This window comes from Helicoverpa zea, chromosome 9, assembly GCF_022581195.2.
Source record: "Helicoverpa zea isolate HzStark_Cry1AcR chromosome 9, ilHelZeax1.1, whole genome shotgun sequence".
NCBI lineage: Eukaryota > Metazoa > Arthropoda > Insecta > Lepidoptera > Noctuidae > Helicoverpa > Helicoverpa zea.
In genome coordinates, this window is record NC_061460.1 from 922,116 (window position 1) to 1,041,492 (window position 119,377).

The 119,377-nt window shown below is 37.3% G+C and overlaps 5 protein-coding genes and 1 non-coding gene across 10 annotated transcripts; 4 read left to right on the forward strand and 2 right to left on the reverse strand.

Moving 5' to 3' along the window:
* Nucleotides 1-5,513: 5,513 nt before the first annotated feature.
* Nucleotides 5,514-10,005, forward strand: LOC124633189. The gene is made up of 6 exons (XM_047168341.1): nt 5,514-5,671; nt 5,940-6,079; nt 6,309-6,400; nt 6,682-7,055; nt 7,359-7,411; nt 7,533-10,005. The coding sequence occupies exons 2-6, from the start codon at nt 5,956-5,958 to the stop codon at nt 7,625-7,627; spliced, it is 738 nt and encodes a 245-aa protein (XP_047024297.1). The 5' UTR covers nt 5,514-5,671; nt 5,940-5,955; the 3' UTR covers nt 7,628-10,005.
* Nucleotides 10,006-10,463: 458 nt separating this feature from the next.
* On the forward strand, nt 10,464-43,889 carry LOC124633188 (solute carrier family 23 member 2). Of its 4 annotated transcripts, XM_047168337.1 has the most exons (14): nt 10,464-10,884; nt 11,542-11,608; nt 14,458-14,562; nt 14,972-15,092; nt 19,668-19,901; nt 25,112-25,247; nt 38,671-38,791; nt 39,501-39,642; nt 39,974-40,087; nt 40,672-40,811; nt 41,840-41,987; nt 42,278-42,499; nt 42,868-42,985; nt 43,452-43,889. In XM_047168337.1, the coding sequence occupies exons 2-14, from the start codon at nt 11,549-11,551 to the stop codon at nt 43,534-43,536; spliced, it is 1,746 nt and encodes a 581-aa protein (XP_047024293.1). In that variant the 5' UTR covers nt 10,464-10,884; nt 11,542-11,548; the 3' UTR covers nt 43,537-43,889. The 4 variants fall into 4 exon arrangements, with proteins under 4 accessions (XP_047024293.1, XP_047024295.1, XP_047024294.1 ...); XM_047168339.1 differs by lacking the exons at nt 10,464-10,884; nt 11,542-11,608 and adding an exon at nt 12,932-13,034; XM_047168338.1 differs by lacking the exons at nt 10,464-10,884; nt 11,542-11,608 and adding an exon at nt 13,233-13,298.
* Trnaa-cgc lies at nt 18,865-18,936 on the reverse strand. Its single transcript has one exon. It is a non-coding gene; the product is annotated as a tRNA-Ala (tRNA).
* A 4,932-nt stretch (nt 43,890-48,821) lies between the features above and the next one.
* Nucleotides 48,822-102,995, forward strand: LOC124632993. Its single transcript, XM_047168058.1, has 2 exons — nt 48,822-48,980; nt 102,140-102,995. The coding sequence occupies exon 2, from the start codon at nt 102,141-102,143 to the stop codon at nt 102,954-102,956; it is 816 nt and encodes a 271-aa protein (XP_047024014.1). The 5' UTR covers nt 48,822-48,980; nt 102,140; the 3' UTR covers nt 102,957-102,995.
* LOC124632994 lies at nt 78,421-119,122 on the forward strand. 2 transcript variants are annotated; one of them, XM_047168060.1, is made up of 5 exons: nt 78,421-78,587; nt 112,526-112,567; nt 113,277-113,480; nt 114,349-114,524; nt 117,780-119,122. In XM_047168060.1, the coding sequence occupies exons 3-5, from the start codon at nt 113,298-113,300 to the stop codon at nt 118,126-118,128; spliced, it is 708 nt and encodes a 235-aa protein (XP_047024016.1). In that variant the 5' UTR covers nt 78,421-78,587; nt 112,526-112,567; nt 113,277-113,297; the 3' UTR covers nt 118,129-119,122. The 2 variants fall into 2 exon arrangements, with proteins under 2 accessions (XP_047024016.1, XP_047024015.1); XM_047168059.1 differs by having other exon boundaries at nt 113,293-113,480.
* LOC124632992 lies at nt 116,074-117,461 on the reverse strand. Its single transcript, XM_047168057.1, has one exon. It carries the CDS (start codon nt 117,348-117,350, stop codon nt 116,196-116,198), a length of 1,155 nt encoding a protein of 384 aa, XP_047024013.1. The 5' UTR covers nt 117,351-117,461; the 3' UTR covers nt 116,074-116,195.
* Nucleotides 119,123-119,377: the final 255 nt, after the last annotated feature.

A 119,377-nucleotide genomic window follows, 5' to 3' on the forward strand; every position in this document is an offset into this window, starting at 1 on the left:
TTACGCTCGAAAGTGTTCCCGAACACTAATTCTTATCTCTTTCTATAAGGTACAAGCATACGTTATTGCGAGTTCAACTTTACGCGAATTGCTTTAAGTCGTTATTACAACGCACTGCAGCATATAAAGAATAAACCAATACAATTTTACGACCGAAGTGGTCGGCTATGACCATAGACATAATATAGTAAACAGGACTGCGCACTTATACCCAAAAAACGAGCCGAGTGAAACAGTTAGTATGGAGGCCGTCTGTCCCTTTCTAATAGGGTAACTATGAGATTAAGCTATGTGAGACAACAGACAACACAGATTGGTATTGAAGTTTTAACTTACGCAGTATGTTACCTTAAGATACTCGGTTTCGTTGTACTTAATTAAGTGATTGTAAGTAAAGGTCGCCGGAAGACGCTGGATGCAGGTCGCATCCAACAGGTATCTGTGGAGATCTAAGGCCTATGTTCAGCTGTGGACGTCCTATGGCTGACATGATGATGATGAAGTAAATACTGCAACGTTCGCAGTTTTGCTTTGGCATATAGGTGTTCTTTGTTTATTTTATTAAACAAATATGGACCCAAAATGCGAAAAATCGGTTTGTAAACACAAACTTTGAAGCAGAGTGAGAAGTACAGACAATATCTTTCCTTCTCTTAGTGTTAGTAAGGTTTGCGTCATATGTAAGCGCTGTTTTAAAACAGTGAATAACATAATAAATAAAAAAGTCGTGTGAAAGTGATGGATAATTTCAGACTTTTTTATTTAATAAAAATATCCAATAATACTTAAACTACTACTAAAAACATTAAGACAATTTTGGATTTTGAATAAAACCTCTTTTTTAAATAAGGATGATTTTATTTCCACGTCTGTTATATTGTGTGTTATCCATGGAAGTAATAAGTACTACGTACAACAGGAATGAGCTGTTGTCGGAAAATTGAAGCCGAAAGAGAACGCAGTAACTGTACCTCCTATCCCTTTCTGTCACTGGTGACAATATTTTATTATGATTTAAGGACAATAATTATAAAAAATGATTTGTGACCTGACGTCAGCAGATCATTGCTTCGATTAAAATCCATCTGAAGCAATGATCTGCTGACGTCAGGTTAGCATTTTCGATAAAAAATCAGTTAAAAAAACATAACTTGCCCTTAGCGGCATTATACATTTCCTGTTTTTGCTTGCTTTTCACACTCGCGTCATATAGGTAGCTACACTTACCAGTCCACCGCAACTTCGTAGTAATTTTTGTGTTTTAAAAACGTATGGTGTGTGGCATCGTTTTAATGGAGATCTTTAAAAACTGTATGCGATGTGGGATATCATATCAGTACGTTTTTGTTCCAAGGAGTCCCGTTTCATAGAAGTAGTGTTTACTTTCTCTTTGGTACTTACCTAATGGGTCTTGTAGGACACGACATGTAGCTGGACTGAGATAAAATTACGATAAGCTACCTATTGCGGTATATTTAAGGGTATTAGGTAAGAAAAAAACAGTTAAGTTTACATTTAAGTTTAATTCTAAATCAAACATTGCTAAATAAAACAGTTTTGTGAAGTTTCTGCCGCAACCCCAGCTTATTACTTATATGTTTTATTGATTCAAATTTTGCATTATGAGTTAAACGTAAATTGAGATATGAATTCGCTAACGCCTTCACCAATTGAATATCATGTGGATCTTCAAATATAGATTGAGGAGGATGTGGTGGATCTAACAATGTATGTAGTTTGCTATAAAATTCTTGGACAACATACATGATAATTTTATTTTTGTGTACGTCTTTTAATGATTGATTTGATAATGTAATGAACAGTTTTTCAGTATACTTCAGAATTTCAAATACAAATCTGGAAACATGCTTAAGTTTTCCCCTATCAATGAAAGCAGTAAATGCAGAAAATTGTGATATGTCAACACAGTAGTTATGATCTATGGTCTTGTTATTCAATAACAGCACACGACAATTTGAACAAGAAATTTTATCAATCATCCCATTCACGATATATCCAGCAATATAATAAATAATGTTCAGTTTAAAATCTGAAACACAAGCGTTATCTACGAGATCCAACAAATCATCTATTGATGTCGACTGCTCTCTATTACATTCCTCCACAACAGCCCTCTTTGTGTTTCTAAATTCTAGTACAGGAGTCAATTCATAATCATCAGTGATGCAATTAGCATTTATGCTGGGCTTAATACTATTTTTGAACAATAACTTTCGCAAAATATATCTAAATTGCATTGCACTGGGGTTATCATTTGCTCCACCGCGAGCTCTCACGCAAGAAAAGAACATCTCTAGATGGTCCTGGGAACATGTATAGGTTAAGAAATATTTGAACTCATCAGACTGTAATAAATCCATAGCCAAATTTTCGAAACTAGTAATATTCACAATAAATCCCAGTACTGGCGTCTTACGTCGATGCTCCAAAATATTTTTACCATTTACTTTTAATGATAGCAAATACGCTTTTGTTTCTTTTAAAACATTTATCCAAACATCTTTGTTTTCAATTCGTAGAGGCGATTTAAACCCTTTTCCAAATGGATTTTTACAGTTCATGAGGTCAAATATTCTATCCAATATCCTAATGTACTCGACTGTGGCTTCACTACCAGCAAATATGGAATTGCCACTTTTTCTCATAAAATCTATGGCATCCGCCACTGAATTACTGAGCATCTGAGCGGCTAACTTGACGCTCATTTTTTTATTAAAAAAATTTACGTGTGCACCACACAGTTTATTCGCCAGACGTAATCCCTCTTCTTCTTGAATTTTGTGCAATTCTTTTACGTATTCGAATTTTACTGGACCATTATCAGAAGCTAGTTCTGTTTCAGCAAATACATTCCTTGATAATTTTAACATGTGTGGAGGATCGAAAAGACAATAAATTTTAATATCCCGTAAGGGGTGTTTAAAAAAGGTGCACATTTCAGGCAATTTAAAGTTACAGCCCAAACATTCATATGTTGAGATATTTGTTGCTGTCCCATCACATGTGAGTGATCTGACTATAACATTTACATCACTTAATAAGCGCACGGCCGTCAAAATCAATTGCGCTTGCACATTCGCACTGATTTTATTAATAAAGAAATACCCTATAGGGCTTTTAAATCGTCCTGACAAAGAAACTATTTGGAAAACCAAGACTTCGGTAGCTAGTACTTCTGCGTCAGCGGATGCAATGCCTCCTAAGTCTACATAACCCCAGTGCTTGTCACTGTTCTTGTCATATGTAATTTGTGAGCGAATTGCCATCGCATCAAATATTAGCGCTACATTCCGAAGCGATCCATCATTATTAACAGCACATTTTATGAATTCAAATACTTCACTCACGAAACCAACATTGCATTCGTTGGTGGCCAACATTTTTCGGAGAGTTGCTGGATGAGGTAAGGCAATATGATTCCTTAAAAATATATAAGCTTTTGCAGAGTAGTAGTACAAAGAGAGAGCGAATTGTTTCATTTCATCACTATATCTTATGCCTTTATTATTCTTGTCCGTGTTAATATGTTTATTTATATCTATAAAATTATTTTTTAACACAGATTGTACTTCATCGAAATTATTACATTTTCTTTTTATAACATCCAGTATATTTTGGATTTTAAAATCACGTCTACGTAATTTTTGCCTCAAAATTCTCATTTTTTGCTTTAGCAGTTCGCTCTGCAGACCTTTTTTTTCAGTTTGGACACTGACATCTTTCAATAACAAGTTGCCCATAGGTTGAACTTGATCAGATTTCTCAGGCCGATGCGCTGTCGTTACGTCTATAAATTCCTGCATACGAGGTATCTTGGACGGAGCTTCTAGAACAAGCTCGTCAGATTTGCTACTACAGGGTATCTGAATATCACTTAATACTCCTATCTTCTTTGTTGCTGGCTGTAAAAGAAATCATCAGGTCAGATAACTTATACTCATTTCTATGATCACGATGAATACTGAGGTAGGTAACGTTGTACACTAAACAATTGGCTCATCTTTTGAATGTAATGCATGAAATCAGAAGTGATGACGTTGCCATTTGGAATAATAATTAAAAAAAAAATAGCTATATATTTAAAATAGGCTACACTTCATAAATATTTATTGATTAAACTTGTAAGTAACATAAAAATCTTAAGGCCAAATTCAAAAGACTCCCCAAATAATTTGAAAAGAGCAACTGACTGAGTAATTCGGACTAAAAAGGAACGACTAAATTAAGTCTCAAAATGAAGAAATGATTAGAGAACCAAGTATCAAGCTACTGGGCCCTAGTCCCAGTTCGAATGGGGCCCAATAGCCCCCTTACCTATTTTAAAGGCCTAAATGACATGTTATTATAATAACATAAAGGCACACGGACGAACGAACACCGAATTCTCACATTAGGGCACCTATTTACCTACAATCAGATTATAAAATCCTACAAAATTACTTACCAGCAAAAAAACGGAGGGCACTGCATCACATTTTAATACTGGTCGCGATAAACAAGCAACAAAATCTTGAGCTTTAAAATGTTTGCTACATACAACAGATGCATCAGTCAGTTTTCGGGTAGAACTCATGGGTATAATATTCATCCATTTTCCCCTAACGTTAGGATCTTTAGGAAATCTGAAATTGAAACAAAGTTATTTTAATAGAGAAAGGAATAAAAAATGCATAGGTTAGATATTTCTTCTTGAACTAGGATTGGATAGTCATGCATGGTCACCCTAATTCTTCACTAATAAATTATGCTTAAAACTTTTACCTGTGAAAAGATAAACCACAATCAGGATAATACTCGCTTCCGCAAGCCTCCACGATACAAATTCTTCCCATTTTAACCAAAATTCGTCGAAAATATCACGAAATCAAAAAACACTCCACCATTAACGTCCGAGCCAGCGATTTCATGTGGGGTTGTCAGGTCAGGTGTCCTTATTTCATACAAATAAAAGAATACCTACACGCCAATTGCAAAACTTTAGCGTTAATAAGGCTTTACACATTGCAACAAATAATACTGATTTGCGCAAGACGGCTGGCAGGAGCTGGATGCGAGAAGCCGAAAATCGATCTCAGTGGCGTGCACTTGGAGAGGCCTATGTCCAGCAGTGGACTGCGATAGGCTGATGATGATGATGATGATGATGAATACTGATTTAATATGTCGGTAATAAGTTATTATTTATATTTAGAAACATTTTGAAAAAAATTGTTTTAATTACTTTTAAAGTAATTTGTCTACCAACAAGGAAAAAATTTAACTCTGGCAACTCTAAGTCACTGTTAGAACGGGACACAGCGTTCAGTGGTTGCCCTCTCACTCGGCTTCATTTTTATTTTGCGCGCAACATGACTCTTGCGACCTTAGCATAAGGTTTTATTTTCTTTATTTTGGCTGCAAGATGCACAGAGAGAGCTCATTCCTGTTGTACGTAGTACTTATTACTTCCATGGTGTTATCACATCACTATGCACATCACTGACTGAGTGACAGATGACAGCTTTGCAAATGATGACAAATTGCAACAAAAACTTGTTATTGTGTGTGATAAAAAAGTAAAGTAGGTTTACTATATAGCATAAACCACATATTATACCTAACAAGTAAATATTATTCGGTTTATCAGATTAATAAAATTATCTTTCGAAATGTAAGTATTTACTTGAGGTTTTACTTTTATCTGTAGGTTTTGTTATCCTAGAAAAATAAAATATAAAAGCGGGTAAGTAAGGCCACTGCAAATTATCAGTTTACTAACTACCTGGTCTAGGAAGGAACCAATTTATTCAGGTTGCCTTATATCGGCTTATGCTCTTACGCCCCTTACGATATTATATTAAAGTCATTTACTTAATTTTTTTTTAATTCGACAGCTCTAACTTAAATTTGAGATCAACTTGTTGAAATTAATGTTCCAGCCAATAGCACCTGACAATGAGTGACTGGACGAATCTAGAGGATATAATGCAAGACTTGTCAGTGGCACAGGGGTGTGTGGTGCCAGCATCATTGGAGACATTTGGTGCTGAATGCCCTCCGGCTTACTATGTTCAGGAAGGTAGGTGTATGACAAAATGATCTGCCCCATGTACCTACATAAAATAATTCTGTAGTTGGACTGACTTCCATTGTGGTAATCTTAGAAAAGTGACCACATGTTTCAGGCTGGTTTTTGTATTTTCTTAAGTTGTGCTAGTTAAGTAAGCTAAATGTCTTACAGGGGAAACTGCAAATTTGTAACAGTGATTATCATCATGATTGAATGAGAAAACCTTGTGATTCCACAGAAGGTGATCAACATTCACATTATGACTCGGCTGACACAATTGGAGGCTCCACTGCTCCGGATTATTCTTTAATTCAATTAATGCTGAACATGGTAAGTGAACTCCCTAACTACTTACTCAAAATCATTTATATCCAAACTTTACTACAAAACAGAATTTTTTGAACAGCAACATTTACAAAGACTGCCCCCAATACACCACTTCCATAGTAGGTATGTGTAGGTGGTCCAACAAACACTCCATTTTATTTTAAAATAAATATGGGTTTATTTACTGTCCAGAACAATTGTTTTGTACATATAATCTACCAGTATTGTTCTCCATACTTTTTGAAAACTGTTTTTTCTTTAACTTCTTTAAACAACAATTACAGGTAAACAAACCATCAGAAAGCCATGAAAGTGACGCAGTAGAACCAGAACAGCTTGTTAAAAAAAAAATTAACCGGAATGTAGCTCTCACATCTATCTTGGCGGCTAAGGAAGCTGAACAACTTGATAAGCAGCCGTTTTCTACTGGGGTAATACCCACAATGTTTATAAGAAAGGCTGCAAGCCGGGCTGAAGTGAAAACTGATATAAAGTCACCACCTCCGATAGTCAGTACAGAGAAACGATATTCCCCAAGTCCATATGCAAGAGAGTGCCAAAGAAAATATGAGGAGAAAAAAGAAATTGTTGAAGACAAAGGAATTGTTGATATTTGGTCAAAAGCGGAAAGACAGATGAAAGAAATTGAGGAGAGGAAGTAAGTTCATGATATTTCTATAGGTACTTATATTGTAAAGAGGAAAACTTTGTTTGTTTCTTTGTAATGGAACTCAAAAACTACTGACGGATTTTCAAACTTCTTTCACTATTAGAAAACTACATTATCTGCTAGTAACATAGGCTACATTTTATTCCGGTACGGGCAGCAGTTCCCACGGGACACGGGCGAAACCGCGGGAAAACGACTAGTATTCTATAAACAAGTTGCAGAATTATATTTATTGATTTTTATCCCTGTGCAGAGTATGAATATGTGTTATTTGAATGTTTTTGATTTCAGAAAACGTTCAATGCAGTTAGTTTCTCCGGCAGATTGTAATGCAGATGTAGATGGTAATTTTCTCAAAAATAAGCATTTTTGAATTTTTTCGAATATTAATTTGCTCTTTTCTAACTAAATACTTTCCATGCCATATATCTGCAAATAATTACAAAAAAACATATTTATTTTCAGCTCTAGATGCAGTGAAATTGTATCGACATCGACATGAAATCTGTGACGACTGCATTGTGTGCACGGTTGCACACAAGCATGGCTACCATTTCTGATTAAATAGAACAGGGCTGTCCAAACCATGGCCCGGCTTGAATTGTTGCGGCCCGCAGAATCTTTTATATCTTCTTAGTTTAAGTATATTAATGAGCTAATTATATTTCATCCCACCATCTCGGAAAGAATAGTTTTGCACTTCAATATCTCAGTGCAAAAGCAGTTTTTATCCTCTGGAGCGGCAAAGTGATTTGAAATTATTTTCTTTCTCTTTCTTTTCTTCTTTCTCTTTCTCCATTTGTGACAATCTTGATAAGAATGATTCAACTAATTAAGTACTTTTTTTAGTAGTTTTTAGATCGATTTTTAACCTCGTTTTATTTTTAAACTGAGTTTTTAAATGAACAAACTTTAATGGTGCTTCTTTTTAATTTGATACTCATATGCGCGCTATTTTCTTTTTTTAACCGACTTCCCAAAAAGGAGGAGGTTCTCAATTCGTCGGGATCTTCTTTTTATGTGTGTTCAACGATTACTCGAAGACGCCTGGACTGATTTGCAAAATTATTTTTTTGCTTGATATGGTATACCTCCCAGGTGGGATCTGCTGATGGAAACCCTGAGAAATCGAGGGCAACTTTCGAAAATCGTAGGCATGCATAGTTTAAAAACTTGACAATGCGGTTTACTAATGACACCATGCAACAGTGAAGGTTTGGAGCTGACCTGATAATGGAGGCGAGAGAAGGTCGAAGGAACTCGCCATCTGAATATGTAAACTACCTCTAGTTTGGCCTTATATTATTTGCATTGAAGAGATCTTTGCAACAGTGAATGTTTGGAGCTGACCTGATGATGGAGACGAGAGAAGGTCGAGGGAACTCGACAACTGAATATGTAAACTACCTCGTGTTTCGGCTTATATTATTCGTATTGATGAGACCTTTCCACTAATGAGGATAGTGATAACTATGCTTGTCACTGAAAAGCAAAAAAAAAAAACTAGACACTAGATTTGATCAACTAGAATTCACATCACTGATTAGGTGAACCTAAACCTGTATCTAAGAACTGTACAACCTTAACATGCAAATAAATATTTCGAGCTTTGAGTTTTGAGGTACCTATTCGACAACTCGGGAAAAAGTTGCTAATGAAATATTGATATAGGATTTTATTTTTATAAATATTTGCGGGCCCCCAACAGGAATTTTTGATTGGCTCTGAGTCCCATCTAGTTGGACAGCCCTGAACTAGAGGAAAACCAACGTTAAAGGTCCTTAGTAGGTACATGCCAAAGTTGTTAACTGATTTTAGATTATATTTTAATGAAGACATTGGCGATAATAGATCGACTATATTTATTACTGAATATTTGTAAAACACTCCAGTAACGTAGTTTATTAAGTCGTATTTATCTGTACGGTACTGGTTTGATATAAGACCGCATATCCATTACCAGAGTGCCTAGCGTGAGTTATGCCAGTTAAGTTTCTCATTCAGCTTCTCTTTCTTTCGGTTTCTCATCGCGTTTATATTACGTCCAAAATGCCGATGACAGTTTTATTTAATAAACAGAAAGTTAGATAGAGAGTTAACTTGAAAAACTGGGTTATCCGTCATCTCGACACACAAAACTCACCACGAATGTGTCCAGTTGGTGAAATTCAAGATTTGTACATTTATCATGTCGTCAACTCGCCACGTCAAGTTTTAATTCGTGTCCAGTTAGTGAAACTTAGATTTTATCATTGCATTTCCGTTTTGCAAACATTTGAAATGCGAAAAAATTATTCCAAACTCCTCCATAGCATTTTTATTTAGAACTAGCTGATTCGTATCGTTTAAACCTTCCCTGGACCTCTCCTTCTCTGTCCAGCCATTCTCGAGTTTTAGTCAGACTAACAAACAGCAATTCATTTTTATATATAAGAGAAGGTATATTAATTTCTAAATATTAGTTAGTAAGAAAGGTACCTACTTTGAATTTCATTCTACAAGTATCTACTAAGAAATCATAAGTTCACTGAGTTTCACCAACTAGACACATTCGTGGTGAGTTTAGTGTTTCGAGATGACGAATAACTCTAAAAACTCACACTAGTTAAATTCGTACATTATCGACGAAGTATGTATTGTATGTATTGACTAGCAAGCGCAGCGTAGGACGTCCACCAACAAGGCGGACAGACGACCTTATAAAGGTCGTCGGAAGACGCTGGATGCAGGTCGCCTCCAACAGGTATCTGTGGAGATCTAAGGGGGAGGCCTATGTTCAGCAGTGGACGTCCTATGGCTGAGATGATGATGTATTGTATGCTGCTGCAAGTTATTATAGCCTATCGTTATGTTTAGTAAGATTTTAAGAAAGTTACTGTAAAATTATATGCATTAAGAGAATTCTATGTATGTATACTAATAGATATTATAAAATGGATTTTTTTTTATTTGTTATACAAGCTGCAAAGTTGCTTTTTAACCGCGGGCTCAATTTTGATGACCGAGCAAGCGAAGGATTCCCACGGGCCGGGGTTGAAACCGCGTGAAAACTGCTAGCAATAGGTATATAGGGTACCTAGGTGATAAGTCAAAGGCTGATAAAAAAGGGTCTTAAGTAAGTTAAGACAGTATATTGGACGTTTGTTCTCATAGTTTATGAACTTAGTATTACTTTGGTTACCTACTGGATTTATTTTGTCCAATATTTTAGTCATCCAAGCTGTGATGAATTTAAATAAAACTACTTTTACGGATTTTATCTGTTTGTTTTGTTTAACAGTCTAATATTCGCGTAGGTAAGTGTCAGAAATCAATATGATAATTTAATGTGATATTTTGTTTTATCACGAATTAATTAAAAAAGAGCCAAATTTAAATATGGTGTTTTATTTAAGGATTAGGTATGTTGAGTTTGTGAGATCTAAACACCCTTAAATTAAAAATAAAACTCGCCGCTAAGATACTGAACTCCCACCTACAAATGACTTGTATATTGATAGTTGACAAACAAATATCAGTCAGTATCAGCATAATATCACAGACACGATATTCGCGGACCATTGCTAATGACTCTTGATCAATATACTCCTTTTTGTAAGACTGTGTGTATGAATATGTACTCATTTAATTGTCACTTAAGAACCATAAAATCAGTTTGCTTCTTAAACGGTCGATTGACGCTCGTTTCTGCGTTATCTAAATTATACTGTGATGACAAAAATTAAATCGACACAAAGAATAGGCTGTGTGTGGAGTTTCCTAGTGAAGTTTAAGATTTTGTGAAAAAAATTAATAAATAGCATAAGTAATTAAATAGGTAATGGAAGTTTCAAAACTAAAATTTTGTTTATGCTTCTTAATTTTTAGGGTCCCGTACCCAAAGGGTAAAACGGCACCCTATTGTTTTCGCTCCTCTGTCCGTCCGTCTGTCACCAGGCTGTATCTCATGAACCGTGATAGTTAGGGGGTTGAAATTTTCACAGATGATGTATTTTTGTTGCCGCTATAACAAAAAAAAAATACTGAAAACTAGAATATAATAAATATTTTGGGGGACTCCCATACAACAAACGTGATTTTTTATGTCCGTTTTATAAATAATGCTACATAACCCTTAGTGCGCGAGTTTTTTCTATTTAATTTCAATTAAGCTATAATAATTGACATCAGTAGGTAAAGTTACTATTTTCGTTTCCAAAACATCTAATATTTATTAAATTAAATACCTACCACACCAAGGGTACCTAACAAAATTTAAAATATCTAATGGGGGACATGCATTTAATTTTAAATGATTTTTTGAGGAAGTAGTTAGGTAGGTGGGTACCTAGGTATATTTAATTTTTTGTCACGAATGGCACATTGTTTATTCTAGACTAGTTACCGTCCTGTGAGTTATGTACAACATAGATATACAAAATAAATAATATAATTGTAGTATTTTCAGCTTTTTGTTTCATTTTGTTATTTTTAGCTTCAAAATGGTGCACTCAATTGATATAACAAACATCCCCATCGGACTGGAAGGAGTTATTCATATGGTGAGTTATTTATCTAAATAGATATATTAATTCTCCATTAAGCTGCTTTGCCATCTACTGGTAATATATTATTCAATCACGATTTTGTTAGATCTTATTGTGTTCATAAATTTTAATAGGTATTCTAGTAGTTGGTACCTACTAGTTTTAATAATAATTGTTACAACGCTCATAATTTATTTACTGTTTTTGTTACCTTTAGAAAATATCGGTACCTAATTTTTAATGAGGTACACCTTCTTAGTACATACGTATATAGAGGTACTACATACTCTAGGACTTTTCCGTAAGTCATAACAATGTATAGAATTTTGGAAATCGAACCCAAAACTTCATGCTCAGCACTCGTAGGTACTTGCAGCCTCTTTTAACGAATCAGGAAGAATATAATGCGCTATCTTATCTGAACTATGATTAGGATTGCCTAGTGTGCATATAAGAGCTAGCATTAAGAAGATTAGCGATAATAATTCATAAGGCACGTGAATTTCTTAAGAAGCCTACAATTACCTAATCTAAAGTAGACAGAAAGCAGAGGCTAATGGTAGACAGTAGGTACATATTAGAAGGTACTCGAGTACCTAGATATAATCCTTTTTCCATAGTTAGCTAGATATAACATGAGCACCTCTTCAAAATATTCCGTTGTGCATCGCGAATACTTTTGTTTCTATGGCAACGACATTGTTTTTCGCTTCGTCTACCTAGTGCTTTCCCAACTGTGTTGGTGCTCGTGGCTAAGTCAAAGCCGCGCGGAACGATGGATCGCAAAGTTAAGCAACGTTGGATGCGGTCGGTCCGTGGATGAGCGACAACGTTTAGACGACATAACGTCATTTTTTCTTAAAAAAACTGCAACTGTTTACTATAAAATTTCACGTTTAGATATCAAAGTAAGCAGTTGTTTTAAGAACAATGGATTTTTATGTTTTAGGACTTAGGTGAACTTAGGCCTTAACCCGGACGGTTATCCTGTCTGAGCTCAACCCGGTTACCCGGAAAACCCGATGAGTCTTGGTTGTTAGACTTCCTGACTAGCCTTATGAGCTCCTATGCTGAGATGATCTTAAAACATTAGTTGGTATTGTTTTGTTGCTATAGACCGAAGCTAATAATATGCATTCTATTAATACATGGGTAGCGACGATAATGGTGCCAATTTATTGAAGAAGTTGTATAACATTTGTTTACAAACCATGATAGTTGCTTGCATTGGTGTATTTGAAAGAGGTGATTGAAGATATTTTCAAGTGTATTTTTCTTGTTATTAAAGTTTCTGATTCCTGTATCAATTAACTTTTCCAAGATAAATGAACGGAAAGTTAATTATAGTATCTATATAATACCAACGAAAAACATATGCTAGTTTCGAATATCAGTGAAGTTAAAATTTATCTCGCCTTATTAATATTCAATGAAAGTTCAGGTAAGAAACTGCATTCGAAAGAATACAAATACCTAAGTATATAATAGTTGTTTGAGTAGTTAGGTACCTATTCATAAACATGCGTTGTTTGCAATTCTGACTGGTCAGTTCTCATACGTCATATTTCATTGCATAAAAATGCACTCTGTGTATTTTACCCGCGAGAACAATCGCATACAGCGATTATTTCATAGTTCACCTTTCAGTCTTATAACCTAAAATATGAGTAAATGTCAGTGTGAATATAGCATAGTTAGCACGAAGGTAGGCCTCACATTTTATAGGTACACAAAAAACAACTGTAAGTAACTTATATACCTACAACCGAATATGTAGTTAAATGGTGGCTATTGTAAAGCTGTGTATGTCCGTCTGTGAATACATAGGTAGGTGTAACATTAATTTGCAAGGGCATCTAACCTTACCTATGTCGATTGATAAGTTACGAGTTTACCTACAACAAGCTGGCCGATTGTTTTCTATGTATATAATATACCTACATAATATGTAATATAATAGGTATATTGGTCAACCTACGGTTGTTACTGTCTTATTGTAGGTTTTAATCATGGCGATAATGAACTGCAAACACTGTGTTTATAGGTTAAGAAATCATGCATTGGTAGGTAATTAGGTATTACCTTTTTGTTTGTCTGAATAAACGCTTTATCTATCTATCTATCTATCTATCTATCTACCCTTAGCTAATCATATTTTAAATCTGGTTGGAGTTGCACTTAGGCACTTATCCTGTTGTCTTTTGTTATGACGTGTCTAAAATTAGGAAACTATTAGGTAGGTACATTTTCCCTTCACCTAAGAGGTGACCTGTCTACTGTACACTGTTAGGCAACGTATCTATCTCCTCTGATACCAGTGAAATAAGTTTTAAATTCGGATTAAGTATATAATATTTGTCCTGAAGATAATCTGCAACAAAACTTGTAAAGCAATAAATTCAGATGAAAACTGATAAGAAATCACGACATTCATTACGACGGAAACTTCCAGTATTTTGCGGTTCTGTTTTATGATGTTTAACCACAAAAATGTATTCATAAAACATAGTTCGTAAACTAAGTTTAACTTTGTATTTTTAGCTGTGTATGTGACAGCTCGTTTGAGGAAATAGTCATGACCTTCAGTCTATGTGCCTTAAGTATATTAGGTATGATAAATTCCATACACCTCCGCACTTACTTGCTAATTGATTTGTAAACCGTTAGGAATATTCCTAACCTAGCTGTGTTATACCCTTTCTTTGATAGTTAGATTACGTTTATTAGGTCATTAACTTTACGAAATAAAACGCCGTGCACTTTTCTGAATACTTTTAGCAAAAATACAAGCTTCGACGAAGAAAAGTCATTATTTACTAAAAGTTACCTAAATAAACAGATAGTAATTTAAAACGTAATACCAGGTGCCGGATGCAAATGGCGACCAGGACAACGAGAGGAAAGGGAATGTCACATACGGCATCGACGACATACCTCCCTGGTACTTGTGCATCTTCATGGCATTACAGGTGAGCACCGCACATTACAAGTTCCTATCTACTTAACTTCAACGTCTTTAATTTACGTAAGTGGGCAATCATCAAATGATCTGCCACCGCTCTGACACTGGCACTCTGGCTTAACTTAAACTCTGGCAAGTCTTTTGTCAATAATTTTAGGTGAACTCCCATCTTATCCGAATGGGTATTTCATATGACTGTCTATCCGACTTCCACGTCAGTGAAAATTGGTTATAGATATGTATACACCTAACCGTTTGGATTGGACTTCTTTTTTGGACATTCTAGTCAATGCTTTGGCTTCTTTGCTATAAGTAGGTCTACCGGTCACTGGGTTGACCTATTGCTCTGTCATAAATTCGGAGAGACCAATTGTTTTTTTAACTACAGCTATATAACTGCACATTATGTCTTCCAGCATTACTTGACAATGATCGGAGCCATAGTGGCGATCCCGTTCATCCTGTGCCCAGCGCTGTGTATGGCTGAGACAGACCCTGATCGCTCCAACATCATATCTACCATGATATTTGTTACTGGTAAGATAAAAACATTCACTTTTTCTTTGGTGAAAGTCATAAAGATATTGTCTACGTGGCAGTTTTTAAGAAAGCATTTAGGTTTCTTCGTATTGATGATTTAGGTACCTACCAGAGATGATCAGATGAGAGTGAATCTACGGGGTCCTATTCTATAGGACTATAATCTATTGGACTGTCGGCACAGAGTATTCCTACTTGGCCTTTCGCCTCGTTGGTCTAGCTGTCGCAAGTGCGGCTGCTGAGCACGAGGTCTCGGGTTCGATTCCCGAGTCGGGCCGAAATCGCTTTGTGGATTTTAGAAGACTTTCACAAAGCAGCCCGGAGCCTGGAAGTTGGTGATTGATACACCCGTGCATCGGAGAGCACGTAAATGTCGGTCCTGCGCCTGATCTCTCTCCGGTCGTGTCGGATTACCGTCCCATCGGGCTATGAGAGTTAAGGAATAGTGAGTGCACCTGTGTCTGCGCAAATGCTCGTGCACTATAATATGTCCTGCGTAGTTGGCTAATCTCCTTACGTGAGAACAGCCGTCGTAGCCGATAATCGGCTAGGAGGACATCATCATTCCTACTTGGGCAGGCTCTGAGAAAGATTTTGCATCTTTGATCTTCGTTAACAGTAAACAGAACCCACAAATAAAGAATGAAGATTTCCATGGGATCTGTTTGACTTTCATTGATTTTTTCACTTACGAATCAATATCCTGATTACCGATTAAGAGCGACGACAATCTTGCCAACAGATTTACTTTTAAACGTTCTTTATTCTTAAATTTTACTGCAACGCGTAAAGCAAAGTTGATCTTGCTCTTAAGAATAAACGTTATTCCTACCAACTGATAAAACATGATAACAAAGACACAAGGTGCACTTAATATGGGCCATAAACCGTTTATTGGCGCACGTCAGCTGTAGCTATGTGGAACAAATGAGGATGTTTGTCTGTCATTGTTTGTTTATGCACTTAGGTCCTTGTCTATGGTACGTTTCCATTAGGATCTCTTATAATATATCTAGGTACATACCTATGCGCGGCAAATCGAAAGAAAGTGGAAAGTTATTGTACTTACTTTAAAGCAACCACAACGGAGAAACATATATTTATTCGTTTTCTGTCCTATGAGATCGGTTAAGACCTAAGTTTAGCGACAACTTCAGCACAAACAGTTGTTTAAAAAAAATTGAGCCTGACAGTACTAATTCAGACAAAATATATTTTCACTCTGTTAAGATTAAGATTTAACCCTATTTAAAAACCATCATTCACAAATGTAGTAGGTACCAGTTATCGAACTACATCATCGCGCAACATCACAATTGCGTCCCGTGAATTTCAATGCAGCTTTCATTGACCAGGAATTCCATGTGTTCTATAGACAGGAACATATCATACGTGTTCCGTATTAATCTTCGAATACCCACAGAATGCTTCAGAGGGTTTATTTAACTCTGATTGCTACCTCTTGTTTCGCCCCACGCCATGGGATGACTACGGAATATTAAACGCATTGACAAAGGGTGTAAATATAGAATTGTAGGTATAGGTATGTCTGTCTGTACTGTGTGTGTATCCAAATATTCCCTGAATGTGGGATGCATGACGTAATTCAGTGTTACTTTAACTTTCAATCATCATTATGAGGCTATTGTTAGTGTCCCACAGATGCATCCATCTGATATAAACATTTTGTTGTTGTTGCTATTGATCACCACACTTATCAAATAGTGCCTCAGTATATTATGATAGAATCCTTAATTATGAATCAGTGATGTGTCCAGGATACATTTAGGGTAAAGGCGGGATAGATGCCGCAGTGGGATAGATGCCCCATTTTTAAAAAACCTAACTTCCCATGCTCGCGATTAAGAAACAACCGTTTAACTAGAAGCCACAAGCACCCCGCACCTAAATTAGCCACGCGCCATCGAGGGATGAGGTCGCGTTTCGCTCGTGTGTGAATTCATCTCCGCGGCGAACTTACAGCGAGCGTAAAATTTTTAAAGGTGAGTATTTGCTGTTGTATAACTTTATAAGTAGATATTAATTCCATCAATTTTTTTATTACGTATGTATATTGTTTCATGAAGTATACATTTTGATGTAAATAGTTGCTCTATTGTATTTATTTATTTAAAAAAATACTAGGGTATCTAACCCTGTCAAAAAGGATAGTTGCCCTGATTTTTTACGGTATAGGTGCCCCTAGGGGCATCTATCCCTCCATACACCACGTGTACCCTGAATGTATTATAAGTGCTTTGAATATATATTTTTCATGTGTTTATGTATAGGTATTTACACTTTTTATTGATTACGAATGATTTACAGTTCAAACAGTGAAGATGAAGACAATTCACTTAAGAACAAAGTTAAGGAATAGAAAACTAAAGGTTTGCCGGTGAAGAAGACTAAAAGAGATGGGCAGGATGAGCCTAAAGATACAAATAAAAATAACTGCATATAATGCTTTGAAAACTATGAATAAACAAAGTCTAAATCCGACTGGATTCAATGTGTAATGTGTCAGTGCTCGTTACATGAAACCTCTATACTTTTCAGAAATTTTTGCTCGAGATGTAGAAAACTTAAAGCACTGTCCGGTTAAATATTATGATGCTAAGTATATTGTGTTATTTTAGTTTTTAAGAAAGAATGATTTTTATGATTTTGCATGTTGAAACTAAATAATTAATATTTTATAATAAGTGTTTCAAATATAAAATACATTATTTTTGTTGAAAAAATACTTTTAGAATATTATTGTGTTAATTTTAATTAATCTGATAATGAATATAAAAAGATTTTAAAAACTGCAAAATACTTTTCATTTCAAATAAATTAAAGTCAAAAAATATATAAATATTATTAATTTAATATACTTAAACAGTATGAAGGGCATCTATCCCGCACCGTAGGCATCTATCCTCGCTAGTATTTTCAAGGTGGGGCAACTATCCATAGGGGTAGGCATCTATCCCCAAAAATTGAGGTCTACAAAAAGCTAAAATCTGCAAAACGTGTAGTATGTAGGTCCAAAAAGACAAATCACAAATAAACATAAAGGATTAAACTAGTTACATTCATAGGTGTTATTAATGTAGAACCAATATTTATTAAATTATAAGCATATTTCAAAAAGTGGGGCATCTATCCCGCCTTTACCCTAATGTAAAGCAAATCAAACTTGGATAGTATTAGATAGATATTAACTTGAAAAAAAAATGTAGATGCAGCTTCTGATTCATGTGTTAGTATAACTTCTGCTATATAGTACCTATAATATGTGATTACTCACAAAAGTGAGAACCGTATGAGCGCCTGCAGCGTACATTATAGCAACATGCAGTTTGAACTAACTTGCTCTTCGTCAAAGTTACGATACAAGTCATTACCAGACGAAATTACATTGCTCAACCACACCACTTGTAATTAATTTTTACTATTCCAAGAAAGCTGGGTTATTGCTATGGTTTGTCTGGAATTCTTAAAAAACTTGTAAATTGGACAAACATTTTTGTTGGAATTATAAAAAGGTGCCATCAAATGCGGCAGCGTTTTGTTTTACGGTATTTACTTAGATTACCTTATAAGTAGGTATGTACTAGGGGTATGGTCCTGTTTAGTTAAATATATTAAGACTTTCCTTTCATGACTTAGGTATCTTTTATAGACACACAATTCCCTGAAATAAGATTTAAGTACCATATGACCAAAAGTAAGGACCTATTTTTGCCCTAACGTTAAGGGCAATAAAAAGTTGATTCACATTTGGAGGTGCTGGGATTTGAACCCAGGACTTTCAGCATGCGAAGCAGACACTCTACCACTGAGTTACACCCCCGACTGGTAAACTGGAGCTAAATAATGTTCAATACATTGCAGTAAACTGCTCAGTATTCAGTACGCGACGTATTTAGTGCAATACTTTCACTGCCGCGGGGCAAGGTCTTGCCGGCTACTTTGAGACATATTATTTGTAGGTACATACATTCACTTACTAAGTAAGTTATCAAAACAAGGATTACCTAAGACAACCTTGTTTATTAGTGAATGTATAGAAAAGCAAGAAAAAGTTTTTCCATAGGTAGGAATATCAATTTAGTCAAAGCGCCAATTAACTTAAAAGGTGGCCACCCCTTAAGTATTTTCTTAATTAATATTTTGTGAGACTCGCTATGAATGCAGGTAGGTACTTAACTACCCTTTTAAGCGGGGACATTATTTTTTATCTGACAAGTAATTAGTATCTTGGACGGCGCGGCGGCGGGCTCTTGGGCGTTATACATAAAATATTAGAGTTACCACGAGAAGATGAGGCAGGTCGGTACTTTAATATGCAAGAAATAAATAGTGCAGGAACGAAACGGAGATGTATCCAGAAAGCATACAGACTCTTAAAAATATGCAAATATTGACCATAAATAACAGAATTAACAATGAAGACACTACACTTGATAGGTTCAATATCCGAGTGATTGTTTTTTTTCGCATTTCCCTTTGGTGACTGGGTTTTTACTGGATCTCAATATCATCTATTTACAGCTCTAATCTAACTAAATTCCTACTCTCTAGGTCTAATAACATGGCTGCAAGCAACCTTCGGCTGCCGTCTCCCCATAGTCCAAGGCGGCACCATCTCATTCCTGGTGCCGACCCTGGCTATCCTTAATCTGCCGATGTGGCAGTGCCCAGCGCCATCAGTTCTGGCTGCCATGACGGATGAAGAGCAGAAGCAAGTGTGGATGAGTAGGATGTGTGAGCTGTCTGGGGCTATCGCTGTGTCTGCGCTGTTCCAGGTGTTTTTGGGTAAGAGTTTGGTAGTGAAGTTGGTACATGATAATTGGAAAATTAATTGTTTCTGTAGTGGCATCCTTGTTTAGAATCCGTAGATAACGTATTATTGCAAGGATTGCAATACTTATTCCTCGATACTATATTTATAATTTACACGCTAAGGTAAACGCGGGTGAAGTCGTCATGCCCCAATAGTCGTCAATTAATCTAAAAACATTTATTTTTTTTTTCTACTGAACTTAAAATGGGCCGGTTTATATGTAAACATATTGTTGATATTATATTGCACAATTGAAATAACAATACGGGGTTTTAACAGTCACGGCTTCTAAGATATGTTATTTTAAACGTGTGTGCCTTAACAAAATCGTTTTTTCGTGAAGTTCAGCTGTCAAAAGTGAAACTCAGCACGTGGTTTTGTGTTTTGATTTACATAAATCCAGTGGGTTCTGTGGTATGTTTCTTTGTTTAATTAGGTAGTTAAGTTTATTTGCTAACGATGTAATATGCAATTTGGAATACTTTTAACATAGAAGATATATTTTTTTAATGTGACATCTATTGGTACTTTAAAACTCCGATTTGACCCAAAACCCGTCAATTTTACAATTATTATGACGACTACTGGGACATGCTCAAAAGTTGCACCTAAACTCGTCATAATGAGGATATTTTGTGTTTCACAGTACAAAATGCAAATAAACAGCGAATATCGGGACTTTTACAAAATTGTTAACTGTCTAGAACAAACATATTTAAGATTTAGACTAAATTTGTTCATAAAACTGAGTTTCTTTTAAGCTTTTTCTTAGGGGTAAATTTTACTCTGCTGGTTCTAGATACACGTACAACGTACACAGTCATGTTATTCAATTCAATTCATATGTTTCTCAAGTATGAGGGCGCGGGTTCGATCCCAGGTCAGGCAAGTACCAATGCAACTTTTCTAAGTATGTATGTACTTTCTAAGTATATCTTAGACACCATTGGCTGTGTTTCGGATGGCACGTTAAACTGTAGGTCCCGGCTGTCATTGAACATCCTTGGCAGTCGTTACGGGTAGTCAGAAGCCAGTAAGTCTGACACCAGTCTAACCAAGGGGTATCGGGTTGCCCGGGTAACTGGGTTGAGGAGGTCAGATAGGCAGTCGCTTCTTGTAAAGCACTGGTACTTAGCTGCATCCGGTTAGACTGGAAGCCGACCCCAACATGATTGGGAAAAAGGCTCGGAGGATGATGATGTTTCTTAATGGTTAAATCCCCTGTTTTCTATAAGTATGCACTTTCTACGAGTGTTTTTTAGGTATATATTGGCCGCTGTAGGCTTCCGCCATTCGATTAAGATCTAATGCTTTGGGTACAAGTAACTCTAGCACTAGCCTTTGTTTCTACTACGCTTGGATTACAATTTGTGGCAAGCAAAAATTGACTGTTCTTATAGTTATCGGCACGAATCTTGAGCTCTGACCTTCGCCTGTGAAGAAGTAATTTATTGGGTCCCTTTTGTGGTATGAAGTGAGGCGCGGGGGCGGGTTAAAGCGGTGATTGGCCCGCAGTGCATCGCGTCATAGCCGTCACTCGGGATTGGTTCTTTGCTAATAAATCACTTCTGCGCAGATGTAGGTCAGAGCTCAAGATTCGTGCCGATAACTATACACTATGCTTTTTGTTCGAAATAACTGCATGTCGTCACGCGTATTGTACCGCGTCTCCCTAACGTCCCTAACTAGTTTTGACGCAAAAAATATTAAAATCAGTTTTAAAACTAAGATGACATAGCTTCCATCGCTGTCACTTCTTTGCCTGTCGTATTCGATATTGATGGGTAAAGAGTAATCTTAAGTAAGATTTTTTTATTTAAAATTGTATGTATTTAGTGATTGCATGATCGTAATTTTAATAGCAGATCATGACTGAAAGAAACTACAAGCAAGAGGGCCTTTGAAAATTCATAAAAGCTGTAAATCAAGGGGCCACACACAACATCAGATGCAGCAAGAAAATTTAAAACGCCCTTTTGAGACAACTTTAATGAAAAGGTGACACAAAACCGACGATTATCCCTGTATAAAATATACTATAGAAATGAACCCAAGGGCAATCCCCGGTTCTGCGCTAAACTATTTAATTGCTAGGTAACTGTGGAGGAAAACTACTTGGGCTATTGCGTTTTGATGTTAGTGGATTAGGATATAGGAAACTATAGGAACTATGGCACCTGGAAAAATATTCGTGGTGGCCTGGTGGGCAAAGAATCAACCTCTCAAGTATGAGGGCGCGGGTTCGATTCCAGGTCAGGCAAGTACCAATGCAACTTTTCTAAGTTTGTATGTACCTATGACACCAATGACTGTGTTTCGGATGGCACGTTAAACTGTAGTTCCCGGCTGTCATTGAACATTCTTGGCAGTCGTTACGGGTAGTCAGAAGCCAGTAAGTCTGACACCAGTCTAACCATGGAGTATCGGGTTGCCCGGGTAACTGGGTTGAGGAGCTCAGATAGGCAGTCGCTTCTTGTAAGGCACTGGTACTCAGCTGAATTCGGTTAGACTGGAAGTCAACCCCAACATAGTTGGGAAAAAAGGCTCGAAGGATAATGGTGATGAAGAACTTTTGCACTTGCCGGTGACAATGGCTGGGCCCCCGGGAATCAGTCACTGAATAGCAACCTGAGGGCAATAGGGACATGGGCGGCTGAAGGGTGAGGATACCTCGGCGGACTTTAAACGCAGAGCACGCGCTCCCTGTGGGTCCAGCATCACCGGCCTACTCGCCACTTACCACGAGGCACCTACTCTCCGAGCAGGGCTGCTAACCTTGCTCTAGCGACTCCACTCTGGTCGGCCAATGAGGCAAGCCAAGAGGCGGGAGACCTATCCCTCGTCATGCTTCACTCCGGCAGGCCGGAGATGGGGGACAGTATACTCTCCCTGGAGCACTCGGTATACATAGCCTCGCGGGGTCGCTACTCCCCGTCATCCACCTCAGATGCCCTGCGGGGCTTATTAGATATTATTATTATTGGGTTTGAACGCTTAGTTGTACCTAATCATAAAATTTTTTTGATTGATACCTTTAAGACAGTTTGAACTATCTATAGAGATTTTTGCAAATCGTACTAAGCATGTGCTAAGCAGTTCAGAAGTTTTGATGAATGACAACCTTACCTGCATATTTATGAATGTTAGTAATTATTTCGCGGAAAGCTATATAAATGAATGTGGCTTTTATTTTTTGTGAAAACTAATTATTTTATTTTACAATTTAAATATTTTAATAGTAATTTATTTTACTCGTGCTACAATGCACATGACTGCATGGTTATTATGATTAAGAAATACAACATATATTTTATAGACTGATTTTGTGACTGCGTTTGATGGATAGGAATATAAATTAAAATGCAACTATGTATCTGTTTTATTGAATACCTGCTCTTCTAACAGATTATGACCTGCTATTCTAAATAGGGATTTGGTCTTTTATCTATCTACTAACTAATGTTTCAAAGGTACAAGTATGCTTAACAAATTCAAGCACAAAAAAATGTACTTAACTTGAACTTTATGTTCAAGAGCAGAGAGTTCACATTAGCATTAAAAGTTGACGAGTACTGGGAATATTTGACGAGTATCCGTACAAATCAGACGACTATTGGTACAAATCGCCCTTTTTTTACTTTTGCCTTAATAAGTATATAAACCCATTAAAATTATTAAAAAACCATTAGTTACTTAGAATAACGAATAAATACTCTATCACGTCATGCAAAAATTTTCATTTTCTATTGAATATTTAACACACAGTAGCGATTCAAAGTCAGTGATTTCCGAAATCCGACGAGTATTGGTACGTTTACCTTACTTACTTTACATGCTATGAGTTATTTTTATACCTAAATAAATAAAAACTCGGTTCTACCATTTAATAAACAGACTTCTAGCTCTTAAAAGTTACGTCATGATGGCCAATATTTGCAGGAATTAAGTATGAGAGCTACGAAACTCTCCAAAAATGCTTAATTACAACCACGACCTACATACAACACAAAAAATAGAACTTTAGAAACTTGTGTGACATGTAGTTGGTCCTCACAGCACGGGTTTAATTAACGGAGGGAGTATTTTTTGCTAACGAAGTAATAAACTAATAGGCTTTCCGGGAACTGGGAGGTTTTCCCCTCCCCGTAACTATATTACCTCCCGCGCAAGCGTAGAGCACAAAAATTGAAATAAAACTTCAACCTCTGAAAGGTTACTCTCATTTCCCTTTAAAAGTTTTTAATATCAAAAAATTGTTGCTGAATATTTGCATGTTAATATTGTAGTATGAAATTCTGCGAAAACTGCTCCATCATATCAGGATTTATTTCATATCCGTCCATTTAATTCAATTTGGATTTATCAATTTATTGTTTTCGGGGAAATATATTTTTTGTAGCTTTCAGAAAATGATTATAACATTTATTTACATAATTAGTGTATGATATTTATTTTACGAATAATAAAATATGAAATAATTTATGTGAGAAGTAAGCAGCACAATTAAAATCACTTTTTACTAAGTTTTATAAAGCATAAAAAAGTCCGAACACATATTCCGATACAAAAACTGTAAATAATTATCAAGGACTAAAATCATCTCTCGATTCATAAGCTGGACTTACATTAGATCAATCAGGTGACCCAGATCGGCAAGACGCCCTATATTCTACATGTGGTAGTTTCCTACATGTAACAGTTTCATATTTCAGTATTCTGGCGGCATGCAATCTCCATGACATCGGTCTGGGACTGTGGCAAAGTCTGATTAGCTGCTTGAAACTCCTGATGTTGAATTAAACTTGCGAGTTATGGAGTTGATTTTGAGTTCTAGTTACATATTCCATCTACATAAGTTATTCCCAGATATTATTCATTCATTGGCATGTAATGTTTAAGAACGCACCAATTTTAACAGTAAGAAAATGCATTTTTTAGCAGTTAAAGTAGTCATGACTGACTTGCAAAATTACAAGAACTTGAGGACACTTCATATTAATTGGTTAAAGTTAGCGAAAATTATGTCCCTGAACAATTTGGTCGAAATCTCACCATATGAACTGTTGGTTTTCTAAGATTTGCACCCCTACTGTCAGTTTCATCCCTATCTTCTTAAATTCTAACTTCTAATTTTAACATCATCTACTTACGTAGAATTTTCTCATACCCACTTTTCCACCAGGTTACTTCGGCGTCATCGGTTCCCTTCTCCGCTTCGTGACACCTCTAACGATAGCACCCACCGTGGCGCTGGTGGGGTTGACGCTCTTCGATCATGCAGCTGAAGCAGCTTCGCAGCAATGGGGCATTGCTGCTGGGTGAGTCAAGCTTACCTTTATATCAGTAACGGCTGGATAGGAATATGCTAGTCAATTTTAAGGACTGGTCAAACGTGAGCTCTCCTCAGCTGTCACATTAAACTTTTCTGGTTCTTACAAGAATTACAATTAAAATGTATTAAAAAACATAATCACAATTTATGAGAACAAGTGGAGAAGAATTTGAAGTTTAAGTATTTCACCATACAGGCTGTTTTCTGCGGTTAAACACAAATCATTAAATACTGAACTACAACTAAATATTTGCACTCGGATAAGATGTTCATGCATATGAATTATGAGCTCTCCTCTCTCACCTCTATTTACGCGCGTAAACTAACATTTCTGTCTCAAAAAAGCAACAATGAAATAAAACCTACCTATATACCCATATTTTTAAACTTTGAAAATTACCTCCCCAGTCACGTGTCTGCGTGTTTCAAAGAACAGTAGCAAGAACAAGAACGATTGCTTTTCTTGCACTAATTTCTCCACGGGGGATCGACACAATCTTTGAAGCACGCAACACCATTTTCTATCTGTTACTTCAAGCAAGCTTATTTTATTTCAAACTAGTTGTATCCCGTGATTTTACCCGCGTCGAACCCGGATAAAATATGCTACCGTGGGTAGTGTAGCCTCCTTAAGTGAAAGAAGTTTTCAAATTGGTTCAGTCAGTAGTTTCGGACTCTTTAGGGTACCTACGAACAAACTCTTTATAATATTAGTAGATAATTCCAGATCGGTTGTCAAACTCTCAAGTTTCCCCTCGTTGGTTGCGGGTACATAAGAAATGAATAAACGTAATACATAATTCAAACTGCTTCAAAAACTTTTGACTTCGTAACCTCTTTTCAAAGTGAGGTCGTAAAGTTGTGACGTTGATGTTAAATTGATGTTTTCGTGAACCCAAATTGGTGTTCTCTGAACCTAGAATATCCGCTGTAATTTGGTAAGATTATACGTATTATGCAGAATTGCAGGGCAACATTTCCTTTTGTAAAGTTCTGACGTATCTGAAAGTGTGTCGTGAGACACCCACGTGCTTATTTGCTGTTTACGGTGTCTTGTACTTAAGTAAATTGAAGTTGTTCCTTAAATAAATTAAAGAGTTTCCAAAAGGTTCTTGTACACCGTAGACAATACAGAAACAAATATATTCTTACATTTGAGTTTTTTTATGTGTTATGTTTATATCTAAGAATGCGCCTATCATACTGACACATTGATTAATTGTTATAAAATCGAGAGTTTGTAAATGTGTTCGTTTGTGATTTCTTTGATGATGATCCAGATTTTGATGAAAATCGACAGTAATTTAGGGTCCACATCAGAATGATATACAGGCTATATAAGATCCGGGTACGGGAAGTTGCCGACAGCTTGTTAATAATATTGGTGTAATTAGTTACTCAAAGTAAAAAAAATGTATATTAACGGGACATCAAGGCCGTTAAAATGTCGGAGGTTAACGCACTATTTGCAGGCTCCATCGATCTGTATCGGGGCTAGTTATCATCGGATAATATAGGCCAGTTGATGCGTGTGGCGATCAGTCGACAGACGCGTTGAGTCGAAAGTCAATCAATGCCAATTATTCTGTCTATTTATTTATTCGCATAGCAATGAGTATTTGATGCAGTCGGCGCAATGAAATTTTTATTTCACCTAAAACGTTAATTGTAAAAATATAAGTTTCTCTATGCAGTCATGGATGGTATAATAAATCCTTTTAAGTAATATGTAACCTGCTTAAAACAAAAGGAAAATTTCGGTTACTACCAAATTGACATATTTTCTTATCAGAAAACTGCAGAAGTAAATAATGGGCTAGCAGAACATCCATCAGTGTCGTAGTTATGAATCAACAAGTAGGCTCGAGGTTCAAATCATATTTAACTTTGTAAGAAGATATGGGCAGGATGGATAAGTATTGCCAATTACTTGATAAGTGACAGTTTAATTACTTAAAGACCTGAGTGGTCAGTCTAAAATGTTTTCATATTGTTTGTGAAGTGTGGCATCCATCGACAACTTAAGATAAACCTTTTCCTATAAAGTAAAGCAGACGATATTAAACATATTGAACTTTTAAAGCTATTAGTATAAAAGATGTCGTGCATAAAACGGTTCTTTTAACGGAAAACGCAAAAAACAAGTAACAAGTTATATCTCTATTTTTGTCATGAAACTAACTTATAGAAGGGCTCAGAGCAGCCCCGGGTAATAAATTACCCGGAACAGAGTGCGCGGGCAGGGCTAGTAACCTTATTACCGGTCATCCTAATGGAAAATTTACCATATTTCACGATACCAGTTCACTATAGCTATCAAATAATCTCATTTCATTTTTTTAGATGATTGTGACAAAACTTTTAAAGAAAGTTTAATTATATAGCCATTGTCGATTTTACAATGTTTTAAATACATAATATATATCAAGATATTGTATGTGCTTGAATTGAATCCTATTTTTTAATACCTACGTTTATCTATGACGTGTTTTTTTATATTTTAAGCTGAAGAACATAAAAATGCTTTTTCACAATCGCATAGAACACTGAAACAAAGCTATTTTCATAACGCGCTTTTCCGCCCTAAAATAATTTAACACAGAAAAGGCATTATGTATTATTTGATTAAAATCCTATATCCAGTGAGCTTAATCACAACTGTCGTGCACAGTTATTTTAACCCGCAAAACTCATCTATACTTTAATTAAGCGAACTGTAATTAACTTTAGTTAATACATATTTGTATCATAATTAGGTATTTACCCAACATTATACATAGATACATAACTGCTTTCCAATTTAATAGGAATAATCATTCTGTCGTTGACCCATAATAATTATTGTTACTTATAGACTTTCGGGAGCTAAAAAGATTTAAGTAAAGAAAATGCGTCAAAATATAAATAAACAGGTTGAACAACATAAACGCTAGGGGACTGTTCAATGGCACACTCAATTATCTGGCCAGGAGGTCCCTCAACGGTTTCAATATTTTTACATCTTTTTTAACACAGGCGGAATTTAAAAAAAATGTCTTCACCAAACACCAAACCGATCTCTTTGTTCCCGCGTCCGGTACCAGGATATCATAAAAGCGGGCACGTAGGTCAAACGAGGTGAGCGGTCGCCATGGCAACCGGGTCGCCGGCCTCTCCCGGCTGCAACAAGTGCGCTCTATTGATTTCATCTGCATCCAGACCCGGCCACTAACTATGTTGTATTTTATGTAACGCAGCGAAAATATTAACAGAGGAGAATATTAAAAATACATTTTGCACTAAGCTCGAGCTTTGCATGGAAAATTGATTTTGCTGCTGGAATCCCGGCTTATTTTCTCTGCGCTTCGCTTTCTCTAAGAATCTTCACTGTGTTGGGTATATTATAATTAGTTTTCTGTTTATATTCTTCTTATGTTTATTGTGTTAGTCCACGATCGAAAAAGTTGGATGTCATCGGCCCCGTTGGGCAAGTGAAGCCCAACACTTCACTAAACAATGCAAGCCTTAACCATCTTACGTTTCTGCTATCCTAGTACTTGCAGCTTCTTTTTTCGTCTCAAACAAAGGAAATAAAAAAAAAACAATTTTGGTTCACCCCCGTTATAATATTTCGATCCAAAATTAATGTTCCCCCTTGATTTATTCTAATTAACTTTTCTTCGTTTTTTCGTTTCATTTAAAATTCTATTTGTATTAAAGTGAGCGAAGTCAACGTTCGCATATTTCAACTGGCACACTGCTTTAAGGATTCTTTTGAGATTGCAATATTCTGTGACTCAGTATAGAATTGTTATGTCGTTGTAAAATATGTAACACAGTTAGGTTGCATATTGTATGACCTCCTTATAGATCATTCGTCGCTTGTGTTTGATGGGTATGACCCGCCCACGCATCCTTAATATTATAAATAGGGATGTGTGATTGAGATTGAGATTGAGAAAGATGAGGCAGCTAGCGGACGTAGAAACAGCTAGACTGGTATATTTTAGTTACTTCCACAGCATCATGTCGTACGGCATTCTGCTGTGGGGACGAGCTGCTGACATTGAATGCATATTTATCTTGCAAAAGCGAGCTGTCAGAGCTATGTACAACTTACGTAGTCGTGAATCTCTTAGGGAACTGTTTAAAAAAATTAATATCATGACCGTACCTTGCCAATTTATTTATGAAAATATCATGTATGTTAGGAAAAACTTACATTTGTTTGAAAAAATATGTGATAGACATAATTATAACACTAGAAATAAAAATAAGATAGCTATCCCGCAGTTTAGATTATCTAAAGTACATACATCTTTCATGGGATATTGTGTCAAATGTTATAATAAAATACCAGACAACATTCTGGAACTAAATGACATGCGGTTTAAAACTCATATAAAAGCCACACTTTGTAAGCAAGCATATTATAAATTAGAAGATTACATTCAAGATAAAAATGCTTGGAAACATGCTGGTCCTGCTCCATAGGACATACTGACAATATCTAATTAATTAACAAATTAAAATTACACCAGCAAATAAAATTGTATTCATCTTTTGATTATTTGTTTGTAACTTTGTACCAAAATATAAACCAATTTGTAAATGTGAACACCATGTAGCATTTTAATTGTCACTTTATCCTCATTTGTCTTTGCGATTCTACATGATCTTCGCATGCTTTTACTGTATGTATCAATACATACAAATTGTAATACTATATTATTTTTAAAAAGAGTAACCATGGAGTTTCTTGCCCGTTCTTCTCCATAGGAAGCTACTTTTGGAATGGGCAACTAGAATCAAACTTAGTTATAATTTTGACGTTCATAAGTGCTTGTAAAGGCCTAAATGAAATAAATGATTTGACTTTGACTTTGACTTTGACTTTGAGACTCTATTACTATTGTTTGTGACGCTTTCTTGGTTAAAAGTGCTGAGTTGATTTAAATGAAATTGGGCACTTTTTTATATTTACTAATATTATGATCGCGAAGGTAAGCAAGTATCTTTGTATCTTTGTTATACCATATTTTGCGAAATACATATAAGATTAAAATAATAATAATACACGTGGCTGAAAAGCATTGTCTTACACATAAGTATGTATTGTTTAAAAGTACCTCATAGATCACGTAGATAGTACAAAATTCAACCACCTAATTCAGTAAACTCGTACGAGCTTAACGCACAAGCTAATTATAAATACCAGTATATCATTATATTATAGCTACATGCATGAGCTATGAGCCAGTTATTTGCCATCCAATACTGCGCTAATTAAGTGCGGTGACACTATTGAAGCGGGTGTATGCTATCAGTTAATTACCATCATTATGGAATAGGTTTTGGTATCAATTATAGTTTTTGCGACATGAGGAAATTATGAAAAGTTGCAGTTGGAAAATACAGTTTCATTATGTTAAGAGAAAACTATTAACTTAATACCCAATTATATGAATACACGATTCTTTGCGATTGATACATAGTTCTTAATTAATCTTAATCATTTATTGAACATATTCGTAGATTTACTTGAATAATACCTAAAAGAAAAAGAAAAGTTCTTCTTCGTGTAACTTTGGAGAATAGAGAAGCGAATATTTAGCATAGAAATGTGTGAAACGAGGGTACATTTACCCCGCAGCTTTATTCGGCTACATCCCCTCTCGACCGTTTTGTTATATTCGCCAACGAAGTTACAGTTTCCACCACAAAATGTGACAAAAAGTTATTTCTGAAACTAGTCGGTGAAGGAAAAATTCCGGAAAAAACTTATGCAGATATATAGATAAATGAGTTGATTAATTTAATTACAATGTCGTTACCACAATAGAAAGCAATGAAAGAGAGTTTTTTGGGGATCCTATCCAACGTAATTGACGTGAAAAAGTGCTTATTTGATTAGCTTAATTTCAATAACATATTTGACTTTGATTTTATGAACTAACTAGCCCGCGGTTTCACCCGCATCCTGATATAACTGCTTCTTTTAGCTGGATGGTGACAAAAAGTATCCTATATCCTTTTCCTGAGTTTTAGCTGTTTCTCTTTTAATTTTCAGCTGAAAAGGAACTCTACTGTACCTCTACATATTATTATCTACATACTTTTTTGTTAAATTAAGAAAATGTTTATGTAAAATAGATTCCATATCAGATATTTCTAATTTTGTGTAACATTTTCCGTTTTCAAAGTAATATAAAGATGTTGGAACTGGGAGTTACTCCATTGCTCGGGAACAGATTCGCAATTTGGTTTGACAAGTTCATTCCTCTCAGAAGTTCGGATGCGTAACGATGGACTGCTATCGATTCCAGATAACGTTGTTATTTGACTTTATGCCACGGTTCAATTTGAAAACATAGACATAAATATAAAGTTAGTATGGTGTTCATTTTATGGGAGTTGGTTGTTAATGAATTGCTGAATAGCTTATCAAAATAAGTATCCAACGCTTTCTTTTAGGTGTCTTTCAAAATCTTTTCAAAAATCCAAACTGAACTTAATTATGACAATATTTTCTTACACTAACATATGTATAGTTATGCATCCCCAATTAGCGTTAAAACATCCTCCTATAGATATCTCTCGCGAGTAATTTTCAGCATATTCTGCTCACAATAGCTGTGAAACTTCAGCGGTATTGCCTTAATGTAACACAATATACCCTTCCGTGTAACATGAGCAAGTTTATTAAAGATAACACACTCCTTTGATCTCCGTGCAATCGACGCCAGTTCGTAATTAAACGTACTTTAGCGGTAAGACGAACTCACCTGTTTTCATTTTAAACCTTAACTTTGTTAATATAAGGTACCAAGTTGGCTGCTTGGTAATTTAAGTAACAGGTAATCAGAGAGGTAAATAATTAATTTTCTTGTCCTTTGTTATGTACCTCTTAGATTAGCAGCGCTATATTATTTCTACCGGAAACGAATCCCTTGGCAATTATTTTTGTGTTACTTAATAAGTAATCAATTAACATGGTTTGTGGTAACATTGACTGTTAGAATTTGTAACGAATAAAGCATTTATGACCCCATAGAAGGTATCTCCCTTTGCTGTGAATGTTAGGATCAAAATTTTAAAGAAACTGAAACTTAATAAAATGCATGGTTACATCGTGAAGTTGTTCCCGCTGTCTGCCTTGCCCTTCACTCGGATTTAATAAAACCCTTATTTTTAAATGAAAAAGAAATTCATTTAAAATGAGAACTTCTAGTAAAGCACCTTCATAATCGCACAATTTTCTCATTGGATGTGTATTTTCATAAAACGCTGATGGTCCAAGATGACAGGTCCTCCGTCACGCCGGCTTCAGATAACGGAACGAAGATCATTCATTACATAGAAACGCTCGATCAAATATTACGTACCTATTTACCAAGTTTTCTCCGGTGGTACTGACCTACTACAATTTTGTTGGTTTATCATTCCTGAGTTTATGTGCTTACTTGTTCATTGAAAATCGATTATTGTAATCACCTCAATTTGTAAAAGATAAAGAATTTTATTTATCAAGGAAAAGGATGATGGGCAATTTTGTATGAACCCTGGCCTGATAACCAATAAAGTTCTAATGAATATTATATTATTGCTTATACCCTATAGTTACTGAAATAAAACGGTTCATGTCAAGAATCTACCGGAAATAAGTACAGTCGGGCACAAAAGAGTTATACTTTTTGCACCGATTTTTTTTTGTTTAAAATAAAATCCATACTAGAAAAATTCATTGTATGATGTATTTTCGTCAACTTATCACTTTTTTAAATAAGCCTAGGGTAGACTATCAATAAAAATCGGTCTTATCTACGCATAATTGTTTTAATAGCAAAACAAAACATAAAAACTTTTACTTCTACCACCGTATACTATTTCCATTATTGGAGATAGCATTTCCTCGTTCTGCGGCACCAGGATAGTCGGCCTTGGGTTGTCGAGTTATTAGAAAAGTAGCGACCCACCCCAGCTTCGCACGGGAAAACAGAATTTACTCACTATTTAACGGATGTTATTACACATACAAACCTACCTCTTCAATCACTCTATCTTTGAATATAATAATATATTAAAAAAACCGCACGGGTGGTCAGGTCCGCAAAGATAAATGAGGGGTTTAATCAGTATTCTTAGACTAAAGTTATTTAAGTTGTTTATCAGCTTTCACAGAGTTCTCATCATATGGCACATCAGGCTTGTTAGCCAGGACAGTCGACAGTCATTGATGATGATAGCTTGATGCCAGCACACCTCCAATTCCATAGGATTATATTTCAAAGCAAGATGTATTATCCTGGCCATTAGATGATGTCATGCAGGTACTCACGACAAGTATTTGCATGAAATGGGCTACGGACTTGACTGAACTGATTTGAAAAATCTTTCAGTGGTGGAAAAGCTACGTTATTTATAATAAGAAGATAGGTAGGTTTTCTTTATATACCATACGTGCCAAAGTGGTTTAATTCCATAGGCAGTCGTAGGCTTACAGGACTGATATATTCCTTCCCCAGTGGTTAACAATGTTCCACCCATAACAAAAATTGAAGTTTAGGGTATAAGCTATCATTTGATGTGCAAATGGATATTATTGGTTATGCCGGTTAGACTCACTGAAACGGCGGAATACGTACACCTTATGTTGTGAATGCTGCCTGTATTTTTTTTAATATGGACACATGCACCTTCTGTGATACGTCCTGACTGATATTGGCAATAATAATGGCACTTAAACATCTCTCCCATACAAAATGAAGTGTTTCAAGTCCATACGCTGTGCCACGCTACCAAGTGTCATATCTTCGTTCTCCGGTGGTTCACAATGTTTTGCCCATAATAAAAAATGAAGCTTAGGATATGCTATCATTTAGCTATCATTTGATATAATCTTTTTTTTTTTCAATAAACTTGAAAAATATGGGCACAGACACCTTCTGCGACTCGTTCTGACAATTATTGACAATAATATAATGCACTTAAACATCCCTCCCATACAAAATGAAGTGGTTCAAGTCCTTAGGCTGTCCTATGCTATCAAGTGTCATATCTTCGTTCTCCGGTGGTTTACAATGTTTTGCCCATAATAAAAAATAAAACTTAGGGTATCAGCTATCATTTGATATGCGAATTGTTTTTATTGGTTATGCCGGTTAGAGCCACCAGAACGGTGGAGTACGTACACCATACGTTGTAAATAGGTAATACCTGCTAAATAATCTTTTTTATAACCTTGGAAAATATGGGCACAGACACCTTGTGTGATACGCCCTGACTAATATGGACAATAATAATGGCACTTAAACATCTCTCCCATACAAAATGAAGGGTTTCAAGTCCATACGCTGTCCTACGCTACCAAGTGTCATATCATCGTTCTCCGGTGGTTCACAATGTTTTGCCCATAATAAAAAATGAAGCTTAGGATATGAGCTATCATTTGATATGCAAATGGTTTTCATTGGTTATGCCGGTTAGACTCACCAGAACGGCGGAATACGTACACCATACGTTGTAAATACTAAATGCTAAATAATCTTTTTTTTTTCAATAAACTTGGAAAATATGGGCACAGACACCTTCTGCGACTCGTTCTGACAATTATTGACAATAATAATGTACTTAAACATCCCTCCCATACAAAATGAAGTGGTTCAAGTCCTTAGGCTGTCCTATGCTATCAAGTGTCATATCTTCGTTCTCCGGTGGTTTACAATGTTTTGCCCATAATAAAAAATAAAACTTAGGGTATCAGCTATCATTTGATATGCGAATTGTTTTTATTGGTTATGCCGGTTAGAGCCACCAGAACGGTGGAGTACGTACACCATACGTTGTAAATAGGTAATACCTGCTAAATAATCTTTTTTATAACCTTGGAAAATATGGGCACAGACACCTTGTGTGATACGCCCTGACTAATATGGACAATAATAATGGCACTTTAATCTCGACTTAGCGCACGAGGTTGTCGCCATGTGGAGTGTCGACACGGCTGTTGTTGTGCCGATTGTCGTTACGGCCAATGGTTTAATAGCCAAGAGCCTCGACGAACACCTCAGGAGGCTCTCGTTGGGCGGCTGGATCAAGGGACTGATTCAGAAGGCAGTACTCCTTGATACGGCACGTATTGTGAGGAGGTTTCTGTCTCTGGGACCCTAACCACCGGTACCTTGGACCCTGTGCCCGATATCGGTGGCAACCTATTTTTTATATTTTTAAATGTTTTTTATTTTTATATTTAATATTTAAAAATGTAAATTATATGCTTGAAAATAAATAAATACTGTCACATATAACAGTAAAAAAAAAAAAAAAATGGCACTTAAACATCTCTCCCATACAAAATGAAGGGTTTTAAGTCCATACGCTGTCCTACGCTACCAAGTGTCATATCATCGTTCTCCGGTGGTTCACAATGTTTTGCCCATAATAAAAAATGAAGCTTAGGATATGAGCTATCATTTGATATGCAAATGGTTTTCATTGGTTATGCCGGTTAGACTCACCAGAACGGCGGAATACGTACACCATACGTTGTAAATACTAAATGCTAAATAATATTTTTTTTTTCAATAAACTTGGAAAATATGGGCACAGACACCTTCTGCGACTCGTTCTGACAATTATTGACAATAATAATGTACTTAAACATCCCTCCCATACAAAATGAAGTGGTTCAAGTCCTTAGGCTGTCCTATGCTATCAAGTGTCATATCTTCGTTCTCCGGTGGTTTACAATGTTTTGCCCATAATAAAAAATGAAGCTTAGGGTATAAGCTATCATTTGATATGCGAATCGTTTTTATTGGATATACCGGCCAATTTTACCCATCATCCTTTTTATCCAATTTAAAATGTGCAATATTTTTTCCCTTCCAAAACTTTAGGGATAAATGTACCTTAATTTGCGTTTCTAATAGAAATCGGGAGTAAAAATATTTGATAACGAAGATACCGTTCTACGTACATAGTAAGTATGTTTATAGTGATTTTAGCTATGTCTAGACTATGCTTGTCATCGACTTATGTCAATATGTCTTGTCGTACATTAGATCATCTTTCAAGTTATACTAGATTTTCAGAAATACTGAAACCTCATAATATGACATTGTAAATCAACTAGCCGCTTCTCGCGGTTTTATTTGCTTCCTGAGTCTTCATTTAAGACTCTTAGCTCCTATATCAGATTTTATTTAAATATGTAAAATATGTTCATCGGCTTTACTAATAAACTTTATTATTGAAGCTAGGATCACATTAATTGAGAAATACACGTAGGTATGTAAGAGAATAAGTAATCTAGAATTGAAGATCAAGTGGATACTCGATACATAAATACCCTCATAGTTTATCCATTCACTAGTCGGCCAGTAGTGGCAGTGTCGTGGGCGTCGTGTGACTATCCAGATTATGCAAGCAGACTAGCAGAGCTTTGTTCGGGCAAACAATGGCGTTCGAAACAAAGGGCTCGTGACGAGCTTTCGATTTTGGATTTTCAACATGTCTTGTGAGCTTGGGGAATATTAGTCAATGGTTTATTGATTGGGTCTTGTGTGAGGTCGTTATTAAATCATTGGCAGCTAATAATTGTAATTTATAATTAGTGGAAAGTAGCAGAGATAACTAAGAAATATAACATGCTTTGAATTTTTTTTCGCCAATTTTAATTGCTGATTTAGGTACTCAAATACTGCAATGTTTGATTTCTATAACAAAAAGTGTAGTCAACAGTTCTTGTGGTACAGAGGGTGAAAAGGGATTTAAAATTTAATTTATTTTATCAGAACAATGGAATGAAGATTGCGTGAGCCGAGCTATCTCGTGATTGGAAATATTTGCTTTGGCAGTTGCAGGCAGGGTTGTCAATCATTCAGGTTTGGGTTAAGTGTCGATCAATAGGTTACTTTAGAGCAACAAATAAAATATGGTGTTATAAAATATATTTTTTAAGCGTTCTTCATGTTGCAGCAAACAATTTGACAGATTTCTGGTGGATAACTTGTCTAATATAGGCAAGACATGTAACTAATTGAGTTTTGCCAAAAGATAAGACTGAAAAGAGCGGACAAGGAAAGATGAATTTATCTATTATCTAAATTGGTTATTGGTACCATACCATATCTATGTAAAATAATGAAATATATTTGAGCCCTGAAAGGCAATGAATTTCCTTTTCCTATCGAACACGATCAGATAACTCGCAGTATCATAGTAATTCAACACCAACAACAACAAGTCCCAACCCTACTGCAGTACCAACGGAACGTGTGATTGCGTTCGCACATATTTATTTAAAACCTACAGAACGGAAGAGCTCCACTGGAAACGTAGGTATCTCAGTAATTGGTTACACGTGTGTTACAGGCTGAACTACTTTGTGAAATAGTATTGTTTTTTTAAATGGCAAGCTACTTACATTGTGAGACTTTATAATGTGGAATTGTGGAGGGAATGTATCCTTAATTTTATCGAAGCAAAATTATGTAAAAAACGCTATATTTGCAATTTTATATATCTCATTAAAAGTACCTTTTGTTACTGGTGTCTAACTTTTAAACTAAATGATCTATCAGAAATAAAAAAAATAAATGATTGGAAATAGGCGATCCCATAAACTGAATTGGAACAAACATTGCCTGCAAACATTCAGTTTCTAAATGGCTAACATACAACCTTATCGCTTGAAATCGGTTAAAGCTGTAAGCCTCTCATGTGTAAGTGTTCACGCCTCTTAAACGATCTAAGAATAGGCTAGAATCAGGTGGCTGACTACAAAAGAACAGACTAGACTAATCTCTGCACTCCAGTGGACACGGGGCTTAACGAAACCTATTCTCAGATGTATCGCAAGAACGAGAAAAGCGCTTTGAATAAAATCCATCGAGAACAAAATGAATAGCGGAGGTGCTATAACGGAAAATCGACAAAAAAATACCGCGGCAAAATGCGTGTAAGTGAGGGATGAGGAACGTTAATGTTTTTGCCCTTATACGCCTTCTTTGACCCGATCTTTTTTTGTAATAGCAAAAATCTTTGACAGAGGTCTCAAAGAACCCGAACGCCTCGTTAGTTCATACGTAACTGATCGTTTTGGTCATGGCAACCGTACGAATTTGACATAGAAGAAGGCGCCGGACCAGAGCATTATGGCACCTCCGCTGATCTTTCTTTATTCCATGATAAAATCCAACATCGTACTTATATTTCTTTTCTATTTCTCGCCTTTACACTTTAATATAGCTCTAAGCTGTTATTCAGTCACGTTTTTGTAAAAAGTAATAATGCTCTCCTTTTATAATTGGGAACGTCTCATTGAATGGGCGTTTCTTTACAATTTTATTTTAGGTATAGCTAATAAGCTTTCAACACTTAGGGTACCTAACTTAAGAAAAACTAAAGGTTTTCTTCTATTGTTGCAGGACATTCACATTGCTGACAATATTCTCGCAATGCATGACAAACGTCACCATCCCCACACTCACGTGGAAGAGGGACAAGGGATTTACAATCATCTGGTTCCCGCTGTTCAAGTTATTCCCGGTAAGCAGAATAGTTGAAAAATATCTACAAGGTTTATATACATGTAGTCATGTTTATGGGAGTATATGTGTGGATTATTCTACCTCTACATTGATTTTAGCTATCTGTTCTTTCAAGGGATTTTACATCCAAGAAATAAATGAAAATATCTAGTTTTCAAACACCAGGAAAAGTAAGAAAATCATTGGAATTATAATGATTATGTGAACTCATGTTTAACTTAAAGTTATATTTATACTATTCTAGAGTCTCTATTAATGCAAACAAATTATAGACTAGGAATAGACTTCACAGAAAACCTTCAAGCCAATTATTTATTCCTGCAAGTTTATAAATACGAAGTCCATTCATGTTTCCGTCGGTACTTCTAGCTAGTTTATGAATTAGGTGCATATAAACATTGTTTTAACTTATTTGAAACTAGTATTGGTATTTCCTGTAGACGTCCTTGGGAGTTTTAGTGCATACTATTTAAAAAGTGTGCTACACCGTCCATTGAGGAGTTTATTGTCTGTTCTTCCCCATAGAATCTTCTTTTGACAAGAGTGCAAGACGTATGACTTTTCATGGCTTATTAGAAAGCCTCCGTGTCCAGAAATCTGAGTAGTACTATTTACTCGATAGGTTTTTTTGGAATCACCTATTTAATCACTCCCTAATTAAGTTTATTGACTTTCTAAAGTGACATAGCTTATTTCAATCATATTAGGTGCTGTTAACAATAGTATTAATGTGGGCGCTGTGTGCTATACTGACGATGACGAACGTGTTCCCGCCGGAGCATCCAGCCAGGACTGATGTCAAGCTCAACATCATTGAAGATGCACCGTGGTTCAGGGTGCCGTATCCTGGTGAGTTTTGAAGACATTTCAGTGCCGTCATTGTAGGTTAGGCATCACAGCTATTGTTTTTTTTGAGTATAATTCAAATATCTTGGGAACAGGGCAAGAAGAAGAAGGAGTGAATATATTGAAGGATTTGTCATGACAATTAAATTGAAAAAACAAATTTAATCAAATATCTTCGATTGCTATAATATCGAAATCATAACATGAAATCTACATCATCAATAAAGTTTGACAGCGTAAAAATGATCTTCTCTGAACTCTTTTAAGTATATGTCGCGTCGATTGCTTTATGACTTCTCTCTCAGTGCTTAAACAATGTTGGTATATTGTGCAGGTCAGTGGGGTGCGCCCACAGTAAGCGTGGCGGGCGTGCTGGGCATGCTGGCGGGCGTGCTCGCCTGCACCGTCGAGTCCATCAGCTACTACCCCACCACCGCCAGGATGTGCGGTAACTATCACCACATAGACCATAAGCAACCGACCACTCATGCACAAGCATTCCCTATGTAAAGTTGATAAGAAACATAAATAAAAGGCGTTAGAATCATGCATATCATGGAGAACAAAATTACTAACCTAGGTGTCATGACGCAACTTACTGGCTTCTGACTACCCGTAACAACTGCCAAGGATGTTCAATGACAGCCGGGACCTATAGTTTAACGTGCCACAACACTGCACTTTATCGTCGTCAAAATCAAGATGTCAGTGCAGCGCTCGCCGCCTTCTACGCAACTTAACAAATTGCAATCTCCGAATCCCATTATACGCCTGCGTCAGGACCGCTGTCACTCCTCACCGATACTCTGGAAATTCATATAGAGAGTTGCTACCTAATAGTTACCAGCTATCCTTAGTTGCTACCAATTGCTTCCCTCGTGGTTTTGAAGGTATTCATTCAGCATCTAAAGGCGTCCCCAGATGTCCTGCGAGGGTTATTATCATGTATACCTACTTCTGCAATTTCACCTGCTGTTAATTGTCAACAGCAGAACCTTCTACATCCATTCTAACTAAGACTTGTTCTCCTAGCTGCCCCTCCACCGCCGCTGCACGCGATCAACCGCGGGCTGGGTACGGAGGGGCTGGGCACGGTGCTGGCGGGGCTCTGGGGCTCCGGGAACGGCACCAACACCTTCGGCGAGAACGTCGGCGCTATTGGTGTTACTAAGGTAATGTCATGTTTCACGAAAAGCAGGTGAGAGGTACTGGTGTGTATAAGCAGGTTACAGAAAGCTTATAACTTTAGCCACGGGTGTGATTCTACACCTTGGAGTAGCCGCTGTGATGAAGATTTCATCTAGCTGTAACCGGCTAACCCTAGGTGTAGTTACGCTTCGAGTTGTAGCCGTAATATATCAATACCTGTATTGTTAATTCTGACAAGATTTTCAAACCTTATATTGTTGGTTAAATAGGACAATGAGGCAGAATCTACATAAGGTATCATTTTAAAACAACTCACTATGTAGGTATAACCTCCAATTCTTTATGTAGTATTGAGTCATGTATGTTTGTCAGTTGTTATATACCAAATGAAAAGCAAATTTAAAAAATAATTACAAAACAGAACGCCACAGTGAAAACAGAATAATTGAAAAACCTGAAGGCAACAGAATAATTTCGCGGTAATTAAACAAGAGAGTGCAAACGACAGGTGTCGGTTACACGCGGTCGGTACCTATCTGCTGCGGTGAGGGAAACAATTGTACTGCACTCGATATTTTATTATTCTGCGGTTTGGAAATGAGAGGAGTGAGGGAAATAAATAATAATTTGGGATGAACAAGCGTTGATCTTCTGGGAATTAGCTCCAATTTTCTGTTTCAAGATCATTATGCACTTATTCTTTACAATGAAATGCTTTGCACCTTCATTTTGGTGATCCGTAGGGATAGAGGATTTGGTGAAATAATCTGTTTACTTGGAATTGTTTATTGGAACTCCAGACTTCCGTTGTAAGAGGCTCGATGAAAATTTGAACTGAAGTGTGGTGCACTAACTTGTTGCTTCTGTTTCAAAGAAGGAACTCGGAAGACCATATTAGCAACCCTTGCAGTTTTACAGGACCTTGCATAATGGAAACTAATATTGTTTTAATTTTTGTGAAAATCTCAAAAAACATTTTTTTTGTACAAAAATAAGAACAATTACAGCAGAAATATGGGAAATAAAGCTATAAAGGATGTTATCTATGTAGGTAGGGTCACGTCGCGTGGTGCAGTGGGCGGCGGGGCTGATGGTGCTGCAGGGTGTGGTGGGCAAGCTCGGAGCCGTGTTCATCATCATCCCGCAGCCCATAGTTGGAGGACTGTTCTGTGTCATGTTCGGGATGATATCAGCTTTCGGTGAGTGGAACAGTCTTTAAACGGTCTTTAAATCATCATCATGTCAGCCAATTGCCGAATTTCTATACTATATTTGTAAAGTTGTGTTGCTCTTACCAATTTCGTGAGGGTCCCATACTTACTTCCACTTGTATATTGCAAGTCTTATCGTGTCTTTCTAAATACTTCACGAACAGGGCATTGCTAAAGCTTGAAGCACATCTTAGAAATTCGTCACACTCCATACTTATTTAACTGAAATAATTAACGCTTTCAACAGGACTGGTCTAAATTTCTTTTATGTTGCCCAGGTCTATCAGCCCTCCAATACGTGAACCTGAACAGCTCTCGGAACCTGTACATCATCGGGTTCAGCATCTTCTTCCCCTTAGTCCTGACTCGCTGGATGTCAGCCCATAGTGGAGTCATACAGACCGGGGCAGAGGCATTGGATGCCGTCCTGCAGGTGCTGCTGAGTACCTCTATACTGGTTGGCGGTATTGTGGGGTGTTTGCTAGATAATTTGATACCTGGTGAGTTGGGAGAGATGAAGATGAAGAAACTTCTTAATGGCCTTAGAAACTTAGCTCTTACAATTCTTGCTAAACAAAAGTGGATTAAACATTTTTTTTACACTTGGGTATCGCAGTTGCACTTGCACGGGTATATGAAAATTGGACTTACATTTTTAACATTGCGTCAATACACAATTAATTAACTGAACAAAGAAGGCGGTCTGTGCTTCTATCAGCAACTATATTTGATTCTCTGTGTGTTGCATTTGATACACTTAATTTCGCATCCATATAACATCATATCCGACGCCCTCATGGTTGTTATTAAAATGCAGTAACTCCAGGAACTGTTTAAATTCTTTGTCCTTTATTCCACGGCACTTTAGGCACGGATGAGGAGCGTGGTTTAGCGGCGTGGGCGAAGGAGATGTCTCTGGACGCGGCCGGCGCGTCGGAGCACGGAGACACGTACGACTTCCCAGTGGGCATGCACCTTATACGACGGTAAGAATATACTATTAAATAATATAATTAAAGATGTATCTTGTGTTCGTTATTCATAGTTGTGTGTTGCTAAAGATTGTCTGTAAATGCTGTAACTAATTACTTACTTAAAAACTAGCTTGTGCCAGCGGTTTTATTCGCGTCCCGTGGGAATTACTTAACTAGCATTTAATAACTAAATAGTAATGCAAATCTTTTTTAGTAGTCATTAAGCAGATTAATAGCGTTATATTTTCCAATACGAGTTTATTTAATTGAAGTATTTACATAATATTTACATTAATTTTAAAAAGTTAAAATATAATTTTCCAATTAATTTACTGGACACAATTTTCCATCATTACTTTCTATCAGGTGGTAAAATTGGCTATTTGGGGATCAAACTTGCTTTACACCTATAATTTTAATATGTTGAAGTAGGTACATTAATTTTAGTCCAGGTTAAAAATTAAAACTATTATTTCAGGTGGAAATGGACGGAGTACCTACCGTTTATGCCAACATACCAAGCAGGGAAGTTTACAGCACTGTTCAGAAAGAAAGAGAACTGATTGTAAATATATAGTGCAATTTAGTATTAATTATGTTAATTGTTTGATAGTTTAAAGCTAATTTAATAACTGTCAATATAGGTACAATTCCATCCGATGAGATTTTATAATATTTAGAAATGTTTATTTTAGGTGGATAAGTAAGTTCTTAATGTGTTTTAATTGTAAATCCAATGAACTTGCAAGTATTATCTAAACAAAATGATCATATTTTGAAAAGATAGTAAGATAAGGGAATTTATAAAATTGTGATATACACTCGTAGTTATCTTTAACATTGTAACTATGATATTAAGTACCATTATGTAAAATTAAAATCGATTTATTACAATGTATGATAAAGCTTCGAAAAAGTGTTTTAATGTGAACAAGTTATCTGGTCACAGCGTGTCTTTGAAGCTATGTCTGTATGAAACGATTTCTTCGTTTCGGGTAAATGTGCGATACCTGGCGTCCCTTGAATTCGATTGATTCGGCGCGTTGTCTGTCAGGCTGTGAATCATATTAGCTTAACCGGCATAATTTACAAGACAACCATATAAAATCACATCACTATACCTACCTACATACATTTTTCTCTTCATATTCTCGTGAGTGAATATAATGAAGTCCCGTAACAGCATTTATATAGGAATTCTCTTAGGCGCTGTAATACGATGAAATCGCGAGGACAGCCTTGACGCACGGCTCTTGAGACCTGGCTTACTTCGGGAGACCAGTGACAAACACTTGCTTGCGGTTTCACTTGCGTCCGTGAGGGAAAAACTTCACATACAGTGTGCAGTACCAAAATTATTTTTTAAAGATTATAAAAGTGAATGGTGACTTCAGACAGCCACTCCATGCTCCTTTATAAAAATATTTTATGGCATTGATGTTCGACGGAAGACCTATATCCCACACCTTGATATCCAGAAGAAGTCTGCAACCCAGAGTGTATATTGCAAAGTGCTGCAGTTGGTAAAATATTCCTCTACCAAACATCTCAATTGTTTCAGTCGTTTTTTAAACAGACATACCTCCGTATATTATCATACTTAGGATTCTGGGCAAAAATGGAGCATATGAATACCTTAATACACATAGTTTTATGATATACATCGATATACGGTAGATGTGTGATGGGTAAATACTGGATTATATACCTAAACTTGTTCGAGAAATACGCACAAAATATGTGTCATCTCGAACCTTCATAGAAGGTATTTTGTCCAAATGCGTTGTATTCAATATCAGTATTTCGTTCAGTAATCTCTGGTGATATCTTGTTAGTTTTATTTCGATATGGTATCAGTTCTTATTTTGGCAAAATATGAGTTAGTTTGGTTTACCGAAAATGATTTTTTTGCTGCTGAAATTCTTAGTCATATTTTACTCGCGGCGTTTAAATACCGTTGTAATGCTATATGTACCGAGTTTATATTTTCTGCGTTATGTACTGTATAGTATACTGCATTATTTAGTAGTATGTACATAGTACCTAAATACGCTTTTAGAGTTAAACCTTCCCCTTTTTTAGAACTCGCTTGAAAAAAAATGTTTCAAAGCCTAAATCGAATAAAAAATGTTGCTATAATATTATACTGCAATATTTTTTGGAACAAAGCTATAGAAACGTTCACAACTCAACATATTTATCTCCAACACTTGATCACTATTTGACATTTTCAATAATCTATTTTTATCGCCACTTGTCCACTCTACAGCAATAAATCTCCCAAAATAGAATGGTCAATAAAAAATACATCGGTAAAGAAGAGATTTCGTTCCATTGTGCTATTGATTCGGGCTCATCAATAAGTGTCGACGAAATAATTGACACGGCGCGTAATGGAACGTGAAATTAAAAGAAGTTCGGACAAGTTCGGCTATCTTCGTGACCCTTCCCTGAAACCCTAGTGATATTACAAATGATAGTTATCTAAGCCAATTTACGGATTTCCCAGGGACCTATTTTGTGTAAGAATGTGTTGGTTGAATCTTTTCAATATCGTTATCCCTCTTAACGCAAGAAATGCAGGAGATAGGAGACACTGTTTGTTGGGTTTTCTTTTACTGCTGAAAATTTAAGGGAAAAAGACTGCACCGTTTTTTATTAAAGTTCGTGAAAAAAGTAAGTAAACTCTTCCCCCTTACTTATAAAAATCTCTAATCACCTTCTGAGCAACATTTTAACTAATCACTACTTAAAGCCCTAAGTAGTGATTAAATGTTACTTAAGACATGCCTAAGCAACGTTTATAAGTAAGGCTGTTAGTTATAATTAACGTTCGTAATCCGACAACTGATAAGAGGAAATTGTAGGCTTGGACTTTAAATAAAACATTTACCATACAATCTTCAAAGAAACACAAATCTACAAGAAACTAAATCTTACGATACATTTAACTTTATGATGACCAAGTGTCATGACTGTCATCCAAGACTGTCCAATGTGTAACAGATAACAATTAATGCATTATGGTTCATGACGTCATATCCGGTAGTCACGGTATAACACGCTAGTAATTATAGAGGGAGCCAAATCACGTCGTCAAATGGGATGACTGTAGGATGGTGAGATGGCTGTATTTGGTGCAGGAATGGATTCTGTGCAACAGCTGTTTGTATTGGTAATTTTGATGGAGTGTCTCGTCTAAACATTTAGTAGCTACCAGTATAGGATGGTACTGGTAGGTGGACTAGTATTTAGAGACCGATACTTAAACACATGATTCTACTTATGGTTACTAACAACTTTCCCAACGGATACTTTTTATATTCGTTAGTCACTAATCACAGTAACTTAACAGCTGTGTCAAACTTTGAATTACGACCGAATACAGCTGGTTTGCTATGTGCTGAGTTTGAATTATTTCATGTAGATTTTTCTATATGTTCTTTTTCATAAGTGATTGAACACAATCTAATGCTTATTCCATAACTTACACTATACCGTAGAAATTGTTATGTATTTCGACGTGGAAGATAAATGACAACATTTTCCAATAGTCAAAAGGGTACCAATTTTACAAGAATACTAAAATAAGGCACACCTGTTTCGGTTAAAGATAGTTGATTCCACCTGCCGCGTTGGCACACTGCACTTCAAATACCTACGTGCTCTAGATTTTGTGAAAATACCTCAGCACCTGTCAAGTGGAATTCCTCTTATTTAGTAGTTATATTTTTTTAACCAATGTTGCAACCGCAAACTGTGAAATGTTTAACTTTATTTATTTAAGTAAATCAATTCAGCTGCTAAACCACTGTTTGTCATATTTTTATGAGAGGATGATAAAGTGTTTTTTACGCTTTTATAATATGTACCATTAAACAATCACGATAGAGAAACGATAACCAGCTTTGTAATTGGTGCCCATTGGCTAAATCGGCGATTTGACAACTGAAAATGGTTCGGCTATCGTTATAGTTAAACGGTGCAGCTCACCATAAGATGTTATTTTTGACCTACTGTCTCAACGCAAAATAGCCCTTCCTAACCCTCGCCTTTAAGCTAGAAACGCACACTGGTAAAAACAATCCCATAGATTCAAATAGATTGTTCTACGAGGTGTCAATGTGTGGGTAAGGGCTGACGTAGACCGCCCAGGCTATAGGCTAGGCAGTCGAGGAAATGAAAAGTCTTGCGTAGCTGGAATTCTTAGAAAGAATGACGTCACGATACTCGGACCGCACCTGAAATACTTGGGTCTAGGGGACTTCTTGGTACCAATAAGTTTTGAAAGGTCTTAACTTTTTCATAATATTTTAATTAAACGACCATTACCTATAATCGACTGACGAAAGATTGTAGATCTTGGGAAGGTTCTAGGATTTTACGTTGTTTAAAGAAGATTTATCACCACACTTATTATTTTAGTAACCCAGTTTCATTGTAAAACAGTAAAAGTACAATTTATAGACCAGAAAGATATCAGCTTTATTCGACTCCGGAAACCAGCCATGCAAATAAAAGTTAAGACTTATATGGCAATTTATTTTCAATATTGCCCACACAAAACTATGAATGGTTAAATATAATAAATAAGGTTGTGACCTCAGCATCCCCAGCTCCCGGAGACAGAATGAGTAAGCGTCTGACGTTTTTAGACGAAAAGTTTTTACAGCATTCGTTATATGCGCAGAGATGACGAATTTGTGACCTCACCCCGGAAAATAGGGGTTAATTTTCAGTTGTAAAGGTTTCACATGAGGTCACTTTAGTTTTATGTGGAAGACGAAAACAGTGTAGATAACATTTTCAGTTAATTTTATGTTACGTATCAGTGTCTAAATGTCAAATGTCATAATCTAGACTGGGATTTCAACTGTTCAGTTTTCACAGATTGTGCAATTCAGTCGAAATCAAAGTAATAATCTAAGAAAGCTCTTATGAACCTAGTTAATGACAATCCCACCATTTTCCAAGTGTTACACATGAACCAAGACAGGTTCAACAAAGTATCTACACATTTCAGGTAACTAATTAGTACAGGAGATTCAGACTATTTACATAAAATCGCGATACAAATAAAATGTCGTTAACAAACAAATCCTTCGGCCGACGCGGCTGACACGCGCGGCTGATGGCTATCGCTGGCGGAACGGCCGATCATGGCGGATTATTGTTGTTATTTAAACGGCTGATAAGTTCCCGGGTGAGTAATGGCTGCTGTCTGTGTTACTTTACAATTATAACTTTTATGAGGGTATCTTTGTTTGGGAGTGTAAGTGGACTACGTTTGATAAAAATGAAATAGTTTTTTTTTTGCGGTTATGGTTTCAATTCACGAGTGGTAAGTCTTCGGGTTTGGAATGCCTGTTTCTATTTGCTAAATAGTTCTAAAAGGATAAAGATCTTTGAAATATGTATTGTTGCGGGTAATAAACACCCGCTGAGAAAATATACGAGTTCGTGGGTGCTGAAATCTTTTATTGATATAACATAATAACGATCGTCAGTTATTATTTTCAGCAATTACACATCAATGGAAGTACAATTGTAATTTTATTCGTCTTTTGAACTTAAAGACTGGAGATAAAGACCCCCTTTTTAAGGATGGTGTTGAGTGCGTCGTAAGGATCGTGGTAGCTAATGAAGTAATTATTAAGACATGTTTCGGAAACCTTAGACACAAAATGTCATTAACATGACTGAATTTCCGAAGTGCAAAGCTTGCAGTTGTCACGGACCAATACGGATTTAGGTCCATTAGTGTTGGGCTGCACACGAGTGAGCGAGTGTTTACATTTCGGCGCACGCATACTAACCTGTTGTGCGCGTATCGACCGACCGGGCCGGGGCGAGGCAGTCTCGGCCGCTCTGCCGTCGTCGTCGGCCGTTAGTGCCGTGCCGTGCCGCTCCCGTGCCGTACCCGTGCCGTTCCCGTGCCCAGTGCAGTTCTTGTGACCGAAATGCAGTTGCCGGCAACAAGCCGGCCGCAGTGAGACAAACGCTTCAGGTGAATATTTTAACTGTTTTATTTTTGTGCTATTTAAGGGTTCAATTGTTTGGTTTACTGGAGGGTATGGCGATGTTAATTGGTAGGGTTTGGTTCTGGATGTTTTCAGGTGAGAAATGTTAGATTGAATCGTTAAGTAGCAATAAATATGAGATAATTCGTGAATATCTTCAGTGGAAAATCGATTCTAATTCAAGAAAACAGTAGCAAATGATGTTTCATAAATCCAACGTTTTTGCGCGTCTGACTTTAAAGTCTTTTAAATAGACGTTGTGTACGACTACAAAGTTTGAATTAGGGTTTAATTTATTGATACTTTGTTATTGTTTGCCTGGTTTAAGTAGCAGCATATTTAACGATGGTTTGTAAGATACGTCATAAGCCGCGATATAAAAGCTCAACTTAAAAAAATATTTTTGATACTGTTATCGTTTCCTCTTCAGCCAATCCTTGAAAAACAGTCAAAATTGTTACTGAAATCTGTCCAAAACAATCAATAATTCTTTGTCAGCCCGCCAAACTTGCGACGCAAAAGAAAAACATTTTCCATTAGGCAAGGAGCGTTCCTTTGTTATAGCGTCCTAGATCAGTGGGAGTGAGACTAGTCGCGCCTCCCGGCGGCTCCCGATGACTCACGAGTCCCGTGTGATTAGCAGTTACTGTTCATTAATTATATTTTGACGCACAACGTCACTCGCGCCGCTGCGAACATCTGAACATCTCGAACCACGCGCAGTTTTTAATGCGTTCGAATTATGTGAACTCGTGGCATTTCAAAGCCGGTATGAAGCAAGCATTAATCGTTTTTCAATCGATTGATAATAGTTTGAGAAAAAAATGCTACCTACGTAGCGTTTTATCGATAACATTCCCGATTGATTTTTAATCATGTTTCGTGTAGCACTTGAAATTGCGAGTGTATTGGGATTTTTTATCTCCACCTGCATACGTGAGTTGGCTACGTGATGAAATGGCGATGAAACGCGCTTGCGTTGTGCAACAGGGTCCAATCTGAACTCTAGACCTTTAAACACGACTCACATTATGCGCAGTACAGCATTTCATCAATTTATATTGAAACAATTTACTACTTCTTCCAGGAAGCGCCCTCGAGTGACAAGACACTTCTTGTCGAAATCCTCATTTATGTCATAAATAATAATTAGGAGGTTTCCTTTAAATTATAATACGTATTATTTTTGTGATATCAATCAGGTACTTTTAGGTACTACCACTTTTACAAACAATTAATAATCTTATTTACCTAGTTTGCATTAAACTAAGTTAAATTACATTACCGTTACACGAGAGGATTGTAATTCACATTTGTGTTAACTAAATAACTTGTAGTTAACAACAGTTCTAACTACAAACGGGTAACTATCATTGTGAGTAGTTCACACTAATGAATCATTAGAATTCTATATGACATCTACGGCTGTGGAATATATTCCCCGGTTCCTTGTTATTAAACTAAACTAAGATTCTGTATGAAATAATGTTTCTTGGTACAGAGAAGTATACTCATAGCTGTTTTTATTTATTTATTTTTTTTTTTTTTTTTGAATGAACTTTTTTTATTCTTGATTTTTATTACGGTTCGTCTAAAACTAATCCAATCTTTAGGATTCGTGGTCTATAATGACTAACGTTGAATGCTCTTGCAATTCAAACATTTTATTAGATCAACATTAGTGTAAATCGTGGCAACCAATACAGCTCAATATGACTCACTGATTAAATTATCTTCAAAGTGAATCTGTGATTCTTGAAGAGAAGTAATAAACATAATTATTGTCAGCACTTTGATTCAACTAATTCTTTCACATTTCCGAGAAAGTGAGCATTTGCATGTCTCATAAGTATACGTACGTATACGCGTGGGATTTCTACGAAAATGAGTTTTTATTTTGAAAATATAAACAAACATGCTTACTAAACGTTACTTATTTGAAGTAGAAATACTTAGGAAAGCCATGTATGGAAAAACTCCTTGCTATTTCGACATCATTAAGTTTTTATCTTTCGGTACAATATCTCAAAACCAAGCACCAAAACATTAATGTAGTCAAAGGTTGCCATTTCACATTTCATGTTACCTGTATTTTAAAACTTCTGAATTACTTCCGACTTCTGAAAATATAATTTTTGATAGATATTTCCTACCAAATTATTTCTTAAACAAAACGTTTATAAATAAGAATAACTGAATCCATTTGTCGGAAACTAAAGCTTATTTATACAATAACATTGTATTTGTTTCCAAGAACATAGAAATTATGATGTTTGTACACTAATAGAAGAAAAACAAGTGTTGTTTAATTTGTTTCTCACATAGCTAACAAGAAAACAGAGTGATTAAGTGAATTGGCTACACGTTGTAATGGGTATTTACATAATTATATTACTGTAGCAAGTTGCGAAATATATACGCTAGTTGTTTTGTTATAGGGAAATAGGTTTGTCCTGTAACCTTCTAGGTTTAAGGGAACAGTTTTGCGGATAAAAGGACCATTTTGTTACGTTGTTCTTTGGATCATTTGGTGTAAGACTCAATTGAAAATTATAATGATATTTTCCCTTCAATTATTTTAAATCAAGTTGTGGCGTCGTGTCGTTGGCAATTTCTACCATTCCCTGTTGTTTAGAAATACATTTTTAGATGTTTAGAAATATTTTTTTGAAATATGATAGCATTTTAGACTATAAACTGAAAAAAAAAATTGAAGAAGGAAAATACTTGCCCAGAAAATGATAACGTCTTCCACCAACACATTAACACATTTGTCGTAACATTATAATTTAAACCTCTGCCCAATTCACGAGTCAAGAGTGTGAAAATACGTTAATCCATTTATCGGCGTTCCAATCTACGGTCGAACGCACTGTGCGGACTAATCCCGCTTTTTGCGGACTTATCTAACAAGTGCGGGACTGATGGTAATGTTGCTGTTCCGGGATTTATCTGAGAGATAGCGGCAGTGACATTTTATTGGACAATACCTTTTTGGATTTGATGTATCGTGTTTGTTTTGTGTTGTGATAGTAGGTGCTTTAGGCATTTTTTTATTTAAAACGTTAAGGTTTAGTGTAGTTGTGAAGTGATTTAGGAGACTTTGATATTTTAGTGTAGTGTTTGGTCCTAAGATTTACCTTACCAAAATAATATTTTACGTATTAGAATCATCATCATTATCATTCATAGCTACATAAACGACGCTGAAACGGCAACTTTTGGGTGAATGTATTATTCAAACTTTGTATTCTTCATTTCTCAAACACTCAGGAATGACATAGCTTTACAAAGTAATTCATATCAATGTAGATTTCATACTGTCGTGTACTTGACACAACCGTAGAACCTTTTACTACACATTGACACAGCACTGACCTTGGCTTGTCCCCATAACCGAAGCCACCCCATGGTGTAAAGGGGATGGTCACGACTGGCCGGTCCATTACCGCCGTCTGTCAGTGAAGGCCGTCTGTCTGTCTGTCTGTCACGGGTGTATTATGAGGAACTGAGACTGTCTTGATTATACCTCTTATTGTAAGGATATGGTGACCTGATTATTTTTGGTGTAGAAGATTAGGGTGAGTTCGCCAATTCTGTTTATTGTGAGCTTAGACATAGATGGTGATAAACCAAGAAAAAATGGTATCTATTATGCTTTGCCTATGTAAGGTTACATAGTGATAACACTGGTCAACAATTTTTTTTTTTTTTGGTGCAAAGGTGAAATATACAATTTCTTGTAGAATATTTGATACGTAATCGAAGTCCAGAACATAAAGTTGCACTAGCACGTAGGGATTTAGAGATATACCCCTCCTAAAGTACCAAAAACGCGCTTTTTTATGTTTGATGTAATTTTTTGGGGACAGCAGAATTTTCTAGTAATTTCTAACTAAAGCATTATATAGTACTACTTTCCCCGCATCAACTCCATTTTAATTTATATTTTTGCGAGTTTTATTTCCCAATATATACTATTTTATAACTAAAGTGGAGTGTTTTCATACTAACAGGCCAAATAAAATATAGGGAAGATCAAACTATCGTAGCTGTATACATATTTCATGAAAATTTAAACTCTTAGCGTTCGAAATAAAAATGAATTTCAATCGGGAAGAGTAGTACTGTATAACGCTATAGATAGAAACTAAAAAACAATTTATCTGTCATTAAAAAAAATTGTCGTAAAAAATATCGTTTTTGGTACTTTAGGAGGGGAATATCTCTCAATCCCTACGTGCAAGTGCAACTTTATTTTCTGGACTTCGATTACTTATCAAATATTCTACAAGAAATTGTATATTGCACCTTTGCACCAAAAATGCTGCTGACCATTTTTTTTTTTTTTTTTTTTATCGACGTAAAATCATCAAATGACCCCTCCCGCTGTGGGTTAGCAGCGGTGAGGGAGTGTCAGACTCTTACTGACTAAAATCGTCGTGTTCCGTCATAGGCCTTTTATGTACCAGGGCCGCGGTATCTCTTTCGAACAACCCGCAGCCCCGGCAGGCCTTGGCCCTGCTGGGCCCCGCTGGGGTTGCTGACGTCTCTTTGAGGAGCGCGTGGAACAACGCGCGCCGTCGACACGGGTCTGTCGTCTAGGAAGACAGAGGGACGATGAGCCACCCGAACTCACCGCCCACAGACCCACGCCTACGGTGGCCGGGAGTCATCTCGCGACACCCGGCGCCCATGGTGTCTACCTGGTCCAGCGCGGCGGCCGGGATGAGAGGTGCGGACTCTCTGGCGTTCCGCCTCCTCCTTCTCGAGCATGACCGCTTCGCAGAAGGAGGCGACGGCATCCCATTCCCTCTCGCCCCGGACCATGGCCTGAACCAGGGCCGGACGCGAGAGGTCGCCGCCGCCCAAAGCCTCGACGAGGACCCGGCGGTGCCCCTCCCATGCGGGGCACACCTGGACTGTGTGGTCCACCGTGTCCTCGGGGCTGTCCGCACAATGGTGACACCCGGGCGCCTCCTCACGACCGATGCGGTGCAGGTACCTCCCGAAACAACCGTGTCCGGTGAGGACCTGCGTCATGCGGTACGTGAGGGCGCCGTGACTCCTCCCGAGCCACTCCTCAAAGAGGGGACTTACCGCCACGATGGTGGCGTGCCCAAATGCTGCTGACCAGTGTAATGCTTTTGTGGTACGTTATTTTTGATTAAGATAATTGAATAATAGAATGATTATAGCAGCAGCCGTGATAGCAGCATTAAACAGCTGTGATATTACAAATCGTTGAAGAACAAATGAACTTGGTAGTATTTTAGCGCAAGGTCTGTTTGTAAAAATAATAATATTAAGTTCGCCATCCATCATAGAACTGGTTGTCATTAAACTAAACGTTTATATAGTTAACTAGAATTTAGTTATGAATACTACACGAACAGTTAATACTAATCGTTATTTGATTGCTGAAGATAAAGGCAACGTTGAAATAGCAAACAGTTTGAAATAATATCAACTAATTACCGTGACCTTGAGATATATAATGTGGAAATATTTTTACCCTTCAACACCATTAAATTGTGTTCATGGTTAAACACGAAGATATAAATAAAGTAGTTTGCAATTACGTTCGTTTCGTTTTCGAGTACGTTAATAAATAGTAGTTCTGAAGAAAAGTAGTTTTGCTGAGAATTTATGAATGAACTCAGTTTTTAGTACTCGGAACTCTGTATTTTTGTTTATTTTAAAATTAATGGTTTTTCGATGGCAGTTCCATCTTCTGTATATACGGGAACACACTTTTAGATATTATCAAACACTTTTAGAACAAAACTATTTAACACGACAATCAAAATTCAACCAATCGATTCAGACCTTAAGTTTTATGAGGGCGCTACGGCGTAGCGTCTACGTCGTAGCCACTGCGGTAGACGCCTACGCCGTAGCGTTATGTTTAGTAGGCTGCATAACCTTCCTGTCTGGCATTTAGCGTACTGTCGAAGCTTCGAGCAAACAATAAGTACTTTAGCTTATGGAAGAATTCTCCATTGTTCTAGATTTAGTGAGGCGATATTTCGGCGTATAGTTTAGGTATTTACTATTTATGGTACGGTGATCTTTTACAGGAAGGGACTTTTTTGGCTATTTTTTGGTTGCACTCACATCGGTTACTAAAATGTTTATCAGGATTAAAACGAATTATCTCTGCAATATCTATATATATAAAAATGAAACCCGGTTTCCGTTGTCACGGCATAACATGAAAACGGCTTGACCGATTTAGCTGAAAATTAGAGGGGAGGTAACTTAGACCCGAGAGAAGGTTTTAGGAGTTTTTGTCACCATCCGGTTACGGGACGCGGGTGAAACCGCGGGCGAAAACTAGTATTTTAATAAAACACGAAGAGTTCGTGTTCGCGTAAGCTAGATCTTATCTCTGAAGACTCCATACCAAAATTTTACATGAAAACCGATGCATTTTGCGATTTCGTACCACAAAAATTTGTACGCAACTAGCTGTTTACACCGTCTACAGAACATTTAAACACTATGTAAACAAAATTAGCTTTTAAAACGCAAACATTTAAAAAGATATCCAATTAATTACTTCCATGATTCGTTAGTTAACTAAAATATTTACATTAGTGTATACATTAGAGATTTTGCTTAGTTTATGTTTCTTATTTTTGTTATTTAGTTAGTCTATTAGCATAATATTAATAAACATATGCGGTTAGACGCCGCAGTAACGAAATTCTTTCATCTTCTTATAACTGTTAGTTCATGAACATTGTTAGAGAGATTTATTGCTGTTCGTATGTTTGTTTTAGTTTAATGCATTTACTAAATTAAACAGTTTTTTGTGGTATATTCACATTTAATAAACCAATTTGATCATTATATGTTTACTATAATTTTGTAATATGAATGGATAATTACCAACGACATTTATAACATGAAGATACAAAATTTTCAATTCAACATTAATGATATGTACTGCAAGCCTTTTAATGGTGGAATATATTGTAAAACAACCGCACTGGTGAGTTTACAACTGGTTAACACTCGACATGCAAATGTTCTGCGGTTCAAGCGGAATGCGTCGCCAATAAATATCCCGCGCGGAAGCTACGCGTGTGTGAGTGTGTAACATGGAGAATAGCATGACTAGCGGAGATGTCATAATGCAAAATCTAAGAAAATAGCGCGCCAAAATGCGGGTTTTAGGGAACGATAGGAATGGCACTAGCTCACCCCTTACACGCTTTATGTGGAACGCGCAAAGTTTCAAAATAAAATCACCAATTAATCTAGACCAATGTTTGACAGAATGGTTTTGATTTGACAAGAAACCTGAACGTCTCGTTAGTTCTAGTAACTGATCACTCCTACTGTACGTTGCTTGACCTACAAGAGGGCGCCTAAGTTACTTTGTCTATGGCATCTCCGCTATCTTTTCTTCCTCCGTGGTACGTACACACACGCATGTACATAATGATGTACAGGTAGGAATTACGATATTTAACTGTAAGGAGTCTTCTTTACATATTAATGTAGGAACATTTCGCGTGTTGATGTTGATAACGTTATAAAGACAAGATTTTCTTACTTATGAAATATACGTTAACAAACATTTGAATGAGTAGGTAATCGAGTATAAGTGTAATAAGCATGATACATATTTTAAGAAAACGTTTTGTGTGTGTGTGTTAATTTCGAAAGTATAGAATTATTTTGAGTTAGCTTTGTAAGAGTTTGTAGTAGTATGTTTTAAACTGTTAAATGCGTGAAGATAAATCAGGATGCTTATACAATAAGTAACGATATAGTTATGACAAGTTAATTATATTTATTTGACACATTTTACTGCCTGTATACAATCTCCAAAGACGCTGTATATTTACGATTTCCTCTTTAGCATGAAAATGTGATATTATGATATTTTTATGACTAAGATACGGATATATCGATTTAACATCCAGTGTGAAAGCAAGAAGAATTTAAAATGTAAATCTACTTTATCTTGAAAGCGATTCAAAAGATTATGAACCCGGTTTTGAAGGAACGTTATAAAAATGAATAATGATCCTTTGAAAGCTTAGCATAAACTTCAGATTATATTTGATGGGAAAATACTCGTGTACGAAAAAATATTTGTACTTCTACTGTAAAAGGAGACTTATAATATAGCCTATGATTTCGCTACCCTATCTGTTCTTCGGAAATAAAAAGCTTAATATTACCCAGTAAAAAAAGTAAACTAAACAAACGACTTTGAATTTAAACACCTGCTAATAAGACTCAAAATTAAAATACTAAATTATTTTGTATGGCCATTATTAGTACTGAAGTTGAGAGTATCATCTGATGGGTATGCAAACACCATGATGGGCTGACTGGAGGGCTCTCTAAACAATTGACGCGCCCCACTCTGTGTTATCTGCGCTTCGATACAGCGAACGCTTCGTCATTACAAATGCCAAAAGCTAAGCTCATTAATAAATAATATTACTCCCAAACTCTAAACTTAAAGCAACAAGCTCAATATAAAATTCAACAGAACTCAAAGGGTTACAAATAAAAGTATACATATTTGAACACCGATACGGTATGACAACCGACAAACGGACACATAGAATGTGTTAGTACCGACACATTTCCGAAACACACACTCATATTATGTGTTACAAACGCACTTTACGATCGGTCGCGCTTAGATAATGTAACCAACCGGAGACGACATAAACACATCTCTAAGGCCGTGAGTGAGTAATCGCGCAATATTTTGTGAAGACGACTTCACGCATTATCTCAAATGTATTGCGATTAGCTACCTATGTCCGTGCAATTCTTGGATCATAAGTTTTATGGATAGATGTGGTTGCTTTATGATTGACATGGTTTTAAATTTAGTACACTGGAGAATCTATGCTTTTGATTTTCAGAAGTCATTATTTATAGTGTTTTCTTTGATACATATTCGGATTGCCTTCTCGGCAGCCTTTCTCTATTACACTATATTTCAGTAGGCTTCCTTTTAGGTTAGCAACACGCTCTCAGTTCACATATTTTTCTCCCATTTGGGAGTCGACACGAAACCCGACACCTCGGGCATTAATGTAATGGACTGCGGATGTCGATGTTGTGTACACAGCCTTATTGTTTACACGTCGCCAAATTGAAGAGTATGCTATATTTTATATGGTCTTATGGCCAGCATTCGCTGTAAGGAAAAACAGTGTGAGACAACTTTGATTTTATTATGTGCTTACAAATTACAAATAGAAAAATGGAGGATCTAGCTATTGAAGATCCAAAATTACTGGTTAGTATTTAAATTAGCATTTTTCAATATTTTATACCAAGACCTTTTCTGGGAACACATTTTCGGCGTCTACTCATTCACCGTTTACAGAAATATTGTACCCTTCTTTACAACGTATAGTATAATTGTGATTTTTATTCAAAGAACTAGCGAAGATACGTCTTCTAAATAAAAGTAAAGTAAAGCATGATGTCCAGACGTGCAATCCATCCCGGTACACTGTATTGCAATAAATCGAGGCGCGTATAGCGTTACAATGGCGTTTGTTCGGCGCGTGCGCACGCTCGACACTAAACAGAGCACCGCTAAATATACTCACTGGAAGGGACGATACTCGCTTTTGCGTAAGTCTTACAAGTCTGCTGTAAGACTAGGTTTGACTGGATTTTGTTAGAAAATTGTCTTAAAATCTTGCCGAGGCATTTTAAAGAATGAACGAATTTTCATCATGGATAAGTATTTAACAACGATTCTTGTTAGTAGTTCCACTGTTATCTGTCAATGTAAATAATTAAATTGTGTTTTTTCGAACAGGCTTGGACTTTGCAATTTCCAAATTTTCTGTATGTATGTAAAGCTTTGATTTTGTCTGAACTCATGCTCACTTCTCTGCCTAGTGCAGTTGAAAACAGGAAAAGCAATTAGTTTCTGATGTACTCTCATACCTATGTATATGAAAGTGAGTGGGCAGAACACAACATAGTAGCATAAACATTTACAATAGATCGAATTTACGCAAATTGTTTGTACATGTATACGTACGATATACTTATTGCTTCCTTATTATGACATTATTAAGAATTATATAATTAAAGTAAAATGGGGAAATCTAATTATTCTCTCTCTTTTGATATCCAAAATTTCAAAAAAGCTGCATTTAAAGAGATTTTCACCGGTACTTTAAGTCACAGATCATACAATAAAATGTTAACTAACAAATACACAACATCTTATCTCTAAAAAGCACACAAAAGAAGTAGGAAAATAGGTGTTGAACTGAAAATTCGTCTGCATAATATCTAGTTCAATGTATAATCATCTGACGTCACGGCAGAAGATGCGCTAAGAACACTTACAACTTTACATCGCTCGAAGTAACACTGATACTAAGTTCTATCGAGTTCTATCGACCGACTTTCAACTTTCTATCGGCTGTCGAAATACGTTGCAGGTCTCGATAAAGGCTTTGTAAAAAGTTTGATCTAAAAGTAGGTAGCTAGATGAATAAAGAGACCTAGATAAGTTATTTTTGGTTCTAAATGGTTATTGAGTGAATTAGTACACGTTTTACTTAATTTAACGAAAAACTGGACTGACATAAGGCAAGCTAAATTAAGGTGAAATGTGATCTAAATTGACAGATCAGTTATCACATTGAAAGCAATTCAGGAAGTCCGTATAAAACTTGTATCAATATTTAAAACGTTTCCAATTAGTTGTCTATGGATGTTTTCAAACAAACACATTTAATTATTTAATCAATATTGACTCTAATTGAAAAAGAAGCTATTAAACAATTTCATGACATCGATTTTTCAATAAAACCTGAATAAATAAGTTCGATATCATCGAATAGCTCGAGTCACGAGAGGCCTTGCCCTTCTTGATTAACATTCAAGTCATTAACTGAATTATTATAGGTTCTATGCTAAAGTCTGTGTATTTCACATCGACGTACATTTAAATACCTATAAAATTCATTGAGTTTTGTATTCTATGTTTGACTGCAGATGTGGTTTAATTTAAATGATGTTATTTTGTTATTTGAACACCGATAAGAAAAAGAAAGAGTAGATATATAAGATCAAGCTTGTTATTTAAAAAAAATGTATTTCCCGTTGTCTGCGGTGTCGGCGCAGAACATCAAACAGTCTCGGCTAGTTGATTGAAAAACTGTGAACACGTGAATTGTGAACGGTATAACAGAATTATTGTGATGCAGAAAATTGGCTATACTCAGTCAATGAAAAATATATTTTAGAATGCTGTTGTGTAGGCTAAATCAATATTAATTATCAAAACATATACAAGATTTAAAACAGAAGATCATTTTATAGTGACATAGTGAAAATTACGTATTGATCATCTATACTAATATTATAAAGAGGAAAACTTTGTTTGTTTGTTTGGTTGTAATGGATAAACTCAAAAACTACCGGACCGATTTTAAATATTATTTCACCATTAGAAAGCTATATTATCTGCGAGTAACATAGGCTATATTTTATCCCTGTGCGGGCATTAGCTCCCACGGGACGCGGGTGAAACCGCGGGAAAACGGCTAGTAGTACATACAAAAGCTTTTGTTTACTGCAATACCCCTAAAGAACTAAAAGCTTCCACTTAGACTGTGTGCTTTTATTTTAAAGTCAACTAGTCATTAAGAGGAGATTTACACCGATACATACCTCAGTATATATACTCATTGTACGACTTTACCTACTGCACATAACACATGACACTGCAATCTATATTCGCATTGTTATTTCATCGTTTATGTCCCAGGCGGTTTATAGATCACATCGAATGGGACTCGTGTGTTTGTTTGTGCGGGCGTCAGATAGCAAACTATTGGCAGATTCACCAAGGTTGAGAGTAATTAATTTCAATGCGGAATTCACTGAGAAAATATACTTTCAGGTGCTTTGTTTGTTTTGTTCGGCGGTGCGAGTAAAAGTTGTGGTTTATTTATTGTGTGTTTGATGTGCTAAATGTGTTGTTGAAGAAATGTGGTAATAGTAGTGTGAATGTAGTTAAATAATTGGTAAATTATACATACTACCCGTGCCGATAAAGAATGGGATTAGAAATCGCGACAGCTGTATTTACCTCTCGCTCATACACTATAGCACATGAGCGAGAGTTGAATACAGCTGTCGCGATTTCTAATCCCATTCTTTATCGGCACGGGTTGTACATCATCATATGTATACATGCAATACTCTGGCAAACATCGTCAACTTCAAACAGTTTAGCGCTTGAACCTTTCAAATCTTTCAACTATATATTTCTACTGCAACCTAGTATCTTCTATAGAAAGTGTGAGTTTTAGCAGTCATATCTTTTCACACTTTATACACTCTCTTTTTAAATGAAGAAACATCATGAGTCAAGTAGCGTGTTACAAAACCGCTGAACCGAATCGAAACATGTGGCGCTATAAAATATTCATTCATAATTATAAAAATACACAGTTCGATGATATCATGAGCACATTATTATGATGAAGGACGATCAGGAACGATTAACGACACGTATGAGTTACTGACCGTAACAGTACCGTGTCAGTACTTAAAAGCTAGCAGTCAACAGCATGGTGAGGTAATTAGGTCGAGAGGTTTACAAGAAGTTTGCTTATTTTGTCATAGTGTTAGCCATAGTCAGCTATCCTTAGAGTCCTCAAACACTGAACCCCTGGAACAAAGTATTAGGTGATAGTTGGCCCGATGGTCGGTTTAAAGTATATTTTGAAGTTATCAACCGACTAAAAGCTTCCAGTGTGCTCTAAGTACATAAAATGTATGTAGCTAGAACTCTTTGTTGCATAGAAGGCACCGGTTCACATTTCTTATTATATAGGTAAGTATCGTATTGTTAATGAATATCTTTGTACCGCTTCTGTAGACATTAGTAACATTTCTTCGACCTCCAGATATGTTGGCATTTTATTTTCAGTCATTTCAGCTATTCTCTTTAAATCAAAAGATAACTAAATAGCATAGATTCCAGAAAGTTCTTCAGTGAAGCATGTAACATCGTCTGCTTGTTAGAATGTCCTTACATTTTTCCCTCTAAACATTCTTGTTCAGTATCTAGGTCAGGCTGCCAGACACATTTTTTACCGACTTCCTTAAAGAAATCTCAATTCCGTAGCATAAACATATGTATATTTTTCTGTTATGTATTTATCTTAAAAGTAATACTGGTCACATTTTTCTATGCAGGTTATTTAAAAAGAATCTGCTCCGTCAAAATGAAATCTGATACCAATTAAAATATTTACAAACCAAATAATTGCTGTAACACATTTTTTTCTATGTCTATATCATTATTATGTTTACATTCATTAATAAATATGTCTATTTCATACTCTCTTTAGTACTGCCAGAAAAAATAAACGAATCATAAAAGTTTGGTAGTAAATCATGCGCGGGAGTTTGCGCAAGAGTTCAATGACCCATTTCCAGGCTTGTTAGGGTTGCCAGATGAGAATATAACATTTTACAGGCACTTCGGTTTAGTTTTGCTTGAAAACCGGAATAATTGTTGAACAATAAAGTTTTATGATAATAGCAGTATGTTTCACTTTCAAAGTTGAATGAATTAGCTGGAAAAATAGTTGTAACATTTTTAGTTATATTGCTTGACTAATTGTTGGTTTACGTTTTATTTCGGGTGTTGTTTTGATGTGAAAAAAGGAAGGTAAAAACTAAAAAGTGCTTGCCGCTAACTTATGTACATGCAACTATTGGCACTATTTAATTTATCTTTTACATTCCATAGCCTCCATAAATCTCTTCAGGCACCAAACTGTTATTCCTTTTATCAGAGCACTATTTCAACAATCTCTCCCCATAATCCAATTAGTAATTACACAAACTGAAGTTCAATCAGACCACACGATCCCTAATGATGTCTAACGAACACCACACTCTGGTAGCTCTCGCGTTTACTGCGCGCCTGGTATCTGCGGCCGGGGAATGCATGTGCAGTGTGCATTACGCGTCATTAGTGCAACGTTCTGTGGTTGTTGCACCCTTTATTGTTTTAAGTGTGAGTTTGCGTGCTTTTTCAGTTCAAAATGTTTGTTTTTGGTGTCCGTCGGTATGTAGTGATGTTACCGGTACTGTTTGATATATTGTATTCTTTTTTCTGCGTTTCTACAGTCATTTGTTTATTTTGTTCTCATGAAAACGTTTCAGTTATCATATAGCCTCAAATTACTGATCACAAACAAATCTCCTGAAAGGGACAATGCATTTTAACACGCGTATATTAGCTGCACTTGTAACTATGTGTGTAAGAAAATCTTGGTATCTTAATTTCCCACCCACTTACCCACACACATTTGCCCACTTCCCGGTCTTCGATTGGGATGAAATTTTGCACACGCTCTGAGTTTTGATGACAATACACGACTAGCATGTTTTTTAGTTTCTCAAACTATTAAATTATCCCTCTACAACTGCACCACATTTTCAAGCACTGTGGATTAATCACCACCCTTGCTATCATATTCCTACAAACTTACATTACTTACATAATTATTTTACAAAGTTCTACGTTCAACATGTCGGTGAGCACATTATGCTCGGTCAGCGCTCGCCAGTAGTGCGGAAAGCGAGCACTTACAAGTACCACTTATAACTTCAGCAGACGAGGAATCGAACCGTGCACTTTGCTAATCTTATTTCATGTAGCAAGACGAAGTTTAGCAATACGACTTTTAAGATAAAAGAAGGGAAAACAAATTCGCATCACAATTTACTTTTGCCATTCGGAAGAAAGCTTTAAGTTTATTTATGAAATAAACAAGCTTAAGATTGAGACATAAGAGACACATAGAATAGGATCATGATGTGTTTTTAATTAGCGCAAATTAGTAGAAAAGCCCTTCAAAGGTAAGAATTTACTTTTATTTTGTCTTAAATTATTACGAAGTTCACGTAACTTACATAACACAAAAAGCCGCCTATATTAGACAAAAAGACGGAAAAATACATACCTTGCACAAAAACATATTTTATGAAAAAACTTAGTTAACCAAGTGTGAATATGAAGAGCGCTTCGTACGACGCCGCCGAGCAAACTCCGAGGGCTTTATGTCAACGAGATGAACAAACATACTGCACAAATATTATTACTCTTTCACGTTTCTATGTAACTCACGAAGCTTGTTAGTCGCTTTATGCTTTCAGATTGCAAAAATCTATGTCGTTATAGAAATAAAAGTCACTATAGTTTTGGTTTCTAATGAAAGGAAATTGAGGAAAAATCGTCTATAATGAGCTTGGTGCACGAACTGCACAAGGAATCGAATATATTGCATACCTACACACTTTTACATACAAACTACATACATACTTTTGCCTTCTTATTCGACAGGAACGAACTTTTTAACATCAATAAACAAAAATTAGGCTGTTTTGGGACACAAAACAAGTTTCAGAACACCTTGGTATTATCAGTCATTACATTTTTCTGCAAAATTGCGAAAAACATCTAAAAAAAAAAATACACCACTCGAATAATTACCATTGACGCATCAAACTCACCACCCCATCATAATCGTCCACTTAAAACCGCGTATCAGCACTCCACTGTGTCCCTCCGATAGCGTTGTGCAAACAACCCTTCGCGCGCTATGTAATCCTGGTACTAAGCCTCTGCTAATGGCCTGCACTTTGTGCGGTATGGGCTCTCTTGATGATTGTTTCAATATCAACAGGGTTCGGAAAATGAGGTGCAATTAAAATTGTGTAGATAGTTTATTAAAATTGTGTAAATTAGTAAAATTGAACCGTTCTTAGATATTATGTGCTCCTAGTAAGATACGTGGGATGGCATATGATAATACCAAAACTAGCAGCCCAGTTTTTCTACATCGCTGAAACGCGCCAAACTGGAGCGAGCGCTAAACAGAAGTTTCTCCGTGTAATGGATACCGTCAATCTGTTGGAGTAGCGTTTCTTTTGTCACAAATGCGCATACCTCTACAATTCATGTTCGTGATCAATGCAGAGAAAACATCCCGAATTACTATCTCCGGCTTTATTGTATTGCCAAATACCGGAAAGTAATTGGAAAGGAGAAAAGAAAGTATGAGAGAAAGAAATACGATCAGAGAATCCAGAATGACAAAATAATATTAAACTTATCTGTACAAGTATCATAAAGGTGAAGAATTTATTTTATTTCTTGTACGCGTTAATCTTACTACTAACGGAAACTGGGACTGACTACATGTTGGGTAACCCATCATTTTCGTCGTTTTCGTTTCAAATGGCTAAAAGAATTCTGGAGAAACTGCAACCTGATAAAAGACAACAGTTATTACATGACACTTGCACCATGAAAACATAACCTCAAGACAGCCATTAACACCGAAAACGTTATCCCCGTGACTTGCAATTGTCTATGAATACTGTCCGAAACAAGAGCGAGTTCCAATGGGCTATAAACCATGGAATGTGCACGATAAACGACTCGTAACGTCTCTTCATGGCTGCCATAAGATCAGCCTGACTTGCTACAGTTTACGTCCGTGACGTCACCAGCGACAATTTGCTTAATTGTACTTGTTTGTAGGATTTTTTTTATGGTGGAACGATGGAATCTTATATTGTCTTGTGTTTATTTGATTTTATTTCCTTGGCGAATTATTAGTATCTGGTGGAAAAACCTTCATAAAATACGCTGCTGAAATTTGGTGTAAAAGAGATTGGTCTATGGAGTTTCTTGTCGGTTCTTCTCCATAAGACCAACTTCTTGGAACCGTGCGCCTAGCTATATAGGGTTCTTAAGCACCTGTAGAGGGTCTAAGTATATTAACTTATAACCTTTGACTTGGATTTGAGTTCCCTCCTCCTTATAGACAGCTCAATAAGTCTCTTTGTAAACTGTATTAATTAACATTCAATTTTACGTTGCACTGCATTTATCCTAATTGCCAATTAGCACACCCTTAACTATCCTATGGCTTAGTCCTATCCTATCAGGATTCTATTAGTTCCATAGAATAGCCTGTATTCATCGAATGCTGTGCTGCAATGTATCCAATTTATTCGATCTGTAATCGCCTTAGTATTGTCATGGGAACAGGGGCTGAGCTCTGAAGCCGATTATTTTATATTAATAAAGCAAAGGAGATGTTTTGTATTAGAGAGTACGGATTTTTATTCAATGCTATAAAAGGAAGATTTATTTGTTAAGTAGGGTACGAACCCTTGTTACACGTGTAATCTCCTAATGTGAAAACGTTCTAAGTAAAAAAGTGGACTTGAGTCGATACAATTTCATATTGCAACAAATAATGCCAAATTAACTGGAGGTTCTTAGATATTCGCATGATATTATGAAAAGCGACTGTATATTATTTGTAGTAGTTTAAAATCTGACTAAACAGGCAAAAACCTAGCACGCAATCCTAACAGTTTTTCCGCGTGATCGATCAAACAGTATGACATGAATATTGCTCAATGGATCAAAGTCAGTTTGACGTACATTGACGCGCGGGCACCAGCCGAACAAAGTGGGCTCCAACTATTGACGTAATGGACTACGTGCCGGTTCTGCTAAACGATTAATTGAATTTTAACTGGCGAGTGATGGATTGTGGGAATATTGGGCAGTTAGTTCCACTTGGGTTGTGATAGATGTTTAGATTAAGACTTTTTGCTAATAGTTTGATGGAGAACTTTAAATAACATAAATAAATTGCTATTTTCTACGAATTGTGAGAGATATGGGTCTCGCATTTACCTAAAAGTTGACTTTTACGATCTAATTTAAAAACAGAGTTTTTCATAATTAATTCGAAAGCGCACAAGATACAAACAAATACACCAACAGGCCCCATGTTCACACATACTTACATAAGTACAAAACCATTGCATTTTCATTACTGAAAGTTTCGCAGCAACCTTTCAGTTACATAATTACCTCCCACGTGTTCGCAACTTTCATAAACAAAGGTTGTTCTTGTTACCGCAATTAGTTACAAGTTCATTTAAACTCGGAAACATAATTATTGAAGAACCTTAAGGCAAATTTCAACTTTTGTTTAATAACAATAAGTTAGTTTAGTTTAAGTTTGATGTTGCTAAGCTTTTAGCATGTCATCATACTACAATTTTCTTAGTTCATATAAACTAAATACAAACTACTATTCTTCTCACGTAGTGCACGTAGTTTTAATTCACTACCCCGGGATCTCGACATAGACCTTTTTTGCACAAAGTCTAACGTAGTAAGGCGACGTTTGGCAAAACTGTTCTTTTGCGAATGATTTTAAATAAAATTGTAAATAATGTAACTGGCTAGCAATTGTAATCAAACTGAAGGTATCTAGGGTATAAAGACTGTAACATTATGTTAAATTGTTAATATGTTAAATTATGTTATAAAGACTGTAACATATTGTTGTAAATATCGATAGGTTGAAATTATCTGTGGAGGCTTGTTGTTGGCAATTTAGTTTTATAATATGTTACTTATAATATTGTGATTAGTCCGTAAGCCTTCTCTAAGAATAAATAAATAAATAAATAAATATTGAAAAAGACAATTTAGTGCATGCGTCTTGTACCAATCTCTCAGGTCTTAGACCAATGAATTTGTAGTAGAAATTAAAGCAGTATGTGGGAACAGGAACTAGCCTTCCCAAGTAGGTAAGGTTAATTAGCAACCTAACTAGATGAAGGTGGACTGGACCTACATCAATATTTTATAGTGGGGAAGCTACCTGTCTTGATTATACCTCTATTTGTGTTATTGTCTGATCATAAGTGATACTGTGGTCTGCGGTGGTATTGTCTTGGTTAGGTTGTAAGCAGTTATTATAAGCGACTTACGAAGCGTTTTTACATTTGTAAGCTAATTACATAAGCTACTTACAATTGTAAGACCGGCCTTAAGATATCTTTATAAGTGTTTGATTGTCAGAATGACTAACTTTTGTGTAATATGAAACTTTAACAATTAGTAACATTTCCATATTTATTGTATCTGTCAATGGCAATTCTCTCTTCAATGTTTAAACCCAGGAACTGCACAATGTATTACGACATCATTTGGTTGCATGCGTGTCACAGATAGACATGTAGCTCAAGCTGTAATACTCTCGCGTGGAGTGTCGAGCCAGAAATACTACGACGACACGTGTGACATCGCGAGTTGTCATGCAATGTCATAATGTATTCCACTCGGTTGTAACCACGTGGAGTTGTTTCAATACATATGATTTTACATAAATTGGATAAGTATCTTGAAAAAACACTGCATCGCGCCAATATTTTTGAATCAAGATGAATCGAGTATTTGACTTCCTTAAAAAAGAGACACCGAAACAAAACAAACTCGAGGGTCATAGTCTCTCCTAAGTTTACTCAACCATGGATGAGCGAAGACACGCCTAAACACATTATAATAAGAAATGTATTTTAGTAACATGTATAATAATATCTATTTCTACAATGTACACACTATACATATATACAAACTTAAACTACTTATCTTTAAACAAAACTAAAAATAAAATACTATATACAAAATATATATAAACATAAAATATAAAAGAGCATCGATCAGGCGTCGAAGTATTCCTCCGCATCACTGTCCTCCGAAAACGTGCCCAGAAGATTGGCTGCATTGCCACGTTGAATGGCAATGCTAATTCTTTGTCCGAAGAATAAGCCAGCCCTCTGGTCACGCGAAGCGTCGACAAGCCTTTTCGCGATGTCCTTATAAAGTAACCGCGTACTCGGGCCCCATGGTCCGAGCGTTACCATACTTGCGCCGCTTGGTGGTCTCTGCAGAAGCAGCAGCCGCACCAGCATGACCTGCCGTGCAGGGAAGATGCGATGGCGCCAGGGTGTCGACGCACGTTGCATCCCACACCAAGGGCCTACCCAACTTCCATGGCAACAACGTCATACCATCTGGCCTCTTTCCATCGTCACGTACCAGTCCATTAGGCTCTAACACGGCTGGCACGCCGGCGGTGGAAAGAGCACGACGGATAATGTCGTTAATGCTGGCATGCCGTGCAATACGACCAGCACTTCTGCAGCACGACAGACCATGGTGCCCGAGGCTGTCGACGGCTTCACCGCAATGGCAGCGATGCGGAGCAACACAGGGAGCGCCTAACCGTAAGCATGTAGCGATGCGGAACGTTGTGTCATCCAGCATAGTGCCTATGCTAGATGACGGGATCGCCTGTAACCAGAGGCCCGACTCCCACTCTCCCACAGCCAACAAACGGGCACGCTCAGCAGCACTATTACTCGTATTTAATAGATTATTCCGTATAGTGCTACAGAGCGGCCCGTCCCATTGTCTCTGAGAGCAGCGGTTGCCGGGCAAATCCGTATTGGAAATTAAATATAAGAAATTATGTACCTAACTGTACAAGATCTCCTCGTCATCCTTTTGCCCTAGTCCCAATTTTACGTTTTTTTTCTTCTTCCATACTTTTCTGCCGCCAAGCGATGTACAGCGTATGCCTATCTTTCAGGAAGCATAGGTTTCATTTTCTTAAAAACTGTCTACAAGAATATTAGGCGTGCTGTAAAAAGGGCGAACTAGGCTAACTCTAGTCTTAACTTCCCTTGCGCAAGCTATGATGTATGTGTGTGTTCGCCTCTAACGACCTATTTCCAGTTTGTTGACGTGTAATCGTCGTAAATCACCAGAACCAATCTGTACTGTTTACTGCACAATAAACTGACAAATTAAGCTATTTTAGTCTACAGTCATATTGTGACGAAAATCTGGGAATTTGTGCTGTGACATTACCTACATGAGATTTTGAAAACCAGTGTATGTTTTGAAGGTAAATAAAGAGTCAAACTGTGATAGCAAGTGGTCTGACACTCTTATGCCACCTTTTACTTTGTATGTGTGTGTGTACATATGTCTGTGCCTATGTTTGGGCAGAATCATCTTCTACGTAGCAGCATATCATTTGTTTTTACGATGCATTACGATGTAAACTTCCTCAACTGGAAAATGAGGCAAAAAAGTTCCCTTGTAAAAGCAAAGCAATGAGTTTTATAAGTATAAATTTCAAATTAATAAAGCTTTGTTATTTATAGCTAAGTACGTCGATTGCTGGAACATTTCACGGCTCGATTGGAACCCTAATTAACGCGGTTGGAATATTTCTTTCGATACGCGACGCATGCGCCTGAAGCCCGTTTGATGAAAATTTCAGCTGCAAATTAATTTAATTTATAGTGCTTTTGCTGGACGTAAAAAATGTAAGTGCTTGTGAGTGCTAGTAATTATGTGATAGTTTATTATGTTTGTTTGAGTCAATTAAAAATAATTTATTTGAATAACGTTTCAAAGTTCAGTTGAATCCGTAAATGTGAATTTTAATCTCATTCATACTTCTCATTCGTTTTTCTACCGAATATATAATACTAAGGCACTATAAATCAACGGTACATTCATTATTTTATCTTCCGTACAATACCGAGCAAGTCATTCAGAAAACTCTTTGCTTTTATGATACCCGTGTACCGTTCGGTCCTTTGAGCTCTGAAGTCAAAGCGCCAACTCTTTTCACCTCGTCGGTTTAATGACTCCTGAATGTTGAGGATAAAAGAAACAATTAAATAAAAGTAATAAATAGTGTTTATATCGTTATAGAAAGATGTATAAAGTTTGCTTGCTTTTTTACGAGATTTAAAAGACTAGTGACTAACTGTAGCGGTTCTACTCGCTTGTTTTGGAAGCTATATATCACATACCTTCCTGTATTGCATATTAAAACTATGATATGTATGTAAATTCACACGTATCATCTATAAACGAAAATGATGCGTGTGTCTAAGCTTTAATTCTTAGAATCTATATTGACTTGGAGCAGGAGCGTTCAAGCCTGAATAAATAAAAGATTGAAAAAACTATTCCTTTTTAATTTACAGGGAAAATCATGAGTAGATTTTCGAAATAGATCGGAATACTCATTATTATGTTATGGGAAGGTCCTACTCGTCTCCCGAGGATGACAGGTGTGCTTCTAACTACGGTATACTCGGGGAACAGGGACTAGTCTCATGAATAGTTCTGCAGTTTCAGCCATCGAAGCGTTTGCATGTTTAACGCGAATGCCTCGGTAGAGCCTCCAGTTTGAATCGTCAATGATGTAGGAAGATTACTGTATACTTAATATACTTATGCTGCAAGCTAGTACCCGGACTTAAAGTCTATAGGATTTATAACCTAGGAAAACATTTTTTTTTATATTTCTGGGTTGATGCTGAAAATAAATAATGGTATTTAAATCGAAACCGAATACAGTTGAAATAAATATGGACGACAAACAACATGAACACAGATGTATCCAGTACCTACGTTTAGCACATAGGTACGTCAAAGAATACCCAGACGAACATTGCCCATACATTCAGTCATCAAAACATTTTCACTAAATCCGAGCACCACATTGCAAAAAATTCGACCCAACATAAAAATAAATAAATTCATGGCTACTAAACCTGGACAATAGGTTATAGATATTTACGTGTGTTTGTTGGAAACTTCGGCAATATTGAAAGTAACTGTTGCATTTTATCTGTGACGTTTATTTTACGGTTTATTTATGAGATTCGTTGTTTGAATTGGAAATAAAACGGTCGTAGTGTGGGTTTTGGCAGAGTTGCGTTGGACCGGATTCATAGGAAATTGAATGGAATTGTCGAATTGTTTTATAGATTTTACCTGTCTTTGAATAGTGGTTCATGTGACAAAATATATAAACATCCCAATTGATCGGTTATTATAAATCAGGCATAATTATTTTTTACCGTATTTTTTTACACTATCATTAATTGCAACTTGGGTATAAAATGTTATCATATACACAACACTACAGGTATTCTTTAAAACTATGCAAAACAAGTCCCACAACATTAATTAGCATTTTCACAAATGACAGCCACACAACAATTCATTATCAGCATATAAGCCACACAACCGATAATCGCTCATTTCGCTCGCATCGCTCGTATCGTTCATTTCTCTTTATGCACAAAGCGTGATCGTGGTGATTTTTCGCTTCCGTTCCGCTTGAGCCCGCGCCATATCGTTCCGTGTCGGACGTCCGATGTGAAACCGGCCGGACCTCGACGGCTTATCGGAACAATTATTGTGTTAGTAATAAATTTATTTATGAAATGTGTTCGTGAAATGTGATATCTTCATGATGAAGAGTTGAGCTGTGGTATTAACATTTTCGAGGTTTAAAAGTCCCATTGGTACTATATTGTGTTAAGCTGGTTTGCTAATAAGACATTTGTGGCGCCAGAGAATTTAGTACAATCACTTTATTTAGGCAATTAGAATCTAGATTTTGATATTTTATCCAGATTTGAATATGATTTCTGGTTCTAATAAAAGATGACAATGGTGCACTCTACAAGCATGTATTTAAAATCTCCTTGGAAAGAAAAACTCACATTGTTATACCCGAGCTGACTTTAGGGTATTTCCTATGGGACCCGTACATCGAAATATATGGCTTACACAAAATATTATTTTTGTATTTATGTTCCCGTATGGTTTTTGTACTGGTGAACTTTCAGATCAGAAAATATACCTCATATTGTTTATCCACTTATACTTATGGATATACGAAGGGTATAAGACCCAACTTACAAGCATTCAATATTTACTATAATCCCACCAGATTAAATCCGAAACAAACCAGCCTAACTTTTAAAACTTCGAAGTTAACCTCACGTTTTGATGTACGTAAGAAGGGGTATTATATTTCAACATGCTTACACAACTTGGAAAATATGCCCCTTACTTCCACAGCCCATGGCAATGTTTTGAACAAATATGGTGAACCCGGGGCTTTCGATCCTGTTGGATATTGACCACGCCCGTCGGCAAACACCTTTATTTGCGTCAGAACTTAGATCGATTAGATATATTTTACCACTGTGTCAGAGAAGTTCATTGTTTCTTTACCTTAATCTAAACATTAGCTATCTGTCTATGTAGATTCGATTCAAATAGAAGACCGTTTTAGCGACACACTATGACGTAAAGTGGTGAATTGATATTTGTAAATGTCATTGTATGATACATGGTCATTAAATTATTTATCATAACTTATTTCCTATGTAAGTTAGTTGTTCATTTCGTTTAACGGTTCGGTTAATTGTAACCTATAAATACAACTTTTGGCCTGGCGTCAACGCCATCATATCCAAAATTGTTCGGATCAATACGTGATCGCAGTTTCATTTTGTGGCAGTGTTTATTCCGAGAATTCAACTTCGTTTTGTTCCGAAAATGGAAGAATTGCTCGACCTAGTTCAGATATAGCATTTTACACAAAATTTCGTTCGTTGGAACAAAGTGCATGAGCTGCATTCACTATATCGAAAGCTTTTCGATTTTCAACACTGTGATTTTTCTTTTAATTGCCAACAAACTTATTATACGTGCTCTGAAATGCAACAACAACCGTAGGATTTAACAAAACAACCGGATAAAAGGCACGGACCACAGTAATAAACAGTTTTGTAACAAGCTCGTTACCAGGGCACCAGCAACAGTTAGCGGTCGAGACATGTAAACATTACAATGGCTGTCGATTGCTATTTCTGTACATTTGCATTCCATTAGTCCGTGCACATATGAACTCCTGGTATGTGACACCGACAAGAGATTGTAAACTATTGTAACTGACGGGTTCCGTGTGTAAACTATTGTAACTGACGGGCGCTGTATGTAAACTCTAGTAACTCAAGATGAAAAGTGTTCAAGGTTTGAACTAGTTTTAGAACTGAACGGACGCTTGACTGACGGGTTTTTAAACTTCGTACAAAAGTTAGGCTTTGTGTGCGAGTTAAAAATGGAACTCTAAGAAAATGTAAATAGTTTGAAAATACTGCGGTCGTTGGGGATCGCTTAAAAGTTTTATATTGTTGATTAAGTAAAATTACATCAATAAAAATATTCATTTAAAACACAGATGGTACCAATCTTTAATTGAAATGGACTCTAAAAAGTAAAAAAAATATATCGTTTCAATTACACTTAGGTATATGTATGAAATACTGGTACTACGCAATGTATGTAGGTCAGTAATCACATACTAAAAGACCAGGTTCCTGAATATACCAATCAATCATTTGAAGTAGGTATTATAGGCAGTTAGTGGAACTAATCGCATCTAAACGGAGCACTAATGCAGACGCTAGTAGGTTGCCAAGAGGCCGTCACTGGCATACTGACCGCACATAGCTAGTTAGCGCACCATTGACTGGTTCCTATAAACAGAAAACGATCGGTTTTCCCGAGTAGATGGTAGCGTTTTTACATTTATTATGAAGCTTACATAAAACGGTTCGTAAATAAAATTGACCTTGTGTGTAAAAGCTAAAGATATAATTCTTCTTCTTCTCTTATAAGAGAATTATAAGAATAACTAACTATAGTTATTCTTTATAATAACTAACTATAATTATTAAATAATAAATAAAAATAACTATAATTATAAAATAACTAACTATAGTTATTCTTTCAATAGAAAGAAAGCAACACATTTTTGATTGTAAGTATGGTATGTACATACTCGTATAATCCCGAACTAAGTCTTTTCGCTAGAAATTCGACTTTATATAAAAGTCACTAATCAATTTAACGTTAACTATAGTTATGTAATTCATAACAATCATTCATTCATTCTCGAAACTCACAATATTCGGGTTATGAACAAAACAATTTTAATTAAGTTCATATTTCAGTCACTGCGCCCTTAATTATTACACTTCTGCACCCCCAATTATTGCCCTTGTTTTTTTTTTAATGGCTGAAAGTAATGTTGCTGCCTAACATTTTAATTGGCCTTATTTTTCGACCTTTTCTATTACTATTACTACGTTTATTACTATTACTATTATAACGTATTTATATTAAGCTGTATTATTAATGTCGACCTTGGTAATAAACCAGGAAGTTTCTTAGAATCATGAATAATTAATTTGATAGTCAAAATCAATGGTTTGGAAAGAATATGGAAATAAGACAATAGACAAGACTCCATCTTGTTTTTGTATTTGCATTTTTGCTCTTATACAAGAAATTTATGGTTTTACAGGCTTTTTATACGGTAACAAAACACGAAAGAACTGAAGCTAAAATATACTATTATTTTTTTATCATCATCATCTTCCTCCTGCGCTTTTCCTAGGATTATTGTTATCGGCACGAATCTTGAGCTCTGACCTTCACCTGCGCAGAAGTAATTTAGTGGGTCCCTTTTGTGGTATGAAGTGAGGCGCGGGGGCGGGCTAAAGCGGTGATTGGCCCGCAGTGCATCGCGTCATAGCCGTCACTCGGGATTGGTTCTTTGCTAATAAATCACTTCTGCGCAGATGTAGGTCAGAGCTCAAGATTCGTGCCGGTAACTATACTCATAGTGAAAAAGTAAATTCAATTTCTGCAAAAATAGTACAAATCCTGTTTTATACTACTAAAGCCTTAAAACATTATAATGCGGAGTGAAAGTACCCTTAATGGCCGCTGTAGGGGAGCATGCTTTGTTTTCATAGCAGTAGAACGTAAACGCTTTTCAACAACTTTATTAATTTCTGTCAGACGGAGAGCAAATTTCCCTTTTCTAAAAGGGAAAAAGCTTGCGTGTGCTTTTTTATTGAAGTGTACGTTATTATCTTGATGTAGTAGAGCAAAACAATACGAGAGTTTACCACAGTCATATTATAATGGTGGAAGTTTGTGAGTATTTTTGTTAGTTTACTTGCAAAAATTACTGACAGATTCGCAGATAAAACTTGGCAGGTGCAATATATGTATATAGCTACGTCAGAATAACACGTAAGTTTCTTTTTATTTGCAAAACCAATTGGATCTTTACAATAAATCTATAACATATATAATATCAATCGTCTTTTAGCCGACTTTTAGCCAGTTATGATGTCAGTTTTAATACCGAAACACAGAAATAATACTTAAGTATTGAAAAACGCGGATTAAATACCTGGGAACTAACGCTCAGCTCTGGTTGTTTCAACTACAAGACCAACAAGCAGGTCCGCCGCTAGCTGTTTGTTCGCCCGCGTGCAAAACTGATTATGCCGCCCTACGACTACATACGTTTTGACAAAAAAAATATAAGGGGGGGGATCCTGGGGGTCCGGACCCCCCCGCCCATTCATATCCATTTTACTTGACCAACAGAAAAAAATATGTACATGCACCGCTCTGATTGCAGAAAACCCACCTACTTTTGGATAAATAACTATTGCAATACATAACATACATTACACATAACTTTTTACTTACTTGAAATGTTCAGAGTAACCTAAGCAGTCTTGGGTTAGCCCATAAGCAAACTAAGCAATTGCTTAGGCTTAGGGCATCAATGCAGTGCAATCATTACCCAAGTGGCCCCTATGTATTGAAGGATTGTGATTAACTTAAACTAACGCACTTAAATATCTATAACAATGTTTAAAGTCAGTAAAATATGTTATTTGGTGGGTTTCCTGTTGAAAACTTATAAGGCACATGTCATATGTAAGGAAGCGCGAGCGGAGCGAGCGCGAAAATTTTTTAGTCTAAGGACACAAAACAAATAAAAACCACTGTAAATTAACAAAGCAAAGTCAAAAAGTAAGATATGCACGGAAGTGAAGTGCAAAAGCCGCGAGCGAAGCGAGCGCGATTTTTTTTCCTTAGAGTTTTCATGAAGTAAACATATTATCATAAAAAGCCATAACGGACGTGCGCGAAAAATGTTTTTTCCGGAATTGAATGCCTCAACAATTAAACAAAGATAAAATGCGACATCTGACATGGAGCCGCGAGCGCAGCAAGCGCGAATTTTTTTGGGGATGCAAAATGTGAAACAGTCAAAATTGATAGGAGACGACCAAAGCTAGGGCGGCTTTTTCTGAAATTTTATTGGTTTAATTTTGCCGCCCCTAAATAGCATTTGCCCCACGCTACGCCACTGGTTGATCTTAAATCGTTTTTAAGAATCTTTAATTTTGAAAATGTCCTTTCAACAGATGTACCTAACTGAAACCGGCAGTGTAAGTAATATTCTTAGCGCTATTGCTGTGTTCGGAAATATTGAAATCAAATCATTAGTAAAAAGATATTGTATTTTTTAAATATTACGTGATAACTCGCTAGATTTGCCGCCCCCTAGGACGTGCCGCCCGCGTGCTGTGCACGCGCTGCACGCCCGCTTACGGCGGGCCTGCCAACAAGAAGATCATTGATTAAAATACCTATTTAACTCCGTAATGGAATAACTTTGTTACAGATTAGCGACTTATTCACAAAGTTTCTGAGTGAAATGCAATGCCTTTGATCAACAGTTTGTAGTCACAGTACAAAGTAACAAATTATTTTAACTTCTCACAACTTCTGGGAAAACGTTCCGACTCAAAGTTTGTATTGTCCGTAATTCTGTTTACGTTTTCTGAATGTTTTTTCAGTGTTTGTGCAAAAAGGTCACATTTCAATCTATTGTTGAATTTGTAACAAGAAACATGTTCATTTGTTTTTTGTTTACGTCCACGAAAATGCTGACCAATGTTTGGGATTGTGCTGCCCACACAATGCGTGGAAATTGTGAGAATTTTGTCCGTTTTAGTGACATTTTTAGAAAAACACAGGTTACTAAAGGATGGGATTTAAACCAAATATAATTTAGATACGCTTCTAGGATTACTTCAATTTTGATTACTAAGGTTTTTTTCTTTATTGTATTTTATGAGAAAAATATATGATTTACTAGTTCAAGATTAAACAGCCTAAATTCAAATAACTGCGAGCCAAAACTCGAGTATTTACTAACTCAGTGCGCGTTATTCGTCATGTAACCCACTTCGCAAGTATTATTGCTGGTGAACGGAAACGGTTCAACAAATCGAACTACATGTGGAACAATGTTATAAGTTTATATTATACTAGCTCTGGCTCTCTGGTTTACCCGCCCTTGGCTTCGGAAAATTTCAAGCTAGAATATTTTTTTGCTCATTTCTTCATTGCGCCTTGCAAGATCTTTCTTGCTTTCTGTAGATCAGACCAGACTTAATGAGATAAGCAGGTATCTACTAACAAAAAGTCGCTCGCTTTGTGTATTTGTAAACTAGCTGATTATCACATCTTCATTCTCAAGAAAAACTACATCTAAGTACAAATCCTTAGTAGGATGTCCATACCACACCCTTCATACGTATTGTATATCTATTACCTACCTACGTCTGCCCGTAACAAACACATAAACAATCAGTTCCGCTTATTTATTATATCCCATTATTAAACTAGCACAAATTGGTTCAGGTATGACGTTATGGTGAACGAATTTAGATGAGATTGCATAGATCGCCTTCGAGCGAGCCCAGCCTCAGTTGTGCGGGGACCAGGGCTGCATAAACTTGCAGGCGTTCTACTGCAATTAACAAAGGAATTGGTGAAGACAATTTCGTGTCGTTATTTGGTTTTATAGTGAGTTATAGTTGGTGATTAAACTCTGGAAGGAATTGTTGTGTAGTGATTTTAGGCGAAGGGGGATTCAAATAGTTTTATTTATGGTGTAAGTATTTGTTATTATTAATACCTGCATTGATTTTGATAAGTTACATAACGTGTATTTACAAAGATGTCGGAGAGAATCTTGTCAATAAATTAATGTTATCATTCACCTATAGAAACTTTATTTAAAACTTAAAAAATAAGTCTCATTGTTAAAAAATTATATGTTGTTTGTAAAGAAAAAATACACTCTACCTCGTCAAAACTTCACAAACATAGAAGACATAATGAATACATAACATGGCAATTAAAATAGAATTGAATGTTGTTTTAATAAACAGAAATAGTGGAAGGTTTTATTTACATTAGAACTGACACATAACACATTTCCCATTAGTTATCTTTGTTTTCCTAAATGTGATTAACCAATTATAGACGTACACGATATTTGTGTTTCCGTGAAAGTTATTTGTAGAGAAAACAGACCCGTTTGGAGTTCATTATCTTGATTCTGCTTTCAATCAATTATTGTTAAGATAGTTTCTTTCACTAAGGTTTGGTATCTGGATACAATCTGATCTTTAGCGTAGAAAGATCTGTAAAATTGACTTATTTCGATTTTAGGTGAAAAATATTTAAAAAAATAATAATGCTGTTATATTCCTGATAAGGCTAATCGAATTAATGTTTGCTCCCTGTGTCCATATTCTTACCTAACTTACGGTTTCGTTGAATGATTTCCTCGAATTAAAATGACAGTAGAGTCGTGGGAAATTGCAATCTATGAAATTGTGAGGATATTGTTGAACCAATTGTGATTTAAATACGTAAATATAGAGGCATATACTTACTGTCTAGTTATGATTTATAACGTCAACGGATACTGGGTGGGTATTAACGTAGAGGGGACCGCGACGCTTATCGAATATAATTTATGACATTGAATTGCCTTTTGAGTACAATTCATAGAGTAAATACATTCAGTACAGCACTGTGGGTTTTTTTAATATAGTTTAGGCAATTTTTATATGTTATAAGAATTTAAAATAGATGTACCTACTTAGTTTGATACACATACCTGTAACAATTGGTACCTAAGCAAAACTACATATTTTCAGCCAATTTCTTCATCAAAAGTAAAATCCAAAGTAATGTCTAAAGTAAAAGTAACGGTCAAATTCGCTTTTTCTATTAGTTTTGCTGTCACTTTAGCCTTGAATAAACGAATTTGACCGTTACTTTTACTTAAGACATTACTTTGACTTTTATGTTTGATGAAGAAACTGGCCGTTAGACATCACTGATTGTATTATTCAAATAAAATTGTTAGTCCAAATCAATACTTAATGGCTAAACGTAACATATTAGTTAGTTCAATACTTATAAAAAAATTAATGCAAAAAAAACTAAATACTTCGCTACTAGTCTTTGTTAAATTCAGAAAATGCAGTAAAACACGAAGAAATTAAAAGATAGGAAAACTTTTCACAACAAACCCCAACGTATTTTTTTTTATCTCTGCTTCCAAAACTTGCACAAAAAACAATAATAACACCGACCTGTCGACTTGGCAAGCGATTTGTTTTTAACAAGTTTCATTCGCTTTATTTTACAACCGAAACCGAGAAACTATTACTATGCTTGTAGCATTTTTATTGTCCAAAACAAACATGAATGAATAAAACGAATATCGCGTTTAACAGTGTTTTATGTGTTAAAGAGAAAAAGCATTTGCAAGTCAAATTACTTCTTTATGCCATTAAAAGATTCCGAAATTAATTATGTATTTAAAAACTCAAATCTTTTTACCGAGAGATCTCTTAGTTTGATTTTACTTTGATCTACTTACCTAAATAACTACATATATAAGTTTCGTCAGATTATACCAGAAGGTACGAAAGAAAAACTGTCAATATTTGTTCTTATCTAAATACAGAATGTAAATATTATAGGTACTTACTTAATTTTTTTTTCTTAAATCCGGATTGTCAGTAAAACTTTCCACATAGGTATTTGTTTACCACGTGCGTCATAGTGCAGTTTATTATTTTTATTGACGTATCAAAACTGTATTACACAGTATCTTATCAGTGATAGTATCGGATATTAAGTACTACTATTTGCTGGCGGCTTTATCAAAGGAATAATGTTCTATTAACTGTCCAGCGCAGGGGGCGTTGGTTTTCAATTGAGTACGAAGTGTGTAAAAATACATAAGTACTCCAAAAATTATTTAAAACAAAATTAGATTAGTATGTGTACGTTAAGTCGTTTACTTTAACATATTCTTTCTTTGATTAAGACAATTTTAATTTCCATGATTACAATACCTTCTTTACAATTACTTTACCTACATTTATAATTAAGACATCTTTAGTTAAGATTGATTTTATCAACCATATGATCAAGACAAATATTACACAGATTCCTTATATCTTCACCTAATTAGTTTCAAGCAACTAAATCCGCGTTATCTCTGTCAGCCAAGTTATTAACTTGGCAGCGAGCGGCCAAGAGTCTTGGCGGCCGGGTTCCTTAGTTGAATTATTATGTATATACCACCCTAGTTCGGGGTTAAGCTCATCCTGTGTAACTGACCTTTAGGAGTAGCTTGGCGTTATGATCTCCTTAGATATAGCTTCACGGAATATATTTTGTGAAAGTACAGAATAATTGGAATAATTTAGATTTGTACCTACACATTTGCTGAAATACCAATTCTTATGTCCGAGCAACAAAACAAATAAGTGCTATTCGACTAGAAAAAGAAATCATAAAAAAGTGTTCAAACCAACCTCGATCATAAATCAATTATTGCTTAAGAACCTGGTAATCATAGATCCTTTTATTGATGAAAAACAATTGAGCTCTTTATTGAGACTGGCTGCCATCGAATAAAAATTATGAACAATACACAAAAAATAGCCACCAAATCAATATTCGCTCAGCCTCTACATCAGTATGTTCAATGTTCATGTTTTGTTCGCATAGATTGATGATGATGATGATGTCCTCCTAGCCGATTATCGGCTACGGCGGCTGTTCTCATGTAAGGAGATTAGCCAACTACGCAGGACATATTATAATGCACGAGCATTTGCGCAGACACAAGTGCACTCACTATTCCTTAACTCTCATAGTCCGATGGGACGGTAATCCGACACGACCGGAGAGAGATCAGGCGCAGGACCGACATTTACGTGCTCTCCGATGCACGGGTGTATCAACCACCAGCTTCCAGGCTCCGGGCTGCTTTGTGAAAGTCTTCTAAAACCCACAAAGCGATTTCGGCCCGACTCGGGAATCGAACCCGAGACCTCGTGCTCAGCAGCCGCACTTGCGACAGCTAGACCAACGAGGCCAGATTACGATAGATACGATAGATGCGAGGCTAGATTAGTATGCAGGCGTCGCGCCGAGGATAAACCGGTGTCTCTCACAATCTCTCATCCTCTTAGCCGCTTTGCATAATATGGACGACTATGTGCCAAATCGTTACGTTATTTACTTAATATTTTACTTTCAAATTTTCAATAGTCTTTTAATTTTTGAGTGTGTTCATATTTTTTTCATTAAAATGTACTTATTGTACTCTACCTACATGTCTTTATGTCAATATCTGTGGCTTGAAAACTACTTAAGTATATGTATTTTTAAACAGTGATAATATCGACTTTATATTTAAAACCCAGATAGGTACTCAGTCTTCGGGATATTTTCCCATATGTCAGAGAAGCCTTTTTTATATTTTTTAGTAACGAGTTTTCATCCTTAATCTTTTAATCAGCTGTTGACTGTGACAGCACAAGTTTATCGTTCATTATTCTGTCTGCCCCGAACGCCCTCCGACAATGACAGTAAACAGTACATAAAGGTGTCCAAAAACAGGTGAACATAACACATATTTGTTTATGATAAGAAAGGTTGCAAGTAAGTTGATTGTTATGTGTACTTTACGACGTAGAAAACAACACAAACTTGGTAGAATGAGAGAAGTAGAAAATCCGACTACTATTGAAACTTCTCGTGTAGAAAATGAACTTTTCACATATTGAAATTAGCAAATTGTGTTAACAACTCAACTGTAACAGTTTTTATCGCGAACTTTCAGTCGATATACTTATCGATATGTCACACTCATTCACTATTATCGATAAGTTTATCAGTACTACACTGTCCAGTGAAGTGCGCTGTAAAATAATAATGGATAAAACTTCGATGACTCGATTCCAAGTATGTGACCATAAAGTGTAAATCGAGATATCGGTAACATTGTAGGGATCGATCCGATTTTTGCACTTGCATTGTCTGTCTAGCTAGCTTGATTTATTTTTTATGTTTTGAAATTATCACGACACGACGAAAATAAATCAGTATGTGGGTACAGAATGTTGCTACTTTCACTTAATTTTCTCTTTTCTATGAAAAATGCATGTATTTTCTTACACTTCTATTCTACGTGCATTTTTTTCAGAATTACCAAGGTAGCAGAACACAAAAGCACACTTGGAGACTGTCGTATTGTAAACTTCAACTATTCCTTATGTAAATTCTACAGTATATTTTTCTCTTAACCACTATAGTCGACCCGGGACAATAGGTTACCGACCTCAACCCCCGGGATTTTTATTTGCTGCGTTTGGATTTTTGTCGAATCCCTGTTAACGTTAGCCGGACAAAATGGCGGATGGGCGGGATCCGTCATGGAATGTTTACACATACATGTGACGTTGATTGAGCTCTGACTGCAAAGGGAATGCGAAATGCCAGTTCAAAGCAAATTCAATAGCCGAAATGTTACATTGACGTATCTGGTTTACTTAGATAATCCCACTAGTTCACATTAGTAAATGTGTAATTCATAGTTGGTTGTAGGATAGTTTATAGTTGTAAAGAAATACAGAAGAATGAAAACGCTGCATGTCCGACCACTTACTCGCGTCTGAAACAAACTTACTTTTATACAATTAAACCTGAGGACTCAGTAAAAGTTTTATTGCTCCCCTCTCGTTTTATTGTTCTTATAAAGCTTGCTTGTATGTTAACAGTTTTGCTCGGTAACGCTCTAGTACGTAACGTACAATCAGTACGTATGCACATATAAATTACCAGCTTTTCTTTGTAGAACAGTTCACGGGAATGACATTTCATTATCAAATCGGTAACAGATAAAATATGATCAGAGCCGGGTAATGGTGTCTCAATAAGGCTTATCGCGGGTACGATTCGCCGTCGTCCACAGACGATCGCGGGCGGACGATTACGATCGCGTCCGATCATCGCAGCGGCGTGCAATTTCCTTTAATCTATGGGCGCCTGGTCTTGCCTTCCCTTTGTAACGAGATTACAAAGGGTACAAGAAGGTTCTTTTTTATGCCCTTGTCTTGGATGACAACAATGGAAGCCTTTTCAAAAGCTTTGTAAAATGTTATTGTGAGCAATACTTGTAAAGTGACAGGAGCTTACCAATTTACTGAAAGAAAATGCTGTTGATAGGAGTACTTGTCCTCAAGGAAACTTATGATGGTAAAGCTATTTAAAATAAACATTGCAATTGTTTTTAGGTACTCAGACTTCCACTCGCAAATTAAAAAGAAACGTTCACACAACTTTTTCATTATTCCTAATCTCAGATTCGTCAGATTGCCACATAAACCATCTCACAATGCTTTTACTCGCAAACGCATGAATCATTGATATAGTCTGTATAAGCTAAACAGACGTAGTATATCTGTGCTAATATGAACTGATGAGGTTTTTACCCCCGTGACGCGGGCACCAGAACAATGTCGGACATAGTGCGTGCGGTCAATATTTGTCTGTTAGCGCTTGAAGGACATACCGAATAAAAGATAGACAACATTATTAGTGAAGGAGGTCAATGGCTTTATTAGAATTTAGCTAACAGTCCACATGAAGTCGAAGAATATAAAACGTAGAAGAAATAATTAAGTTAAAAGAAAAATTAAAACCAACAAAATTGTTATCGTAAAAAGTTCTCATGTGTGGGATAAGACTAGAATTATAAATTAAGTAATTGCTTTTGTTTTACTACCTTAGCTTCTTAAAAGGAGCACTTAACCTACTAGGCGACCATAATATTTCGTTTAAAAATAAAAGAACTCGTACAAGTACGCCATGTAATATTAATTTTATGTGGGTTAGCGTCGAGCTAGCACGCAGAGGGATCTCAGCCACGCTCCAATTGCTTTTAAAACGTATCCCCGCGGAAATGCGCCGAGCTACCGCATTCATCCCCTCACTCTTATATAGCCCTGGTACTTTGATGCCGAATATTTAAATTTTAAGACCGTGTTTTAGGAAACTGGTGTAATTAAGTCGTAATTAAAGTGAGGTTATTTTTTTACCAAAAAATTGAAAGCATACCCCCTTACTTATAAAAATCTCTAATCACCTTCTAAGCAAAATTTTAACTAATCATTACTTAAAGCCACGACCAAATAAACGACCAAATAACGACCAAATAATCGGCCCACATGGCTTAGGAACTCGCAATGAGAGGGGCAATCGTCTTCTTCAGTTCGCCTTCGGCCAAATGTTGAGCGTCAGCAACACCTTCTTTACAAAAAAGCCACAGCGTCGATGGACATGGATGTCTCCAGACGGTAGAACAAAAAACGAAATTGATTTTATATTATCTTCCTGCAAGCACCCAATAAAAGATGTTGGGATTATAAATAAAATAAAATTTTCTTCCGACCACCGACCTCTTCGAGCAAGACTAATATTTGACTTTAAAATTCATAGACAACAACTATTTTGCAAGCAAATAAAATCTTTAAGTAAACAAATCCTACTTGGCAACTGGGAAAACTTTGAATTAGATCTTAAAAATAGTTTCGATATACTGGACAATAGAACACATGACCCACAAGCACAATATGATACCATTAAAGAATGCATAAAAACAGCAACAAACAAAATAAAAACAAATAGGCAAAAAACAAATAAATTGAGTAAGGACACAATATCATTGATTAATAAAAGGACAGACACAGTTTGGCAAACAGATGAATACAGGAATTTGGACAAGCAAGTAAAAAGAAATATCCGCAAAGATATAAGAAATTATAGCACAAAATTAATCAAAACTGCTTTAGAGCGAGGTGGATCACTTAGATCGGCAAAAAATGGCATTTCTAGGAACAAAACATGGCTGACATGTCTGCGCGACAAAGATGGTGTTAAACAACATAGCAGAGATAAAATAACCCAAATATGTACTGAATTTTACAAAACTTTATATACAGATTCTTCACGACCCTCAGACCCTATTGAATACCTCTGCCCTGACACTATCCCACCCATCACTAGGGGCGAAATCGATATAGCTTTAAAAAGCCTCAAATATAGCAAAAGTCCTGGAGACGACGGTATCAGCACCGAGATACTGAAACTATTCAAAAGCACTTTAACACCCCACATCATAAAATTTTTCAACTCTATTTTGTATTCCGGTCAGATACCAAAACAATTTGCCCACTCCAATATCATTCTCCTCCACAAAAAAGGCGACAAATCCGAAATTAATAACTATAGACCTATAAGCCTAATCTCCCACCTATATAAATTGTTCATTAAAGTTATACATAACCGCATAAGAGGCCAACTAAACAAGCATCAACCAGTTGAACAGGCTGGATTTCGCCCTTCCTTCTCCACGACCGACCATCTCTTTACACTAAACCAGATAATAGAAAAATATAATGAGTACCACAAACCGTTGTACCTGGCTTTCGTGGATTATTCCAAGGCTTTTGACAGTCTCAAACACACGGCGATTTTTACATCCTTACGCGCACAAGAAATAAATGAGACATATATAAAGCTTCTGGAAGAAGTCTACAGGGCCAGCACTGCATCGATTAAAGTACTTTCCTCTGGTCCATCATTTTTAATAGAGAAGGGCGTAAAACAGGGTGATCCGCTCTCCCCTAATCTATTCACCTGTACACTAGAAGAAGTCTTCAGGAAGCTCACCGTGCCCTGGACATCTAAAGGCATCGTCATCGGTAACAAAAGGCTGACAAATTTGCGGTTTGCTGACGATATCGTTCTTTTTGCGTCTACATCAGCAGAGCTCCAAGAAATGCTCCAAGACCTGAGCAGGGCAAGCCGAGAGGTTGGACTTCAAATGAACATGAGCAAGACACATACGATGACCAACAGCACGAAAGGTAATGTTGAGGTAGATGGGCAAGCTCTACACTATGTCGACGAGTACATCTACTTGGGCCAGTTAGTTTCCTTCGATAACAGGCAAGAGAAAGAAATCGATCGCCGCATCGAGAACGCCTGGAAGAGCTACTGGTCCATGAAACACTACATGAAAGGGGACCTTCCCCTTTCACTCAAACGAAAGTTAGTCGACATGTGTATCTTGCCCGTCCTAACCTATGGTGCGCAAACCTGGTCCCTCACCGAGTGTCAGAAGTCCAGGCTCAAGGTTTGCCAAAGAGCGATGGAACGTAGCCTTTTAGGTATTAGACGAACTGATCGTGTACGAAATACCGACATACGTTCCAAAACGGGAGTCGCTGATGTGGGCCGAAAGTCGGCAATATTAAAGTGGAACTGGGCCGGACACGTCAGCCGAATGCATCCGGAAAGATGGGCCACTATCGTCGCTCAGTGGACACCTCAGGATGGACACCGCAGGCGGGGTAGGCCCCGGAAGAGATGGCGTGACGACCTTGACGCCTATTGTCGAGACTGGTGGGCTCGGTCGAAAGATCAAGAAATGTGGAAGCAAGATGGGGAGGCCTTTGCCCAGCAGTGGGACAGTATGGGCTAAAAATAATAATACTTAAAGCCTTAAGTAGTGATTAAATGTTAGTTTAGACATGCTTAAGCAACGTTTATAAGTAAGAATTTTCTTAAACAGCCCTTAAGTATTACTTATTATTTAATTCACGTTTATAAGTAAGGCTGATAATGTTTATTTCTGACGTGAATGAAAAAAATATAGCCTTAGATACTTTTCCTGTGATAGTTAAAAAGCAATTTTTGACACAATACATTTATACTATCCATATTTTCACCAACAACATTGCGAAACCGTTCATCTGCCATATGGCCCCTTTATTACCAAGCTGCACCGGGATCTCATAAAAAATGAAGAGTTCAGATCGACTATAAAGCACTCTACATCAAAGCTGCTACACGTGTAGGGAGACACGGATATCAGAGAATTATGTCACTGGCACGGGTAGGTCGACCCGGTTACATCGCGAGAGCTGAGTTTACAACAGTACCTATCTATTATGTTCTTGTAACTATAGTATTTAGCCTCATTTTGACGTTATTATATACCTACCTACCTACCTAGCCTAGTGCATTTTTTGGAAGAAAAGTACAACGAATAGGAAACATCTTAAACTATACTTTGAATTTTAGTTTCAGTCTGTCACGAACTTTTTTGTTACGATTAAGAATCGTACGAATATAAAAAACTAGCCGTTTTCCCGCGGTTTCACCCGCGTCCCGTGGTAACTACTACCGGGATAAAATATAGCCTATGTTACTCGTGGATAATGTAGCTTTCGAATGGTGAAAGAATTTTTAAAAACTGTCCAGTTGTTTTTGAGCCTATTCATTACAACCAAACAAACAAACAAAGTTTTCCTCTTTATAATGTTAGTATAGATAAAACTTTTCAGTGAAAAACTAGAACGTAATAATTGAGCGAACATCCAATTACACATGGCAGTCTAGAAGTCCTTTCACAGAAGTGCTGTTATGTTAAAACTCCCACACAATTTCCATTCGAGCTTTAGCTGCAAATATACCTACGTGTGTTTTTATACGAGTATACCGTGGTAAGTGAAAATTAGTCTATAAAGAAGGGTTAAGGACATCGACATCCTTTAGAATATGGTTTCCTAGTACTTGTTCATCAAGTGGTGTATCTTTATAATACCTTAGCTACTGGAATATTCTTCGTATTATTGAAACGAATAGAAATAGGAATGGAAAATTCTTATCTAGAAACCATCTAATTTCCTACATTTTGGAGAAACTTGTGCACTGGTAACTAGGCGACTTTACAGGGAATTATTTATCTTGAAGTTTAATCAAAGGAGAACTAAAATAAAAACAGTAGGTAACTTTCTTTACACAGCATTTGCTGGGTTTCAGATTTAATTCACTGCCTAATGCTGGTTTATCAAAATAAGCTATTTAATTAATTGCTAGTCCTAATCTGCACCTAAACACCAGTCTAAACATCAGACTTTCGGCCTTCTGAAAAAAAGATTTTCCCCATTAATCTAGAAAAACCATCTGATTTCCGTACCTACCGATACAAATTCAGGTCGTGCAGCAAAGCCCTAACGACCTAGTTCCAGTGTTTACAATACAACACGACCAGGAAACGCAGTGACGCACGATTGGCACATATAAACACAGCGATGTAACGCTCACATTTTATTGTATCGCCCGATTGAACGACGTGTATTAATAGTTTGATGTCCATTACTGTGTAACCTGGATATTTGCAATCGTAGTTGTTAGACAACGTTGTTGAAATGCGCCAGTTGAAACTTTCCATTGTATTAGTCAGCAACTGGTCAATGTTTAGTTTGTATTTGTCAATGTTTGGTATGTACTCGGTGTTTCGAAGGGCACGATAGATTGTAGATCCCCGCTGTCATTTGAACATCTTGGGCAGTCGTTACGGGTAACTGGGTTAAGGAGGTCAGATAACCAGTCGTTCCTTGTAAAACACTGGTACTCAACTGCATCCGGTTAGACTGGAAGCCGATCCCCACATAGTTGGGAAAAAACTAGGTAGAATAAATGATTAAACAAGTTTATAAATGAAAATATTTGACTTCACAAATGTATCTGGTGATCATCTGTCTGGCGTACAAATAAACCTCTCCAGAGTCGATGGTATATCAATCAGTGAGACTGGGTTATGACTCAGTTCTGATCATTCACCCGGCCGGGTGTTAAGGATATTATAATAAATATTTATAGCTGGACTGGTTATGGAATTCATCATCAGCCTATCGCAGTCCACTGCTGGACATAGGCCTCTCCAAGTGCACGCCACTGAGATCGATTTTCGGCTTCTCGCATCCAGCTCCTGCCAGCCGCCTTGCGCAAGTCATCACTCCACCGTGCCTGAGGACGTCCTACACTACGTTTGCCGAGGCGTGGTCTCCACTCCAGAACTCGTTTACCCCAACGGTTATCGGTTCTTCGGCTAATATGGCCAGCCCACTGCCACTTCAGCTTGCTGATTCGGTGGGCTATGTCGATGACCTTGGTTCTCTGACGGATTACCTCATTTCTGATGCGATCCCTCAGAGAAATGCCGAGCATAGCCCTTTCCATAGCCCGCTGAGCGACTTTAAACTTGTGAACCAGCCGCACCGACAGTGTCCACGTTTCGGCTCCGTAAGTCATGACAGGTAGGACGCACTGATTGAAGACTTTTGTCTTTAGGCACTGTGGGATCGACGATGTTAGGACTCGACGTAGCTTCCCAAATGCAGCCCAACCCAACTGAATTCTCCTATTCACCTCGTCCTCAAAGTTGTTTCTACCTAACTGCAATGTCTGCCCGAGGTAAACATATTTCCGAACAACTTCGAGAACGGCGCCGTGTATCGCTATCGGTTCCGGTAGAACATGTTCATTGAACATGACCTTGGTTTTGTCCAAGTTCATCCGTAGGCCGATGCGTAGAGAAGATTCAGCCAGGTCGTTCAGCATCTGTTGTAGGTCCTGCAGCGTTTCCGCCATGATGACGATATCGTCGGCAAATCGCAAGTGAGAGATGTGTTCGCCATTGATGTTGATGCCGCGTCCTTTCCAGTTCAGCGTCTTGAACATATCCTCCATTGCATTAGTGAACAGTTTCGGGGAAATAACATCCCCTTGTCTCACTCCTCGATGCAACGGTATGGGCCTTGTTTGCTGATTCTGTACTTGGACGGACATTGTAGCGGCTTCGTAGAGACATCTCATCACTTGGATGTATCGCCAATCTACTTGACAACGCTGCAGGGACTCCAGAACAGACCAGATTTCAACCGAGTCAAAGGCCTTCTCATAGTCCACAAATGCTAGACACAGGGGCTGATTATACTCTTCGGTCTTCTGTATAATCTGCCGCACTGTGTGGATGTGGTCTATGGTGCCGTATCCGCTCCGAAACCCAGCCTGCTCCGGTGGTTGGAATTCATCGAGTCTTCGCGCAAGTCGGTTCGTGATCACTCTTGAGAACAGCTTATAGACGTGGCTTAGGAGGGAAATGGGTCGATAGTTCTTCAACTGGGTTTTGTCTCCCTTTTTGAAGAACAGGACGACAACACTCCTACTCCACGCCTCTGGAGTTCTCCCTTCAAACAGGACGGCATTAAAAAGCTTCTGGAGCTCCCCCAGTACGGGCTTTCCTCCTGCTTTTAGTAGCTCTGTTGTAATGCCATCCTCGCCAGGGGCTTTTCCATTTTTGAGCTGTCTCAGAGCGATCTCGATTTCGCCACTGCTGACTTCTGGCAGGTCTTCGGTGAAATGGCGTGTTAATGTGGCCCTAGAATCCTCATTTCCGGGATCAGGTCGGGATGCATGCGATGCGTATAACCGGCCATAGAAATTTTCCACTTCCGAAAGGACTGCCGGCACCGAAGAAACGACTTCTCCGCTTGCTGTGGTCAGCTTCGTCAAGTGGCTTCTTCCAAGAGATTGTACGAACACCTTTGACCCCCGATTCAGCTCAATTGCTCTTTCAATGGCAAGAGTATTGGAGCACCGGAGGTCGCGTCGTACGTGCTTGTTGATCTCTTGGTTTAGAGCTCGCTTAGCTGACGAAGTGACAGGCGGGTTTTCACGTCGTTTCTTCATAAGTCCTAATGTCTCTTCCGAAAGCTTTGATTTCTTGCCCTTACGCTGCATGTTACAGAATCTCGAACCTTCCTCCCTGAGGATCCGAACCACATATTCGTGGTTCTGGTTAACGTCTGTTGTGGTTTCCACGGCGGCAAATCGGTTCTCCAAATGTGACTGGAACGTTTCAGATCCTGTCATGGTTTGGAGCAGTGTTGGTCGGAGCCTGGCCTTCATCAGACGGAAACGTTCGGCCTTGAAGTTGATATTCAGAGAGCCTCGGACAAGTCGGTGATCGCTCCCGGTATTAAACCTATTGATCACGGAGACGTCTCTGAATATGTGCTTCTTGTTCGTCATGATGAAGTCAATCTCATTTTTAGTCATAGTGTCGGGGCTTTGCCACGTCCACTTCCTTTGGGGCCGCTTTTTGAAAAAGGAGTTCATCAAAAAGAGCCCCTCGCGTTCGAGGAAGTTGACGAGCATTTGCCCCCTATGATTCCTGCTTCCAAATCCATGGGATCCTACTGCCGATTCGCCGCAAATCTGTACTCCCACTTTAGCGTTAAAGTCCCCCATGACAACGGTGTAATGGGTCTTTGTAGTGAAGTGGAGGGCCCTTGATATATCATCAAACATATCCTCCACTTCATCGTCTGAATGTGTCGAGGTCGGTGCGTACACTTGCACTACCTTGAGGCTATACCTATCGGTGAGCTTTATGATAAGGTACGCTACCCTGTTCGACACACTAGACACCTCCACAACGTTATCAGCTAGGGACTTATTAACCAGAAACCCAACGCCACCTTGGGATTGTTGGTCTCCCTCTCGGAAGTACATTAGGTGACCTGATTCGAGGGTTATGGTGTCCTCCCCCTCTCTTCGAACTTCACATAACCCTAATATGTGCCACCTAATCTTCCCAAGTTCCACTTCGAGTTGCGCCAGATGCGAGTCAAGCCGTAGCGTGCGGCCGTTGTACGTCGCAAGAGTCAGTTTAGTTTGGTGGCCTCCCGTAACCCGGAGATTCTTCGCACCCCCTGTCCCACCGTAACCACGGTCGCCACCGTGACCGGGAATAGCGGGACTGCCGGGAACTAGGGGCCGTGGCTTTTTTGTGCTGCTCATGAAGGTATTTAGCCTACTGCTATCACGCTGGCCAGACGGGTTGATAGAGGGTTTTTTTCCGAGTTTTCCTTCTCTCACACTGGTGTTCGGTGCATTCTTTACTCCATTAGTCGACTTCTACGACACCCACTGGAAGAAGGGGTAGCGACATACGTATTCTTAAGCCGTCGCTACACGGCTAGTTATGGAATTAGGGTCTCATTTATATTTTAATGGTTAAACATCGATGTTTATAGCTGTTGGAGTTATTTTTATGTGGTATTTATTGCGTGTATTAATTTTATTATATTTCATGGTTGTTTATCTATATAATTTTAGTTGATTTATATTTTTGACTCGGACTGTTGGGTCTATCTATTTTGGCTACAATGATAGGTTTGTGATACAATGAAACAATTTCATGAAAAATTGCATAATACCATTTAAAAAATCATTTAGGTATAAATTATTAACGAAAATTCGAAAAAAATATTTTCATTCCTGTAGTGAATACCTAGCAGTAACTGCCCCGTGAACCAGGAGCGCAGAAAATAGTGGATACTGATACAAAATAGTATTATTATTGTAAGCAACTATGCTAACAACATAGTCTACCAAATTGATTCGAACGAAAACCATAATCTTTTTAAAAGTTTAATCAATAACTTTTACCAGGCACCGTACGTAAAACCAACACATTTCGTTTCAAAATGAAAAGCTCACATTCATATTTGCGGTGGAGTTTAATCCAAAAATGGGATGTTTTAATTAATTCTGCGCATGTACGTTTCTCTTGCCAGCGGCACTCGTTCTGTGGGCTATGTTAATTACTCAAATGTTTACTAGCATTTTTTTCGTACTGCTAATGGAATGGTGGACCTTTGGCGCCTTTATTTTACGTACTGAACTGATGGTACCCAAAAAAATAAGTCTCTATTATTCAAACGTAATATTTCTTACTTCGAATTTTCAGACCTCCCCGATTGAAACAAATGATTTCAATAATAATTCAAGCAAATCCTAACTCCAGTAAAGTACTAGGGTACTATAAGTATGTTGGCGGTTGGCCAGTGCCCGGTCGAGCGTGGCGCCACCTGGCGGCGACACGGGCCAAGTTACACACCTGACTGACCACTGAATACTTTATGCCATTAATCTTGTTCACTAAACCCTAGTTTTCTTGAATCAATTTAAAATGGAATGGAAACTATCATGTCTAAAGTGAAAGATTTTGAGATTGCTTTTTTCACTTCAAAACTATTTGGTGATGTATTTTTAAATGAATGAATAGCTAGAAAAAGTAAGCATGTTCGTCTATCTGATCGATCGCGATTCCTAAAGTTTCATAACCCCCATAAATGTAGAACCATTAGTGTAAATAACTATCGACATTTAAACTCATCCAAAACAATAAATCAAATATTAAAGTTCTGAGTGCACAAAACTAATGCAGAGTGCAATAGCTAACTTTCTCCCCCACGAGACATACTACTATAACTAGGGTCGCATGAGAACTCGGAAGGTGCAGGTACAAGTTTAAATATGTAAGTGTTGCCCAGAGTTGGGAATTGTGAGAAGTGGGACAGATATCGTAGTTTTAAATATATGCCCCTCATATAAATATTGGTCTAAATTGTTAATCAATAAGGATATTCCAAATACTCGTTAACTAAATATACTATGTTATGAAATAGGTATGACAGACGGATAAAACTCATAGAAGTAGTTACTAGATATATCTAGGTCACATGGAAGCCGTATGAAAATTGCATTGAATGGCAGTAGTAGATGAGCAATTGTTACATCATATGCGAATTTGTGATATGCATTTACTTACTACGTCTACTAAACAACCTCGATGGAACGCAACATGCACGGAAGAAAAAGGACCGCGCAAAAACAACAAAACAAAAATGCTCTGTCTGCATTAAAAAAATAGGCCAAAAAACAGAGAAGTAAAACAACACAGTAGACCCGCCCATTTCACGTTACCAAACCGCAACATTGTTTTGTGAAAACGTTCAACTCGAACCACTGCATAGATTTATATAGCAGCTTAGTTAGACTGTGGCGTTCCAAGTTTAAAATTAGGCGTCTCACAGTCTGCTCACCTATTTCGGCACAGAATACGTAAAGATCTGAATGTTTACATTCAACAAATCGTTCATCTTGCTCACTCAGATAGTAATAACTATGATTGATAATGTTCTGCTCTTATTTTATAGACTTAACGTTTAGTAGATAATGAAAAACGTAGGATGAATGCCACGTAAACGGCTGTTTGAACAATAGATTAAAGTTAAATTGTTTGTGTACCGTAATCAATAGTTAGTACTACGCCGACAGTTCAGTAACTCGCTTCGGTTAACTATATTGAACGTTTGCCTACTCGTTGTGGAATGCAATTAACGATAGGTGTTATGTGAATAAAAGCTGTGTGGTTAGGTTCAATCTACTGATATTTTACGTACGTACGGCTAATTGAAATGCACTTCAGAGAATGAAAATTTCAACCTTGGATAGTGATGACATTATTACGAAGTCCATGTTATAATCATGTCACAGGTACCTGTCGGACTAATGGTACAAAAATCAAGTAAACAAAATATCCAAAATAGATTTTCCAAACATGCTTATTTTACACCTACAAGAAAATACAAAAATAAACACGAACCGTTTAAAGTTCAGGAATAATCAATAACAATGACATAATCGATTCTGAAAACTTGAGAGCAAAACATTTCTTGCACCTACTTATTTATCAATAACGCAATGTTTTGTAAACAACACTAAAAATACATTTTGACATTTTGAACAAGCTAAAAATATCTCCCAAGCTTTTAACGAGGTCGACTGATCATTAAACGAATTCGATACTTTAGACCCACTTCGGATAATATCAGGATTAATTACGATTGGGAACCCTTTCCGTGGAGCCGATGAGTGCTGATAAATTGATGGGCTATTGGCAGCTAATGACGGCTTCTATCGCCCCTCGCTACTAAGTGGATGGCCATCCTGTCTTTTTTTACGTTCTAACGCAACAAAGAGAGGGTTTTAAGGGGTGTTTGTGTAAATACGATGTACTTGAGATATATTTTGATGGCTTTATTGGTGAAGAAGGTTTGTCTTTCGTTCTTAAAAGGAAGCAGCACCATTGGGACTATTTACGATTACGATTTCCTAAGGACACTTCAGGAAAAAACAACAGTTTTCGGGAATTACTTATTTAAATCACAAACCTTTTGCGAATATGTCTGGACTGAACCATAACCATAATAAATCTTTTTTGGCCTTTCCACCCCAAATCACTTGGCTCGAGTATGTAGTCTTAAAAAAGCAAGAGAAAAAAATGGCCGCGTATTGGACAAAAAACATATTACCAACAAGCCTGTTTCATATCTTCTAAACACTTACAATAGTCCCCTTTAAGAATTTCTGCCTTATAGTGGAGCTAGTAAAAACAATACATTTGGAGTCCCGCCAACTAGGCCATTAGAATAATGTTCTAGGTACTAGGCACACAGAAAGTCTGAATTTCCATTTTGCACCACAAAGTAGTAAAAGGCGTGGTTATGAGAACTATTAGTGCTTAAAGACCCTGTAGAATATTTATAGAGACTTAACTTGCGACTTGGGTTGCCAAGATAGAGATGATTGACGATACGTGCTACCTGCTACTAAGTTTTGGCGCCCTAGTACTTTCAGATAATCTACTTTCTCACGCTTACAAGGAATGTATTATTTAACCTCACTTTTTCACGAGTTTTCACACATTATTATCGTGTTGTGGAAGATTCCCTTTTCCGTCAAAATAAAACAAAATTTAACACAGCTCATTACGATTTACGATAAGCCAAAGGGCTTCAAGTGCAGCCATCTTTGACTCGACTGCACAAAGGCTTTCCGTCTAGACAGATATTAGATACCCCTCTCCCGCCCCTCATCAACCCCCTTGGGATCGGCAACAGGCTTCGGGCTAAGCCTGGGATGGGTGGCAGCTTGCCAAGTACTGCTGCCAATAAGATTTATCTGTTGGCGACATATTGTTGGAGAAACAACGCGACGTTTAATACAAGTGTTTGATTTTATTTCTTTGTGTGTTGAATCATAATATTCGTCTAGATTTTGCCCAAAATTACGTCATTTAAAAAAATCTAAAACGTCTCCCATTTGGCAAAAGCCCCACACAAAAGTAAGCCCTAACAATTATCACTAACAAAGAGGTCTCACAACCTTGTGCACCCGCTTTTGTTTCGCCTACACCGTCCAATATTCGTCCCTCAAGTAACCGAAAAGAAAATAAAGAACAATTCTGCTTTTCCGTAAGTTTAAAAGTGGTATTTACATAGGTCGACTTTAATTGCGCGCGCCGAGTTGCTCCGCGGTGCGCGCAAAGGCTCGTTTGCACAGACGGATAAAATTGCTTGCTTTGTAGTCAACGGCTGATAAGTTTGCTTTGAGGTAACGTTTACGTGTAATGTTCAAGTTCCAGACCAATTGCTTTTAGAACTAAATCGTTTTAGAGTTATTCAAGCTTAGCGTTCAAGTGAAACTCATTTAGCGTGTAAATTCTTTGCGGTTGAAACTTACACTTTCACGATGTTGCGTTTAGAATCTTCAATTATGTGAAAACATGACACTCGTTCATCGCTACCTCTAGTAGGTACACATACTCAGTTAAACCTACATATTTTTATTTAATCTTCGACTTCTACAATGTATTTAACTTATTTCCTTCTTTCTTTCATAACCTATCATCAATATCACTTTGCTTACAAACGTCGAAACATGTAGGTACCAAATAGGTACAGAAACCTATTGAAAGGAAACTCTCACATCCTCTGATCTCCTAGTACCTTAGCTACATTCAGAGAATGGCCATGTCAAGAGGGTCTGTCTATATGTTTGCCAATTACCGATCAGTGTTTCCGTTCCTAGAAACTGTTGCATTCAGTGCAATGTCATTTTAGATACTGCGGACAAAGGCACTACCTGTTTGAAGATTCCTTTGAACGATTGAACTATGACATAAACGTATATTCAGAGGTATTGGTGTAAGTATTTGTTATTTTCATGGTTGATTACCCAGTTCCATTGAAATAAATAAATACATAAGATATAGCATACATACAGCATCATTTTTATTTACGTCCGTGAACCATTTATCTTTGTTTGCAATATTAAATAAATAAATATTTATAAAATATCGCGACCCCCTACTCACACAGTCGGTTAGTGTCATGGTATGCTATTTATTAGCTTGTTTTATGGGTGCAAAACGCAACTGATAAACTACATATTGTACTTATAATTAAGCCACAAAAACAGCTCCATACTAAATATAAAACTAAAGAACGTAAGTAGCAGTAGTTACAATATTTTCCATCTAACTACAGATAGGGATAAGTAACGACTCAGTAAACCAGTTAACTAGTTCAGTATTTATGCAGCAGTAGAAATGATTAACAGTACTGCTGGTTGGCAAGTATCCAGGATTTCTGAACTGCTGGCGAAGGCTCGGTAATGGACGGTCATACATTTGTTATGAATCATTCGCTAGGTTTTTGTGACATCTATACATATAATAAATCTGTAGAAAAGTAATTTTTGTACATTGAAGAAATTGACAAAAAAAATAGCCAGCATGTTAAAGGATAACTAACAGAACCCATTTCCATCATTTTTGTAATTTTTGTCTGTTTGTCTGTTTATCTGTTTGTTTGTTCGGGATTCACGTAAAATCTACGAATTAAATGCAGACAATGCTTATATACAAATTCTACGTAACTTGGGGTATTACTTAGTTTTTGTTTCATCGAAATCGATTCACTCTATCAAAAGATATTATTAATTTTGTGAATTCAAGATGTAAAATATTACGACACGCAATCTATTTGTCAAAACTGTACATTTGAATGTTGTACTTATATTAGTTGATCGGCCTATTATTAATCTTTACACAGAAAATCACACTTTTATAAGTAACTTCGGAAGAAAAAAAAAAATGAAAATTTTGTTTAGCCAAGGTTAAAGTAGCTCCATCTGTGGTAAATAAAATACATCATCAATTTGTCAAAGGAGCGAGGTGGTAAATGACAATATTACCATACATTCTTTATAGAGGTTTATTATTTCAACAGATGGAGTTGTGTATTTTCCGTAATTCACATATTTTAACACGAAGTGTAATTTTTCGATAGACATTTCAATTGTGTTTGTCAGTTTGCCGTGCCACATCAAAATCTAACTATAATTATTACCTTGATGAAAGGAAAATTAATAGTTCTCGGCCAAATTTAAAACGGTGCCATCTAAATTATTTTTTGAACATTATGTCAAAAATGATGACTTTAGTGGAACAATTACTTATCATTTAAAGTTACAGATGGAGTTCATATCAGGATTTTTTCATAAACATAGTTTAGCTTATCTTCCACTAATGTGGTGGCCTTAAAACAAATTACTTTGAGTGAGTAGTATTAAGTAGACCTTAATTATTTTTTCTGATGCAAAATATGTAAAATTAATCCTAGAAGAAATGAGGATCTATCTCTCGCAGGCGCTGCTAAGCGTGAGGTAGGTAATGTAGGATTCTGTAGCTTTAAAAACAAGCCCAGATACAAAGTGCAGATAAGAAATGGGAGCTTTCTCGATTTAATACTATACACACGTAAAATGCTTTATGCGTCTGAAAACGTACAAATTACGCGCCGCATACCAGAGACAAGTTTACTTTCAACTTCTGATCGCAAATACACTGTTCACGATTACGAACAGTCTCAGTAAGACCCGAGCCAAGTCTAAAAAAACACCTTTTATATAAAACTACGTTTGATGTCATTTAATCACAAAGACAGAATTGTTATCTGTTGCAAATCCTATCCACCTATATCCTATCCTAATCCAGAATGCATTGCAGGTGTGCATTGCACAAAAACCAATGGTATCCTATTCGAGAAGTCAAAAGTCTTGACCTGCTAGCGTCAGCTTCTGCGCTAAGCAAGTGTTCTTAATAGTACCATCAGAATTACATTCATCGTTGAATGAGGTGATTAAATTTTCAGAAACCACAATAACAGTAGGAGCCAAAGCGTATGATCGCTTCATAGAGCTCTGATTGGCCCCAGGTGACCAAGTCAGGTCTGATTTGTTTGTTCATCAGATCTTTGACAGTGTTTCGGTGGATACTTACTGTCGTCCTGTTTACGTGTGACACAAAATATGGTATATAAACGTCCTCCGCAATAGCGAAATTTTCCCGGTGTGCGGTAGTGACGCACAGTATACAACACTTATGTTTCTTTTGATTTGCTGGCTCCACCAAGAAATGGCAAATTGCGAGCGTACATTTTGAAAATCTTGGCAAAACTGCAGGTTTCAAGTACGAACACATGAAGTGGACTCGCACAGATACGTACATTTTGCCTATTCGTGAACTAATGCAAACATTTCGGTGGAGTCCCGGCTTAGGCCACCACATTAGGCGTGCGCGATCCTCGGGCGTGTGAGTAGCGCAGGCGCCGCGCGTGCGTCGCGAGCGCGTTGCGTGACCGTCGTGTTTTGCTGCCCTGCGGCATTTGCAGCGCGCTCGCGGCTTGCACGCGCCGATCTCCTTGACGTTTAACTGCTAAGGCGTTTAGCGGGCGGCGGGGATAGCGGGCGAAGGGGTAAGAACGCAACTCGAGCGCCGCGTGCTCGCCGCGAGCGCGTCGCTTGGACTCTTCACACAGGCCGCAGGGCAGCAAAACGCGACGTTCACGCAGCACGCTCGCGACGCCCGCGCTACTCACACGCCCGAGGATCACGCACGCCTAATGTGGGGTCAGCCTTATCATAGCGAGTAAGTGCACAGAAAATCCCCGTCATACAAGTGTTTCTCCCCAGTAGTGAAACTATCCTACCCTATGCGCCTGCTGATGATGATGACTCATTTTATCATCCATCCAGCTATTCCCCAACTATGTTGGTGTTGGCTTCCAGTAACCGAATCTGTTTGAGTACCAATATTTTGCTTGGAGCGACTACCTATCTACCTATCTTCAATCCAGTCAACTACACAAGACGATATCTATGGTAAGACTGACAGACTTTCTGGCTTCTGATTAGTCGCGGCAGCTGCAGAAAATGTACAAATGACAGCTTTGTCAGACTCAAAGCATATAGACATAGATTATAGCTGTTTCCTGTGAAAATTACTTACGCACCATACGTAATAATTTTCCAAATTGGCTGACTAGATCCAGAGATATTCACAACGTCACAAACTTTACTTCTTTTGTTTAGATAAATGGTCACATCCACAACACAACCTTGATCAATGAATCTATGTGACTGCTAAGTGCTAATCCTAATTATACTGTCACGTGAAAGAATGCACCTACGGGATAAGTAGTATTTTGACTATTCTATATGCCCCACGCAGACGAAGTTGCGGGCAACAGCTAGTAAATATTATAAGTAAACTAGATTATCTCACGATTCAATTCAGATTGTAACAATTAAAAACCTTTTCCGTATGTTGTTGAATTTAAGCATTTGCATTTTGTTCAACGTAATCCCTCCACATAGGTACAATACTCGAATGTTCCTCGCGCTCATTAAGAGAAAGCGAGCCATAACCCCAAATGATGTATAAATAGGTAATGTAATTATTCACAAACATGAAAACTAGACCCTTAACATCACCGTGTTTATTCAAACATTTCTGGCTACATTATGAAATTCAGGCGCTTTCAGGCTTTCAGTTACAAGGCTTCATTCAAACGCCAGCATTCAGTGAGGCGCTTCAATGTGTCACACTCGGGACAGCTGGAACCGGGGCTTTGTACTAGTTTGTGTGACGTCACGAACTCTTCACTTCATCTCTTGTACATATGTACATGTTTTGTTGGTTCGCTTTCATTTAAATTTTGGTGGGTATATATTATGTAAAGAGATTGAACTAAAATAGACGGAATTATGGGCCATATTTACGTACACAAGCTTTCAAAATTGAATAAAGCAAAGATGGAGTAAGCTTATTAATAATTTCAGAAATTACAAAGCCCCGGACCTTAAATTATATTTCCCCTTGATGTAGTTAATGTATATTTGGACAAGCTAAAAGTTTTCCCTTCCACGAAGAGCTGCGCAAATTGAGGACGACTCCCGTGAATAATTTAACAGGGGTCCGTCATTGTGACCCGGACCTCTGGAAATGTCGCACGGGCTCGCTACACGCGCCGTCATCGACTCACGCCGTATTACAGGGACATTTGCCAAATATTAGTGTCGCTGTATGTTCCGGAGTTTAATACGTGACATGCTTTTTGATAACCACTTTCACATAATGGTTTTATTTTACTTGATATAAGTGACTCAGATTCAACAATGTTACTGTATAGGAAACTGTTATTATTATAACTATGTGTATAATAAGTAGGAACGGACTTGATGTTAAACATAAGAAGTGCATTGTATTGAGACGGCGGGCGCTAGTCTAAGTAGTCTAAGTAACTGAGTGTTGAGAATGCTGCGCAGTTGAGCAGCGCACGTCAAGTTCCTTCCTGCGCGGCCGGGCACGGGCACGGGTCGACGGCCGCTGAGGCGCGCCCGCGCCTGCGGCCGCCGCTGCACACAGACACTCACCCGTGCCCGTGCTTGCAGGATGCACGCGGTGGGCCTGCACTCGGCGCTGGCCATCCGCCGCGAGCGCAAGCGTCGCGCCGAGCAGCAGCGCGCGCGCGAGCGACGCTACTCGCTACAGTCCTCAGAGTCGGGAGTCACCTCCCCGCACTGCTCCACCGGCAGCCTCGAACGACGCCGCTTCAGAAAGCCCCACCCCACCGAGAATGAGGTCGTCTCAACGGTCGGTATGCTCCACCTGGGCGTGGTGTTCCTGGTGCTCGGCCTTTTCCTGCTGGGCTCCGGCTTCCTGCCGGACAACGTCACGTCCTGGAGCACCGTCGGTTCTGTCAGCTGGTTCAACGAACTAGTCTGTTCCGGGATGTTCGCAGTGGCGATCGGCGTGTTTCTGATCATATTGCACAAATACTTGATGAAGAGCGAGGAAGATGCACTAGAGGACTACGTACAGAGGCAGCTGACGAGATCTCGGTCTGGTCACCGACTGGAGCGTGACGCGGAGACAGGTGGCATGCGCACGAAGAACGCCCGGCGAGCGCGCGCCAGCGAGGTGCTGCCGGAGACGGTGACGGAGACGTACACGGAGCCGCCGCCGGAGCGCGCGCACGGCTTCGTGAACGCGCTGGCGCTGAACGGCGACGCCATGCGCGAGCTGCCGCTCGAACAGATCGTGGAGGAGGAGGTGTCGGTGGCGTCGGAGGGCGGCGCGCGGCTCGGCAAGTTCAACAAGGACACGTACTCGTCGCCGTCCGTGGCGCCCAGCCTCAGCCCCGGCTCGCCGTCCGACACGCGCGAGCTGCTCTCCGACGGACGGTACATGATCATGTCGCGCATGTGAGCCACCTAGATCGACAGTTCGCACATTCCGAGCTCTCCCGCCTAAATATTACGCCCCCAACATTGCGCATGCTGCGTGTTAAATAACACAAAATAATTTCAGCAAACAGACCACTACTCAACTTTTACCTCTGCTTAGTGAGTGTGGATATTCTATAAATACAAATAATAGTCAGTTCGTGTAACACGTTCTCGTTACTCCAGCAGTTCTGGAACGGTTACAGCTAGTGCCCATTTCCTCTACTTCCGTTCTTAAAACTCTAATATGCTCGGAATCAGAGAATTGTCGAAAATTGCTCGTTTCGCCTCTTACATATGGCTCGTGGCAAAGTGAAATGAACTCTATGTCTCTTACAATTGAGATCGTGTTTCTACTACTGCTACTTTCGTTAACAAGGTTTCTATGTAACTATCCTGCTGTTTGGTTAAAGAGCTTCGACGCTTCGACGTTTCAATGGATATTTGATTTGTGTTCGGGGAACGCTTCTCTATATTATATTTTAACAGACGGACCAACTCTTTGGTAGACTTTAGCAGTAAGTTGTATTGTGCTCGCTGACAACTGCAGTATCTGTTAGTCAGTCGTCAGGCAGCTCAGTGACAGATCGCGTGACTGGGGACGGGAGTATATCGGTACGTTTTGTTGTGAAACAAAGAACAACAAACGTTTCGGTCTTCCTCGTTGGCACAACGAAATGTTTATTTGTTCGACACGCAGTTAAAATAAAGCGCGAATACTGCGTGATAGTCAAACTGTATAATAGTGTTTGACCTCAATAAATCGGGGACAAACAAATAATCGCAGCATTTTCTTTGTTCTTTAACAATAGATACTGCAGTTGTGAGCGACCGTGTATATTTAATTAAATTAACATTGGGATTCCGCATGTATTGGCTTGAGACTGATTGTTAAATACTGTTCTTATATACCTGACGATTTTATATAATATTGTATGTTTGTTTGTCTTCTATGTACTATATATTACTGATTAGTTAAACTGTTTAGAAACATGGGAAGCATTGAACGCTGTTCCGTATTGTTGTCTCTTGATACCGCTAACTTATTTATGGAGGAATACAAGGGTTGTTCTAAAACAAACATGTATATGTTAATAAAATACTACAAAATATTTCCAGTATAGCTTTTAACAGACAATCTCTACGATTATACGGCTTAATTTTTGTCACCTAGGTAGATAAATGAAATACAGAAAATTATAAATATTCAATTCTGTCCAGTGTATCTAAACAGTTCCTAAATATATTATCTTAAAATATTATAAGTAAACAACAAAATATCATAAAGCACACTATGTGCACTTTATCCTTTTTTCTAATAACTGTGCCAAAACTGTCATGGCAATGCTATCAATTGACCTTATTTAAAGACATACAATAGCTTAGTTTGTAACGAGTATTATTTTCTTAAAAACGACCTAATTATCTGTAGCCTATTCCTCGCATATAATTCTAATCCTAAAGTACAAAGGGATAAGGTCGATTTTAAGAGAAGAATATTTTACTTGTATATTTTTAAGTTAGATTGTTACGTTGTGTCACGTATCTGTGTTTCATGTGTACTTGTGTTGTCGTTAGGTTTATTTTTATTTGGGGCTGTGAAATATTTTCCATTTTATTAATCGAGATGTCAAATTATATAAATATATACACATTATTAAACATTGATATTAATATTAAGCTTACACACACGAGCTTAGCTTCACAATGCTCAAATTTTTAATTATTAGGTTTACACCCCTTTCCATTTACTTCTCTCCTAGTACTTTTCCCTTATAAATCTTCCCTTATTATTAGACGAATTTGATGTTCTTTGTCAACATTTTCGTATGATCATACAAATTGAAAAGTAAATCGAATAACAATGTAATTTGACAAAACTTTAGTAATTTGACGAGCAAGTTGACAAAGAACGGTAATTTGGCGAATTATTTCGTACCTCTGCGGGTATATTATATCTGTCTCTACCTTATAAGTGCTGTCTATAAAACATTGCCTTATTAAATAAATATTTCACGAATATTATTAACATTGTGTATTTGTAATGGCACAATTTTCAGTAATTTTTGATAAGTAGATTATAAGGTTCACTTGAAGAATACTTGGCTGTTTTAAAAATGTAAAGGAATAGAAACTACCTCGTCATTGTAACAGGAGACTTGAGAAGCAACATTACTTGCATAATGAAATCTGCAAGATCCATTTGCTCAAGATGAACAATACATATATCTCTACTGATACAAAGTACCAGGAGAACATAGCGCAATGGTGGTCTAGTTCGTAAATACAGTTCGATATCATATTTCCTTTTCGAAATCGAATTGAATATTAAACTGGGATCGTCTTGAAGGTTGAAAGTGCTTAAGCTGAAGTATTCCCCGAGTGAACGTAAAACATAGTTATGTATTTATATCTGTCGCCTGAATGTCTAGAAACGGCTAGCTTCGTGTTGTACTAAATAAGAGAGAAAACGAATTGAACATTACATTACTACTTGTGCACGTTTTCTTTATATTATCTCGAGATATTGGTGACAGTATTATTTTGTATAAAATTAAATAAAATGTTTTAAAATATCATTATTATATTAGAAGGAAGTTTAAAGTTTAATAATGCATTGTTTTGAGTATTCTTTGATTCTTATTACTATACAGTGCTACAATTCGTCCACAATAAATTATATAGATTATTATTATACTTTATTAAGCAGTAACTTGATATGACAAAATATAATAATCAAATCAATTGTTTGACAGAATTATTTCTATGAAATGCCGTGTCACATAATATTTGCAGTTAACACAAACTTGAAACAATGCATTATTAAACTCTTATAATTAATATTTAATAATAATTAATTACTTTGTCGTATTCACCCTGATGCACATATGATAGCGCAAAATATAGTGTTTGCACACGTTAATTATGAAATTTCTTGTGCCTATACTTTTATATTTAGGTAATTTTGATAGGGTAATTCAATTTGTATACTTGGCTGTAAGTGTCACGTGTATATATGTCCCATGCAATCATCTTCAGTCCTGTAACATATGCCTTGATGACAAACTAGTCGAACTCAATTCTAAATGAATTCATAGCATGAGCAAGTTTCGCGAATGCTAAAGGCTTAACAAATATCGATACATTATTGTGATTCATAAATGTCTAGATTATAATTTGTAGTGTCCGTTTCGTTGTCCAAATGTTTTGGTGTCGTGTTTAAGCTCAAAACGTGTTTGTTGTGATTTTTTTATGCCATTTCGGTGTCGTGGAGAGATTTTTATGAACGCTTTTGCGCATTTTTAAATAAAACTACATATACACTCGTGAAGCACTTTGATGTATTTAATCGATTTAAATAGTCGCGTTTTGTTTGACAAACTAGTGCCATAGTCATGTTTTGTTTCGTTAATCACCTCAGATCTTATTGAAGCAATAAGTAATGTACTTAATGGAAGTTTTGTAAAGTTTCGGTGTAGTGAACATTTTCGATCGCGACTCGTATGCTGGCTTTGTTTCTAAGTGTTTACATACTCGTTGTCATTTGGAAGTATATTGTTGAGTCTGACGTCACACCGGTTGTTGTTTTGTCACAAAGTGATACTAACTATAGGAAATATTCTGAACTACAAAATAAAACACCAAAGTATAAGTTTATAATAAAATAAATACTAGATTGAGAATCGAATAGTAGTCCTAACTTTGTATAACGAATTCGAATTTGTCCTAATCGATACAGTTTTTTAAATAAATTACTCGAGTAGTACTATCTCTTTACTTTTCAATCTAGTCATCTACTAAAGTATGAATGAAAAATTATATAATAATAGTTTTCTGTATATTAAACAAAGTACTTTTGTATTAAACGGTTTTACTGCGGCGAAAGCGATTTCTTGGTAAAGCTAATTAAATTTTATTGTACAGACGATAATTACCGTTTAAAAATGAGCTCTATAAATCAAGGAATTAAGTTGAATTTACGGTAATCGCGGTGTTTATTGGCTATTAACTTGGAAATTATGAAATCGCACATGGATCGCTTTCCCCGAGGTAAGGCGATTTTATCTCAAGTCACAAATCATTCCACGTTAGGCAAATATAATTTATTTCACTCGATTTATTACACATTTATTATTAAATAAATTAATTATTACAAAAATGGCGCGCTTTTCATTTTACTAACCTAAAGTTTCAGATAGGTTATAAAAATAGAAACATACTAAACAATACAAATTGTCACAAGAAAATGGAACTTTCCTCTCACCTACTAGGCTACTATAAAAATAAGGAAGTATGTAGGTAACAACCTTACACGTTAGGTGAGCCCATGTTTTATGCGTAGCGCCCCTCGTAGCGGCGTAGCCCGTAGCGCGTAGCTCGTAGCCAATATCAACTTATCTCAGGTTCTTATTGATCGAATTCAGAGGAGAAATGTTTAAAGTTTTGATGTTCAAACCGCTTACGGTTTGAATTTTGTACGCTGGTGCAGGAAAACATCTATTTTGAAATAGTAGACAATTGCTCTCCAAGTCACACCACTTAGGTATCCCGTTATCCCATCTTGACTGTCTTTCCTTTTAAAAAACTTTAAAGACAAAGTCAAGTTTTATGAAAAGTCAAGCTAGTTGCATTAATTTTCATCGATTCGAATATTTACTATACAAAGTTTATACAAAAGTAGTCTAAACCATTTATACTTATAACTTTTCACTATTTTCCACACGCTACAAACACGATTTTCCTGCTCTAAATTATTGTCCAATCCTCAACTCATATCAAAACATACCCGTTAATATTTATAGTGACATTATCGAGGTAATCAGCGGGAGGGTTGAGAGGCTAAACGTCAATATCCTGCGGAACCAACCCGTCACTGCGGGCTGGACATGTTGGGGTGATGTAGGTACAATAACATAGCTATAATTATTGTACAACGTAGTTCGTGTGGTTAGTGACCATTTAGTGTTAAACGAACGGTCCCTTGTGTTACTAAATACATAAATAGTAAAGAAAATAAAGATTGAACATATTTTTTGGAATAAAAATTATAAGTTATATAAATAGTCTCAAATACTATATGAAGATTAGACTCTGAGAGCCTAGAAGTAGCTTTAGCGTGGACGTTTGTTTAATTCGAAGTAATAATATGGAACTAACGAAGTGTGCACTATATGCACTGTGTGCCTTAGGGAAATCAAATAATGAATTAAAACAAACATGTAATCAAGTGCCTACTTACTGGTCTTATTAATACGATACATTTTTAATCACTTGACGTACTCGACAAACGATATTATAGCTAGCCCCAATGAGCTTATTACACAACCACAATCATCTCTCTCTCTTTAGTTTCCTTTACAACTTCTATACACAAAAGCGACAGTCGAAAGTTTTCTTCCGTTACTAGTATTTTTTATAGGGGTGCATATCCAAGTTAAGCAACAGCCGCGCGGAGCTGCTGTCTGCCGATTGTATCAGTCAGGATGTGTCAATCTGAGCTTTTACACTCAGCAACCGAAATAAGTCTTGCATCCTACATTCATATAATCTTCTTTACTTACATACAGCCACTAGCGTCTGTTGCGTTCCTCACAAATGTACCTTTAATCCTATTTCGCGCGGGTACAATTTCTCCTACACCGTAGTTTCTCAGTATCTCGCGTCGCGTTACACCGCATGTTATTTATGCGGGAGGACATACGATATAAATGTCATCTGATATGTATGAGAAATGACACAGGGAACTGTATTAGACGAAGGTAGTATCTTGAGTAATAAGGTATTGGAAGTATTTCTTGGTGGTCTTACATTAGACTTAAAAAGTAAAATTATAATAACATTTCTAACAAAGGTTCTTGAATGATAAAAATAACATTATTGACAGTTTAGTTCTGTTATGAGCCATAAAACTCTAAAAAATTAGTTAATGTACCTATGTCTCTCATTATACAAGGTGTGTCGTTCACAATCACATTAAATCCTATCGTATATACTTTAGATATTCTATGGCGAATTGTAAAAAAAATAACCTAACCCATTCAGTGGTTTAACCACAGGAGTCATTTTTCGTTTTTATAATTTACAACATCATGTGTAAAGCAGAGATAAAATTAGTAGTACTACAGTTGACAGATGTCATTTTTCAAGGGAGAATTTCTAATTTGTTTGTAATGACTGACTTTTATATGGTGTTCTAATTTTCGCACACTTTTATTCTATTTAGTTTGTTTGAAAAATTCATTTTTTTATTTTTACGTATTTTTCTTTTTTCTTTGTGTTAATCGACATATATTAACCAGTATATTAACGCATTTCATTTAATGTGATTATGAACGACACACCCGATATTATTATTTAGTTTGGAATCCCCAACACTCACTCAAGTAACCGTAACAATACTTGACACTATTACTCTTACACAGCAAGCGGTTAGGAAAAGGTATAGTGCTAATCTCTAGCACATAATTTGTAGCAAAATGTAAGGGACTTCTATAGACAGACATGCAAATTCTCGAGACAATGAGTCAGCGCAATAAATTCGCGAAGTACCCGATAGTAACACTTATGCTTTCAACCACATTCCTACCAGCGCTGTTGAAGACCTGCCAACACAAATCAATGTTATAACCATTGTAACTAATAATATATAGGGAATTACTACAATAATTAAATCTTTGTAACTCTGTCCAATTGGTCTAATAGTAGAAATAGTAGTTAATAAAACCCCTGAGCATGACAAAAAAATAAGTAACGACAAATGAATAACGATCGATAGTTAGGGAGATAAAACTTATCAAACCATTGAAATATGAATTCATAATTCCTAGGAACAAAAGCTTTATCTGTATGTAAAAATATCCCTACAATAGGATGCTGAAATTCTTTTATTGGAACTCCCATTGGAAAAACTACAGGATTCAAAAAAGCGATATGACCTATTTCCCATTCAAATATTTGAGAGGAATCCATATTGAAATGGGACCGAAATAAATTGAATGTCAGTGCGAAATACTCACCTACGTTTTATCGGAAAACTAATTTTGTTGGGATCAAATACAAAAATATTTCCATTTAAATCTACTGAAAAATCGCCTATATATAATATAAATATGCACAAAGGATATCTGCTTATTTTTCTTCTCTTTGAACTGAAATGGTTTTAGCGGGTCCCCTGCATTACATTTACAATACCTGTTTACAACAGTCCACATTCCCAGAACGATGGAAGATCTCACGCGTCGTTCCAGTACCTAAGGGTAAGTCAGGTCCAGATGTCAGCGGTTACAGACCAGTGGCAGTGCTGTCGACACCGGCTAAAGTTTTTGAGTCCGCCATTCAAAGTTCTATACAGGGGCAGGTCCGAGCACAACTATCGGACGCTCAGCATGGCTTTCGGCCGGGGCGCAGCACTTCCACCAACCTGCTTAACTTCATGGCGCAGGTTATACCGGCAGTCGACGCGGGGGTCCAGGTAGATGCGGCGTATTTTGATTTCCAAAAGGCTTTCGACACCGTGGACAATGATGTTTTATTGAGGAAGCTGGCTGATATTGGCTGTACACCACATCTGTTGCAGTTCTTTGTCAGCTACATGAAAGACCGTCAACAGTATGTTGACTATAATGGGTTTGAGTCAGAGCCATACTACACAAGGTCTGGAGTAAGCCAAGGCAGCAACTTGGGGCCTCTTGAATTTATCATCATGATAAACAGCTTGCCGGAAGTCGTCAGACATGCTACATGTTTATTGTTCGCGGATGACCTCAAGTTGCTGCTCGAGGTAAGGGACGAGTCGGACTGTACGCGACTCCAGGATGACATTGACAGAGTGGTGAAGTGGAGTCATGACAATAAACTATACTTCAATGTATCCAAATGCTCGGTAATATCCTTTACGCGTTCGCGAAGCCCTGTCTGCTATGAGTACAAAGCAGAGGCAACACCCATGACGCGAGTGACACAGGTGCGTGATCTGGGGGTTCATCTCACTCCAGAGCTCACGTTTCGCGAGCATATTATTAAGATATGCAAGAAGGCGTACAGAAACCTAGGCTTTGTACTTAGGCAGTCGCAGGGCTTTACGAATATAACAACAGTAAGGGTATTATACGACGCACTCGTTAGGAGTCACTTGGAGTATGGTGGTGTCATATGGGCTCCACACGAAGCCAAGTACTCTGTCATGCTGGAGCGCGTGCAGAACAAGTTCACGCGCCACTTGTACTGGAGGCTGTACGGGGTGTATCCGCTGTACCCGCTTATGTACCCCACATTGTTCGTGCTGGGTATGGTCGGGTACAACCAGTTACAGGTGCGGCGAGAATTTGCCCTTATATTATATATTATTAAATTACTCCGTGGCAAGGAACACAATCCCGGCGTACTACGGTGCTTGTGTCTCTGTGTGCCGGACCGCTACGTGGAGAGACGACGGCGCCCGCCACTGCTGTCAGTGCCGACCGCCAGGACCAACCTACTGGCCAAAACGCCTCTCACGCGAGCGATCCGTACTATAAACGAAATCCAGAACAATATAGACATTTTCTCGTGTCAGTTCAGTGAACTCGCAAGGATGATTTTGTTTATATTATGTTATAAACTAGATTAGCATTATAGGACATACTTTTGTTATTATTGTTTTATTTTATTGTATTGTTATATTCTATTTCACTTTAAATTTATTTTGTGTAAATATCTTGTGTTTTGTTGTTTGTTTTTTTTTTTATTTTATTTTTGTAAGTAGTTAGTATTTTAAATAAGTGCCTCCCTAACGCATTGGATGTACCTGTCTGTAATGTTAGTGGTAAGGTTGAGAAATAAATAAATAAATAAATAAATAAATATTTTTTCTAAAATGGACGCAATGGAATATAAGCAATTGTTACAGGAACAAATAATATCTTTGATCAAAACAAAACAATAAACTGTTTGTTTATTTTCTTTGTTTAGAAGGTAAGTTTAGCTGCCGGTATAAAACAACTTCTTCGGTGCATTAGCGCTTGTCATGCCTTTCAGTAAACTTCCTAGAATATTGGATAACAGAAAACGAAAGGTGACTTTACTATAAATACTTAGTAAGTTTCGATTTTTAGTTTCATATAATTTTCTTTCATATAATGAAGTTATAAATAGCAAGTCAGTTCATAACTTAATGAACATTCTGCGTTACTTAAATTAAAAATTCTCGTGATATCATGAAGTTATTTGCGTTTGTAATACAAAAAAACTTCTTATGTAGTGCCGTTATACATAGAAATAAATAATTCAAGACACAAAATTCTGTTAAAAAATATTTTATGACTACAAAGGCAGCTGCTATTTTCAATAAGCGATTAGACATTTACATAAAAACATTAACAGCCTGCTTTGTGTGCACAAATAAACGACAATAGAAACTCATATAAATCCTTATTGAAGCAAGCATCCAAACCCATAACACGAGCGATACACATAAACTTGGTTTTATTGCTAATTTCTTAGCAGACGTTCAACTTTTATTCCGTCAGACGCCATCTTGTAAAATTCGTCGTGACATAAAGTTGCTTGTTGCAGATATGCTCCAGTCGTTACTTCAGCCAAGAGATAATCAGCGGTGTAAGTAGTCTCTTACTTTTATACCGGAGGGACCGACGTTATTAAATTCTAAGGGTTTTCATACAAACTCACTATCATCCAAGTCCACCGTATTCTTTTAAGAGTACATCGTCAAATATTGAATGAAATCTTCTACCTTCCTGTTACCACAAAATTGGTTTCTACCTTTTATGAAACTTGTTCCCCTTCCCTATGAGGAAAAGTCACGAACAATACTTCAAAGATCCCATATTTCTGTATAAATACAAAAAGCTTGAGGCCATATTTCCTGTTTATGGCTGCTTAGGTATGACAGCAATAGATTCACGTGCGGTCTAGTGTGTAGTGCGAGAGGCAACGTGAATGACGAGGAATGAGGGCGATGCTGGTTGGAATTGTGACTGCTCACATCTAGCTAGTGATAATGATTTATGTTTTGTGGTGTCTGTATCTCTTAAATAGCATACATATCTGCCACTTATGTTAAAATTAATAGAACAATAATAGAGGAGTCCTGCGTCCTGGGTATAAATAAACCTGAGTTCGAATCTCTGGTGATATATATGCGAAAGCTAAGGAAGAGGCTTTTTCTATCAACAGCAGATCATTAATATTAATGAATCATTTCATTCAGGTACTGTATAAAAAACGGTTTAACTTGCGATGAATGGAGGAGGCCCGTGCTTAAAAGCATGTCTTCTAAGCATGGGCCTCCATCACGCCTCTGAAGGCCTGGTGTTGTACAGCGAAGATGATTGGTGCTATGCCAGCGGTGGCGGTTCGCCATGAGCGACGACGCAATGAGAAACGAGGAGGGGGAGGGGGGCGGAGACCATCGCAGCTGCCTCTGCAGCTCGGCCGACCCATGGACGCTGATGCCACGCCCTCGCCGGATCATCATCGGCTGAGGAATGAGCTCTACGTGTGTGGCAAGGTGGGATACCAGGCTATCATGACTTTATAAGAAGTTACATGTACGCAATGGTGAGGGATAAGACCAAAATCCTAGAAACAGAATCATGCCTTGCTTTTCGCTCTCACTGTTGTGTTCATGATCATAGAGCATGCATTATTGGTACTTACTTATTGTAACAAGTCAGAGTTTCTGTTAATCAAATCATTTTTCTTCTGATCAGCGACATAAAGTTTAGGAAATCATTATTATTTTTTTATATCATCACAGTATAATTATTAACTTTAGAGAGACCATAAAGATTGTTCTTACAATTCTGCAGTCACTACTCGTAGTCGATTCCTTTGAATCGTCCATTTGACAAAAGCGGCAAAGCCAACTAACGGAGCAATATAACTTTTACTGCACTTTTATAGGGTAATACGCTATATTGATAAAGGAGGTCCTATTAAATTCTAGCAGTAAAATCTATTCAAACCGGCTCTAAAACGTTGGCTTCTATGGAGGTCGTATGTTGACAGCGTTGAACGAGGCTATCTGCCCCGTGCTACTAACATTGTGCATTGCCCAATAACAAGGTAACAACAACCCCTTGCATGGTGTATCGTCTCCCCTTCTTGTGTGTTGTGTGATCACCCCTTCTTTATCCGATAAAGTACTTTCACGGATCTTTCGCGTCCTTCCATGTCTACTTACCAGCAGAGTATAATTGAAAGGATTGTCGTTGATATCATGATCCGTAACAGTACTTCAGTAGTAACAGGAACACTGTCCAAATATCTGCTATAACATTCTTCTCCTTCCTTCTTTCCCTCCTTCGTAATCGGTGTTATTCTAGAGGAGATCAATGTTTAACACCTGTGTTTAAAGTTCTTTCAAATGTTATTAGTATGCGCAGGTGGCAGCCCTTCACGCGGTGGTGGGATCCCTTCTCCTAGGGATCGTGGTACTGGTGGTGGGGTTGGTGCAGTTGTCACCAGGAGCTGAAGCTGCTCAGCATCGATACTATCTGATGGGAGCTGGTGCCGCGCTGGTCGGGGCTGGCATACTTGGCGCTGTACTGAGGTGGGTACCAGGGTAACATATAACATTAGTAGTAGGTACGTCTGTCAGCTACATGATGATAGCTTAGAAGGACGGCGCATCGAATATTTTCGAGACTTGTATATTATCATGTAGTGATTATGTCCTTCGACACACCTCAGTAATGTCGTGTTTCACCCGTGACATTTAAAGGTCTTGGGGTCAGTTCCCAACTAATAGAGGAGTAGAGGAGTTAACGAGTATTCCTCAGAACCGGTAAATTAGTAAGTAGGAATCAATCAATACGAGGTTCGATCAAACTTGATAATTTGTTCACTAGTTATGTTTATAACGTTGACCTTGACCTTCTGGCTTTTATTTTTATAAAAAGCTAGCTTTTTTACTCGTGATTGCCTCCTAAGTTATTTAAAACTTTATGGTAGCCATGATTTTAAAATGCACCTAATTAGAAAATGTATGGCTGTTTACACCTGTTCTAAGTATGAATGCATTAGATAGAGCCTTGTGTAAACACACGTAATGACCCGAGTTGATGTAATTAAACACTTATCAACAAAATTGAATACTTGCCGTCCATAAAGTGACATGAAGACCACAATTAAAGTGGTACACTTAGTGGAATTAACAATAAAATGGCTGCGGTCAATTAGCCAAATGAAATACAAGCCAATACTGAACGACGATGGCATTAATTCCATACAACGACAAGTTTACCACCTTGGATCACATGGGGTAATGGCATATTGCGTAACTAGACATTTCCATAAGGTCCTTAGAGTTATAGCTTAGGTCATATTCTTTTATTATAGTACTAGCTTCAAGTGCAAGAAATAAAAACCGGTCAGGGACACGATATTTTAACCATAATTTTGTCGTAACAGGAACCTCACTTTGGTTGCTATGAGAGGTCTACTTACTGCGTTAAAAATTCAGCCGTATCAGTGTCTCACGCACAGAAAGCCTTAGTAATAGAATCCCGTTGGCGCTCATAAATTTTACTCCAGCGACTTTCGCAGCCCACCGCTGAGCTAAAGATTCCCACAGAGATTTCCCCTCGTCCAACCACATCACGGAAATGTTGTTAAGATAAGAAAGTTATTAGGGTAGTGGCGTTCGCTCCCAACTCTTTGCTTTCATATTTGCCTGGTATCTTAACCGACCGTGCTCTGACGTTTATGAGATTGATGGCTATATCATGTCACCATTATTTTACTTCTTATGTTTTACGTTAGGTTAGGTAGGTATTATTTTACCTTCTGATAAGCATTACATTATTAGAGCTACGCTGTTACGTTTTTTCAAAAACCATCACGAATGAAGAAACGGATATAAAAGGTGCCTTTTACTTTTCAATCAACGAGAAGCTACTTAACATCCATTTATTAAAACGAAAATATGCCTCGAACTGGCTATTCCAAATACTAATAAGAAAAGAAAAATACTGGCAAATATTTCTTTCAAAAAGATAACGTCTGGCGTTTTACTGAAAGCTTTCTTTTTATGTAACTTAAGCATGATATTTTTAATAAAATGGCGGAGGCCATCTTGGTGCCGTTAATTTTATTTTTTATTTATTTATTTATTCCTTTAATTCAGGCAACTAGGGCCCATAGAAAATATAATACACAAATAACAATTAACATTAAAATAATTATAAACTAATACATACAAAAATAAAAACAATCGTCAAGTCTATTTGTTGACACGAATAGGCGGTGTCGTGTTGCACTGCGTGGTGTCGCGTAGCCTCCCGCGGAATCGCCGGAAAACGACACCTTTCGGCCAAAACTGTTCTTGGAACATGTCGAGATGCTGAGTCGGCACACGTACCACAAACGATTTGAAATTTGTATTGTGTCTCGGCTCCAACTTCTCGACTCTTAAGGTCCAGTTCGTCTTGACTCGTATATACTCCACGATCTCCTCGACCTTCGTGGAGTGATGTAAACGCGAAACATACAGCTGCGTCGTCGGTATTGCGGGGCGCAGCAGCATGTTCGGACCAGTCAACGCAGTTCCGCATTGATTTCGGCTAGATGGCTTCTTCTTCCTTCTCTCCACCTTGACGAAACCATCTGCATCAGCTTTCCCTTTACATGGTACAGATTGTACCGTACCTCGGGTTCCTTCGGGCTGTTTTTGTATCGCCACAGTAGCTTTGGGTGGCCGTTGGACGGGATCTCGCTTTACGGCATCCGAGTAAACACGTCCAAGCCTAGACGTGCTTACATTTGTCGGTGTCCCGAGGGCAGGGGACGCGGGGAGGGCGGGGCACGGTGACGCATCACTAGTAGTGGCGACGGCAGGCGACGAGTGCAATTTTGCTGACTCGGCGCGCTGCGGCGATGCGTTGACCTGTCCGTGGCATGTGTTGTCGCTGTTGGCATGCGCTTGTGACCTACATACAGAGTTTCGCAATTCAGCTACCTCGATACGTAGATCACAGATGGTGGATTGTGATGCCTCCAGCTTCAATTGCAGCTCGACCAGGCTGGACCTCATACTCGTGATGTCCTTTAACAGCCTGGTGACGTCGACGTGATCGAAAGTGACCGGGGGCAGCTTCCGCAACTCCTTTGCCACGAACGTTGGCACGTCGTCCGGGTCGGTCTCCTTTAACAGCCTTATAGTGTCTTGGAGACTCCTCTCTCCCTTTTCATCTCGCCTGCGGGTCGGCATTCGTTCTGCCATTTGCAGCGACTCGTACAACAGCTTCTTTGCGCTGCGTATCTCCTCCTCGGTGAAGTTCGAGGTGCAAATCTGGGTCACACTGACCTCATCCATGACGTCCAGCTGGTACTGCAGGAACGCCAGGACCTCGTTCGCCACGAGTTCTTCCGAACGCATGGTATCGACTTAGCGGCGGCTGACGCCGCGCTCGGCACGAAATTAAAATAATTTCTGCGAACAGTGCAAACGCGTCCGATGTCAACGAATGAACGCGATACACTGATATATATATAATTATGTTTGAATTAAAAGGCGAGCTAGTCAGCGCCACTTCAATCTCTGTCCGTCAGGAGTCGCTCAGGAAAACAAATGAAACAAAACAAATACAACTGCATTGTTATTCGCTAATAGCTTTAGCTGAAGCTGATTGTTACCCATTATGGCTTTTAAATCGTTTTCGTATTTCGAAGGTACAAAACTGCCCTTGCATATTCTGTCGACAAACTTACATAACCTTATTTAAAACCCAAAAATAGCTCCTCGTTTTACAACGTTACGTTTGGTGCTTACCACAATCATTAATTTATATTTTCATAACCTTTCCAGATGCATCTGCCTGCACTGGTACAACCGCAAATTCCGTCAGGAGACCGAAGAGGACCCTGAGCCTACCACCCACAAGAACGGAGTCAGCGTCGTGGATGGTGGACCCGACCACAAGTCTGGCCATCACGACCACAAGGGACACGACCACAAAGGTCACGACCATAAGGCCGGACATGACAAGACACCGCATGAACACAAAGGCCACGACAAGACTCCGCATGAGAATAAGGGCCACGACAAACACGGACATGATCACAAAGTCGTTGACAAGCCAAAACTGAAGACTCAGGCCAGTGTGGGACGCGATGTAGACCTGATCAAGCAGCCATCGGCCGCCAGCGACACTTAAGCTAAGTCCCGACCACTAGGCTAACGTATGTTAAGCGTTCGTGTAACGTGTGTAACGGAACGGGTGATCCCGCATCATTTACTAGTATACTTTGTATGTCGCGGCAATGTTGGTTGTTTATTCATTACTCGATATATTAGATTTGTGTCGATGACAATAGATTTCTGGATTCGTCTGTCAACTGCCTTCAGTGATTTCTTGCCTCATTCCTTAGCAGTCAGTTTCACAACTATGATCGCAAAGATGTACTTATTTTCTTCAGCTCTTTACTGAGGTCGGATTGAAAGTTCTAGTTTAATCTGAAACTTCCCGTACTTAACGTGACCTTTTCCAATAACTTATTCATATGGTACGCCACTGGGCGTACTCATATTCCCAGTCGCGTTTTCAAATAGTTTCACGACCACACTCGCGTCTGCTGACGTCAAACTCGCGTTCAACAAACTAACAAACACTAACATTTTAATTTGATAATAATCTACTCAAGCATTATCTAAGATAAACAGTTTATTTTCGTATAACGTTACTCGGAACATTCTAGTACTTAGATTTTAGTAGAGTCTACTAAAAGTAATTTTAATGTACTTACCATTTAATTTTTAATTAATCTATCTTGTATGGATTTTGAAAATGGAACCGCCGCCATTATGCATGTCTGTGTTAGCAGTTTGCGTGAATGAGAGACAATGTCGTGGTTGTACATTTGGCGACTTTATTCTTCAAACTCCGTACAATTGTTTAATCGTAAATCTTCCAGTCTGTTCTCACGTATCCCTTACTGTAATTTAACTTGTAAATATTTTGTAATGTGTCTACATAATTATTGTCTTTTGTATGTAATATTATGGTATGTATACAATGTTAGTTACATATCATTTTAATTAGGATTTACCATTTATTCACACGTAGCTCTCACCGATCATTTGAAATTTTTAAATCTTTACTTGCTTCCTTATTTGACACGTCAAAATTTTCAAATTGGGAATATTTATAATTTCTAGTTCGGCCATTCAGAGAATGCGTTCCTGACACGTCGCGATTGAACTGACGACGTAACTACATTCATTGATTATTGATATAATAATGTTGTTTTAATGCTCCTCAATTGTTAAAACGGTAAACAACCAGCAAAAATATTTTTATCGTAACTGCAACGCCATTGCAAAGTTACGTCGTCAGTTCAATCGCGACGTGTCAGGAACGCATTCTCTGAATGGCCGAACTATAATATATTTTTGAAAAATTTACA

Excerpts from the sequence above, each read along its gene's own strand:
- LOC124633189 (XM_047168341.1), top strand. The coding sequence starts at position 5,956 with ATGAGTGACTGGACGAATCTAGAGGATATAATGCAAGACTTGTCAGTG. Across the intron at positions 6,080-6,308 it reads GGCTTACTATGTTCAGGAAG|AAGGTGATCAACATTCACAT; the intron begins GTAGGTGTATGA and ends GTGATTCCACAG. Across the intron at positions 7,056-7,358 it reads AAAGAAATTGAGGAGAGGAA|AAAACGTTCAATGCAGTTAG; the intron begins GTAAGTTCATGA and ends TTTTGATTTCAG.
- LOC124633188 (XM_047168337.1), top strand. The coding sequence starts at position 11,549 with ATGGTGCACTCAATTGATATAACAAACATCCCCATCGGACTGGAAGGA. Across the intron at positions 39,643-39,973 it reads GTTCAGGGTGCCGTATCCTG|GTCAGTGGGGTGCGCCCACA; the intron begins GTGAGTTTTGAA and ends TATATTGTGCAG. Across the intron at positions 42,500-42,867 it reads GCTAGATAATTTGATACCTG|GCACGGATGAGGAGCGTGGT; the intron begins GTGAGTTGGGAG and ends ACGGCACTTTAG.
- LOC124632993 (XM_047168058.1), top strand. The coding sequence starts at position 102,141 with ATGCACGCGGTGGGCCTGCACTCGGCGCTGGCCATCCGCCGCGAGCGC.
- LOC124632994 (XM_047168059.1), top strand. The coding sequence starts at position 112,528 with ATGCTCCAGTCGTTACTTCAGCCAAGAGATAATCAGCGGT. Across the intron at positions 113,481-114,348 it reads AGCTCTACGTGTGTGGCAAG|TATGCGCAGGTGGCAGCCCT; the intron begins GTGGGATACCAG and ends AAATGTTATTAG. Across the intron at positions 114,525-117,779 it reads ATACTTGGCGCTGTACTGAG|ATGCATCTGCCTGCACTGGT; the intron begins GTGGGTACCAGG and ends TAACCTTTCCAG.
- LOC124632992 (XM_047168057.1), bottom strand. The coding sequence starts at position 117,350 with ATGCGTTCGGAAGAACTCGTGGCGAACGAGGTCCTGGCGTTCCTGCAG.